This window comes from Dendropsophus ebraccatus, chromosome 6 (genome assembly GCF_027789765.1).
Source record: "Dendropsophus ebraccatus isolate aDenEbr1 chromosome 6, aDenEbr1.pat, whole genome shotgun sequence".
Lineage (NCBI taxonomy): Eukaryota > Metazoa > Chordata > Amphibia > Anura > Hylidae > Dendropsophus > Dendropsophus ebraccatus.
Genome location: NC_091459.1, coordinates 37342237 through 37486415, shown reverse-complemented (window position 1 = coordinate 37486415; position 144179 = coordinate 37342237). Strand labels below are relative to the sequence as shown.

Below are 144179 nucleotides of genomic sequence, written 5' to 3'. Positions count from 1 at the left end.
ACTGTTCAGAGCAGAGGGTTTTTTTATTTTAGTAGAGGGATTTGCTACTGCTCTGGACAGTTCCTGACACAGACAGAGGTGGCAGCAGAGAGCACTGTTGTCAGACTGGAAATAAACCACTTCCTGCAGGGCATACAGCAGCTGATAGGTACTGAAAGATGAGATTTTTTTTAAATAGAAATAAATTAGAACTCATGACTTTTTGACACCAGCTGTTTTTTTAAGAAAAAAAATCATTGGAGTTCACCTTTAATAAAGGGATTTTTTTTGTACATGTGAGCACAGTGCATTTGAGTACATATTGAAATGTTCATGCAATTTAACCCCTTCAGGACCAGACCATAAAGTGTCTTAAAAACCAGAGCCCATTTTTTTAAATTTAATCTTAGTCTCTTTTTATGTGGTTATAGCTCCATGATGCTATAACTTATCCATGCGAATCTTTTACTTTATTTTACTGTTTCACCATGGGGACTTCACAACGTGATGACAGGCACATTCCATTGTAGTGCTGATCTGCAATGTAGTTTGCCTGTAATAATAGACTTAGGTCTGAGCCTGATCAGCCACCGTATCTATGACACTGGAGGCCTCAGGGAGCCTTGATGATGAACAGAGGAAGAATTTTCTCTCTGTTCTGACTTAAAAATGCTGTGATTGCACTGATCGCAGCATCAATAGGGTTAACTGCCGCAATCCGAGCTCGGTTCAGGTTCCGTCAGCTGCTGTGCCAGGACCTGGCACGGATGAAGTGTAGTGTAACTGCAGGTTCCTGAGTGGGAACACACCGCAAAAATAGACGCACAGTTACATCCTTGGCCCTGAACGGGTTAACCCGTAAATCAATGTATGCCTGATGCTGCAGTGATGTTAATTTACGCTGCAGTATGACACAGGCGTAGAGGCTGCACCTGTGTCATCCGTGGTGGGTCCTGGCTATCAGTTATAGCCGGGGACCCGCCGGAACTCAGCACCGGAGCTGCGCTCCGGTGCTAAGAGTTAACCCTTTAAATACTGCGGTCAGCACAACCGCAGCATATATAGGGCTCCTGACAGAGAATTCTCCCTCTACAGAGGGAGAATTCTCTGTCCGGTGTCCATCGGTTCTCTGCAAAGGCTTTGGTTTCCTGGCTACGGAGGTCGGCAGAGGGAGGGAAGGCAGGGCGTGCGCCAGGGGGAGGAAGGGAAGGCAGAGCGCGCTGCTGTGCGCTCTGCCCCCTCCCCTCTCTCCCCTGCCACTGTCACAAGATTGTGACAGTGTCAGGGGATAGAGGAGAGGGGGCAGACATAGGCACTTTAGTTTATGGGATCATTATGATTCCATAAGCTGATGTCCAAAAACGACTTGGGCATTGAGGAATCAATGACCCATGGTCGTGTTAATTCCTGTTGTATTTAGGTGTAATATAGTATCACAAGCTTTCAGTCATGTACAGTATATAATTTTAAGACATTCACGGCAAACAGACAAATATTCAATTACCTTTATGTGAGTATATTGGGAGAGAACAGGCTTTGAATACCTTGACTTATTTCGTACAGTTTGTCATAAAGTTACCTAAAGGTGAACATGGCCGTCACCTTTTAAGCACGGTTATTAAGACAACTGCAATTGTCAGGTTGTCTGCTTTCAAGAAATATATTTAGAGTTTAGGTTGCTCTTTTCACAGGGTGTTATCCCTGTAATTTTATAATTTTTACGTTTAAAAAAAAAAAATCCACCTTCAGACCAGAGTTTAGCTCTTTCCAGTTCTGTGAGTTTTATGAAGATTTGCATGTAGACGTGAGCATACGTGGGGGTGTGTAAGCTCCACGCGTGTTGAGCGTTTATTGTTAGGAGGTGTTGTGCATCTTATTTTCTTTAGTCACACATTCGGCTGCAGATATCAACATGTATATCCTTTGAAATGAGAAATGACACTTTAAACCAGTGTTTTTAAAGTACAATATTTGAGGTGTTTATAAGAAAATATATAATGATGTAGATTTTTGTAATTTTGGGATTTAATCTTTATTTGTAAAAAGTGTGAAATTTTATCTTTGCTACTAGAGTGTAACAGATGACGAGTGTTTACCCGATGCGCTACTCAACCGGTTTGGCTTTTGGCCACACCAGGAAGCAGAGTCTGATGGCCGTATTACGTGGGCCGATTATCGTTCGAAAAATTGTTAGATTGTTCGGATTTAAACAATAATCTTTTGCAGGCAACGATTAAACGACCAACCAGAAATCGTTGATCGTTTCATAGAATCTGGACCTATTTTCATCGTGGATCGTATACAAATCATTTGAACATCGTTCTGTGTAATAACGCGTTGTTTGGTCGTTCCTTAGTCTATCAGCCAGGAAAGGAGGAGCGCAAGAACGACAGTAAGTAACGGTAATCATCCTGTATAATAGGATGTACGATTTAAGATCGTTCGTCATAGCGGTTGTTTGTTAATTGCCGGAAAATCATCCAGTTTAATACCACCCCAAGTTCCCTCTAGGTCTTCACCCTCTATCCCGCTCCAGGATGCAGAAGCTAGAGAGCACCAGGTCGCTCCACAAATGCGGTCCCGTCGTGAGCAGCAGCTGGACTTCAAGGACTGGACAGAGTTGATGCTAGGCATTGGGGAACAGGCTGAGTATTTGAGGTCAGCAAGTCAGGTTGTCAGCAGGATAGTCAGCACAGTACCAGGCATGACATGGGTATCATCGTCAAACAGGACGTGGATCAGGGCAGGCGGCTTTAGAGGCAGGTTAGGCAATGCGAGTCGGCAACAGGAGAGGATTACAGTACAGACAGGGGTTAGGCAATAAGCATAATCTTAAGAACAGGCACAGGTCAGAATTTACAGAGAGACAGCAGAATAGCAGAAGTACACCTTTGATTGAAATGCAAGAATCCGTTAACGCTCAGGCAGGGAGGGATAGGTGGAGCAGTTTAAATAAGTGCAGGTGGCTCTGGATTGGCAGATGGCAGTAGCGGGTGGAGACAACTGCCTTTATAAATCCACAGTAGTTGGCTGTCTGCGCACCCTAGTGGCCAGAGGTGTCACTCTAATGTCACTGGAAAAAGACGCCAGAAGAAACAAGCAGCCTCATGAGAAGCATGGAGCACAGAAGAGGAGCAAAAAGGATAGACAGTGAGTCTTGTCTGAGGTAGGAGCATTACACAGAGGTACAAAATGTCCAGAAACCCCTGGCAGTAAAAGGCTTAAAAAGTCTTAAATAACGTCTTTAAAAATAACTTTTGCCATGTCATCAGGCATATGAAAGGTTGTTAATCACAGCAGGTTTCACTGCTGAGACCCACTGCGATCAGGAGATATAGCTGGGGAGAGAGAGCAGCAGCAGCGGGATGCACTCCCCAGCTGCCTTCCGACTATGTAGCCTTGGAATTAGCTGTTAACGAGATATGGCTGCTGCTGCTGCTGCACTCTCTCCCGGAACATATCTTCTGATCATAGTGGGTCTTCGCTGCGATCAATGACTTTTGACATGCCTGATGACATAGCAAAAGTTATTTTTAGTGATAGATACTGAAAAATACCAAAAGAAAAAAGGCTTATTTACCACATGGCATTTCATTTTAGCTCTGAGTCAGAGGAAATATTAAACACCATACCCACATGGCAGTTTTGTTTTTGGTGTTTTTGTAACTAGCAGTGTTTTTTTCCTAAATGTCAGGAGATGGCATTTTCTTTAATGTTAATGTTATAATAATGTTATTTTTACTCATGTGGTGTTCTATGTAGAAAAAAAAATGGCATGTGTGAATGCATGTTGGCAATTTTTTTCACCAATTCTCCATGTTTTTTTCTCACATGATGAAAAAAATCACATGACTTGTAATGTAAAAAAAATGCAGGGGGTAAAATACTAAAAAAAAGTCAGGAAAAGAGCCAAAACACAGTAAAAACTGTTGATAGTTTTTTTATTGTTATTTTTTAACTCAAAAAATACCAAACATAATCTGTGCCTTAAGAAAGTCCAGTATGGTAAGATCCACAGCCAAAATCCACAGCACTAAAGACCAAATGGCCTTGGTGTTGGTGCTTTGACTTCAGATTTCCAGTAAAAGAGACACCTAGTAACAGGATATATGTATAACTGTATTTCCTACAGAAAACAGGCCAAAAATCTATCAATAATGCAAAATCAGCAGTGGAGGTTATATACAACAGCTTTGCAATTTACTTAATTTATTTTTTGGCATGTTTTCTGTATGTAATACAATGACAAACAGATATATATATCCAGCCACTAGGTGTCTCACTTACTGGAAATCCACAGTCAAAGCACCAACACTATGACCATTTGGTCTTAAGTAACAGCAAAAAAGAGACCAAATGCAGGAAGTGGTGTCAGTTGGCGCAGTGAAGATGAATACTGATTGGCCAGCAGCTCTACATTGCAGCAGATCAGTAAACAAACTGAAAAAATATGCTCTGCCCACCGATTCAGAGTGAAATGCAGACCTATGCAGCTGATAGCTGCATCTAAACTGCTATTTATGCCTCATCCCTGGTTTCTAGTGGGCAGATCACCCCTCTGCGATGCGATCGCGGAGGGGCAATCCGTTTAACTTACCCGGCTGGGCATCAGTGTCGGAATGACGCAGATCCCGTCTCTGTATTCTGTTGGTCTGGTCTGCAGCAGACCACAGCAACAGAGCACTGATCTAATGGATCGGTGCTCTGTAATATACGCAGCATTGATCTCAATGGGAGATCAATGCTGTGTATATAGAAGTCCCCCAGGGGAAAAATAATAAAGTTTTTTCATTAATAAAAAAACCCTCCCCTAATAAAAATTTAAATCACCCCCCTTTTCCCATTTTATAAATAAAAATAAATAAAAATTGCACATTTTTTGTTGCATCAAATCCAGAAAAATTGTAATAAGCAATAAAAAGTCGCATATATGCAATCAAGTTACCGATAGAAAGTACAGTTTATGGCGCAAAAAATGCCACCTCAACCAACCCCATAGACCAAAGGATAAAAGCGTTATAAGAATGATCCTAGAGCAATTTTAAGGAGCATTTAGATTCTTAAAAAGGTCTGAAATTTTTAAAAGCCATCAAATAAAATAAAAGTTATACAAGTTACATATAGTTGTAATCGTACTGACTTAAGGAACATAGATAACATGTCAGTTTTACCATGGGACAAACTGTGTAAACACAACCCCCCCCCCCCCCCCAATAAAAAAAATTGTGTTTTATATTCAATTTTACTGCGCAATTTTTTTTTTTCAGGTTTCACAGCATATTTTATGGAAAAATTGAGTCTGTCATTGCAAAGTACAATTAGTAGTGTAAAATATAAGGGTTCGTGTGGGCCTGTAGGTGAAAAAAAGGAAGCGCTACAGACTTTTAACCTTCCTCTAGTGTTCGCTTTCTGTTACTCTTTCTTTATGTTAACGGGTCGGTTTTGACCCGTGTCTTAAATCACCCACAGGATACCTAAAAACATTTATTTTTGATCCATTTTGTTTCTTACCTCTTAGTTACCTTGTTAGGGTTTCTCATCCATGGAAGGGTTGATTTTAATATTTTTGTTGTGGCCCCCTGGGCCTTTCATTTGAGAGCATACCCTTCATTTTCAATATAAAAATATTGTCAAATGAACCTAAAGAGAATAATATAAACTTTAAAAAGTTTGTTATATTACCTGACTATTACTGAAGGGTTTTAGAACACATTTCTTAAATGTAAAAAATATATACATATGTATATTTTATATTATTAACTCTAGTAACAACTATGGTGTTACGGGTCAATTTTGACCCATATCTAATTACTTTATGAAAAGGGCAATAAACAGATTATTTTTTTATAGAACTTTAATACAAATAAGAGATGAAAATTATATTAACATTAATAATAATAATAATAATAATAATAATAATAATAATAATAATTAATATGTAGCTTTTCTAGGTCAAACAAACAACAATCAATCAATCAAATCAACAGAAATCAAGTACTAGTTTTTAGATGTGTAGCACAGTGACCCTTTTTGTGTGTTCTTTGCAGAGGTATTTGCAGGTGAAGCAGGATGTGTTTGTCTTTCTCTCCTTATTGCTAGGGCAGACCTGACACCTCTTTCTTTTAGAATGAGGTGGTGTCACTGGGGTTGTGGCTTTTGTGGTTGATGTTGAGGTAGGGTGAGGAGGATGCTGGTGATGATGCTCTTTGTGTTACTGTGGGTGTGGACGAAGCACTTGTTGAGCTCTGGAGTTGTCGGACCAAGGCTGCAGCGGCTGGGTCTCGGGGCACTCGTTCCCTTTGGTCAATGTGCGCCTTGACAAGGGCTCTTCCTATTTTCTCAAGAAACATCCTCCGCTTGTGTTTTTTTCTTTGAATTCCATCCTTGGAGAATGTGGGTCCACAACACAAATGCATTGTATGCTGACACATCAAGGATGTTGTAAAATACAACCATTGGCCAACTCCTAGTCATTCGCTGGCAAGTGTAGGTGGAAGTCAGCTTGTCCAGGTTGTCCACTCCTCCTTTGTTTTTGTTACAGTCCAGGATGATTCTGGGCTTTTCGTCACTTCCTGATGACACAGCTGCATCTTTGTGAAGGTCATTCCACATGTTGCCATAGACTTTTTTTCTTTTAAGGTTTGTGATAGCAATAAAGACTTTTTTTTTTTATTGACAATGGCATTAGGGATGGTCCGAACCGAGTTCGGTTCGGATTCGTACAAATCCGAACTCTTGGTAATGATTCCCGCTGTCTGCCTGCTCCGTGCAGCGGGCGGATCCAGCGGGAGGACCACCTGGAAAACTGGGATACAGCCATAGCCATAGGCTGTATCCCAGTTTTCCAGGCGGTCCTCCCGCTGTATCCACCCGCTCCACGGAGCGGGCAGACAGCGGGAATCTGATGCCCAGTGTTCAGGTTCATACGAACCCGAACCTCGGAGGATTCGGACCATCCCTAAATGGCATAGACAGATCAAAACATGTCTTGATGTCACTTACTCTTGTCACAGCAAACCTTGTGATCCTAGGGGTCATTTTTATGACATTTGCAGCATCTGCCCTGCCATGTACAGTACCAACTCTAATGCCCCTATTCCACAGGTCGTTTAGAGGAGCAAACGAGCGCTCTCAGCGCTCGTTTGCTCCTCATTCCCCGCTCGCTGCCGCCGCTATTCAATGCGGCTGCAGCGGGTGGGGGCGGGGGGGGGGGCTGCCTGGGGGATCGCTGATCGTCCGGGCAGCCCATAGGATACAGCAGCGTCTGCTGCCGATGCTCCTATTCAACGGAGCGACGGCAGCAGATCGCTGCTATATCAGTCGCTTGTTTTTCAACATGTTGAAAAACAAGCGACTGCAACGATCAGCCGACATGAACGATGTCGGCTGATCATTGCACTCTATTCCACCGGACGATTATCGTCCGTAGCGGCCGATATCGGCCGAATACGAACGATAATCGTTCCGTAGAATAGGGCCTTAAGCTGATTTGGCCATACATGCGTGGACATGTCCCTAACTCAAGTTGTTGGAGATAGAGCTGGCTGTGGGCTGTTGGTTTATTTTGTGTTTATGAGTTCAGTTTTGGGACTTATTATTGTTTTTATAATCTTATATTACGCCTGGGTCGAAATTGACCCCAACAACACCAATGTTATATTTTTAATAAGAGCATTTTACAATTTAGTAAAATAGATTTATTTTATTGTATTTTGTTTAAAAATAAGTTTCTGACAAAGTCAAAAAGTCTTGATACAATAAACAAATGTATGTAGAATTTGTATGCATTTAAAACCTAAAACGGGTCGGTCACGACCCTAACACTAGAGAAAGGTTAAATGTGAAGAGGAAAAAACGAAAGCGCAGAACGAAAATTTGCACCGTCCTGAAGGGGTTAAACAAGTGCCACAAGGGCCCTGCTTACAAGAATCTACAATATACAGAGGAAATAGAGTTAAGCCAAAAGGGAGAAAATATGTTATTTCTAAAATATATTGTACAGTATGTAAGTTGCAAATTTATGTTTCTAAATAATGGAAATAAATGTTATAATGTAAATGCAAAAAGCCAAACAAAACGAAGAAGCTGTAACTATGCTTAAACGTAATATGATAAGCAGACTCATTTGCATGAACTGGTTTTTCTGCAGGTGTCAATTGAGACTTTCTCGCTTGCTGATCCTGTCCGTGCAGTTGGGAAACCTAGATAACAATAGGCATGTTATAAATTTTTTATTTATTTTTATATCATTAAGGTCACTGGGTGATCGATTGGGAAATAGATACAAAAATAAAATGACTATGTCGTCAGTTTTGATTCCATGTAAACTTTGCTTGATTGCTAGTTTAGCCCCTAGCCGCACCGAGACGTTACTATACGTCTCGGTGCGGCATTACTGGTATAACAGGAGATCAGGAGCCAACTTCCCGTCATACCAAGCTGCATATACCAATCGCCAATCGGCACGAGTTAACCCCATAGATCCTGTCACCTGGTGGCATCCCGTGTCCGTGCCCCACCAGTGCCCAATCTTGCCTGGATCCTTAGGTCACAAGTTTAGCATGTCTGTGTGTGGCCTTTGTGGTGCGAATGACTGATAGAGGTTTCTCCTGCAGGTATTATCACAGATAATACTGATCTTTCCTATAACACTGATATATAACGCTGAGAAAAATATACAACTACATACGCAGAATAGAGGTTGTAGATTTCATTCCTCCCATTATGTTCCATCTATCACTTTGGATTAAAGGGGTTATCCAGCGAAAATCTTTTTCTTTCAAATCAACTGATGTTAGAAAGTTATATAGATTTGTAATTTACTTCTATTAAAAAATGTCAAATCTTTCCATACTTATTAGCTGCTGTATGTCCTGCAGGAAGTGTTGTTTTCTTTTCATTCTGACACAGTGCTCTCTGCTGACATCTCTGGCCGAGACAGTAACTGTCCAGAGCAGGAGAGGTTTTCTATGGGGATTCATAGAAAACCGAGACAGAATTCCTGTCTCCGCCAGAGATGTCAGCAGAGAGCAGTGTCAGACTGAAAATAAAACATTTCCTGCATGACATACAGCATCTGATAAGTATAGGAAGGCTTAAGATTTTTCAGTAGAAGTAAATTACAAATCTATATAACTTTCTGATACCAGTTGACTTGAAAGAAAAAGCTTTTTGCTGGACAACCCCTTTAAATACTAAGATTTCCCATTGAATGTGGAGTACCAGAACCTGCATGTAACACTGGCCTATTTAATATCAATGCATCAAGGTAAGTATGAGTGGGGAGGGGGATCTAAGTTTGAATATTGAAAATTATGGGCAGAACTAGGGTAGTAGCATTTGAATATGTATAGTACTTGAGAATCTGCTAAACTACTGACAGCCTAACATCAGGAAAGCTCCATAGAAGACAATCTGCATTTTAGGGTACAGTCACAGCAGAGTAAATGCTAATAGACATTAGTTGTGTTGAGTGAACTTGTCAAATGTTTGGATTCAGCTGAACCCGAACTCTGTGCATTTGACTCCCGGTGGCTGGAGAAGATGGATGCAGTCCTAGGGCTGACAGGAAAACATTGATACAGCTTATGGCTATATCCATGTTGGGCTACATTCAACTTCTCCAGCCATCAGTAGTCAAATGCAAAATGTTCAGGTTTAGCCCAACCCGTACTTTTGGCAAGTTTTAACCAGTTGTAACCTTTTTTAGTGTTGTGCAAACCTGCCAAATTGTTCGGATTCAGCAATGCTATCCGAACCAGAACCCAAGCTTATGGCTGTATGTATATTTCCCAGGACTCTCTAGAGCGGCACCCAACTTCTTCAGATACCTGGAGCCACATGCTGTGTGTCCACTCAACACTAAGGTGGAGATTTATCAAACCGGTGTAAAGTAGAACTGGCTCAGTTGCCCCTAGCAACCAATCAGATTCCACTTTTCACTCCCCACAGATTCTTTGAAAAATGAAAGGTGGAATCTGATTGGTTGCTAGGGGCAACTGAGCCAGTTCTACTTTACACCATGTTTGATAAATCTCCCCCTAAATCTTTTGATTATAACTGAACTGATGATAAACTGCCACTTTATTAGCGATTCTCCTCCTAGGACTCTGTCTGTTTTAGTTTTCACATTTTGTATTTTCTTTTTTGCCTTCTAGGAGCTATTGGTTATTTTTCCATTAAGAGAGAGGTATAAAGGTTCATATTTATTAGTTTTATCTTTCATTTTATCATAATATGTAATGCAAAACCAAACAATTTTTTTGTAGGATAAAAGAAACAAACAAACTGCAATCTGCCACTTTTCGGTGTCTTGTTTTTATGCTCTCCCTGGCATGTTCATTTTATTCTGCAGATCAGTATACAGTAGTTACAGGGATACCATTTACTACTTAAAACAAATTAAATGCCTTTGTATTGCCATGTTCTGACCCCTATAACGGTTTATTTTTTGATCTATGGAAAAATGTGAAGGCTTGTTGTTGTTTTTTTTTTTTTTTTTTTTTTTTTAAGTTTTGTGGGCTAGATAGTACTTTCTATTCCATGTTTCCATTTGTTGGGATATGAGAGAAAGAAGCAATTCTGGCATTGGGTAGGTTTTTCATTTAAAAAAAATTGAAAAGGGGATATTTTCTATTTTTAAAAGCTCTAGGGAACTTCACCATGCTTTCACCTGGTCTCCTCTGAAAGTGAGACAGAAACAAAAGGACAGCGCTCCATGGCGAGGATCAGTGTGTACTGGGTGAGAGAAAAACAAGTGCAGGTTACTCTCACCTGTGCGAGCTGTGCATACAACAGAGGCACAACTCTCGTGTAGGCAGTAACAGACCGCAGCCACTCCATAGGGGATAGAAACAATAGAAAAAAACACTCCCGACATCTCCAAATGGGTATAACCGGGTGCAGGTCCAAGGAAGGAAATAGATGATGAGATAAGAATGTGTTTATTGGAACCAAACGCGTTTCCAAATCGTATTGGTTTCTTTTTTCAAGAGTCATGAAAACTCTTGAAAAAACAGTACGGTTTGGATTCATTCAATCATCCTGGCCGTTAAAAAATAGTTGTTTTTTTTTCCCTTGGGCTGTGTTATGGATTGAACTTGTATAAAGTAAGGTTACCATGATAGTGATCGACTAAACCGGCTAGAGAAAGAGAAAGGCTAGGTCTAAAGATGAGCCCAGCTTGAGCACGCTTGAGTTCGTCCTAACCTGGAAGTCTTGACATTTGAATACCGGTGGCTGAAGAAGTTGGATGCAGCACTAGGGAGTCCTGGAAAACATGGATACAACTTATGGCCTATGGCTGCATCCATGTTTTCCAGGCATCCATAGGGCTGCATCCAACTTCTTCAGCCACCGGTATTCAAATGCTGAGACTTCCGGGTTAGGTCGGACTCAAGCTGCCCTCATCTCTAACTAGGACATACATTTATAGGATCCCAAGGGCAGACGTAATAAATGCACACATCTTTCTGTGAAACCGTGAAATAATTTTTAAGATATACTGGGTAGACTTTGTAGGACAGGGTCATGTGATTGTTCTGATTGTATTCTTCTAAGGTTGCTAAATTGATCCCCTTTTCATTTTACCAGAATCTAGCAGAGGTGTAATACCACACACAACCTAAAGACAAGAGTGGAGCTGTTTTTGGAACAAAGCAGCAGTTTTTCCAATCCTGGATAACCCATTTATGACTTGCTTTAGAGACTATGGGGGACATTTATTAAGTCCGGCGTTTTTTACGCCGGACTTATAAATGTCCCTGCATCTCCGGCGCTACAGGGATTTATGTAGAGGCGGACTGCCTCTACATAAATCCTGTGCGCTCTGGTGCGCACCGCCGAAAACCTACGCCAGCTGAGGACTGGAGTAGGTTTTCGGCGTATATTTTGGCGGAACGGATGGTAAATCGCGCGGACTCTGAGTCTGCGCCCTCCGTTCCGCCCCCTTCACACCCCCTCCCCACCCCCCGGCGTACTCGGCGGAAAGTGCCAATTTGCGAATATTTTATTCGCAAATCGGCCATTTGCGAATAAAATAATGCGTAAGTCGGCACTTTCCGCCGAAAATCATCCGTACGCCGGATGATACATGTCCCCCTACATGTCTGTTTAGATAAATACACCACCTCCATATTGCAACAAGCAGAAGAAATTGTTATAGTTTCCCATCCTCAGTAATATCACTGTGATGTGCTTATTTATCTAATTATAGGGTGTGAAACATTCTCGCACTGGAATGCTGGTACAACGGCATTCTTATCAAATAAACTTCCTAACTCAAAGACTCACTCCATGGGTATAAGATGTGCCCAACTAAGTGTACATTACTCATCTAAGGCACGTGTAAATCATAGGCTCAGATCTTACATGGTGCACTTAAAGGGGTTGGCCACTGTATAGTAAAATTGTTCGGTGCACAGTAAATGCCTTTATTTGGGACGCGAATAGTGTCAAGGAGGTGGGGTCTATCATTCCCTGGGCCCGAACACTGCTATGCCTCACCGTGCTGTCACTTTGTATAATCAGTGACATGCACTGTACATACAGCACAGTGAGGTGTAGTAGTGCAAGGACCCTGTGAATGATAGCCTCTGCCTCCTTGACACTATTCACCCCCCGAAATTAGAAAAATAAAAACACAGGTACAGGCAACAAAGTTATGACCTTCATGCTTATTTGACATCTTTAAAGCAGTGCTAGGAGGAAGTTGTGTAGCTATCATAGAAGCATGGTAGGCAGTTGTTATGGGGCCCGTGCAGAAGGGGGGCCCTGGGGAGAAGCTTAAGAGCATGTGTCCTTCTGCTTCACTCCTTATGTACTGCAGTGTGTAAGTGACCCAACGTTTACTTACATTCTGCAACACAAAAAAGGGTTAACAAGCAGAAGACAGAGATCTCTGCGTTACTGCTCTGATAACCTCCGACCTCTGTTCTCCAGCTGGCAATCAAGTAGGAAAGAAGAATGTGCAGAGCTCCATGCAGAGGTCAGGGATTATCAGTGCACGAGCAGTAAAGTGTGTGTATATATATGCTATATTTGCTATGGGGCCCCGTGAATCCCTGCTAGGAGGTGATAGATTGGCTTTAACCAACATCTAATCAATAATATGTATACAAAATAATAGCTTTATTGGACTTACACAGAACAAACAGGACCCCATAATCCCACCAGTAAGCAATAACATGGAGACAAGAGTTTAATCAGTTGACAACACAGCATGAGCATGCTTGTCGCGGAGAGATGATACGTTGTCAGTGCAGACCTGTGGGCTCTCCAGAATCCTTGAATTTTGAAAGTCCAGAGAGACCTTTAACCTTTTAACTACACAACATGATCCCTCTCTATACCAGATGGCCCCTGCCTAATATTTATTTCTGGAGGCTGCCGCTAAAAGCTGCATGGAGCGATCCATGTGGCTATTTAACTATTTAGAGGCTGCTGTCAAAACTGACAGTGGCATTTTAATGGCTTATACAAGCCTCCATTGGTGGTCCAGTGGGGGGGATCAGCTTCTCTTGATGCGATCAGGGCAAAACAATCCATCATTATTTCAGCCCAGTTCCTCTAGCGGCTCTTGGTGCTGTTCTAGGCTTGGTAATTCCTTCAGGCTGTCTGCAGCCAAGAAATCGAGCCCAGATAACATTGATCAATGCAATACATAGGTATTGCATTGATACCTATGAGCAATCACGTTATTATTCATATTCAGGGCTGCTGTCAGCACCCAGCTCTTTTGGGCAAATACTGTGGTCCACATTGTCTCCTCCTGGAACTCACTCACCATTTACAGCCAATGGTAGCACCTGGCAAAGCCGAGCACCATTCACAGTCCCCTCGTTCCCCCGCCCCGTAGGACTAGCACAAGCTGCCATTAATGCTTGTCCCTGGATAGCCCCAAATCTCAGTGAGGTGCCATTGCCCCGAAACTGTGCGGCGCTATCCATGTGTCTGTGTGTGCAGTGGGGGTGAGGTGTGGAGCATACTACTGTATGGTGGGAGGATCCTGGCAGTGCCCTGCTCTTCTCTGACACACCCCAGGACTGACCCTTTCTGCTCTGGGCCAGTGATTATCTGCGCCTTTGTACTTCAACCCTGAACAAAGCTCCATGTGTGACCTATCACCTGTCTCAAGTGGCTCATTGTGTTTTTAGGCTTAGTATTGCTCTCTTCAGTTCTCTTTTGTCTTGTCACCTTCAACTGTTATTGACCAGTCATCAGGGGGAGGGGAAACTGTGTTAAGGGGTATATACAGTCTGTCTATCTTATTATCTCTGTGGGTAGGGTGGTGTCTGTACCAAGGGGTATATACAGTGTGTGGTGTATGCAGGTGTTTATTAGAGATGAGCGAACCGGTTCGGCCTGTATGGGATCCGGTTCGGATTTTCCCCAAAATTTTCCCATGATGCCCGGAACACTTCCAATCAGCAGGGATCTTGTACTAGCCCACCCCCTGTGTGACGTCGGTATTGCTTTAAAAGGAGCAGTCACATGACCACACCACGCAGTGTGTAGAGAGAGACAGAGAGAGGAAGCAAGCTGCTGTTGTGTACTACAGACTACTGAGAAGATATTGTGGGAAAGGAAAGATTAGGAAAGCGGAGAGGAGAAACATCTAGTGATTGAGAGAGAAATATAGAGAGGGCGAAAGATAGATAGATTAGGCATAGGACAGCAAAGGGTGCACAGAACCAAAACGTGCAGTAGATATACAAGTCCTATACTTCTGATAGTGTGTACCTGGTGCAGGTGTAAGCATTATATCTTAAAAAAAGTGCTATATACAAAATTTTCTATACTTGGACCCTTCTGATTGAAAGTGTGTATATCACATCCGTCTATACTGACTACTGCTGGGACTTAACTGGCATCCATGTTGACTACTGCTGCTCCTGCCTGGCCTCCATGTTGGCTACTGCTGCTCCTGCCTGGCCTCCATGTTGGCTACTGTTGCTCCTGCCTGTCCTCCATGATGGCTACTGCTGCTCCTGCCTGGCCTCCATGTTGGCTACTGCTGCTCCTGCTTGGCCTCCATGATGGCTACTGCTGCTCCTGCCTGGCCTCCATGTTGGCTACTGTTGCTCCTGCCTGTCCTCCATCATGGCTCCTGCTGCTCCTGCCTGTCCTCCATGTTGGCTACTGTTGCTCCTGCCTGTTCTCCATGTTTGCTACTGCTGCTCCTGCCTGGCCTCCATGTTGGCTACTGTTGCTCCTGCCTGTCCTCCATGATGGCTACTGCTGCTCCTGCCTGTCCTCCATGATGGCTACTGCTGCTCCTGCCTGGCCTCCATGTTGGCTACTGTTGCTCCTGCCTGTTCTCCTTGTTGGCTACTGTTGTTCCTGCTTGGCCTCCATGTTGGCTACTGCTGCTCCTGCCTGGCCTCCATGTTGGCTACTGTTGCTCCTGCCTGTTCTCCATGTTGGCTACTGCTGCTCCTGCCTGTCCTCCATGTTGACTACTGCTGCTCCTGTACTGGCCTCAAATGACTATTGCTGGACCTCCACTGGCCTCCAATGACTACTGCTGCTCCTTCACTGCATTTGTGACCTTTTTCCTGCATAGACCCTGTAATGGTGAATTTCCTGCATAGACCCTGTGATGGTGAATTTCCTGCAGAGACCCTGTGATGGTGAATTTCCTGCAGAGACCCTGTAATGGTGAATATTGAAGTCTAAAAAAAAATTGACTTTGAGATATCGAAAAGATAACGATGTTACTGACATGTAGAGCCCTAAATTCAACCAAATACACTACCCCCGTATTATATAGATGCTTTAAACTATGAAATCTCTAGTGTTTATGTGTGTCCACAGCACTAGGCTGGCCACAGTGGTGCCATGTTCTTGTCCTGCCTCCTGCAGCTAGCACAGACTGAAGACCCAGAAATGTGATGAGTATTCTTGGGGGAAGTGGGGTGCGCTATGCGATTGGTTTGTGTGTGTGTGTGGCGGGGGGGGGGGGGTTCTGGCATTTAGTCTACTGTATTGCTGATTTTTTTGTCACCTCACATCCCATAGGTAACATGTCCACTTTACCACAGGGTGAACGATGTAAAGACAAAACCCACTGAAATTCAGATAATTGCTTTTTCTCAATTTTATGGTGTAAATTTTTTTTTTTGCTTTGTAATATATTTTATGGAAAAGTGAAGTCTTTCATTGCAAAGTACAATGTCAAAAAAGGTGCAGCGTCACCAAAAATAAGGGCTCGTATGGGTCTGTAGGTGAAAAAATAAAATCGCTATGGCCTTTTAATTAGGATGAGAAAAAAAATAAGTGCGAAAATAAAAAATTGCTGCCAGAACTAGGTAGAGCAGGACTCACTGAACCATCAGGAGAGGCTAAGCTATGAGTGAGGACATTGGGCCAATCTGTCGCTTTATTTAATCTGCCTACATCTCCTAGAGCAGGGGTGAGGAACCTTTTCCATGTCGAGGGCCAGTCGGGCATTAATAAAATCATTCGAGGGCCGCATACTGTGCGTGGCAGTTAGTAGCGTGGGTTTGCAGCACCTGAGGTAAGGCAAAGTATTGTTCCCCTAGTGCCCCTGCTATTGTAGTTAACCCTCTTTGATGCCCCTTGTACCTGATGTGAATCCTTAGTGATGCCCAGTAGCCAGAGTTAACCTCCAGTGATGCCCCTGGTAGCTGTAGTTACCCTTTACTGATGTCCCTGGTAGTCTAGTTAACCCCCAGTGATGTCCCTTGTAGTCTAGTTAACCCCCAAGTCATGCCCCTTGTAGTCTAGTTAACCCCCAGTGATGCCTCTGGTAGGCCTAGTTAACTCCCCCAGTCATGTCCCTGGTAGCCTAGTTAACCCCAGTTCCTGTCCCTGGTAGCCAAGTTAACCCCAGTCTCAGGGTATGTTCACACTATGGAATACACTCAAAAATTTCAAGTTTAGGCCGCGTGGCGGACTCTGCTTGAAGTTCCATCTGTCCCATTGACTTAATGATATTCTCAAGCTCAATCCGCCGTCCGCCCAAAGAATTGAGCTTGAGAATATCATTGAGTCAATGGGACCAGTTGAAACTAAGTGTAGTCTGCCACACTGTCTCCGCTTAAAATTTCCGAACGTATTCCATGGTGTGAACATACACTCATAGTTAAATATATCCTTGTTTACATTTTTTTATTTGAAAAATAGAGAAAAGTAGTGATTTTCATTTTTTATACAGTGGATTCCTTTATTTTTTTACATCTTTTTACAGTACACTGCACTAATAATGTAAGTAGTGTATACTAATTCTTACGGTATGTATTGCAGTGTGCAGCTATAACTATGGAATCTAGGAATTTTCTATTGCTTTCCCAGCAAGGTGAATGTGTGTACAGGCTGTGGGGGAGATAATAACACAACAGAATGCCAATCACTGGTGACAGATAGCAGCTGGCAACCCTGGGTATAGACTGGGCTCAGCTACTGAGATCACTCCATACTAATACAGGGCACATGTGCTGTACATACAGGGCAGATTAGATACACACACACATACACACACCTGTCCCCCCCCCCCCTTCCTCTCTACTCAGCCAGCAGCTAGGAGACAGCCGCCCCCAGTGACAAGGCTGTCGGTCATGGAGCTATGGAGAGGGGGCCTGAGGAGGAGGCAGAGGGGCCTGAGGAGGCAGGGGTGCCTGGTGATGTGCCTGCAGTAAAAGTGAAAGTGAAAGTAACTGATGTGCCGCCCCCTAGTGCAACAAAGAATCTGCCGTCTGAGGCAGAAAGCTCACTCTGCCTCATGGCAAAAACGGCCCTGGGGAAGGGGACGGCACGCACAGCATCCCCCTGTGTCTGGCAGCTGTCACAGACACAGGAAGATGCTGTGAATCCCGGCTCCTGCCCCACCAGAGCGCCGAACGTCACAGGGGTTTCCCGGAAGTTTCCCACCCCTGTCCTAGAGGGTGCCGGTGATTTCTTACCTCTTTTCTGCCTTCTAATTTGGACCTGGTTTGACCCTTGTTTGTATTGACTACTCTGTTGAATTCTGATTTTGTGCTGCACTGCTATCTTTGACCTTTGGTTTTTCTGGGTACACTCTTTTCTGTACTGTCTATTCTTTCCTGACCTGTGACCAGTTTTTCTTTCTTTTTCTTTTCTACTTCTTCTACTTTTCTACTTCTTCTTTTCTCTTTTGTACTTAGTTGAGTGTAGGGAACGTTGCCTAGTTGTCAATGGTTAGGGTGGATTGTCCAAGTAGGCAGGGGCTGAGGCTGAGGGTGAGAGCAGGGCGGCACTATCCCTACATAACAGTGGCAACAAGGGACAGATAACACCACTATGCTATTAATATATATATATATATATATATATATATATATATATATATATATAGTGACTGAATAATACCACAAACCAGTATTCCCCTCAAATAGGGGTAGGTACATCTATAGACAGGTTCTGCAGAGGATATAAGTGATTACAGTGCAATTACTTTCAGTGACTCACAGGTAACATCTAGTTTTTCTGATTTCTCCCATACACAACATGTCTATGCAGAATCTGTTGGAAAAATATCTTAAGCTCCTCCCCTTTTCAACACCATTGTCACATTTTCCCAATTTAGCGTGTCTAATGGTAAAAAAAACCCTCCTAATAGGATGGTTCCCACCAGTAGGTAGCTAGTTGCCCCTGAGGGTACATAGTTGACCCAGTATAGATAATTGCCCTTTGAGGGTAGATAGTTGCCCCCAGTGAAGTCATGTCCCCTCCCCAAATATAAATAATACATACCACCTATCTGGTCTCACGACCATAGGAACCTTTTTTTGCATGCTGAGTGATGTTATTGTGCCTGCACCTATTGTCCTATTGTGCCAGGAGCAGGGAACAAAAATCCTGCATTGCTCACGGCCTCTTGCACACCACAGGCTTAAGGCAGGGTTGAGCAGTGTGTAGATTGGGGTAAAGGCACAACCGAGTAGTTTGCATAAAAATCTGCACTGTTACCCTGATATACCAGCGCCCCTTTGATAAATTCCTTCCATAAAGTAAAAATTTGGACTTAGAGGGTGATTTAAAATACAGCAAAGGGCTATGTTCCCACAGCGGGTTTTTTTTTTGTCCGTTAATAATTTTTTTAAATGATGTCCGTCATTTTGAGTCCAAAATAACGTTAGTTTTTTGTGGTTCGGCCGCCCGTCAGTGCAGTAACGGATGTTGGTAGATTATTCTAACTCAGGTGGACTGATTGCCCTTTCGGTGTGTGTTTAATAAAAAAAAGTCCTTAGAAATTTAATAGTAAAGACGAAAGAACAGTGAAAAAAGAACTGTGTGTTAACAACTAAAAAATAATGTCTGTTGTTTGGAAAAAACATTAGAAAATAATTTACATGATCATTATTTTGATGTGTGCGCAGACAACGTCCGTTATTTAATACACTGTGTGCATTGGACGGCCGTCATTCCAGTGACTTCAATGACTAAAATGTGTCAATAATGCTTTTTCTCTCTTTTTTTACGTAGTGTGAACATAACCTAGTGGTGCTTATTGTTGTACATAACCTAGTGGTGCTTATTGTTGTACACTGGTTCTATTTTCTCACCTAAAATGTTCCTTTAGTTTAAAAATGGCTTTGTATTAAACTTTTCTATATATTATATTAAGTAAAAAGATTTGCCTTGTATCTTTATGTTCATTTGCAACCAATCTCACAATGTAGATAAAACCGGATATGCTAAATGATTGCAGCACCAGTGAAGGTATGTAAAACTGGTGCTATGGGGTCATCTAGTGGTCACTTTGAGAGGTACACTTTTTGTATACTTTGAAATGTTACAGGAAAGATTTTCTTTTTGATGTGTTAGCTAGTTAGAGAGTCTTTAATAGTGGATATATTTTATAGGCTAACTGAAAAGATGATACAGAACACAGGATTTGAGCAGAAGTGTAGCTAGGTTTTCCTGCACCTGGGTAAAAGATTCAGATTAACTCCCCCTCCCACTCTTCTAAAGCTAAAAGGGGTATACCTTAAAGAGAAGAGTTTTTTTTTATTTCATATCAGGAAGTGGTGTATTCTTTCTAGTCTGACACAATGCTCTCTGCTCCCTGATAGGAACTGTCCAGAGCAGAATTTGTTGCTGATCTGGACAGTTCCTGACATAGACACAGGTGGCAGCAGAGAGCACTTTGTCAAAGTGGAAAGAATACACCACTTCCTGCAAGACATACAGCAGCTGATAAGTACTGAAAGACTAAAAAGGCACCCCTACTGGCACCCACACCTATCTTCAGATTGATTGCTAGCAATTGGCAATCACTATCAACTGGAATCCGGGGAACCTCTCCTGGAGCTGAGGTTCCAAAGGGGCAACTGGGGGCAAATACCTACTGGGGGGGGGGGAAGCTACTTACTGGGGAGGAAACCTGGCTACCTAGAGGGGAGGATGTTATCTACAGGAGGTCCCATACTTACTAGGGGTAGTAGTTACCTATAAGGGGCACTTCACTACTTACAAGGGGTATGTACCTACTAGAAGTACCAGCTGCATAGCTATAGGGGGCACCTGGTTACCTACTGATCAGCAGCTGCCTACTATGGAGCAAATACCTACTGGAGGAAGCAACTGCATACTGGTGGAGACACTAACTACATACTATGGGCACATATCTACCTACTCAGGTGCAAACACTTTCTGAGGGAGACACCTATTTACTTACTGGGTGCATACATGTAATGGAGGTCCATTACAACAGATTTTGTGAATATGAACAATGGATGGGAGAAATTCTGGGAAGGTTTCACTTGACAGATAAACCTTCCCAGAACACCACCAGTTGAGCCTTGACATGAGTGCAGAACCTCATATATATATATGAGATGGTTGATATCTAGTGTGACGTAGCATTTGCTAAATTGGAAGATGTAAGTGGTATGTAGCCTTTAGCTGTCACATGAGCAACTGTACATTTCCCTCCTTTCTGGCCTATGCATAGCCTGTCTATATATATTTTGTGTGACAGGCAACCACCCTTGGCCTTACACTATGCCACTGTGCCCAGGGCAGTTTAAAACTTTATTTTTAATGCAATTCTAAAATATCACAACTTATACCAGATAACTGTGCACCTACACCAACCAACAAACAAAATTATAACACTAAAATCTGGTCTTACAAGTAGACGGATATGCCAGCGCAGACTGGTCTTAATGAGTACCAATATTGTTGACAAACAATAGCCTGAGAGACGGTAATAGTTGGAAGTCCCTAGGCCTAAGACATGGGAGTAGGGTATGTGAGGGTAGGTATAGGCAGGGGCGTGATGGATATCTAGATTGGCGGTGCCTGGATGCCCCTATCACTGGGTGCCTATGATAACCTGCCCTAGGCGGGGTGATTGTCCTAAAAAGGCCGACCCCGCTCCTGGATCCTAACCCTTACTCTCCTGAGATAACCCTTAGATAATGACGACTATCTGTCTGACTAAAAAGGGGAGTCCTATACTTGCTTAGATGCTAGTGACCCTCCGGTACAGTGTACACCCTCAGGTACAGTGTACGCCCTTAGATATAATGTACCCCCTAAATCAATGTAGACACTGGATGTCCTGTCTCCTGGAAGTCCTGTGTATCCTAGGCCATCTGAGCGCTCACAGAGAGAAGGCAGTCATGTGATTGATGGACACATTGAGCCGTGACTCTCTGTACTGGCCGGAATTCCTGTGTTTAGTCTGTTTTTTTCAATCAGCACCAGTCTGAAAATCTGTCTTCAGAAAACTGGACCTGGATTTCTGGTAAGTACAGCTTTGTTTTACAGCTTTAGGCTATGTTCACACTACGTATATTTCAGTCAGTATTGTGGTCCTCATATTGCAACCAAAACCAGGAGTGGATTGAATACACAGAAAGGATCTGTTCACACAATGTTGAAATTGAGTGGATGGCCGTCATTTATTGGCAAATATTTGCTGTTATTTTAAAACAATGGCCGTTATTTACTGTTATATGGCGGCCATCCACTCAATTTTAACATTGTGTGGACAGAGCCTTTCTGTGTTTTTAATCCACTCCTGGTTTTGGTTGCAATACTGACTGAAATATACGTAGTGTGAACGCAGCCTAAGAACAAAAAATCAAGGAATGTATATTGCAAACTTGGTTTATATCACATATACTGTTGATTTAGATTTTGAAAGTTATAACGTCAGTGACACTTTAACCAATCTAAGCCTGGTTCTTGGCCAGTGCACAGGGAGAGAACAGTAAATAGGGATATATTCTAAGATAAGTTCCAGCTCCTAAAGTTGCCTCTGAGCTTAACCTGATTGTCTGCAAAAGTCATGCCACAGGAGGTTTTCCCTCAGGGCAAAGAGACGTCTTTCCTCATCAAGGCCTCGAACCTACAACAACACAGCCATTACTCAAGTCCACAATGCGGAGAAAAGTTCAACATTCTCATAGTTGCCAACATTTGAAACTTTTTCCAGGGACAATTTAGCATTGACAAGGGGTGTGGCTTATTGTGGGTGTGGTCTGTGCAGGGTGTGGCTTACAGTGGGTGTGGTTTGCGGCGTGTGGCTTGCCACCTGTAGTGTATTATGATGTTCTACAGCGGCTGTGCTATATATACTGGAATTTGTAATTACAGTTAAAAAATAATGTCTGGTTCTTTATAAAGTAAGAGGATTTACGTATAAAGGTGAATGGTGCTACACCAATATCGTAATTCACATGGAACCTCATAATACACACCTCAGCTGCTGCAGCACAACAACATAATACACACTACAGCTGCTGCAGCACAACATAATACACACCTCAGCTGCTGCAGAACCTCATAATACACCCAGCTGCTGCCAACCTTATACACTCTAGCTGCTGCAGAACCTCATAATACACCCCAGCTGCTGCAAAACCTCGTACACGCCAGCTGCTGCAGAACCTCATAACACACCCCAGCCGCTGCAAAACCTCGTACACGCTAGCTGCTGCAGAACCTCATAACACACCCCAGCCGCTGCAGAACCTCATAACACACCCCAGCCGCTGCGGAACCTCATACACTTTAGCTGCTGCAGAACCTCATACACCTCAGCTGTTGCAGAACCTTATGACACACCCCAGCTGCTGCAGAACCTCATAAGACACCCCAGCTGCTGCAGAACCTAGCATAGAGGGGCTGAGAGCTGGATCCATAGAAGCAGGAACAATAGCTGTGGGCTGCAAAACTACAACTCTCAGCATGCCCAGACAGACTCTGGCCATCAGGACAGGGTAGGAGTTGTAGTTCTGCAGCAGAGGGGGGGGGGGGTCTTCCCGGGACATAGCCAGGACATAATTTTGCCAGGATTGTCTCTTCAAAACCAGAACAGTTCGGGCAAAATCAGGACTGTTGGCAACTATGCATTCTGCAATCTTCTTCTTCTAGTCCAGGGTTGAATGATTTGCTCAAAGGTCCCCTGGCATGTATTGTTCTCTTCGTAGACCTCTGGTTGGAGACAGTGCTGATTGGCTTCCATGTCAGTGATTGTCTGACCATCGAGGTATTGTGTCACAGATCTGGAGAGTTGTAGTGTGAGTATGAATGCTTATTCTTAACCACATGTTGGAAATACAGGCTTATAGCAAATTGTACCCAAATCTGCAATAAATAGTAAGTACAGTTGACACCAGTGTGTACTTTATACCATTTGATAATTCTGCCAACCTTTGCTTTTGTACTTGTGTCTTTTTCTCATGTTTAAACGGCCATACTGCTTTCAATTTTTCACCTATACCCATATGAGGTCTAATTTCACACTAAATATTTCCATAAGATATACCCTCAATAAATGCTTTGTGCAGTGAAATTAAAAAAACAAAGCTATTTTTTTAAAATTTTAGGGTTGGGGGGTGTCTTGTCTTTATGCCATTCGCTATTTGGTAAAATTGACATGTTATCTATGTTCCTTCCTCAAAGATTACGATAGGCAAATTGTTAACTTTTTTTTTACTACTTTATTTACTTTTACTACTAAATTGCTCTATTCTGATCCTTAAAAAATTCTTATTTTTTGGTCTATGGGGCTGTGTGAAGGGTAATTTTTGCACCATAAGGGCTAGTTCACACAGAACAAATGTGGTGGAATTTTACCTGTCTCAATCTCCCACAGTCTGTCTATGAGAGGGCTCGCACGCCTCCGCTTCCAGCGCTTTTGCTCAATGTGAACTGGCCCTAATCTCCTCTCTTGCCCCCTCCTGCCTCCCCCGGCTCCTGCTCCTGCGACGTCACAACCCAGGCTCAGGAATGCCCCACTCAGCCAGTCAGTAACTGAGGTGGGACACAGTGACAGGTACTTTCCTGTAGGTCATGACGTTCCAGGAAGCAAAGAGAAAATGAAGTCCGGCGGCTGTAAGAGAGCTAGTGAAGTGGCACTCTGGGGGCACGAGGACAGGTAAGTATATATTCATTATTATGTTCCCTCGCCCCCTGCCTGCAGTGGATTTTTAGTTGTGGCTAGATTTCTCCTTTGATCTGCACCTAAATACACTGCAGAGAATCTGCGACAAATCTACTCCAGAATCTGCAGGATTTGGTATGGATGCTCTTTTTTGATTTTCGAGTGGAAATTCTGCAGATCTTCCATATTGTTTACGCTACATGTGACCTTACCCTAACCGTCTCACTCACTAGCTACAAAGGCTTTGAGGAAACAAGGATTCTTCATAAAAAAGAATAAAAGTACAGGCTGCTCACTCTTTATTATTTAGCACAGCTGTAACATTCGCGCTGTGTCATTTTCTATTTTTAACACTTGGTGGCGCTACATGATTTCTTGTGGGAGGATGTGCATTAAAAACATGTAAAACCACTCTTTTGGAATATTATTAAAAATGAAGGCAACACTTAGTGAGTTAGAAGCGTAACTAAAGTCCTATGGGCACATTTTGGAACCATCTTTAATTATATATGTTTTGACAACCCCCCCCCCCCCCCAAAAAAAAACAAAAAAACAAAAAAAAAACATGTATACTTATATTTTACATACCACCATGCAAGGGACTCTATTGCTGAATAAAATAAAAAAAACAGACCAGGGCCGGATTAAAGGGAGGGCACAAGGGGCATGTGCCAAGGGGCCTCCACCACTAGGGGGCCTCCACCAGCCCCAACCCGGAAGTGGTGTCTGGGAGCCAGTCCCACGCGCAAAAAACATGTGGAAACCCTACCTGGACACAGCACTGGCCACACTGCATGCTGTCCAGGGAGGGAGGGAGGGAGGTGTAGGGTTAATCCTGTGTAAGCATCTCTGTCCTGGCAGGCTCAGACTGGGTCTTTGAATGGATTCTTCCTGTCAAGCTTTCGGGTGCCTGTCTCCTACCGAGGTCCTCACTCCCCCTTGCCCCTCCCCCTCACTGAGGAGAGGACTGCGTGGGACCTTAACAAGGAAACCTGATCTCTCCAGCAAAGATGTGACATCATGGAGCATGCTGGAGCATCTGTCACAGTGGCTGACAGGCTGAATGAACAGAGAAGAGACAGAAGAGAGAAGACCTGTCATCTGCCCAGATCAGGTGAGTATGAGGTTTTGTTTTGTATTGGCACATCAGAGCAGGGGTATATACTATATAAAGGCATATATCAGAGCAGGGATATATACTATAGGGGCATATATCAGAGCAGGGGTATATACTATTGTAGCATATATCAGAGCAGGGGGCATATACCAGAGCCAAGGGCATATACTATGGGGGCATATATCAGAGCAGGGGTATATACTATAGGGGCATATATCAGAGCAGAGGTATACATAGCCTTTGTGCAGCATATGACATGTAGCCTGTGTGTGCAGTGTATGATATATAGCCTGTGTGCAGCCTAGGATATATTGCCTGTGTGCAGTGTATGGTATATAGCCTGTGTGCAGTGTATGATATATAGCCTGTGTGCAGTATATGACATGTAATCTGTGTGCAGTGTATGATATATAGCCTGTGTGCAGTGTATGATATATACAGCCAGTGTGCAGCATATGGTGTATATATAGCCTGTGTGCAGTATAAGGTATATATAGCATGTGTGCAGCATATGAGATGTAGCCTGTGTGCAGCTATATATGCCATGATCCTTAGGGTATATTCACATGTACCATATCCCCTATAGATTATACACAGCCTTTAAGTATTTTTTGCTCTTTACTGCTTCAGGTAGTTGGGAACTGAAGATGGGACTTATGGTGCATTTACACAGACAGATTTATATGACAGATTTTTTAAGCCAAAGCCAGGAATGGATTAGAAAAGAAGAGAAATCTCAGTGTTTCCTTTATGACCTGTTCCCTGTTTATAGTCTGTTCCTGGTTTTGGCTTCAAAAATCTGTCAGATAAATCTGTCTGTGTAAACGCACCATTAGACTTGCAAGTCCAGGTTCCTTCAGCGATTCACAACTCCATATGCTAGCTGTGGTGGCTAGAGGGCAAGAGAGCACAGAAAGTACTAAAGTGCTGTGTTCTCGCATTGAATTAAGTGGGAACACACCGCGATGCTCACCCCTCCCCCATCCTGTCTCTAGGTCCTGGCATCCTCCTCTGGACTGCAGCCTTTAGTGACCATCATCTGCAGAACAGAGGAGGATGCTGAGCCATACAGCCAGGAGTGAGGAGGGGAAGTTACTAAGTCCCCTACAGTAATCAGCCACCTGTATAGATTGCTGTATGGTTTATTTGTGGGGGAAGAAAATGGGGGGGCCCCCAACAAAATTGTTGCCCAGGGCCTCCACCAACCTTAATCCGGCCCTGACTAAGACCACCATTACCCCCTAGCAGTGAGCATGCAGTGGTGGATACCAGCTTCTCACAGGCACTCTGCATATCCTATATGATTGTATCCAGTGATTCATAGGTGACACCTTCTCTGATTGAAAAAAGTCACTCTCGTCTTCATCTGACCCAGACCACCATGAAGACTTATTCCTGCAGAAATTTCTGCACAATCTTCTTAGGCTCCTCATTTTTCCAGAACCCCCTCTATCTTTTTCTAGTTTATGATATATACTATATCCCTAAGAGCCCAAAGAGCCCTAAGGCATTCTTTTTGCCTTACATACAATTAGTGCCATATACAGTAATAGTGCCCCTTTTAGGCCTCCACACTCACATCATGTCTCTTAGTGCCTCTAATGCTTCACACAGTACGTATCACCTTATATCCCCACACAGGTTTTTTTCACAATTGAAAAAAAATGTTTCTGGGCATGCTCTGTGACCTTTGCAAAAGTCGTTCAACAGGAAGTGGGAGTCTGTGCTGTGAACAACAGCTATTGTCTTATTCAGGGCCGGATTAAAGGGAGGGCACCCGAGTTCCGGGCTCAGCTTGGGGAACTCTATTCCGCGGGCCGCATCAGGCCCCTGATGTCATTTCATTGCGCGCCGCCTGCCAGAGAAGACCTGGCCAGCCCAGCTCTGGAGCGAGGAAAGGTGAGTGGGGAAGGGGGGGGGCTACCAGGACATCAGGGGGGAGAACTACAGCTACCAGGACATCAGGGGAGAAAACTACAGCTACCAGGACACCAGGGGGAGAACTACAGCTACCAGGACACCAGGGGAGAGAACTACAGCTACCAGGACACCAGGGGGGGGGAGCTACAGCTAGAACCAGGACACCAGGGGGGGAGAAATACAGCTACCAGGAAAACAGGGGGGGGACTACAGCTACCAGGACACCAGGGGGGAGAACTACAGCTACCAGGACACCAGGGGGGAGAACTACAGCTACCAGGACACCAGGGGGAGAACTATATCTACCGGGACACCGGGGGGGAGACTACAGCTACCACCAGGACACCAGGGGGGGAAAACTACAGCTACCGGAACAACAGGGGGGGGAGGACAACAGCTACCACCAGGACAACAGGGGGGGGAGAACTACAGCTACCAGGACAACAGGGGGGATAACTACAACTACCAGGACACCAGAGGGAAGAACTACAGCTACCAGGACACCAGGGGGGGGGAGAACTACAGCTACCAGGACACCAGGGGGAAGAACTACAGATACCAGGACATAACTGGGGGGGAAGCTACAGCTACCAGGGCACCACTGGGGGGGGGGGGGAGGGGAGAACTACAGCTACCACCAGGACACCAGGGGGGAGAACTACAGGTACCAGGACACCAGGGGGGGATAACTACAACTACCAGGACACCAGAGGGAAGAACTGCAGCTACCAGGACATCAGTGGGGAGAACTACAGCTACCACCAGGGCACCAGGGGGGAAAACTACAGCTACCAGGACACCAGGGGGGGGGGAGAACTACAGATACCAGGACAGCACTGGGGGGGGGGGAGGCTACAGCTACCAGGACACCACTGGGGGGGGGGAAACTACAGCTACCAGGACATCAGGGGGGGAAACTACAGCTACCAGGACACCAGGGGGGGGAGAACTACAAATACCAGGACAGCACTGGGGGGGGGAGGCTACAGCTACCAGGACACCACTGGGGGGGGGGAACTACAGCTACCAGGACATCAGGGGGGGAAACTACAGCTACCAGGACACTGGGGGGTTGACTACAATGCTAGGGGCATTGGGGGGTACAGTACTTTTCCTTGCCTCAGGTGCTGCTAACCCATACACAGCACTTCTGCGCACAGTATAACATTTAGTGTGGGCACAGCAGAAGACATTATTAGTATGTGGAGGGCACAGCAGGGGGCAGTATTACTATATGGAGGGCACAGCAGCAGGGGACATTATTACTATTTGGGCACAGCAGGGGGCAGTATTACTATATGGAGGGCACAGCAGCAGGGGACATTATTACTATTTGGGCACAGCAGGGGGCAGTATTACTATATGGAGGCACAGCAGGGGATCCTAGATACAGGGGGCAACCCACATACCTTCTCACTTTACTGGAAATCACACCAAAAAGTGGCATTACTACTGTTTGGGACCTTATGGGTTGGGATAAGAGAAGGAAGTTGAAGGAAAAGTGCGGAGTCTAAGATGTTTGTCTCGCAGGTTCAGAAGAGATGAATTGTAGCTGAAAGAAATCATCATGATGGTCCGGGCCGGATTGAGAGGAAAAGGAAAAGTGACGCCTCAGATCAAAGAAGACATCACCTGTGAGTCACTAAATGATGTTTCTTTTGTATTTTTAGAACATTATTCAGTAGTGGTGCCCTGGGGTAAAATAATAGGTTAGCCATAATACTCACACTGCTTCTCCCTAGCAAAATCCCCCCCATTAACTGATCGATGTCTTTCTACATATTCAAAAATCATTGGCCACCGGCCGTGCATCTCTGCGTTTAATAGTGATGTGCGACCGATGGCTGATCGAGCCTTATAATAGGCTCTGTAAGCGAGCGCCTATCTAGCAGAACGGCGCTACTTACCCAGGATATCAGACTATGTAATATGGCCCTAACACAGTAGGTAAGAACGATGAGGAAGTGCTAGGTTCTTATTAACACAAATACAAAGTGAGAACACTGAGCCCTCCCCTCTCCTGTCTCTAGGGCCTGGCATCTTCCTCTGCACTGCAGCCTCTTGTGACCATCATGTGCACAACAGAGGAGGATGCTGAGCCACACAGCCAGGAGTGAGGAGGGGTCTGTGCTAAGTCGCCTACTCGCCTACAGTATGCGGGCATCTGTATAGATTACGGTATTTTTTTATATAGTATTTTTTTTGGGGGGGGGGGGTTGGGGGATTGTCGTCCGGGGCCTCCACCAACATTAATCCGCCCTGGTCTTCTTCTTCTTCTTCTTCTTCTTCTTCTTATTATTATTATTATTATTATTATTATTAATAATGAAGACAAAACAGGAAGAAGTTGGATGCAAGGAAGTACTGGAAAACATGGATATGGCTGTATCCATACTTTCCAGGCAGCCTTAGGGCTGCATCCAACTTCTTCAGCCACAGGTAATCAAATGCTGCACACTTGGGCAATGTTAACGGTTATAAAGGACTCTACGTTCTTGGTATAAGTTTGCATATTGGCAGAATGTTATGCAGACATATACCATGGTCATTTGCTTAAAATTTGCAGATCGCTTCGTGTACACAGTCTTTCACAGATTCACCCTATGGGTGAGATGGGCTTAAACCGCCCTGTGTCATTTGCGGTCAGTATTACAGAAATCCTGAGAACATTAAAACCAGAGGCTGCAGGTGACAGCTTGGTGGCAGCAGAAGCTTACATTGTGTAAAAGTGCCCGAGGAAATTTCAGAGCTATATACTGAAACACCTATAGAGGGCGGGCTGGACTGTATACACTAGTGAAATACTACTTGGGTATAGAATTTGTAGTTATACTGCTATCTATGCTCTACAGCCAGCAGTACCCCAAAGAGCAAGCTGTGAAAGTAACTTCCGTATACACAAATATCAGTAACATCTTGCAGATATTACTTAAAGGGGTACTTTTTTTTTTTTTTTTTTTTAAATCAACTGGTACCAGAAAGTTATATAGATTTATAAATTTCTTCTTTTTAAAAGTCTCAAGTCTTTCAGTACTTATCAGCTGCTGTGTGTCCTGCAGTGGTGTTTTCTTTCCAGTCTGACAGCGTGCTCTCTACTGTCCAAATCAGTAGGAAATCCACATAGAAATCCCCTCAAAGAGGACTGGAAAGAATACACCACTTCCTGCAGGACGTACAGCAGTTGATACTGGAAGGTTTGACATTTTTTAATAGAAGTAATTTACAAATCTTTATAACTTTCTGGTACCAGTTGATCTAACTGGTTTTCCGGCTTGAGTACTCCTTTACTACTCGTCTTTGCTAACAGTTTATGGAATCAGTAAAGAAAAATGTAAGGAAATGGTCAGCTTAAAATGAGGTTCTTTGCTACTGACTACCATAATCCTGCTTACTGTCAAAGTCTTGACCCAGAGAAAAATCCTCTCGTCTTCCAATCCTGTAAAGAACTGGTGTTATTTTTTTTACAGAAGTTGCATATAATATTCAGGAACATTCAAAATAAAAATAACTGGGGCTTCCATAACTATTCATCACTTATCCATACAATAGTATCTAGTTTATAGAAGATCCAGCAGCACTGCTAAAAATACTTGGTGGATGGGAACACAGTTCCAATGGGATGACCACTTACCTTTAAGACCAATCCAGTAGAAGCAATGGATCAGTTCTCCAGTTTTTTTAGTGTGCTTAATAAAGATGAGCGAACCCAAGTGTGTAGCATTATTTTTTTATTGTGTTTAGCTGACTTTTTTATTCTTTATTTCTCTTTCTTTCAAGCATACAAAATTTTATACAAATTATCCAATTACATAACAATTCCATATATCATACAATTTTACTAGAGATAAGCGAACCTCAAGCATGCTCGAGTCGATCCGAACCCGAACGATCGGCATTTGATTAGCGGTGGCTGCTGAACTTGGATAAAGCCCTAAGGCTATGTGGAAGACATGGATATAGTCATTGGCTGTATCCATGTTTTCCAGACAACCTAAAGGTGCGTTTACACGAAACGATAATTGGCCCGATCGTACGATTAACGATGTCAAAGTAACGATTTTTTTTCCATAAAGATCAGCATTTAGACAGTACGATATATCGCACGGAAAATTCGCTTTGCGATCGCTTAAGCCTATCTCACACATTGGTTAAATTGGCGAACGACTGTTTACACGGAACGGTCTGCGAATTTTTTGTGAACGACAAACGACGATTTGAGAACATGTTGATAGATCAAAATGAACGATTTCTCGTTCGTCATTTGATCGTTCGCTGCGTTTACACATACGATTATCGTTCGAATTCGGTCGTTATCGCGCAAATTCGCACGATAATTGTTACGTGTAAACGCACCTTTAGAGCTGTATCTAAGTTCAGCAGCCCCAGCTAATCAAATGCCGAACTATCATGGTTCGGATGGACTTGAACCCGAACCCAGATCGCTCATCTCTAGATTTAACATGTTTCTCCTTAGATTCCTGCCATTTCCTACCCCTCACCCCCAGCCAGGGTAGAAAAAGAAATTGTCTATTGTCCGCAACAACAGACAATTTTATGAACCATTCAAGTGAACACACCCATTCACACGATCCGTGCCGCGACCCCCAGGGCGATCTGCACCACAAAAAAATAGGACATGTCCTAGTGTGGATCGTGGATCCCCCTCAACACCCCACACCTCTCAGCAGCAGAGATCACAGAGAGAACAGGAGCTTACTCCTACTGTGCTGGTGAACATGTGAGTTGTCCGGGACGGGGGTAGTAGGCAGGTAGTTGTCTTCTGCGCTTCTGTTCTCTCTGCTGCCGGGCGGCAGAAGGGCTGCATTTCTATTAGGGGATTCGTGCCGCTATCCTTCTCTGGTCATCATGGCGCAGATCGCAGCATGGATCATGTGAATGAGGCCTAACTTTGTGGTGCCCATCTATTTCTTAAGAATCGTAAATCTTAACAACATAGCATCTTTATCACTACCCCATATGTTCTATCACCTTCTATTCCCTCTCCCAGAATAACCTCCCCAAAAGTTAGCTCTTCCTTTTTTCCCCTTAATATATGGGCCACCTCCTCCCAGAACATTCTTGCCCTGGGTCATTCCCAAAGTAGATGACATAAATCTGCTCCTTGACTTCCACATTTAGTACAATTTGAACTATTCCTTAAACCAAATTTATTTAACAACTTCGGTGAATAATAAAAACTATGCATAAATTGTGTAAATGTGGTATTTGTGGTATCAGCTCAGCCAGAGATGTTGTGATGCCAGTGCTTGTCCAGCACACAAGTGTGATGTTGGTACCTGCATGTTTTGTGTGGCTGGCTGTATTCCCCAATGGTAACCTGCCGGGTTGTTGCGTGTCCCTTGGGCTCTTGTCACGGTAGTCCTGAGTGGCGACTGACCCACCAAGACTATTGGTACTGCCACCCACAGTCCAGGGAAAAAAATAACCCAAGGTGTACGGTTGGTGTGTATGGGTGCAGGTGCGTACAGAATATGACAGAGTCCCAGTGATGTAAAAATAGAAAAGCTTTACTGTCGAGTTCTTCAGTATAAGAATATACTTTCACAGAATAGATAAATCTTTGACACAGACTTTAGCGCTTAAACTTGTTGTGCTTAAGGAGGAGCTTGAGTAGTAGAATAGAAGAGAGGTAGTTGTAGCAGGGCTTGGAGAGGAGTTTGTCAGAGAGCCCCAACCCAATGTAGCTGTGTACTCTGCCAGAACTTGAAGAGATATACTTTATAGGGATTTTACTTGTAGTCGTGTTTAGACTGTGTATGACCCACTTGTGCTCTACAGTGTTGAGTTACCAGTCCTGTGAGGGTACTACAAGCCCCAGCCGTGGTGATCTGGGCATAACTAAATTTCGAGGGGTATCCCAGTTACCTGCACTGTGAGATAGGATACAAAGACCTTCTTTACGGTAGCTTTGTTCTATCCAGGCCCTGCACTTTGTAGACATGTTCTCAGAAAGGGTTAGGGTTAGAGATAAGCGAACCGGGTTCCGGTTCGAGTCGATCCGAACCCGAACAATCGGCATTTGATTAGCTGGGGCTGCTGAACTTGGATAAAGCTTTAGGGTTGTCTGGAAAACATGGATACAGCCAATGAATATATCCATGTTTTCCACATAGCCTTAGGGCTTTATCCAACTTCAGCAGCCACCGCTAATCAAATGCCGATCATTAGGGTTCGGATCGACTCGAACCCAGTTCGCTCATCTCTAGTTAGGGTGTTCCTGTATTCCTCTCCCTTTATAGTGCTTAGCACTGCATACTGAACTTAGCGGTAGTAGAGGAAGAACTGGTTGTCTCTAGCTGCATCTATACATTTGGGGTATCTAGACTAGACTGCACCGGTTGTCCCTGTCAGGAGTCCTGAGAATCAGCAAGGCCCAGGCTTAACTACAGCAGGAACAGTAGGTAGTTGGGTCTTCCCTCTCTGAGAACCGACTGTGTGGGTAAGAACTGACTGTGCACTTCCTCTTCCAGTGTCTCCTCCTACAGGGGCCTAAAGTGAGTTGTGGGGATGAGTGTGTGCATAAGAAAGGAGAAAAGAGATTGGTTAGAAGTAGAGAGCACCTCCTACTGGTCAAGAATAACACATGGTACACATAAAACCTTAACCCAATACTAACTTCAGCTGTACAATACGTAGAAATACAAAATACTGGCATCTAGTGGCGAAACTGCAAAGTACCTCATCACCACTTTTAAACCTGAAAGAGGAATCTTTTTAAGAGGTGCAAAGTAGAGATAAAAACACCCGTGGTGGGACACATGGACACATAGTATAATCCAGATTTCGGGAAGCTAACTCTACATTTGTCACCATATTCCCCCAGCTTATATCTGGGATTTCCTCTTCCGATTGTCTCTGATATCCAACCAAAACTGTGTAGTACTTTTGTTCTTCTAGTATTTTATCCTGAAAATTAATCCCCACACCCCCTTGAAGTGACATAATTTTCTGAATACCTTAATTCCCCGAGATCTCCAATCGTGCCTTATCACGTATTTTCTCATAAGCTTTTTTCAAATAAAATATTAATCCCTTAGCGTCCCATGACGTATCTGATACGTGATGGTGACGCAGGAGGAGTTCAGAGAGGGGTCCCGTCGGGACCCCGCTCTGAACGGCGCCGCTCCTGGCTGTTATGTACAGCTGGGCAGTGCCTCTATTAGCCGGCACGGGTCCCGTTGCCGTGCCGGCTAATTAAGCGTCTAAATGCAGCTGTCAAACCTGACAGCTGCATTTAGATGCTTTGCTCCTCACTTCACTGGTGTCTGGTGTGACGGATCTCCCTCCCGCGGGGGAGATCCATTCTTCTGGCCGGGCAGGGACTCAGCGTCGCAATGACACTGATCCCGGCTTGGCAATGCATTGCACTGGCCTGCAGCAGGCCAGAGCAATGTATCACCGATCTCACTGATCATTGCTGTGTATGTACACAGCATTGATCTCTATGAGAGATCAGTGCTGTGTATATACAAGTCCCCCAGGGGGACTTCCAGTTACAGTAAAAAAATAAAAAAAAAGTAAAAATGTTTTTTTATTTAATTAATAAAAAATTCCCTCCCCTATTAAAAGTCCAAATCACCCCCCTTTTCCCATTATACAAATAAAGAAACATGTTTGGTATCGACACGCGCGTAATCGCCCGAACTATTAAATTATCACATTCCTGATCTCGCACGGTAAACGGCGTCAGCGCCCAAAAAATTCCAAAGTGCAAAATTGCGCATTTTTGGTCGCATCAAATCCAGAAAAAATGTAATAAAAGGCGATCAAAAAGTCACAAATGCGCAATCAAGGTACCGATAGAAAGAACACATCATGGTGAAAAAAATGCATACACAGCCCCATAGACCAAAGGATAAAAGCACTATAAGGCTGGGTTCACACTATGTATATTTGAGGCTGTATTTGTGAGGCTGTATAGCAACCAAAACCAGGAGTGGATTGAAAACACAGAAAGGCTATGTTCACATAATGTTGTAATTGAGTGGATGGCCGTCATTTAATGGCAAATTTTTGCTGTTACTTTAAAACAACGGCTGTTATATTGAAATAATGGCAGTTATTTACCGTTATATGACGGCCATCCACTCAATTTCAACATTGTGTGAACAGATCTTTTCTGTGTTTTCAATCCACTCCTGGTTTTGGTTGCTATGAGGACCTGACTTGAGGACCAAATACTGCCTGAAATATACAGTGTGTGAACCCAGCCTTATAAGCCTGGAAATAGAGCGATTTTAAGGAGCATATATATGTTAACAATGGTTTGAATTTTTTAAAAGCCATCAAATAAAATAAAAGTTATACATGTTACATATCATTGTAATCGTAACGACTTGAGGAACATTTATAACAAGACAGTTTTATCCCAGGGTGAACAGCGTAAACACAAAACTCCCTGAAATGAAAACAAATTCCTTTTTTTTCAATTTGACATGGCAAATGATTTTTTTCCAGTTTCGCAGCATATTTTATGGGAAAATAATGCATGTCATTACAAAGTACAATTGGTGTCGCAAAAAATAAGGGCTCATATGGGTCTCTAGGTGAAAAAATGCAAGTGCTATGGCCTTTTAAACAAAGTGGAAAAAGCAAAAGTGCAAAAACGAATATTGTCTTTGACCTTAAGGGGTTAAAATCGCTTACTCCCCCCCCCCATTAACTCTTCAATTAATTTAAATTTACCTTCTGTGAACATATCTATAATTTAGTGAGAACCCAATTCCTTCCAAAATCTCCCATTTGTTCTCTTAAGAAACTCTGGAAGGTTATAATTACCTCAACGATCAGTAAACACAAAACTTCCTTAAAGCGACTCTGTACCCACAATCTGACCCCCCCCCCCCCCAAACCGCTTGTACCTTCAGATAGCTTCTTTTAATCAAAGATCTGTCCTGGGGTCCGTTCGTCAGGTGATGCAGTTATTGTCCTAAAAAACAACTTTTAAACTTGCAGCCCCGTGCCCAACAGCCGGGGCTTAGAGTATCTGTGCCCTAACTTTGCACCACCCCTCCGTCCCTCCTCCCCACCCTGTTCATCATTAGGAATGCCACTGGAACATTTTCTCCTGTCTGAACATTGCACAGGTGCCTTAATTCAGTATTCACACAGCTGATGAATAGAAGACAATCTGCCTGGAGCATTCCTAATGATGAGGAGGGCAGTGAGGAGGGACAGAGAGATTGCGTATGCATTAGGCTGGCACAACCTAAGCCCCGGCCGTTGGGCACGGAGCTGCCAGTTTAAAAGTTGTTTTTTTAGGACAATAACTGCATCACCTGCCAAAACGGACTCCAGGACAGGTCTTGGATTAAAAGCAGCTATCCGAAGGCGCAAGCGGTTTGGGGGGGTCAGATTGTAGGTACAGAGTCGCTTTAAGCTGCTTGGAAAACGGGAATGTTTTTCAGGACTCCCTAGGGCTGCATACAACTTTTTCAGCAACCTTTTATCAAATGCTGCACGCTTGGGACAGCATTTGACGGCTTGGGTTTGGATGGACTTGAGTATGCTTGCGATTCGCTCATCTCTAGTGATTAACAGACTCCATATGGTTGGTTTAACATTTCTGGTTATTAAAAAGTAATCCGACTGTTGCTGTAATACAACAGCACAGTTAACGGTAGCAGATAAATATTTGGTCACTGGGAGCCCCATCCATAGGTTGGATCCATGTTTTTCCATCCATGTTTAGTTATGAAATAACGGTCGTTATTTGCCATTAAAAGATGGCTGGCGGCACTTTAACGTGTGCTGCTCACACTGAAGCGACGCCACACACATTAAAACCTCTCCAAGCCAGGAGCATATATATATACAATTCTACTGCAGGGAGCATTGGCAGTTAGAATGTATATCGACATACTGCTGACATGCAGGGGTTAAACATTCAGTTTGTCAAAGAGAAATGTAAAGCAAACTACCACTAGCCTATTCTAGATCAGGGGTAGGGAACCTCGGCTCTCCAGCTAATGCAAAACTACTGCTTCCATCTTGCATGGACAGCCAAAGCTAAAACGTATGTTTGCAACAGCTGGAGTTCCAAGGTTTCCTAACCCTGGTGTAGACTAATACAATAGGTAGAAGTTTTCACACCTTTATTCAAGCTTGCACTTTCTCCATTATGTCAGTTTCAGTTGTGAAAAAAGTATTAAATTGTTGCACAATGTCTTAATTATTTGTACGTTCTGAATGCCTTTTAAGTTGTGTGATTTGTGCATCACGTATTGCGTAAAGTTGAGCAAACATTTTTCGACTTCCATACAATAAATGTGTCTAATAAGTCACTACATTATCCCAGTCCCTTTGTTGGACGAATCGTACAAGTGTCTAAGACACAGAAAAGTCACAAATGTGGGTTGTGCAAAATCGTGTGACTTTTGCCAGAAAACAGGCATGCAGGTCTGGATAAATTCCCTGTATGTATTGTGTTGTCTGGCAGTCTGATGCATAAAGGGTTTTGAACCAATTTTCTATCATAAGAGCTTAGGGTACTATTACATGGAACGAGAATCGGCCGAATCAGGATGCCGATTATCGCTCTGTGTAATAAAAACAACGATCAGCCAATGACGACGATCATCGGCCGATCGTTGATATAGGTTTGAACCTATAATTGTCGGGCGTCGCATTGCTACGTGTAATAGTGGTGCGCAGCCGGCGGCTGACAATTTACATTACCTATCCGGGCTGCAGGGCTCCTCTTGCAGTCTTCTCCTCCCCAGGTCCCGCTCCATCTTAAGAGCGGCCTGTCTCAGCTGACAGGCTGCTCAGCCAATCACTGGTCGGGACTGGCGCAGCCAGTGATTGGCTGAGCGGCCTGTCAGCTGAGACAAGCCGCTCTGAAGCTGGAGCGCCCGGGGAGAAGAAGACTGCAAGAGGAGCCCTGCAGCCTGGACAGGTAATGTATAAAGTAAGGTGACGTCATGTCTCTGTGAGTAACTAAAGACCAGAAGCAGACAGAAAGCTTGTGACACTGCATTGCAAGGGCACGGTATAGGGCAAGTATAGCGCCATTATTATGTTCACCCCCACCCGCCAGGGATTTTTTGATTTGAAGTTGTAAAATATAGCTTTGGTGTGTATGTACATATACATATATTTTCTTTGTATATATATATATACACACACAAACATATATACACACACACTGTGAGTGCGGTATTCTGTAGTTTATCACTACTGACCAACAACAATTTTGAAACAGAAATAATCAGTGTAAAAAAAAAATCTTTTTTTATTGGAACCATTTTTTTTTTATTTTTGCTTCAATATATTATCATTAACAATCTGAAAATCAGTCAGATCATGTTGCCTCTCCTGACCTCCCTGTTTAAGTAACTATATGCATTTCCATAAAATATTCTATTGAGCTGGATCCAGTAAAATAAGGAGGATGGGGGAGGGAAAACATGGAGACTGTGGAGGAGGATGAGGAAAACAAGGAGCCTGTGCTGGAGTGCGAGAGAGAAGTAAAATGTGGGTTGTTGTGGGTAATGGAGAGGAGGTCATGGAGGCAGAAAAGAAGTATGGAGGAGGTATGGAGGCTAAGGAGGATAATGGAAGAGGGAACAGAGGCTGAAGAGGTGGACCTAGGAGGCAATAGAAGCTAAAAAGAACAATGGCATGTAGGCTGAGAAACGATTTAAGAAGACATTGGGGTTGAGAAAAAGGATGAATGAGGGAGTTGAGAAGAAGAAAGGCATGGAGGCTGAGGAAGAGGATAAAGGAATGCACAGAGACTGAGAAAAGAGGATGGAGGAGGGCACAGGGGGGAGCAGGATGGAGGAAAGCATTGAGGCTAAGAAGGATAGAGGAGGGCACAGTGGCTGAGAAGGAGGACTAAGGAGGATACAGAGGTTGAGAAGGAGAATAGAGGAGGACACAGAAGCTGAGGAGGATGGAGGAAGGCACAAAGGCAGCATAGAGGCTGACGAGGATGGAACAGAGACTGAGAAAGAGGACACTAAGGCGGAGGACTGGCATTCAAGATGGCATGGAGGCTAAGGAGGTGGATGTAGGGGGCACAGGCTGTGGATGGAGGGGGAGGATTTAGGGAGGCATGGAGGCTGCTGACGAGAATGGAGAGCGGCATGGAGTCCTGCTGGTAGCAAAAGAAAAGCTTGAAGCAAAACAGGGTAGTTGGGGCAGCAGAGCTGGTGCAGGTTTATATATATAAAAAAAGATATTTGTAATGTAAACTTGTTCAGTAGCTGTGCCCCCACTCACTACTCTCCTTGTTGGTGCCCCACCGCTCTCAGTCCTTCTCCAGGCAGGAAGCTGCCTGTGGCTTACCAGTCTGGCATTTAAAGGTAGGTGTTTATGGCTGCGCTTACATTCATAAGCCATTTATCTGATCGTTGTGCAACCAAACCCATTGACACTGAGCTATAAAAGAGTTATCTAGTGTTAGACCAAACTAGCTGCCCAACCCCCTGCACTAGACACACATAGAGTCCATTTTGAGTAGTTCTTTGATTAAAGAAAATAACCTATTGTTTTTAACAATTTTGGTGGGTTTTTTTTTCTTTTCATATTTCTGTCTATATTCTAAAAATATCCTAAAATCTTGCACTTCTTGTTTTCTTACCACTGGGTCGAAAACTAAGATGAGACTTCCTGTTCTGTCTGTGGTGATAAGAGGAGGCTGCTGGAAAGGGATCTGTACAGAACTACAGTGACACCAGTAGGAGGATAGCACCAGTTTAAGACAATAGCAGCTCCCTGTCCTCTCCCTGACCTGTCTATTGTTGTCTATGTCCATGAGCCTTGCTGTAAAGCATGTCACTAAATGCTTTTAAAAACAGACAAAATGGCAGGCCACATAGCAAAGTCTAAAAAATAAATAAATAAAAATTAGTCAGAAAATAGAAACAGATTAGAAAAAAAGAATGTTTTAGTTTCTTGAGCTAATCAGTAGAAGAAATAAGGCGATATATTCACTTTAACTGCCCTATTACACAGGCGAAATTTTGGCAAGTCAGGCAGAATCGGGCAGATATCTCACCGTGTAATAAAGACAACAATCAGCTAAGGAGCCAATATTTGGCTCATTGCTGTGTTTCAGCAACTTAAGCATAGAACTGACCAATTAAAAAAAAAGCTCTGCAATACTCTATGGCTTCTTTAATGGAGATTATTTAAAGTTGCTTAACTTTGTGTTTAGGGAGAAAATGAACAATAAAATAAAATCTATGCAAAGGTGTCCATAGCCTTGAGGTCATGTACAGTGGGGAAAAAAGTATTTAGTCAGTCACCAATAGTGCAAGTTCTCCCACTTAAAAATATGAGAGGCGTCTGTAATTTACATCATAGGTAGACCTCAACTATGAGAGACAAAATGAGAAAACAAATCCCGAAAATCACATTGTCTGATTTTGTAAGAATTTATTTGCAAATTATGGTGGAAAATAAGTATTTGGTCACCTATAAATAATCAAGATTTCTGGCTCTCACAGACCTGTAAGTTCTTCTTTAAGAGTCTCCTCTTTCCTCCACTCATTACCTGTAGTAATGGCACCTGTTTAAACTTGTTATCAGTATAAAAAGACACCTGTGCACACCCTCAAATAGTCAGACTCCAAACTCCACTATGGTGAAGACCAAAGAGCTGTCAAAGGACACCAGAAACAAAATTTAGCCCTGCACCAGGCTGGGAAGACTGAATCTGCAATAGGCAACCAGATTGGAGTGAAGAAATCAACTGTGGGAGCAATAATTAGAAAATGGAAGACATGTGGGGTCAAAATGATCACAAGGACGGTGAGCAAAAATCCCAGAACCACGCGGGGGACCTAGTGAATGAACTGCAGAGAGCTGGGACCAATGTAACAAAGCCTACCATCAGTAACACACTATGCCGCCAGGGACTCAGATCCTGCAGTGCCAGACGTGTCCCACTGCTTAAGCCAGTACATGTCCGGGTCTGAAGTTTGCTAGAGAGCATTTGGATGATCCAGAAGAGTATTGGGAGAATGTCCTATTGTCTGATGAAACCAAAGTGGAACTGTTTGGTAGAAACAGAGGAAAAAGAATACTGAGTTGCATCCATCAAACATCATACCTACTGTAAAGCATGGGGGTGGAAACATCATGCTTTGGGGCTGTTTCTCTGCAAAGGGGCCAGGACGACTGATCGGGGTACATGAAAGAATGAATGGGGCCATGTATCGTGAGATTTTGAGTGCAAACCTCCTTCCATCAGCAAGGGCATTGAAGATGAAACATGGCTGGGTCTTTCAACATGACAATGATCCAAAGCACACCGCCAGGGCAACGAAGGAGTGACTTCGTAAGAAGCATTTCAAGGTCCTGGAGTGGCCTAGCCAGTCTCCAAATCTCAACCCTGTAGAAAACCTTTGGAGGGAGTTGAAAGTCCGTGTTGCCAAGCGACAGCCCCAAAACATCACTGCTCTAGAGGAGATCTGCATGGAGGAATGGCCCAACATACCAACAACAGTGTGTGCCAACCTTGTGAAAACTTACAGAAAACGTTTGACCTCTGTTATTGCCAACAAAGGATATATAACAAAGTATTGAGATGAAAGTTTGTTACTTATTACTTAAATACTTATTTTCCACCATAATTTGCAAATAAATTCTTACAAAATCAGACAATGTGATTTTCTGGATTTGTTTTCTCATTTTGTCTCCCATAGCTGAGGTCTACATATTGTGTCAATTACAGGCCTCTCTAATCTTTTTAAGTGGTGGAACTTGCACTATTGGTGACTGACTAAATACTTTTTTTCCCCACTGTATGTTCCAAATCAATGTATATACTGTTCAATAAATACAGGTAAAAATTCATTTTAGTTTGTAAAAATCAGTAATTTTGAAAGAAAAGCTCATTTTATATAACAGCATAGTTTAATATATGCGGTTATTTTTCTGTGATTGTTACAGTCAGGTAGGAGATAGACATCACTTTGACTACTTTTATCTTAAATTATCTTGTATCCACTTAAAATTTTAAATTACTAAACAAAAGGAAAGAAAATTAAGGCATAAATAGGAAATAAGTAAAGATAATTTACATTATAGCTATGTATAGCAGCCCATAGTAATAGAATGCTCCACTTAGCGTGGCTTACACAGAGGCAGTACAACTGTAACTTACAGTACTTCAAAAAGTAATTAGAATTAGAGTTCATTAGGTTCACACTGAGTTTTTGCAGTCTATTTTATAGGGTTGACCATGTTTTTGTGTACGCTACAAAAATGAAAAAAAAAAAAGATCTGTTTTTTTTTTTTTATAATGGAAGTCGATGGAAAAATGGATCCATACGAAGACACACAATTGCATTTGTTTTCTTCCTATTAAACAGATATGTTAAAAGGACTGCAAAAAAACTGTGTGGCCCTACCCTTACAAAGGTCAGTTATAATACTATTAACATGTACAGGGGAGCAGAAATAAAAACAGGAATCTTCACTACCAATGTTCATCTTGTGTTTGCATAAGAAGACATTTTGCACCATGCAGTGCTGTTTGGTTGTAGTAATACATTGTTAAAAATATAATAATAAACTACTGACCTACAATAACAAATTCAGCACACAGGGCGATTATTGTCCAGAAGTGTTGCGGCCAATAATCAGCCAGTGTAAATGTGACATCAATCAGCCAAGGAGCGGGCAAACCCCACTGATGGTATCTTTTGAGCCTGCTTTAAAATGTATCATCATCAGCCACACATCTTCCAATGTAAAGAGGGTTATGAGTGGCCAATAACTATAAAAGGAAACAAACAGCAAACATATGTATATATCCGTGCTGTCAGTTTCCAGATTACAAGCAGTGTATACTTACCATTTGCGCTGCTTGTGCTCCGGCTCAACAGTCCTTTGGCTGTATCTTCAGGCCCTACCTCCTTCAAAATGATTGATAGCTGGAGGAGGCAGGGCCTGAAGTTACAGCCAGAGGACTGGAGAGCCAGGTGCAGGTTCACAAGAAGCGCAGATGGTAAGTATAGACTGCTTGTGATCTGGAAACTGACAGCACAGATATACACATATCTGTGTAGTCAGTTTCCAGGGCCGCACAAAGGATAAAAGGATCGTTTGTGCAGCCCAGCCGCTCAATTTGTCCTGCTGTGTAAAGGCGCTGCAAACCAGTGCCGATCTCACTGACCAGCGCTTGTCTAAAAAGACCTTTACTTTGTCTCCAGTAAGTATATTTTTTATGTTACCAGTACTCACTTGACAGTCAACCCTTTCCTGGCTTCAATGGTCTGAGCGACTGGATTGTTCACACATAATATATTCATAGGTATATTCCTACATACTTACGTTCACTTAATGCAGCATTCGTTCATGTTAGAGACAATTGCACTAAACGGAGCACATTTCCATACTTCATACAGCTTATTTCTGTATTCTTATTATCTGTATTCAGATATTTGTAAGGGAAGGTACATGTGGTATCTTCTGCTTTAGTTCTATAACACTGACCATCTTGGCACCCTGAATGCATAAATATAACTATCTATGGCTAGTAGAAGTGGGCTTATATGGGAATAAAAAAACAACAGTGTTATATGTCCTTCTGTAAGAAAATAAAGTAGAGTCATGTACATAATGGTCCTGAGAACGATATGCAGTCCTATAAAGTGATGGAGTGTGCTTTATTCCCATGATTTGGCACTAATTCGAACTTCTGTCTCCTTCTCTCCAGTACTGGTCCGTCTGCATTTCCGTAAGCCGGGATAAGGTGCGCTGAAAAGCAAAAACTTCTTCTTCACCTGTAAACATGGACAATCCTCCAGATGAATCCTGCACAAATAATAAAGACAAAATGCAAATATTAATTTCAATACTGATCACTGGGACAGGTGGTATTAGATAAGTAGCACTTCTGGAGATTGAACACGATAGGGTACGCTTACATCACCCGATCTTTGGCCGCAAATGCATGATCAGTACTCACTTGCAATATCTTTACACGGCACAACAAATTGAGCGGCTGGGCCTTGTATCGTTCGTGTGGCCATTTAAATACATCGCTATTGGCGACACATCTGATCGCTGGCCCTTTTACATGGGCTGATTATCGGCCAAGTGAGCGTTTCTAGCAACACTTAACGATGATCGGCCTGTGTAAAAGGGCCCTAAAAATAATAAAAAAAATAATAATTTATAAAAGTAAATGATGAACCACAGTATCACAGTACAAAGATCACAATGTACTTCATGTATTATATAATATACTTAGTATCCATATACCTGAGTAATTTCGAGATCATCAAGGAGTATCCTAGACTCTACATCCACAGCATCTTGCAGCTTTTGCATGAATAAGCTTTGCAACGGTGTTTCCGCCGAGCAAACAACACGTACCTTAAAAAATAAATTCCTCCATTAGTCATTGATAATTCTTTTTTACAAATTGTACGGAGTGGATTACAGCTTTACCAGACCACAAATACACCCAAGATATTTATAGAAGAATGCAGAGGACTGCAATGTGTTCTAAAGGCAGAGAAAAAAAATTATAATACATACATGTAAGAATACTGACATGGACAGCAAAAAAAAGTGGGTTAAGGGTCCATGGGTGCCCGATTCTTGGGCGCCCATGGCCTCAAATAAAAGCTGATCAGCGAGATCTGCGCTTGTTTGCAGCAACTTTACATGAGAGGTTGGGCTGCACAAACAATTACTGTATCATTCATGCGGCTATTTAATAAAGGGAAACTGACAGCACAAATATGTATACATCTGTGCTGCCAGTTTTCAGATGGAGAGAAAAAGAGAGAGTCTAGGAAAAAGAGAGAGTTGGATAGCTGAGGGAAAAGGGCTTATCCACATGGGTGTACGAGAATCATTACTTCAAGGGATATTAAAAGCCTAACAAAATGTTGTTCAGGGAAGAAAAAGAGCGCTGCACCTCACACCTATGGCTGATACTAGTACCTCACGGCTGCATGTACCTCGTGCAGGTATCTGATACACATGGGTCCCTACACTAAGTCCACACTGTGCCGGTCAGTGACCACCACCCCCGCAGGCGTGCACAGTCAGGGAAGGGAGGCCATGCCCTGCAATCCCCATGCCACAGGACCAGACCCAAAAATGCCACACCAGGCTTGATCAATTCACATACAAAATTCTGATGTTTTTTATGCAGCCATTGGTGTGAGGTGCAGCGCTCTTTTTCTTCCCTGAACCATAACAAAATGTTGCCCTTTTAGCACATGTTGGGTGGTATGTGTTGGCACAGTTTTTTTTTTTGTATTGTACTGAACAGCCAACTATGAATATGGTTGAAAATTCATCCATTCAGAAGGATGTTGTTAGTTCACACCACATTTCCCTTTGTGGGCAACATATATCTGCAACCTACTGTATGTTTCATATTAACTAACTATAAACTCTGTGATGTGGTCCACCTATAAACAGCAATATGAGGTACAAAAAAAGTATAAACTACGAAGAATGGAAGCAGAGTAAAATCATTACCAAGCCTCATACTGTACTACAAATGACATTTTTTCCATGGTACAGGCACTTGGTTATGTAAGCATATCCAATCACTATGGCAATTATCAATGTATGTATTATTCAGTGTTTTATAAATAGATGCTGCTTTAAAATTCCATTTTGTTATGTTTTGTTTGTCAGGCACAAGGTTAAATGACATTTCAACATCCGTACTATTTCAGGAAAAACAAGATCACACATGCATCAGTGTGCAATTACGATAGTGGAAAGTGGAAGGATATGAAGCCTTGTGCGTAAAGTTTTCAACTTCTACGATTACAGCTCCACACAGCAGCGGCCATGTGTAATTGTGCAATATAGGGGACATTCTTTCAGAAATACCAAGGCAGCTCGCAATGACTGCTGAGCAATAATAATGTATACATATGGATGCACAATCAAGGGGAAATAAAAGTACACCCTCTTCAATGGATGGATGTATCAGGGCATTAAAAAAAATATATGGTCCTTAGAAAGTCCTAAAAATGAGTAAATACAACCCACAACAGATTCTACTACACCCTTATGAAGCCAAAATTAAAAAGCCATGTGTAAAAATTAAGTACACCCCATAGAAGATTGTTGGCATAAAAAGACCACTGGGTCCATTTAGTCTGCCATTTAGTATTTCCATTCTTATTATCTTAGGATTGATATATGTTTATCCCAGGCAGGTTTACATTCAGTTATTGTAGATTTACCACATTTGCTGGAAGTTTGTTATAATCTACTACTCTTTCAGTAAAGTAATATTTCCTCATGTTGCTTCTGATCTTTCCCCCAACTAACACCCCATGAATTAATACCTTGCAAAAGCACCTTTGGCAGAAATAAAGCAAAGCAATCATTTTCTATATGACTTTAGAAACATAGAAGATGGTCGGCAGCAAAAGACCACTGGGTCCATCTAGTCTGCCCCTTTTAGTATTTCCCTTCTTATTACTTAATGCATCTCTCACATCACTCTGGAGGGGTCGTCCAGGCAAAACAGGCCTGGGGGATGTATAAAAATAGTAAACATGCTATAAACATGCTATACTGACCCCCTCTGGCCCCCTGCAGCTGATACCCCTTTCCTTTTCTTCCAAGTTCTGTGTTGTCCTGATCCTATATGTCTTGCCCACTCATGGAGTAGAATGTTTTTCAATTTATACAACACCCAACCGAGAAGAAAATTTTTTGCTGTGTTCATAAAACCTTGTAACATTTCAGTTGGTTTGGGGTCTGGACTTTGAATTGGTTATCGCAACACCTTGATTCTTTTCTTTTTCAGTCATTTGGTTGTAGATTTGCCAATGTACTTAGGATAATTGTTCTGTTGCTCGACCCTGTTTTGACCCAGCTTAAAGGCAGTGTATCAGCTAGATTTTATTTGACTGATTACAGCCAGATATTGGAATATGTTAGTTTTTTGTAATGTTTCTAGTTTTTTACTTTAATTTTCTTTATACATTGTTATTGAGGCTGCCATCTTGTCTGAACTATTAACCGTATACAGTGACAAGCCTCACAGCAAGCATCATGGACATAGACACGACCCACGGCTCTATTAATTTCTATGGAGTTTGGCTGTTTCTGTCGTTCCACAGGAATAAATAGAGCAGCGGGTCATGTGTCGACCTGGGGATCTATTCATAACAGAGCCGGTGGGGTCTGATACAGAGATCGCCAGGGGTTCAGAGGTTGGACCCCCCCGCGATCTCCTACTAAAAGTTCATTTTTCTTGGAATACCCCTTTAAAATAAAACTTGATTGATTCATTCATTAATCACATTTGACCCTAGAACACTTTGGTATACAGAGGTTGATGATTGGAGATACTCATGTTTTGTGATTGCAAAATAATCCTAAATCCCCACCACCACCACGCTTGATAATTGTTAGGAGGTTTTTGTGCTGATTTGGGCACTGTGCATTATGGCCAAAGGACATTGTCCCAAAAGTATTGTAGTTTGTTCAGGTGCAACTTTGCAAAGTTCATCCGTGTTACAGTATTCTTTCACCTGCCATTCCTTCCAAACAAGTAATGTTTTTTCAGTTTTTATTATTGTACAGTCCTGAACATATAGCATACTGGGTCCTGTAGTGTCTGAAATGTAGCTCTTGGTTTTTTTGCAACTTCTCTAGACATTGTAGGGTCTGACCTTAGGATGAATTTGCTGGGATTAAGTATTTATATGTGGTTATACTTACCCACTCCCCAGCAATACGCCACAAGCATCCTTGACAAAAGGGTTCCACAGCATCTGTTTCAAGACACCAACACTATGTGCTACACGTGCAAGTGCTATACTATATGCTGAAGTAGACAAGGGTGTGCACACACTTCCATCAGTGGCTACAAGTGTGAACATAGGCTAAGACTGCAAATAATATAGTGTTATACTACAGCATTTTATTCCATATTACTTTCTAAAAACTTGAATTGTCTATCCATACCCATATGGAAAAATAAAGGCTAAATGGTGGGGATAGAATTATTAGAAATATTACTATGTTCCCAATGCCTACACTTTATATGAAGTGGGAAGCATAATGTGACTATTAGACATTGCTTAAGGTAAAAAAAAAAAGATATATATGCATGAATGAAAGCTATTACATGTCACCAGATCATTCCTTCAATAACAGGATATATGAGATACATGGACTTTACCTTATAATCATAGAAGGCATCTATAAGAGTAATGAATCTGCGAGCCTGAGAGCGCTTCGTCATATTTAACTGTGGGATTTGTCGAATGAAAACTGTGTCAAATTTCTTGCAAATCTCCAGATAATCACTGGCACCCAGAGGCTACAATATAAGGAAAATAAGTCACCAATAGTATGTAAAGAGGACACCTGTCCAGTGCAGATAGGTCATCAATTAGCCACACTGTACATTGTACTGGTACTGAAGATTACATACACCACAAAATAAATCTATCAGACTGACAGCATGCAGAGGAATTGTGCACACTAGGTAAAAGAGTGGATAGAAGAGACCTTGGGAGGACAGCTGACGCAAACTGGAGAAGGAGAGGAGAGCAGATACAAGGCAGTCTGAAGGGGACAAATAGGCACTTTTACTGCATATTAAGATGCTTTAAAACAAGACCAGGGTTGTGGCTCTAACTGCAACCCTGCCTGTAGTAACAGAGTCTGGAATTGAGAACTGCCAAGTATTTGTAGTTGTCACTTCAAACTGTTCTACTTTAGGGTGGAGGCCTTAGAGGTCATGTACACTTCCTAATGCATGGGACAATTCTATCTGTAACTCTGGAGCAGTAGCAGTGGTGAAGCAGAAGCATCAAGAGTGCTAAGTATACAAAGTGTTTTTCTTTAATTTCCTCTCCACATCCTTGTCTATTTCATCATTGAAACGGGAAAACTCCTTTAACCCTGGAAAAATACAACAAAAACAGATGAAAAACGGATGCATTTGATCCGATTTTTCCATTGACTTCCATTATAAAATAAAAAAAACAAATCAAAACGGATCCGTTTTTTTTTGACGGACACAAAAGTAGTATTGACACTACTTTTGTGTCCGTAAAAAAAAACGGATCCGCAAAAACGCAGTGTGAACCTAGCCTAAGTGTTATACCTCTTTTATTTTCCCATTTACGATGCCATATAAGGCCTTGTTTTGTGCAGAACCAATTTTGTAACAACATCCTACTTTTACCATAAAGTAGACTGTGAAAGAGAAAAAAAACTGTCTGTAAGGTGAAATTTTAAAAAAGAGGGGGGGGGGGGGCATTTTTAGGTTGGTATGATTACAGTGTTAGGCTATGTTCACACTACGTATGAGTCCGGCCGTAGTTCGTACGCGGCCGGACATGTGCGGCTGAAACTACGGCCGTGTGAAAAATAGACATGCGGGCGCATTGCGAACATACGGGCGAACCGCGAACATACGCCCGTAGTATAGTTATGCTTCCTAGCTTGTTTCGAAGCGGTCTGAAGCAGGTCATTTACTTGGAAATCTTCGCCCAGCCCAATAAACCACACAGAACCTTTTAATATAAAAATCAAGTTCGATTTGGCTGAAAAAAGTACTCCGTACGGGACCGCATTGAAATCCACAGCCGTGAGTTGGAACAGTTCCGGCCACAAACAATGGTCGTGTTAATTTTTTACAGCGCCGTATACGATCCGGCCGTAAGCTCACACGTAGTGTGCATTGTGCCGCCGTATATCGTATACTTTCAAGCGTACGCATCAACCTCAAAACTACGGGCGTATATTCACGGTTCTCACTATGACCGGAAATATACGTAGTGTGAACGCAGCCTTATTCTGTTTATGGAGCTGGTCGGGGGCTAATTTAGTCACACAGCAAACAGCAATTCTGGCATTTTATATAAATCTTAAGTTTACTCCATTCACTGTGTGGTTTTGATAACATATTTTAACATATAATCATTAATAAAGTCTATGCTTCCAAAAATTAGATTCATCACAAAAGCCCAAGATGGAGTAATAAATACTACTTGGGATTTATTTGGTGATGATGCCATAGTTTTTCCTCTATTTGATCTAAAAAAAAAAATATGCAGTTAAAGATTTTTTCCTTCCTTATGGATAGTTTATGACCCCATTTGTACCTATAGGATTATTTTTGGGGTTTTTTTTGCTATGAAGTAAGGAAGTTGAGTGATCCTTCTCTAATTGTGATGATTACATGTTTTTTTCCAGAGTTTCACTGTTTCTTAACCAACACCTCTGCTGCTGATGTACTCAGCAGCTGGCGGTCATAGCTGGAATATATATATATCTTTGCGTACTTTGATGCCTTTATTTCATATTACGGCAATTATCACACTCCATGTTCTCCATGTAAGCAATTAAAAAGAAATCACTTATACTTAATGCATCTGCTTACATTAATTATGTCCCAATACATAAACAATGAAGACTTTCTATATTCTATTATACTGCAACACACTTTAACCATCTGAATCTTCTAGGGTGGAAAAAAACCACAGGAAATACCGATGATCACAAATAAGGATTGGAGTATTAGGCGCCTGCACACATTTATGAATAGGGTTATGTAATAATGAAGTCTTCACATAAGCAATGTTCATTTATCAACTATACCTATTACTATGTACTGCTTATATCACAACTTTTACTAATAAAGACCATATAGTCAAGCATATGTAAGAAGATCAGGTTAAATGGATTTCCTACTTTCAAATATGGAACCCCACCTCAAATTATTCATCAGTATATCATCTCCAGTTTGTTTTCAGATTATTCTGTACAGAGTTGGTTATTACATTATAAGATTGGAAAATTTGGATTTCGTAGTAGTATATAAATTAATAGTTAACACTGTGTTTAAGACCTCCATACACTTTATACCAATGTTGGCTGAATCGGCTGCGGGTGTGTTTGAGGGCTTCCCGAGTCTCCAATGACAGATGGTGTAGGTGGAGACAGTGGTTGGGCATGTTGGGTATTGGCTGCCTGACTCCTTTGTTCTGAGAGATCAGATTAAACTATAGCAAACACAGATAATCTGTTGGAGTTTGCCTGTCAGAACACTGTGTAGGATGGCGAAAGCACCACTGCGATTCAAGTAATTTTAAAGATTTATTTCTGCATACAATGTCTCAGCTATGCAATATGGCCTTTGGTAAAGGCTGTATGAAAATGCTGCATGTGAAAATAATTCTCTAAAGAACAAATCCTAGTGGCGTTTTTTGTCATCCTGCACTTTGTACTTCTGTGAGTGGAGTTTCCCTTTAAGGAATAAACATCTGTAGAGTTTTACATAGCGATTGTACTGCAGTATCAGCTGGGATGATCTTTGACACCGGCCATTCCATGACCTGGCCGGTCACGGAACGGCCGGTGTCTTATGCCATGTAAACATGGCGTAAGGCTGTATCCTTGTTTTCCAGGACTTCCTAAGGCTGCATCCAATGTCAGTAAGCTAGCCAGACCTTCTATGGGGAAGTAACAACCACGCCAAAGGTGGTCTCTAGTCAAGGAAACCACCTTCCAACAAGCTACGGTCAAAAATGACCGGACTTGGGAAATACCCAAGCAAGGTATCCATCTACAGACAGCTGTTTCTGGGTATTTGTGCCTCATCAGTGTGGAATAGGATGCAAGTGCATTCAAGAGAATGATGGTTGACCTCAGGGAGATCAACCAAAACACTGCAAAGACACCATCACACTTTTCTCCAGATCAGTGAATCTAGAAACATTTACCACTGGGAATACTAGATTGAGAAACACATGATGGTGTCTCTGTGGTGTTTTGGTTGATCTCCATGAGGTCAACCATCATTCTCTTGAATGCAATTAGGCATTGCTTCCACTAGTCAGAATCCTACTCCACACTGATGAGGGGCAAATACCCAGAAACAGCTGTCTGTGGATGGATACCTTGCTTGGGTATCTCCCACATCCTGTCATTTTGACTGTGGCTTCTTTGAACATGGTTTCCTTGATTGGAGACCCCCCTTGGCTTGGTTGTTCCTTCCCGGTAGAAGGTCCGGCTAGCTCACTGATGTTGAGAAACATGTGATGGGGTTTCCAAAGTATCTTTGCATATTTGATTTCCAGGGGACAATGTTCCTAGATTCACTGACGTTGAGAAACATGTGATGGTGTCTTTGGGGTGTTTTGGTTGATCTCCCTGAGGTCAACCATCATTCTTTTAGCACTGCATCCAACTTCTGGTAATCCAGGTTTGGGTTCGGACGAACTCTAGCGCACTCAAGGTTCGCTCAATCTTTAGCGGCCACCATGAGTATCGTAACAGGTGTGCATTGGCCAGATAGTGGAGTTATTAAATAACTTCAACAAAATAAATAAGTTAATTATACCGATGACCGAATATTCAGGGTGTTATTCCCTGAAAACATGTTTTCTTCAATGTTTATGAGAAACATAAATTGGTGTCCACAAAAACAAACAAAAAAAAACAACAAAAAAGCACCAGAGGTGTATTAACTTGTTTAGTTGCCGGGGCACTCACACGGTCACAGAGTTCCTCAAATGTGCAGTCAGCAATGGATCCACAGGCTTTGCACAGCTTCAGCTCTCTGCCCTGCACTTTCAGAATCCTTGGTCTTGTTACTATGGAAACGGGAACAAAAGCTCAGTCTTGTCTGGATAATTACCCTAAAATTCATCCCTTACAGCTAGGAAATGCATAGCTTGATGAATAATAGCACATGATTCAACACATAAATTAGACAAAATGCTGATACAATGACTGCCACTTGAGTGTGGCGTCAACCCATAGACAGCAATGGAACTTATTAATTGGTCAGTAGAGATTGGCCATTGTGTTTTAAATGTCTTCTCTTTCAACAGAAATTAACTTACGTACCATCATTTTGTTTCTGAGCCAGCTCATCAAACAACTTATCCATGACAGCCTCCACATCAGCTTCACTTGTGCTAGAGAGAAAAGAAGAATAGCATGTGAGATTAATAACACTCAAAGGCAGCGTCTAACAGCTGCCTGCGACCGCTTAGCTTCTTGCCCATACACCTATATATCTGGATTCGGGAGGAGGAAAAGGATGTTGTCCTCTAAACACAAACATTACTTTTGCAATACAATTCAAGATTGGGAATAATAACTTGCATAGAGATGATTTGGCCTTATTTGCATACATTGAAAGACTCATGTGATTCCCCAAACGTCTAGTAATGAGGCCAGGCAGGCACAACAAAGCTGATAATGGTATGTGTACACATAGAGACAGGAGACTTCTAGCTGGCTCTTGCATGCAAAGCAAAGGCAAACACTAAAGGATCGGCAAATGTCTTAGGTCCGTTACTTTTGTGGCTGCTGGCTCCATGGCTGTGTACATATTGCAGCTATGGGAATCTCCGCTATTCTATGAACAGCCGTACAGTCAAACGGGGGAGTTTTCTAAGACAGCTAAAGACAATGGTGCTTGGTGCTAATTCAGGTCATCCCAGGACAAGACTGAAGACACTTATCCCATAAGCAGTGACAGGGAATCTTTGGTCCACCAGCCTTTGGCTGTCCAGGCATGATGGGGATTGTAGTTTTGCAACAGCTGTAGGACCAAAGGTTCCCCATCCCTGCCCTAAAGCACAGAAGACATTGAGGATGATGTCTTCTATGTTTGTTAACACTGTGGTGCATAGGTTTCACATAATCATTGGGAAAATTTATCCAATTGAAGCAGCACACATTAGTCTTTCCACTTAATAATCCATATCAATGTATAATAGAATATCTCTGAAGTGAATATGCAAATTAATATGTGGCACTTTTGTCAATGGGTTTTCTATAGCATTGCAGTAAGGCATCCAAGACCCCCACTGATCCTGAGAATAGAGGGGCTGCAGTGCTCATTTAGCTCTGCGTGGGGAGAGAGTCAAAAGCTTTAATGAGATGGGGAACCCTTTTAATATGAGAATAACTATATATATATATATATATATATATATATATATATATATATATATATCAAAAACTATAGCTTTAGAATGTTAGAACGTAAGACAAATTAACATGAACAGACACATTAACTATCCAAGCAGCCAGATCTAATGCCCTGCAACTTTCTTATGTGGAACACACTGTATCTACTTTAATGCATTACTGAAACAGTGGAGTCCATATCCGAGGATGCGCTGGCATGCATCTGGGCACACCTACGCTACTGCCTAGATATCTTCCATGTCACCATGGACTCTATTATAAACCTATGTGGGTATGGATAAAATGACAGATAGTGACCCTGATTTACTTTTGCCAATTCCACTGTAAACTATCGGGAATTACAGCTAAAGAAAACTCATTTTACAGACTCAATTTACCAACTGTCCAACATATGTATCTATTTTTTTCACTATGACTAGAAAAAGATGGTGGAAATATTCAAATTTATATAATTTTATGAGTTATGGGAATGGCAATGTGTAAAAAGTGTCATTCTTATCATTTTTATTTTTTTCTTTGATCTGATGGAAATGACCTGCTGTTATGTTCCTATTGTGCCTGAGGTGCTGAGGATGAAGGTAAGTTTCCTACCTTCATCCTTGGTGCCATTTCCGTGCAGTTAGTGGTTAAATCCCTAGGCTAATAAGACAGTTTGGTGCACTGAAGGCGGGGCTACAGTGAGACTACAGCGCAATACTACACCTGGCCATCTATGCTGTCCAATATTCATGTTGCAGCTCCATTTATACATACTGTATTGTTTTATATTTAATGTAAATTTGCACAATAAAATCAATTAAAAAGTAAAACTAAACTTTTATTGCATCATCATATTGTGAAAGCCATTGTGTTTTTCATTTTTGTCCAATAGAGTTGTGTAAGGGCTTATTTTTTGCAGGACAAGCTGTGGTACTATTTGCCCTTCTGTCCTGTAGTATAGTATAACTTTCACTATTAGGCTATGTTCACACAACATCAAAAAAAGTGAAAATGCGGCCACCTTTTCTATTTAAGAGACGTCCATTATTGGCATGATTTAATTAAGTTCAATGCAAGGCAGACAAACAGTTAAATGACGGACATCATTTTAAACTTAAAATGATGGATGTAATTTTTTCTTTAAAAAAAAACTAAGAGGAAAATATGTTGTTTGAACATTACCTTACAATGACAGCTATAGCCTGTTAGACTGGCTGGGCCTCATGGGTATCCATGCATGGCAGACCCGGGGGGTTATCATCAACCCTGTAAGTGCCATGGTTGCGACAGACCACAACACCTACAGGGTTAAACAGCAGAGATCGTTACCAGTCGGCCACAGTCAGGAAAAAAGTGTGGGGAAAAAAACAGACCAAATCCAAAACAGACCAAAACAAATCCGGGCCAGTGTGTCTTTTCATTTAAATATATTTTTATGTTCTCTCGGTTATGAACACCAAGGCGATATTTTTTGCACCATCCTTTTTCTATCAATCTGTATATTTATTTCTATATTTCTTTATTTTATCTATAGACATGTCAAAACTTGTTATTACAGGAGTTGGGCTACACAGGCTTACAGTATTCTGCAATGGAACTGATTGAGCAACAGGCAGTGAGCTGCTGTGCCCTTCTCTTGGCTGCAGCTAGAGATTGGTAGGGGTCTTAGCACAAGGTGATCAAAATTCTCGACATGTTTAGGCTATGTTCCCACTACGGGAACGTGTTGTCCTATATCAGGGAAAGGAGACCATCCATTGATAATGACGGCTGCTAATATCGATCCCAAACTGAAAGTTTTATTCTTAAATGAAAGTAATGCTTTAAAGGGCATCATCAAAGATTTGTTATACTGTATTTCTATGACATCTTAAAGGAAACCAATCAGCCCAATTGGGCTGATATGGTTCCCTGAACCGCTGCATACAGCTTCTGAGCGGCCCGCGGCACATACCGGCCTCGGCTGCAGCAGGAGCTGTATACCCGAGAAAAAGCAGTTTAATGACCCGGGCACGTGGCAGGCAGAGGCGGGGAGGTAGTCATCTGGGCAGTTTCCTGCCCGTGTCAGTCACCGCTCTCTGACTGGCAGAGAGGTCCGTTACTTGCCTTTCCGCCTGTCAATCATCCTGCGGAGCGCGCTAACAGGCAGAGATTGGTGACTAGATACAGGCAGGGAGCCGCCCTGATGACTACGTCCCCGCCTCTGCCTGTCAAGCACCCGGGTCATTAAACTGCTTTTTCTCGGGTATACAGCTTCTGCTGCTCAGAAGCTGTATACAGCGGTTCAGGGAACCATATCAGCCCAATTGGGCTGACTGGTTTCCTTTAAAGAGGTTCTATACTTTTTGACGTAAACAATGATCATCATATCACAGCACATGTAGACATGTAATATGCTCACTGACATTGAAGTTTGAAAGCAGGCTGATGTTTTATAGTGTATAAGCTAAAGCATCAATAATAGAGTACTAGCATGATGAATGAAGCAAAGAAAATAAAGAGAAGAACTTACAGAAAATATATTTTACCAGCCGCAGAGAGAACACGTTTCCTGTAGTCTATGCCAGAATCCAGTTGAACTGTGTTGCAGTACTCCTTAAAGAAGATATAAATAAAAATAAGTAAATCTGTCAGGTTAGTCCTGTATGCAAGTCTACATGTCCATATATAATTTCGGGCACACAGCAACACACTATAGTTAAAAAATAATAATAATAGACAAATCAATGTACCTCAACCTATTCTCCTTTACTACTCATCTACAGTAGCCAAGCCAACCATCACAACATCATGCAGACGAGGGTTTCATAACCACACTGCTATTACAGTAAAGAAACCTGTCTCAGATGCACTTAAGAAACTATATCAAAATCAGCTCTAACATTTCTAGTGTATGATACGGAACTTTAAAGCTATGTTCACACACTGTCTATAAGACATCTGTTTTTATTGGACGGACGTCGCTTACTGGTAAAAACGGCTGCTTTTATATGAAAAACAGCAGTTGTTTTAAAATTACATTATTTGTTGTTAAATGATGGCCATCCACAAAAAATGAACTCCTTGACGGTGTGTGAACACAGCCTTAATATGAAAACCATAACCATATGGATTTCGCTGTCTAGTTGTGCAATATTCGTTTTATGGTAGGTGGGGAGATGAAAGTTTAAATGACCGTAGTGAACTACCAAATCTGTTGCGTTCTGTTATCACTTTCGATTAAATAAACACATATTGATAACCAAAAAACTGTACACATTGGGGAGATTTATCAAACATGGGGTAAAGTGAAACTGGCTCAGTTGCCCCTAGCAACCAATCAGATTCCACCTTTCACTCCTCACAGACTCTATAGAAAATGAAAGGTGGAATCTGATTGGTTGCTAGGGGCAACTGAGCCAGTTTCACTTTACACCATGTTTGATAATTTTCCCCCATTGTTTAAAAGACAAGTTGTAATCTTATTTTATTAAAGACCAAGCTTTCAAGTGGCCCATGCAGTCAACCCCCTCAATGAAGTCCATATGCCCTTCCAGGGCATTTGGACAGGTTGTCCTCATGGGCTAACACAAAACCTTCTACAATGATTTATATCATAATATTCCATTGCTGTGTGGCCATTAACATTCATTGTCATCGGTTGCACATCTCCTGTTTATACAGAGAGATGTGCAGCAGATAATGATACTAATGATTTTATCGTTGCAAATGATGCGATCAGCTGCCGAAGGGCATTTTTCCGCTCATTGCTGACACTTTTACACAGCCCAGTTATCATCCAAATGAGCGTTTCTAGGAACACTTGTTGTTGATAATCGACCTGTGTAAAAAGGTCATAACATGGATATCATATTTAGTGTGCGGGCACGTTAAATATGAGGATCCTGTTCTGCACTTAACTTTTGGATATATGGTTCAAGCTATATCATTTATACAGCGGAACTATGTCAAGACAGCTATGAGGAGAGTGCCACCTAAATATGATACATAATCAATTAAAATAATCTATATTTAAATAATATTAACAATCCTGTACAATCCCCCCGAAATAAATTCTTCTACCAAGCAACATTGGCTTAAGTCAACCAAACCTGGTATAAGAGGAATAATACGGAAAGTGTATTCTAAAAGTTAACTGCTCATGGATGGCTAACGAAATCTGCGGCTGAGAAATCTGTTGGCGCTACACAAATAAATAATATTATTATTATTATTAATAACAAAGGTAAGGCTGATTTAAAGGGAACCTGTCACCAAGACAATGCTATCTAATCTATCACCATGGTAGTATAGAGCAGGAAGAACTGAGCAGATTGATATATATCTTTGTGGGAAAGGATTCAGTATAACTTGTAACATGTTGATTAAAATCTCTGCTCATTCGTGATAAGGAGTCCAGTGGGCGGTGTGGCTCAATGGACTGGACTCCTTAGCATGGAAACATCAGAGATTTTAATCAATAAATTAAACTTAATATGGAATCTTTTCCCATAAAGGTTTATATCAATCCACTCGGCTCCTTCTTCTCTATAACATGATACTGATAGCGTTGATAGCATTTTCAAGGTGAAAGGTTCCCTTTAAGAGGCTTGATTTTATTTAAAATAAGCACATAATTCATATAATTTTCCTAACATATAGGTTTTACCCCCAAGTCTGGATTGATGAGTAGGATGTAAGAGATGGGTCTTAGTGGAATATAGAAATCCATGTAAATTAGTTTACATCATTATTTAATAAAATGATAAAGAAAAGGATTAGACAAGTTGCAGTAGTAGCTGGCTAATGTAATGCCCTTGTAGTACAAAACCACCTGGAGTCCTCTCCTTAAAATCAGTTTAGATGCTGACATACACAATAGAAAACATAATAAAAATGCAACAAATCTCAAGGTTGTCCAAAGGCAGCATAATGTTAGACTATCATGCTACCCGCCAGTTTAAACTCCATTTTCAAGAACTAATGTCAATGAATCAATGCAAGAATTGCTCATGACCTCGAGGGTAATTATTAATCATTTGAAAGCAACAAGACTTGCTATGCTATGTTCTTTATTTGTCAGCTCTTGTCTTAGCGGCAGATTAATACACCGCAGCTCTTTTCCCAGACAGTTTTATGAATCAATGGTAATTACATTCTGACATGAAGAGAATAGGAAAGCACAACTTGGTATCACTTCATCAACCTTTCTAACCTTCATGCAAGTATTAGCTGTAAATAGCTTTCAAAGAATTCCCAATCGAAACGCAAACGTTTTCTTAGGCTGCAACTAGGCTGTACTACAGGGGAGTCTGTATGTGACCCATATCTGAAGCACAATCATCATAATTATCCCATTTGCTATAATGTTCTAACTCTGTCAAACATTTCTCTAATGCCGAATTGGCGAACAAACGTTGCTTAATTTCAACAGAAATATAGCAACAGAAGGGTCAGCCAGTAATAGAAGTTCTTTCCCTTATTCTGTTCATTAATATCTCTGGTTCAGAAAATACAAGAATGCATACGCTTAGCGATATGTCCTAATGCAATCACCAAGAGGTTATAAAGTATGACATTCTTCTCCGTGTCATCTGTCAGGTACGTCAGGTAATTCTGCTGTAAGTAGCGAGGGCAATTCAGGGACTAAGTGATGTGGCAATCAGAGTTGAGCAAACTTTGAGCTGGCTCGGCCATAGGCTGTATCCATGTATCTATAGGACTACATTCAAATTCAGCAGCCGCCAGTAATCAAATGCAGCACACTCGGGTTTGGACAAACCCGAACGTGGTTCAAGTTTGCTCAACTCTAGTAACAATCAATTTATATTCTATTATGAATAAATTAAATAGTTGGCACTACATAATTTTGGTGGATCGTGTCAATTCATAGTGTAAAGGCCCTATTCCACTAAGCGACTATCTGTCAATAATCAGTTAATTTAATAGAAGAAAGGGGGAGGTGGTGCAGCTCACAGGTCTAAGTGCAAATGACTGAGCTTAAAATATGGTCTGCCCCTACCAATAGTGGCATAAAGTACCAAGAAATGTAAACAAAAATTATATATATATATATATATATATATATATATATATAATTATAAATATAATTGATATCTAATTTTTGTTTACATTTAATAGAAGACAATGATCAGCTAATATTCACGATGATGGTTGATCGTTGTCTTTCAACAGGCTGAAACACAAACGATCAGCCTAGCAACGATCTAGCAGACCACCTCTATCTGCTAATGGGCTGCCCAGATGATCTAATGATCGCCCAGGAACATACCCCCGCGGCCGCCCTTACTCTGACCCGCTCGCTGTTGGCATGTGTAATAGCGCCGGCAGAGGAAGGAAGAGCAAGCTAGCGCTTGCTTGCTCTCCACATCACCTTCAGTAATAGAGGCTTAAGGAATATTTCTATGACCAGAAGTAGGCTCCTGCGTACAAATTGTTAAAATCACAGCTGGTACTCCAAACTGGGGAACAGCAGTGGCAAGATCCTATACCTTGTGGGTGGCCACCACTTTTTCTCTGTCCAATGTCTCTACTGCTTTGCCACTTGGTCATAATAACATCACTATGCCATCTCCTCATGGTTCCTCCTGGTCACTGTCAAAAGGTAGGGGGAACTTGTTCTTACGAAGCTGAAAGTCACCCTCGCCTGTGGCCCTGTTTGGTTCTCCTCGGATTCAGCTTCTCAGCTACTAATTGTATTAAGATGGAATATGCTAAAGTTGATTCAAAAGTGGCAACCAATAAGCTCACACTTCATGCTGTTGTCATTCTTCTGTGACTCCTCCTTTTTGAAAGTGTGCGAAGTGGTGGTCAAGAGAACCCAATTCTCCTCTGTGGACAACTTTTTGATTTCTAAATGCAAATCTGAGTCAAAAGTCACTTAATTATGATTTATGTATTAATGTGTATAAATCAGTGTATGAATACATTTCTACATCGGTGTTTTAGTGTCTCATTAGTTCCACAAATCGTTTTAGCTAGACATCGCAGGACAAAGGTAGTTACGTTTAAATAACACAAAAACAAGTAGAAGTAGAGGGAAGAAATCACATTTGAGTTTACATTCATTCCCTCATTACCTAAAAAAAAAAAAAAAATTCTTCCACTTCTTTCAAGAATACCCAGAGGTCCTTGCTATTGAGCAGATTTGGGGGTTGCAATGCCCATTCACTCTTTATGTACTGCAGCCATTATGTAAAAAGAATAAAACACTGCCTTTATACTGCCAAGCCACAATGACTCTTCATACATCAAAGCATTTACACCATGAGCAGTTTTTACTCCCAAAATTATTCAAGCTGAGGGCAAAGAGACAACAATTCATACACCCTAATTACATCTAATTATCTGTTCCCTTGTAAGAGCAGCTTTGGACAAAGCTATTAGCTATGTGAATTTCTCACAGCCTCGGCATGCCCTGTCCATTCCGCTTGACACTGGATTAATTCAATAGCAGTGGCTTCTTGTCTATGGCCAATATGAAGTTTGTCCAGGTAAACTAATTATGCTCCCATAAACATTGCTAGAAATGAATAGGAGTTTCTTGGTACATTTGTCAAATCCCAGGAAGTTCCACCTGGTTAAAATGACCCTCAACGCACTCTTGTTGTAGCTTCTTCCTTGGCTTTCTATTCATGAGCTCAATGAAACGCTTATTGGATTAAAGACTCTCTCTTCAGACCTCCATGATGGCTTGTGATAAAGAACTTAAAAGTCCTTTTACTGGGTTACAGTTCGCCCTGCGATGTCATTAACAATGAAGAGAAGGCCGTGAAGAAAAACTGTTTCACGTTACATCGGTACTGTTTTTTTTTTTAAACTAAATATAATTTACTGTACATTACTAATGGGGGCAAATTCATCAAAAAATAAATACAAATCGATCTGTGATGTTTTATATTACAATAAATTTATCTATTCTCATCATATTTGATGCTTTTCATCCAAGCATTCATTTACAAAAGCCGATTATCAGCAGTTAGGAACACTCATTGTCAACAATCAGCCCTCGTTATAGGGCCAGCGATCGCCCGATAAACAACTGATCAAATTTTTTGTGCAGCCATTTAAATCACCAGTTAAGTGCACATCATCTGGTGTAAACAGCAATGATCAGGCGACTATGATGAAGTGGATAGGCCATTCGATTGATAGAGCTTCGCGAAGGCTCTGTATAAGAGGGTCATTCTTGCTGATCAAGCGCAAGTGCTGAAGCTTCGGCCCAAGTCAAAGGGCTCTCTTTCAGAGTGATTCAAAAAGGATGAAGCAAAACAATTACACAACAATGAACCGTGATTTCTATATCTGTCGATATGTTAACTAGAGATGAGCGAACCTGCCGAGGTTCGGGTTCGTATGAACCTGAACTCTTGGCGTCTGATTCCCGCTGTCTGCCTGCTCCGTGGAGCGGGTGGATACAGCGGGAGGACCGCCTGGAAAACTGGGATAAAGCCTATGCTTTTGGCTGTATCCTAGTTTTCCAGGCGGTCCTCCTGCTGTATCCACCCTCTTCACGGAGGCTGCAGACAGCGGGAATCAGACGCCAAGAGTTCAGGTTCATACGAACCCGAACCTCGGCAGGTTCGTTCATCTCTAATGTTAACATATATCAGAACAGAACTGGACAACCTAGAATATCATGTCACTGTCAAGAACCCATTTGTAGTGTATACATAAAACTAGGATAGTTGTTTTTTACGTTCACTGTTCACTCAATATAAATGCAGAGACTATAATTTTGACCCATCATTTTCGAAACATCCTATATTTCAGCCATTAAATGATAAATGGCACCAAAAATATTAGAAAAATTTCATGGAGGGCAAGTATTACAATATTTTAGTTACAGGCAGCTATTAAAGTGTACCGGTCGTTAGAACTTTTAAAATCTAAAACAACAGTAGATGTGATATAAAGCAAGTTTGCAATTTACATTCATTTTTTTTAAGTTATCATGGAAAACACAGCACTTCCTGTATTAAGACTTTTTTTTTTCAAAGAGTCTAAATGCAGGAAGTCCCATGTTTCTCAGGTCATCTGGCTCACAGAGAAGGCACTCATGTGATTCATGGACACATTGAGCCGTGACACTCTGTATTAGCCCAAACTTTCTGTGTTAAGACTCTTTTTTTTCAACCAGCACAAGACTAAAAAGCTGCCTTCAGGAGTCTGAACCTGGACACAAGTAAGTATAGCTGTGTTTGAAAGCATGAAAACTAAAATAAATGCAAATTGCAAACATGCTTTATATCACAGCCCCTGTTGATTTAGATTTAGAAAATTCTAACAGTGTAACTTTAGGCCAAAAAAATGAAAAATTGATATTAGATTGCACAATTTATTCTTCTACAAAATGCTGTGGAACCTTTTAAATATTTGTAGGTCTTGTGACCACAAGACATTTTCACACAGATTTTAAATAATGAATTTAGAAATTTGCTTAATAAGATGCTAGATAATATAAATCAGAGGGTAATGAAGTCAACAGTTTTTTTTTTTAATTCATTCATTTAGGACTGGGACAATTTTGTAAATCTGACAAATCTAGTTTATGTGGTCATAACTTTGGAATACTTTTGGTTATCCAAGTGATCCTGAGATCGTTTTTTTTTTGTGACAAACGCTAAAAGTTTGTGAAAACTTTAAATTTATTTTTAAAATTATCTAAATTATCCAACTTTTTGATCACTTTTTATGTAATTTTTAGGGAGGAGAGTTCAAAAGAAAGGTAATTAATTTTACAGTGTTCATGGTGCAGATTTTTTAATATGATTTTACTGCTTGAGTTGTTATGTTATACCAAATATGTGTACTTTAATGCAGTGTAAGTCCTTATTCACATGTCCCGTAATCTACGGATCCATATTTCCGTATTTAAATTAGTGCACATTGTTGTCTATTGGGCTATTCACACCATCAGTAGATTACAAAGACGCAAACCAATGCTGAAAAAAAGGACATGTCCTTGTGTGGACCTAGATTTTTTCTGGATGCTCTCAAAGAAATCAATGGGATCCCCTATTTTTTACGGATTGTAAGCTGTTTGGCATCTGTACTGTCGTAAAAAAAATACAGATGAGTTATAATTGACATGTTGAAAATTTTTTTTTTTTTTACAGAAATACAGATGCACTATATATGCCCAATCCGTAATTTATACGATTGTAAAGGTGGATAGTGGGAGGAATCTACGGACTTGAAAAAATACTGAACGTGTGCATAAGGCCTAACGTTACACTGGCAGGTATAGCAGATCAGACTCCACAATCAATTTGTGGGACACCAATGGAAAACAGAAAGATACCTCCCTCTGTTACCCTGCTGGGTGCTGCGGGCGCACTGACAATGCAAATTATAAAGCTCAGGTGCTGACAGTTGCGGCAGAAGCTCAGCAAAATGTCACAGCCAGCTCCCACTGCCTCTGAAACAGCTACAGATAAGGGACCCCTAAAATGGACTTATATTTATGTCTATTTGTGGGAAAAGGGTAATAATATCTTTGGAAAGGATAAGCCCTGTAAGGGTTATAGTTTATAGAAAATCCAAACACTTGTACCTATCTCTAATTAACAATGTCTGCTCCGCAACAGGAGTCCACTTAGCTCTCATTCCGCAGCATATGCAAATCCACTACAGGCGACTAACATGTAACCGTGCTGTTCCCAATCATATAATGTACTCACTGCACTTCTTATTCCACCTTGGTTTCTTTTTAATAAACTATTTTGCTGTACAGCATAACAATATCAGACAAGGCTGAGATGCATCAGACACTCCAGAGAACGGGGTTATACCTCGCAATGTTTCATTGCATATTTTCATAATACATATAGTTAAACATATTTCTGACCGTATTAATGCATACAATCTATATCATAAAAATGAAAGTCTGTCTGTCTGTCCTTCTGTCTGTCTGTCTGTCTGTCTGTCTGTCCTCTATAGACTTCCAAACGCCTGAACCGTTTGACCCCAAATTTGGCACACAGATACATTGGGTGCCCGGGAAGGTTATTGCGAAAGTCCTGTCCCCGCCAGATGTACAGGAGAGGAGGGGGAGGGGGAAGAGCGCCCCATAAAGATAAATGGGAAAATCTCCTCACTGCACACACAGGTGATATAATTAGCTGCAGCAGACACGGCAGTTGGGAGCCTTAGCAACCAATAGGATTACTGCTTTCATTTTCACAGGGAGCAATGGTTGCTAGGGAAGCTGCCTCACAACATCCACAGTAATAACTGGTAGACCCCCTACTCCATCTATACAGTACATGTATACAGGACCTCCTACTCCAACTATACAGTACATGTATATACAGGACCCCCTACTCCATCTATACAGTACATGTATATACAGGGCCCCCTACTCCATCCATACAGTACATGTATATACAGGACCCCCTACTCCATCTATACAGTACATGTATATACAGGACCCCCTACTCCATCTATACAGTACATGTATACAGGACCCCCTACTCCATCTATACAGTACATGTATATACAGGACCCCTTACTCCATCTATACAGTACATGTATATACAGGACCCCCTACTCCATCTATACAGTACATGTATACAGGACCCCCTACTCCATCTATACAGTACATGTATATACAGGGCCCCCTACTCCATCTATACAGTACATGTATATACAGGACCCCCTACTCCATCTATACAGTACATGTATATACAGGAGCCCCTACTCTATCTATACAGTACATGTATATACAAGACCCCCTACTCCATCTATACAGTACATGTATATACAGGACCCCCTACTCCATCTATACAGTACATGTATATACAGGACCCCCTACTCCATCTATACAGTACATGTATATACAGGGCCCCCTACTCCATCTATACAGTACATGTATATACAGGGCCCCCTACTCCATCTATACAGTACATGTATATACAGGGCCCCCTACTCCATCTATACAGTACATGTATATACAGGACCCCCTACTCCATCTATACAGTACATGTATATACAGGACCCCCTACTCCATCTATACAGTACATGTATATACAGGGCCCCCTACTCCATCTATACAGTACATGTATATACAAGACCCCCTACTCCATCTATACAGTACATGTATATACAGGACCCCCTACTCCATCTATACAGTACATGTATATACAGGACCCCCTACTCCATCTATACAGTACATGTATATACAGGACCCCCTACTCCATCTATACAGTACATGTATATACAGGACCCCCTACTCCATCTATACAGTACATGTATATACAGGGCACTACAGGTATACCAAAATGTGACTGGTCAACACTGCCACACCAGACCTGACCAATACCGCCAAACTGTGACTGGATAACACCATCATATCAGACCTGACCAATACCGCCATACTGTGACTGGATAACACTGCTATACCAGACCTGACCAATACCGCCATACTGTGACTGGATAACACTGCCATACCAGACCTGACCAATACCGCCATATTGTGACTGGGTAACACCGCCACACCAGACCTGACCAATACCGCCAAACTGTGACTGGATAACACTGCCATACCAGACCTGACCAATACCGCCAAACTGTGACTTGATAACACCATCATATCAGACCTGACCAATATCGCCATACTGTGACTGGATAACACCGCTATACCAGACCTGACCAATACTACCATACTGTGACTGGGTAACACTGTCATAACACACCTGACCAATACCATCATACTATGACTGGAAAAAACTGCTATACCAGATCTGACCAATACCACCATACTGTAACTGGATAACACTGTCATACCACACCTGACCAATACCGCCATACTGTGACTGGATAACACTGCCATACCAGACCTGACCAATACCGCTATACTGTGACTGGATAACACTGCCATACCAGACCTGACCAATACTGCCATACTGTGACTGTATAACACTGCCATACCACACCTGACCAATACCGCCATACTGTGACTGGATAACACCACTTTACCAGACCTGACCAATACCGCAACACTGTGACTGGAGAACACCGCCACACCAGACCTGACCAATACCGCCATACTGTGACTGGATAACACCGCCATACCAGACATGACCAATACCGACACACTGTGACTGAATAACACTGCCATACCAGACCTGACCAATACCGCCATACTGTGACTGGATAACACCGCCATACCAGACATGACCAATACCGACACACTGTGACTGAATAACACTGCCATACCAGACCTGACCAATAACGCCATACTGTGACTAGATAACACCGCTATACCAGACCTGACCAATACCGCCATACCCCCCTCGAAAAGACACCAGATTTTCTGGCAAGTCTGAACGGGAGGGTACTGCCCCTCTGCAAGGTGCTACCCTACGCATCAGACCATGGGTGCCTAATGGTTAATACGACCCTGCAGGTATACAGGACACTACAGGTATACAGGACCCCAAAACTATACACTACAGGTGCACGGGACCTCCACCAACTATATACTACAGGTATACAGGACCCCAAACTTTACACTACGGGTATACAGGACCCCAAAACTATACACTACAGGTATACAGGACCTCCACCAACTATATACTACAGGTATACAGGACCCCAAAACTATACACTACAGGTATACAGCAACTCCACCAACTATATACTACAGGTATATAGGACTCCAAACTATACACTACAGGTATACAGGACCTCAAAACTATACACTACAGGTATACAGGACCTACACCAACTCTATACTACAGGTATACAGGACCCCAAAGCATTATACTACAGGTATACAGGAACTCCACCAACTATATACTACAGGTATATAGGACCCCAAACTATACACTACAGGTATACAGGACCTCCACCAACTCTATACTACAGTTATACAGGACCCTCAAACTATGCACTACAGGTATACAGGACCCCCGAACTATATACTACAGGTATACAAGACCTCCACCAATTATACACTACAGGTATCCAGGACCCTCAAACTATAAACTACAGGTATACAAGACCTCCACCAACTATACATTACAGGTATACAGCACCAACTATATACTACAGGTATACAGGACCCCCGAACTATACAGTACAGGTATACAGGACCTTCATCAACTATACACTGCAGGTATACAGGACCTCCCTCAACTATACACTACAGGTATACAGCCCCCCCAACTACACACTACAGGTATACAGCCCCCCCCAACTATACACTAGAGATATGTGAGACCCGTAAAAACTATACATTGTGGGTATACAGAACCCCTCCAACTATGCACTACAGGTATACACTAATTCCACTGATTAACTCAGATGAAACAATACCTTTAGCTTGGCCTCCTGGGCACCTTAGAACAAATCTAATTAACACACTGACACTTTATACCCGGCCGCGCCAGGTACATTTTCTAGCAAGCAAAAGTGTTGGACATGCACAACCCAGTGTAAATGATGGGTGCTAAATGGTAAGCATATAAACCAATATAACTATATCAAAGAAACAGCTATGCCAAATACAAAAACCATAGCACACCAAAAAATATAATAAATAAGAGTACTTTATTATGACAGGTACAATATTATATATTAATGATCCCACAAACTAAAAACAATTAAAATATCAATCCCACAGGGAGGTACCCGGTATAGTACCACCCACAATGACACCCCAGTTTAAGTATATCACACACCCTGTATGGATAAAGTGCACGTGCAATACGTTGGTGTTCTATAACATGGTGTCAATAATCCACAATAACAATATATAAATACACTAGAAAAAGGTGTAACCAAATAAATAAGAGAGGCCAAGAGCAATATCACCTAATGTATAAGAAGTCATGTGCCAAGACAGTGAAATCAAAATCAGACCAAAATAATAGGATACCACCATAAGTAACAAACAACAGGGTGGTGATGGGGTGTCAACAAAGAGAGCCCCACGCGTTCCGTCCGCCCAAACCGGACTTCCTCAGGGGTACATTTTCTAGTACATCATAAAAATGATACGACACATGAAGGAAAAGCATGCATGAATCACAGAAAGGCTTTAAAACTGCATATTTTGTTTAACCCTTTCGGGACTGTAGTTTCTAAGATCTTAATCCAAAAGGTCTTATGCTGAAGCAAACAATTCCACCTTTAATTCACAAGCATGTGTCCTCCCTATGATTAAAATTTAGAAAGGTGTAAAACCTAACAAAGTATATCTTTCCGGCACACCATCAAAACAATGTACATGAGAGATTTAATGGGTAAATACACACATTCACAGAAATCTTTACTTACCTTTAAAACTGCAATAAACGGCACGAAGTTCACTCTCTGAAGTCCATTCTTATAAAGGTCTGGAAAAGACAAATGTTAACATTTCTATTTAACTCTATTAATAATACTAGTTAATCTATACCAATGCAATTGTTTTTGAAAAAAAAAAACACGTGAGTAGCCAGATATCCCTCCAGGGAAGAACCTAGCAAAGGGGTGGCTCCAGTAAGGAAACCACCAAAACCACCATATTAAGTGGCCCCTTCATGAAAATCCTATTCATGGCTCAGAGTACATAACACAGCTCTTACATAACATCATGAAAATTCTATGTTTGACATTTGAAGTCCAATCGTTTGGCATTTGAATACTGGTGGCTGAAGAAGGTGGGCGTAGCCCTAGGGAGTCTGGGAAAACATGGATAGAGCCTTTGGCCTATGGCTGTATCCATATTTTCCAAGCAGCCTCGGGGCTGCATCCAACTTCTTCAGCCACTGGTATTCAAATGCCAAATGATCGGATTTGAGCATGCTTGAGTTGCGCTCATCTCTAGTGTTGAGCTAATTTCAGAAAAGTGTCCAGGTTCGGCTAAGTGGTAGAACCTGAACACTTGGCATTCAACTACCGGCATCCAATTTCTCCAGACACTTTTCTGAAGTTCAACATTACTTATCTCTAATAGGTACAGAAGGAAGTTGAAGGAAAGAAAGAACCAACATATGCAGGTTAGGCTTTGTTCATACTTGTTTTCTTCGTAATGGGATGCATCAAGCATACCATATACTATATAACAGCTGACTAAGGGTCTGTTACTAAGTGGTACTTTTATTAAACTTGCAGGTTAATAGTTGCAGTGCAATGTAGACTCCCCCCCCCCAAAGAAACTAGTATCCATCTCACCAATTCCCTGCTGCCATTCTGCCTGGATACCAGCTGCTCAACACTTCCTGGTTCCCAACTCAACACATGGAAATGGCCACTTAGCCATTCACTAGCTGGGTAGGTCACTGATGCGCCCAGTAATTGGCTAGGTAGACATTGCCTGGATGTTAAGATAGGAGCCAGTAACTGGAGATCAGCGGCAACCCAGGGACCACTGGTACACAGCAGAGGATCAGTTCTGTTTTGTTGTTGGGAATCTGTCACTAGGTTTATGCTGCCTTAAATGAGGGCAGTATAAACAGGTGGCAGAATTGCTGAACAGATCGGCAAATTACTTACATCATTTTGTTCAACCGTTCTCCTAATATGCAGAAGAATAGGATTCTTGCCACACACCTTCCCCCACTGCTGATTGACAGTTGACTGCCTATAGACAGCATGGATAGATAACTGCCAATCGGCAGCTGGTGGACGGAGTTTTCTGCTTCTCATGAATATCCAGGACTACTGGGCTCATGCACATAAAGGAGAGGACTTCTTATTGTCCATGTTATTTAGGACGATATCTCTGAATCAGCTGCACAGAATCATTTAAGTGATACATCATTCTGTTCCATTTTCTCTGGTTTATGCTACCCTGAGATAAGACCGGCTAAACCTGCTGACAAAGTCTCTTTAACAAAAAGCACCCCTGTACCTCTGCACTTCCCACTACTATTGTATTAAGTCTCTACTCTTTAAAAGCAGTGAATGGCACAAATACTATTGGTTCATGGAAATTACATGTGACGTGTCAGGCCCGCTATGGCCACTGACTGGCTGAGCGGACCTGACACGTCATGACCCAGGTCCCCGCTCAGACCAGGAACTGGCCGGGGGATCGGGGACCAGAGGACAGCAAACCCCAGAACTGGAGCCAGGGAGGTAGGTGCAACTTGTTATGTTCAACCACCTACTCCCGGACTTCTCCTTTAAATTTGTCATTACCTGCTAATGCCATTATATTAAATAGGAATTGAAAGTAACTTTTTTATCTATTAAAAGGAATAACTACCCACATAATTTATTCAGAATATCAGTATGAGAGACCACAGTTACTCTATGACACTTAAGTAAGAAGACTGTATTGATTAATGTTAAGAGGAGATTTTTTTTTTTTTTTTTACTATCATTTAAATATGATGCTAATTAGAAAGGTAATGAAGTACACTATTCTCCTCCAATCTCCAACTATTAAGGATATCTTATCTACAAGGTTTTCAAAGCTTTTCTTAAAAAAAGGGGAAATAACTTAAAATTGGCGGTGTTTTCATACAGCACCTATGCAAATGCTATTGTTTAATGAACACTATGAAAGATCAGGGTTCACCACATGGTAACTCTCTTTTAAGTATGTTTTCTAAACGATGGTAGCCCAATACTGTCACCGGAGACAGAGTGTTTATATCTTCCAGCATTAGTATCATTACTAAGGGACTGAGAACTTTAAAACTCTGCGCTAGAGAAGAGAATCTTAACCCCTTAATGACACAGCTATTATGGGCATGAAGGACACGTTTTCACTAGCAGAAATGTTCCACCTGGATGTTCCGCCTGGAGGGATTTACACCATGAGAGGACCGGGGCATAATATTCTTACATCTGCTGAAAGACGTTAATGGGTTTAAGACTTTCCAGACTCTTCAAGTTGCCCCATTTGGTTCTTTTACCAGTACTATGCCGGGATTACCAATCGCAAGTAAAGCGGACACCTGTTGCCATCCAGTCTCACTTGGTATTGGATTATACAACACATATCTCAGCTTTATTTGCAATTTCTTAGCCAGCACTTAAAGGTGAAGTGCAGCGGAAGAGAGGGGAAATTGATTACAAGTAAGAACTTGCCTCTCCCTGTACCTGCAATGAGCAGCCACAGGACTCCAGCCAGGCTCCGGGATCTAGCACTGCACACGCCACGACCTGACTGATGGACTGGCCACTCAGCCAGTCAGTGACTGGGGTGCGACGCTGACTGATGGACGTCACAGGCTGATGGACGTCACAACTCGGGGAAAAATTACTTCCGGCAGGGGTCCCGTGGCCACTCCAGCCGCTCACCCTGGGCTCGGGGAGAGGTAAGTTTCTACTTGTAATCAATTTTACCCCTCCCCCTGCAGGCTGACGGCCTTTTGAAATCACCAGACTTCTCCTTTACCACGTTTTTCATCTCATGCATTTCAGAAATGAGAAAGGGATTTGCCTGGTATCACAGAAAATGAGTGGCGTGAGGTACTTGCATTGGCCCCGAACGTGTCCCTGTGTGAGGCAAAATGTTTATCCCAATTGTACCTTATACATACGTTGTATAAAACTCCATTGTTTTCACATAGGATATGGGGCACTGGCTGGGGCTGGAGCACTGGAGGCAGGCCGGTCCACCCCCCATGAGAGGAAACCCCCTCCCCTTTGTGAAGCGGCTCCATTGATTCTAAGAAGCTGCGTCACAGAGGGGCGGGGGTTTCCTTCCACTGGGGGCAGGCCAGCGTGCCCCAGTGCTTCAGTCCCAGCCAGTGCCGGGTAATAGACCGGCGCCGTGCGCGGGAACCAGGCCATGGTTCAAAAAAAGCACCAAGTCACCTGCTTCCCGGTGCCGGCCTATTGATATGCTACACTTAAAGCGAATATACCTGATGGTACATTTGCTTTAAACTGCTTCAAAAAAGATGCCCAACCCCTAAAAGGGTCACATGATTGCTTTTAGCCGGTAACATTTCTTGGGGGACCTGTATTTTTCCATAGCACCGTAAAAATCTGGGATCTTACTAAGACAAGTCTTTTTTTTGCGGATCAGATTGTGTACTCGTAAACTACTAATTGTGTAAATAGCCCAACAGAAATCAATGGGCACTGGTTCAAAAACGTAATTGTGAATCTGTAGTTACGGAATTAATTACGGAAGCTGTAAATTAGGCCTACTGGGCACATTGCAGCAAGTCCAGAGATTTCTGGTTAACATAACAAGAAAGTCCTGTACATACTTAAACGCAATAAACTAAAAACATACTGAAAAGAATGTCACAAGACCAAACCCCAAGGGCCGCCCCACACCCCGCAGGCGCAGGTGGCAGAAAAGGTGGCCGCCAAGCAACACAAGTGTGAACAAGGTGTTACTACTCACTAATGCACGAGCAGGTAGAATGGGAGAAAGAGGAGGTACTTACCATATGTACAAACGTGCTTCCTGCCAAATGGAGTCACATGGATCTTACACTTGTGTTGCTTGGCGGGCATCTGCGGGGTGTGTGGGGGGCCCTTGGGGTTTGGTCCTGTGACAGTGGGGTTGCAGGGCCACTCTATGGCCCCCCTACCCTGCTCGCGTTTGCTTTTTGGGGTTGGCGTTCACTGACTGTCACAGTGTTGTTTAGTGTAGGGAAGACCTGCATGCGATAAATGAGGCAATATGGTTTGATCAGATTATATACCAACTTCTGATGTTGGTTTTTAATGTAGCCGAACAAGATTTAGTGTCAACCATGGGTGCGATGTGCAGCCATTTCTGTTCTCCAGGCTTGTGCATTATATTCTAGGGTAACCAGACAGATAGTTTTACACATTCCTGACTGATAAAAATTTGCTGTGTTTTCTATAAAACAAATTCATTTAACTGTCCCCTCTGATATGTCATATCTATCAGTATTGGTATGGATTTGATGATGCAGGTTTTATGCTGTGTAAATCAATACAAGTAAATAATTAAACACTACATCAAACTTGTAGCAGATACGCCAACTATAAATTAAATAAATAAATCAAAGTTAAAAATGAACTACATAAATTTACCCTCTGGTGGTCTGTTTGATGTCGCTACAACGACAACTCCATTTTGAAAGAGATTTTCAAATAGTTGCTTTAGGATCATGGCATCAGCAATATCTGTCACCTGCAGAAACAGAACATAATTCATACAGTAAAATGTGCCTAACAGGTCTACAGTTTTAGCATGCATGTTACATATCATGACAGCAGACCCAAAATGTAAATCAACAGTAGATGTGAAATGAATCAAGTTTGCATTATATATTCATTATTTTGTTTTTAGTTATAATGCTGTAAAAAAAAAAGCTATACTTACTTGTATTCAGGCCCAGTCTCCTGAAGCTTTTTAGACTAGAGACTAAACACATGAAGTCCCGGCCAGTACAGAGTGTACATCAGTCACATGGCTGCCTACCCTGTGAACACACAGATGACCTGGCAAACACTGGACTTCCTGTGTTTAGACTCTAAAAAAAACAAACAAAAAAAGTCAGAATAAAGGAACTGCCGTGTTTTTTATGTTAACTAAAAAAATGAATGTAAATTGAAAACTTGCTTTATTTCACATTTACTGTTCATTTGGGATTTAAAAGTTATAACAACAGTGACACTTTAAAGAGGCGGGGGGGGGGGCGGAGTTACAAACCTTCTACAAAGGAACAGTGCAGGGACCATTGCTTATGGTTAGGGTGAATAGGCTTTACAGCAGCCATAGGCACCACTGGAACCTGGAGTGTGGAGACATTTCTATGGGAGAGTGTTCTAGGAATGCTCTGTGACCTGTGCAGAGGTTGGTGGGCAGCAAGGGGAAGGTTGTAAAGTACTCATCTGTCCGCAATCCAGCGATAAGCCGGTTCCAGCGCTCATGTGCCATCTGGCATCCCCTCTAGCCTAGGTTACTAGCCGTGTCATCATTGCGGCTGAGTAAACTATTAGGTGACCGGCACTGCTGTGTTATTTCATTGCATTACTGCATCATTTCATTAAAGTAATTAATGATTTAAAGGGAGCCAATGACGCTAAAAACCCTGCTACAACTCTAAATATGTCCCTATAAGCCCCCAAGAACTATTCCTAGACATATAAGTAAAGACTGCCAACATATATCCTGAAAAACAAGTTTGTAAAACTCACCCATCCAGCCAAGTGGGCGTTGTAGAGCTTCTAAGTAATCAAGGCTGGTGGGAAACTTTGTCAGCAATCACGCCTCCCTGGCAGTGTCGCTGTATAGGAGCCAGCAGCGTCACACAGGGGCCGCCTCTCAGCGCAGATGCTGCCAGGGAGGAGTGACTTCTGGCAAGATTTCCCACCAGCCATGACTACTTAGGAGTTCCGGAACACCCACATGGCTAGATGGGTAAGTTTTACAAACCTTTTTTTTTCCGGACATATAAGTAATTTTTACAGTGTTTACTTATATGTCCGGGAACAGTGCTGGGGGGTATATAGGGGCATATATACAGCATTTTTAGCATTATTGTTTCCCTTTAATTGCCATCCAGCCACCCTTCATTGCGTTAAAGCTATGAAACTCCAACCTATGTGAACATAATCTAATTTTTATACTTCATTCATAAATATCTAGCTTTATACAATTATTTAAAAGGTAATGTGTCACTAAGAATTTTTTCTTACACTGATCAGAGCCAGATAAAGAATTTTTTTTTAATGTTTCAATTTCCTGATTGTAATTTTTGTACTTTCAGTCCTACTTGGACAGTCATAAATTGTGATCCTGTGAGTGATGATAATGAAGAGACTGCTGAAAGGTTTTCTCTGCAGAAGAGGAAAAAATTGCAAGATTTCAAAGAAAAATAACACCAAAAATTCTTTAAAAATATGTTTAACATGAAAAAACCTTGTCGTTTTCTGACGATACGTTCTCTTTAAGTCAGCATTTGTGCTGAAACCGTTAAATCACGCGATTTTTAAACTGGCTAGTGGTTAATATTATAAAATCTGAGATCCACTTATACCACCATATCAAAAACATGGCTAAAACCAATGCCTTTCATTCAAAGAATACAAGTGCTTACTTCACAAAGTCGGGATAAACATTAGGGTGATCCATTTAATTAGAGCCAATATAATGAACGCCACAAAACATGAATGTTATTTTACATTCCCATTATTTTCGAGCTACAAATGGTGAAAGATGAGAAGATACTAGGTTACAGCACTTTAGTAAGCTACTTGTCCTCTGTAGTTGAGTGGAATCAAATGATACAGATACTATTATAGGATAACTGAACAATACAATTCAGCAGATGGCCTATCTGAAATCCATGTACCTTCATGGTGAGCCAGGGCTTTATTAATATTGTCTGAAACAATTGTTCATAGTCACTTCCTTAATAGACCTTAACCTGTAACCTCCCAACAGCCCAATGTGCCGCACAAAGGAAGTGCACTTCAAACAGACACCAAGCGCACCAATTTCTTTACTAAATGAAGACATAGGCATTAGAGCATTTACACTAATTAACTGCATCAATGCCTCTGTGATATCCAGCATACAGACGAGTGTACCGCTATTATGTGCGTACATCTGGTAACACTGGTTTTCTTCTTCTTAATGTTTGTATACTCATTATTCACATATTGTGAGTGATCAGATGAGGGTGGGAGGGCTATAGACAAGTATTTAGAGGGTAAATTGGCTGAAACACTCCCTCTCGTTCTGAACCACTAGAATATCTGCCCATCTTATTTTTTGCGTATGCTTATGGATTTACTCTTAAAGTGCAAATAAACATACATAGTAACATAGTTAATAAGGTTGAAAGAATACAAGAGTCCATCAGGTTCAACCTAGGAAAACATTTTTTTTTTTTTTACAAAGAATAAATTCTATTTTTACAGGGAGAGTTAAAAATCACTTCAATTGACACCAGGAAGTTGATGGTACAGCTTTAAAGTAAACATTAAGGCTGGGTTCACACTACATATATTTCAGTCAGTATTGTGGTCCTCATATTGCAACCAAAACCAGGAGTGGATTAAAAACACAGAAAGGATCTGTTCACACAATGATGAAATTGAGTGGATGGCCGCCATTTAATGGCAAATATTTGCTGGTATTTTAAAACAACGGCTGTTATATTGAAATAATGGCAGTTATTTACAGTTATATGGCGGCCATCCACTCAATTTCAACATTGTGTGAACAGATCCTTTCTGTGTTTTTAATCCACTCCTGGTTTTGGTTGCAATATGAGGACCACAATACTGACTGAAATATACGTAGTGTGAACCCAGCCTAAAGGAGTATTGCCCTCAGGTAAAATACATAATGAATCATCCCCCTCCTGGAGATTAACAATTCGTTCCATACTTGCCATTATCTTTTCAGTCTCGTTCCCCCAGTTCTGAGCCTGCTGCATTTTGCTGAAAAGACTGGGGGAAGGAGACTGAAAATATAGTAAAGTATGGAATAAATTGTTAGTATCCAGGAGAGGGGATGATTAAACATGTATTTTACCCAAGTGGAATGCCTCTTTAATTTACTCTTTTAGGGTACCTTCACGCGTACCGTATCGCTGCGCATTTATCGCTGCAAGTTTCTCACACATAAATCTGCAGCGATACTGATTGCTATCAAGTCAATGTATGTGTATTCTTGCTGCGTGTTTGGTGCAATTTTTACATGCGAGTACTTTGATTTTCACATGCGAGTTCAACACCACAACAAACGCAGCTACTTTCATGCGAGTTCGGTGTGATAAATACGCAGCGATACAGTACGTGTGAAGGCACCCTTAGATTACAAACATCATTTTTCAACTTAAAGTGAATGTGTTACCTAGATTTGATTTTAATTCCAGAATTTTTTATATATTTTTTTACAATTCTATTTCTATTTTCTTCATTTTATCTTTAGTACATTATTATGGAGGCAGCCATAATGTCTGAGCTGTTTTTAACAGCATCTTTAGATGCTATTATTTTATAGGACAGGTCTGTTAGCATGCTTTGTGACCCGGTCAAAGGTCATTCTACAGGGGAGGGGAGGTTGAACTGCGTTTGTCTTATCTAAACTACTTGCACAGCTCCACCCGGTTCTGGCGATCAGCGCTGGTTTCTTCATGTGCATCGGCCCACCTGAGAAGGTGGACCTGGTTCCCCAAGTTTAATATTATAACATCCCCTCAGTGGCACGCCTTCATTAACATCAAGTCAGGCTGCGTCACGGGTCCGCCTCCAGTGCATAAAACTTTTTTTGAGAGGTGAAATTGAAAGAATGTTCCTCAAGTCAGTAAGATTTATATAGCTTTTATTTCATTTCACTACTTTAAATTTTGTTTGTTTGTTTTTTTATTGATAAACGTGTTTTAAATTGCTCTTTTGGTCTATGAGAGCTAATTTAGGTGTCATTTTTTGTGCCATGATCTGTACTTTTTATTGGTACCTCTCTTGCATATATACAACTTTTTGATATCTCTGTATTCAAATTTTTGCGGACGTGAGGTGACCAAAAATCTGCAATTCTGTGCTGTCAGGTTTTTTGCGCTTAAACCTATTACTGTTAGAGATCAGCAATGTAATAGTTTATTCTGCACACATCACTATTAGGGTGCCTTCACACCTACCGGATCCACAGCGGATCTCACTTCTGAGGATTCGAATCGAGAACCGCTGCAGATCCGGTACCATTCACCCCTATGATAGCACATATTCGCAGCGGGATTAACATCCCGCTGTGAATATGTGCTTTAACCCCTCGCTGTCCGCAGCACCGCCGCCACATTAGCCCATCCTCGGCCGCATCCCCCATCTCCGGTCGCATCCCCCCATCCCCCGCCGCATCCAGCAGCCCGCATCCCCTATCCCCAGCCGCATCCTGCAGCCCGCCACCGAGAGCATAAAGTACCTGCTCGGCGGCGCGGCTGCAGTGAGGCTTCCGGCTCCGATCCCGCTCATTAGCGGGTACGGAGCCGGGAGCCTCACTGGAGCCGGGAGCCTCACTGCAGCCGCACCGCCGAGCAGGTACTTTATGCTCTCGGCGGCAGGCTGCAGGATGCGGCCGGAGATGCGGGCTGCTGGATGCGGTGGGGGATGGGGGAATGCGGTCTGCTGGATGCGGCGGGGGATGGGGGGATGCGGCCGAGGATGGGCTAATGCGGCGGCGGGGCTGCGGATAGCGAAGGGTTAAAGCACATATTCATAGCGGGATGTTAATCCCGCTGCGAATATGTGCTATCATATGGTACCGAATCCGCAGCGGTTCTCGCTTCGAATCTGCAGAAGTGAGATCCGCTGTGGATCTGGTAGGTGTGAAGGCACCCTTAAACATATTTACTACGGGAAATGATTTTTATTTATAAATTTTTTTTTTTACTCTTATTTGTAGTGCCCATATGGGATATCTATGAGCAATACCATGATTGCTTATAGAGATCAATGTTATCTTGACTCGATTGCTACAGGCTGCTGGAGGCAGTCTACAGCAATCACAGAACTAGAACATAACAGCATCAAGACTCAGAAAAGCCTTTGCGCTATGAGTATGACGGACAAGCTTCCCGCATTCACATTGTAGATAGCTAATTCCCCCCACTGGACAATGAAGGTTTTTAAAAGCCATTTAAATGCCACTGTCAGTTTTGACAGCAGCATCTAAATGGTTAATTAGCTGTCAAGGGTGATCGGGCTGTGACAGCTAAGAGCCGTGCTTCTAAGCTGCTGAGAGCAGCCGGTGGGCAACATGTATAGATTGGGCTCATGTCCTGAGCTCGCTTTAAACATAGTTGAAGGCACCAGGATGAGCATACTAGTCCTGGGTCATCAATTGGTTAAAAAGTTGAACAGCAACTTGCAAAGGCATAATATAGATAATTAGAAACTATTTGATCAAACAGTATGTACCATCTCACAGTGCATACCTGCACAGTGTGAATAATGGTATTGGTTGTGTTGGCTATACTTTTGTTTTTCTGTACATATGGGGGCACCTCCATTTGGGTGTGCACTCCACCCATCTCTGGTGGGTGTTTTAAGCTAGACTAGATGGATTCTGCATACCCATAGTGTAGGTTTAGTATTAGCCCAAGTGAGGCCAGTGTCTGTGTAGGACTATCTCTCTTCACAATTACCAATACCACAATAGTGGTATTGGTTGTGCAGGTCATTTGCAGGTCATTTTCTTCTTTATTTTTCTATGCCATCAGGCATGTCAAAAGTTATCCATTTCTGCTGTGATCAGAAGTGGCTGTGGTCTCCCTTCGGCTATATCTCCTGATCAGAATAGGTCTCAGCAGTGAGACCCACTGTGATCAATAACTTTTGACACACCCGATGACCTGCCAAAAGTAATTTTTAATGACAGTGACTCTTTAACAAAAATTCAAATGTTAGAACGTGTAAATAAATATTCATGGCCGTCTTCCAATTTTAAACAATTGGACGAGAAATAATTGTAAACTTTACGAGACAGCCAGAACATTTCATGTAGCCCCAGCAGGTAGACAATTTATAGTTGCATCAGTTACCTGGCTCCTGTGAACAGTAACATATAGCGGGCTGATAAACAAGTACACTGGTGTCATTATAAAATGCTGTACCAGATGAGACGCTTGACTCCAGTGACGAAACTCATGTTTGTAGAGACGAGAATTGTGGAGCGGCTTCAGATAATTGGCGTGCAATTGACGTGCATTTAACTTTTTCTCTTTATGTCTTATTACAGTTGTAACGATTTCCCTTTCACGGAGGCAAACATTACTTCTGAACCAGTGTTTGGAAAGCTCTGTAATAACATTTGGATTATATGACCGATAGAAATATACCAAACTGTCTGATAGATGAAGAAAAAAAAAAGCACTGAATAGATGTGCCTGGGGCTATAATGTAGTGTTTTGATGCTGCACGATTCCAATGCCTTTTGCCTTAGGAGAATAAATTGATTTGTAAAAGCTATCTAATTAATAAAGCAAGAGTCACTTGATGTGCTTGCTTGCCAATTTATTCTCTTTTGATCTTGTCCCCTTACTTATACTGTAAAATTACAGCTCTGTTTCAGAGACGGAGAAGTAAGCAGAAAACAATGGGCAACGTATTCTTGTAATAGTTTTCCCTTTTTTCCCCCCCCCCCAGTATCTCGCATTCATTATACTGTAGAACAAAAGACAAGGCTACAAATTACCACTAATGGCAGTCTACTAATGAAGAGAATGGAGAAGTTTCATTAGCATTTAAGAGAAAAGATTTATTATGACCTAGAGTTGCTTTCTATTATGACTCACTTAACTAAAAAAAAAAGGGAAAAGAAAAATCTAATAGTTAATTTACATGTGTAAGTGCCTGGGACTCTGTCATCGGCTGATTGGTACAGAGCCACATAATGAATAGCAAATATAAGCATATATAACCAGTAATTAGTGTTGGCGCAAAGCATGTGTATCCTGTTAGAAATTTAAATCTTTATTCTGTTTTTTGGGGGGATTTTTTATTTTGAAGGTATATTTCATATACATGAACTTAATGTCAGTTTGAGCAATTCATATCAGACTGGCATATGTGTAGAGATGAGCGAACCTCGACCACGATTGGATTCATCCGAAGCCAAGTGTGCAGCATTTGATTACCAGTGGCTGGAGAGGTTAGATGCAGCCCTAGGGAGTCCTGGGAAACATGGATACAGCCTATGGCCTATGTCATACAATTTCTTCAGCCACCAGTAATCAAATGCTGCATTCTCAGGTTCAAACGTTGCCTTTACGTCTTTTACCCTGTAGTAAAACTGACATGTTATCTATGTTCCTCAAGTCAGTACAATGACAATGATAGGCATTGTATGTAAATTTTATCTTATTTTACTTCTTTTAAAAAACTAAAACATTTCAAAAATTTATAAATGTGCTTAAAATTGCTGTATTCTGATCCCTATAACATTCTTACTTATTGGTTTTTGGGGCTTTTTGAGGGCTAATTTTTTGCACCATAATCTGTAGTTTTTATCTGTACCTGACTTATTATAATAATAGTTATTTGTATAGCGCCAACAGACTCTGCAGCATATATGTGACTTTTGGATCAGTTTTTATTACATTTTTTATGGTTGCTGACCCAGATGTCAGGCAACCCAGGAGGCCTCACAGAGGCCTTGGACTGCTCTGACATCGGGTTGCCTGCACAAGATCTTGCAGCGGAGAGCCAATCCCGCCACCGCACCAACAATGAAGGTTAGTGAACACCACCTAAATGGCGCTGTCAGTTTTGACTGTGACATCTAAATGGTTAATGAGCCGACACAGCCGATTGGATCAAGGCAGCTAAGAGCCATCCTGCCCGGCTGCTGATCACGTCATGAGCCCTCTCTGTACTCTCTTACCGACAGCATGACGAGAATACCCCTCATTGATCGCTAAGAGGTTAAGCACATAATATAAATATGTATACATAAAAGAAAGTCCTTCTGTCAACTGCTTACCTGAAACTCATCAAAGCACAGAAGACATGCTTCTTCACTTATTTCTTCAGCTATGGGGGCGATGGGGTCGTATGTTTTAGCCATGAATCCCACCTTTCTTTTAGGTAAGGTTTTTTTAAGTCTATGTATTCCTAAACATAAACAAGCATTATTATTATTATTATTATTATTATTATTATTATAATTAATACATACTACATACATTTCTGTGAAACACTGATCTCAACACAAAAAACTCAAGTTCAAAACTGCTGACACTGTTAGATAGATCTTAAGGCTAGGGGACACATGGTACCTTTCATATTTCTGTTTGTGCATAATGTAGAAAAATGCTAGAAAGAAAGACACATTCCCAAGCTCCTTAAAGAAGTCCGGCGAAAATTTTTATTAAAGTACCGTATATCCCCCCCCCAAAAGTTATACAAATCACCAATATACACTTATTACGGGAAATGCTTATAAAGTGCTTTTTTCCCTGCACTTACTACTGCATCAAGGCTTCACTTCCTGGATAAAATGGTGATGTCACTTCCTGGATAAAATGGTGATGTCGCGACCCGACTCCCAGAGCTGTGCGGGCTGTGGCTGCTGGAGAGGATGATGGCAGGGGGACACTGAGGGACACAGGGCACTGAAGGGATACTGAGCATCTTTCTGCCATCATCCTCTCCAGCAGCCACAGCCCGCACAGCTCTGGGAGTCGAGTCGTGACATCACCATTTTATCCAGGAAGTGAAGCCTTGATGCAGTAGTAAGTGCAGGGAAAAAAGCCTTTTATATGCATTTTCAGTAATAAGTGTATATTGGTGATTTGCATAACTTTTAGGGGCAATACAATACTTAAATAAATATTTTTGCTGGACTTCTCCTTTAACTGCTGAGAGCTGTAAGGACTTTTAACTCCCCCTCCCATACCTGTTCTTTCTTGTGACCTACCTTTCAGCTTATAGGCATAAGAATGGAAGCAAGGGGGCACACCAGTTTGCTGCACTTTAGAAGCACAGAAAGGTATATGAGAGGTACTGTGTCTCCTTGAACATCTATGTAAAAGTGTCAGGAATGTGGAATGTAAATTGCAGCTGACAGATACATTTTGATAATAAGGAATTGCAACAAAAGCAAGTGTTAAACTGAATTTTTTTCACCTACTGTATATATGGCCCTATTGTATGGGCCATCTGCATGAACAACCTAATCATATACCTCCACAGGATTAACCCAAACAAATACAAAACTAAATATGCAAAAATATATCCTTTTATTGAAATACATCAAACAAATACAAGAAATTAACCATGAATAATTAAACAGTCACATGTATAGGAGCTGAACCAATGTCCAGATCCCGTAGAAGTAAATTAAAGCTGAAGACTAGATGGATATAATAAAAACCATTTACAAACAATAGTACTGGCCACTGGCCATATTACACATACACACATATAATCATGCTATGAAAGCTAATAATTTACAATGAGACCAGAACATAAAATAAAAAAACAATAGGCTTATGTAGTAAAAGTCAAGTTGGGAAGACTTACTTTCATGTACATCAAGCATAAATCCATGAAAGTGCACTCTTATTTTCTTCTCAACTTCAACATGTGCAAAAAACATGTCCATTACCATCGTCTTGCCAGTGCCTTAAATGAAAAGAAACAAGAATACATTGCATTTTTATTAAATAAGTGTAATGTTAGTTTTTCTGCCGACAAACACATTGATGCACTGATGGGTTTTTTCAGATTTTTAAATCAGATTTTTTTTTTAATTGAAAAATTTCCAAGGTAAAAACATACAAAAATAAAAAGGTGCCCCAATGGGAGCACCAGTTATAATTTAGTTTTTAGCGATAAAAACACCCACAATTTATGTATTAACAAAAGGGAAGGGCAGTCTAATCCCACAGTTGTAAATGTGTGGGCTCCTAGAGCCTTATATAAGTATGGAAATGGTATTGGAGAAAGTGGGCTGAGGGGTCCATGCTGTCACTATCTCACTTATTAATATGTTGTAACTGAGAGGATATATAGTACACCAAGGCGTTAGGGACTGAAAAACCACCATCCTCCTTTCTTCTCTGTAGCGTTTCTAATCATTTATGGGCATGTTTGACTGTTGCTCTTATAAAAGTATCACAATGAAAGAAGGTAAAGTAGAAATGGCATCCAGATCATATTAACCCCTTAACAACCTATGACATGCATTTTTGACATAGGGCTGTTAAAGGTGAATGGAGCTTGCTTGAAACACAGCAGGTCACAGTTGCAACTCCTGTCATGGCTATTTCACCTTTTAGATGCAGCTGTCACATAAGTCATTGGTGGTTTAGTGATCCGGATTGACTCCCCACAATAAGATCATGGGAAGCCGGTTTGTTGTCAATACAGTATGAGGCCTCCTGCATCCAGCAGGCTCAAGCAATAAAACACAGAGAGTACAGATGTACTGCATTTATGTCTATGAGCAATCAAGGTATTGCTTATATAAGTTCCCTAGGGTGACTACAAACGTGTATTAAAAAAATGTTTATCATAAGTTTAAATTACCCTTCTATTACAAAGTACATTTGGCCCCACAAAAACAAACTGCAACCCTTCCATTTCCCCTAATAGTGCACACGTGTACTTATTTACCATTTATCCATGATGGCAAAAATCCTAATCCAAAACTCCTGAAGTTCCTTACAGTCCCACAATAATGCTTCAAATCTGCTCCTTGTGCTAAACACCTACCACATTTCCCTTTCTCTTTATTGCCCCATTTCAAAAAGTCTTTTGGACAATAATATAACCTGTGAAATATAAAAAACACTGTACCATTTTATGCTTTTTATCTGTGAGACACTCATTACTAAATTTGTATAACTGCGTGATCCAACAAGAATTTTCAACCACCAATCTCTCCTTATTTTCAATCCCCTGTATGGCCATTTTGATCTGTTGGTATCTCAGTCGACAAATGTCACTATCTACTAACTCCTTTATTTCTCCATACTCTTTTATTCTACCTTCCCTACAAAATTGGGACACTTTCATCAACCGCCTTGAAGTCCAGGAAGTCATCTCAGGAAGGGTCAGTATATCCAACTTTAACCTTACTCTTTTCCGATTCCAGATAAGCTCGTTTAATACTCTTTCCATTTTTTTTAAATATGTTTTTGTTAATCCAAACTGGAGAATTGGAGAGGACATACAACAATTGGGGAAGCCAAATCATTTTGACTAACCCTATTTTATCTGACCTAGATAGCGGCATCCTATTCCATACCCGCATGCGGGTATTGACAGGCACTCTTTAACGGGTTACACAGATTTACTTTACCAAGCACAGATAGGGAGAGCTTACATCAGGCTACCAAATAAAGGGGCAGTGTCACAAAGCAAAAAAGGTAAAATCAGATGTGCAACACATATATGTGTGTGTGTATGCATGAAGGAGTACAAATGTGCTGTTTTTAGTAAACGCTGTACCATTTTTCTTCTATATATATCCGATTTCCTCTATGAACTGTGACCCAGCTGTTGCCATGTAACAGTGCAGACACTTCCCAATGCATATCAATGCAGCCAAGGATTCAATTGCCAGCACAAACAATAGTGGGGAGCATGTACAGTCCTATCCCAGAATGACAACCCTTTTAACTTACAGTTTGTCTGTCAGACTGTGGTAGAGAAATTTTATCCGTGAAAAAAAACGTAACATCTCCTGAACCACAGGTCCAAAAATGGCCACAGATAATTCCACTCAACGCTATCAAAGGCCTTAGGGGCATCAAGGGAACAGACTACATGGTTGGTCGGTTATCTAAAGGAAGCTGAAGACTGAGATATAGTCTATGAATATTAAAGGAGAAGTATGGCGAAAATTTTTATTTGAGTATTGTATTGCCCCTCCAAAAGTTATACAAATCCCCAATATACACTTATTACGGGAAATGCTTATAAAGTGCTTTTTACCCTGCACTTACTACTGCATCAAGGCTTCACTTCCTGGAAAAAATGGTGATGTCACGACCCGACTCCCAGAGCTGTGCGGGCTGTGGCTGCTGGAGAGGATGCTGGCAGGGGGACTGAGGGACACAGGGCACTGGAGGGACAATGAGCATCCCTCTGCCATCATCCTCTCCAGCAGCCACAGCCCGCACAGTTCTAGGAGTCGGGTCGTGACATCATCATTTTGTCCAGGAAGTGAAGCATTGATGCAGTAGTACATGTAGGGAAAAAAAGCACTTTATAAGCATTTCCCGTAATAAGTGTATATTTGTGATTTGTATAACTTTTGGAGGGCAATACAACTCTTTAATAACAATTTTCGCTGGACTTCTCCTTTAAAGCGATACTGTATGTAGCTAAACAACTGCAGGTGCTGTTGCTCTCCTGAGCAGAAGTCCTTCCTGGTCTTTTCCAATTTGCGTCCAGTGGCTTGGTTTTGCTAAAAAAACGTCTTTTATTCAGCGGCAGCTGAGTCAATGAGACGTAGCCTAGGACGTCCATATCTTAGGCCTGTTATACCTCTCCTTCTTACTTCTCCCCCCTCCTCCGCTCAGTCATGCCCCAAGCAAATAGTTTGCATCATCATACTATGTGTTACCTTCAGCTCACGCATGTGCCTTAGTTTCCGGATGACGCGTACTTTGATGATGGGAACTTATTGCCGGGGACTATCTAAGGGACCAGGCAGGCTCTATCATCTGCAGAGTGTCTAGGGAGCTCAATTTCAGCTAGATAGGCCTGAAGTTGTTACTGTGTACAAACTAAAAGAAGGGAATAAAACTGACCATAAAAGTTTTAAAAAACTGATAGCATGTCACTCATAGCATGAATTATATTGCCAATGCACTGTAGTGCAGGAAGAGTAGAGAAGTCGATGCAGCTGTTTTAACTTGAGTGTACTCTAAGCCCCAATCTTGCACTTGGCTTTAAGTGAGCTGTTATACAGTCATTACACTCTATTTACAGTACAGCCAGACCTATCTTAATCGTGGTAGGTAATCTCTTCACTAGTAATACATCACTAAATTGGCAATCCAAGGCGCTGTACCTAGTCCCATTTATTTGTAAAAAGCAAATGTGTTACATGGAAAATTTCATTTGACTGCTTGGCTGGACCATCAAATGGCCCGATCAACATTTGGCATACTAAGCATATTTAGCCCCTTTTAAAAGATCAGGCTGATAAAACAATGGGACTTCTTACCCTGAATTCGAAGCTATAACTCTTACTTTTTTCCAGTGCCAAGGAATAAGCTTTAGGCTGCATTCAAACGTCCTGTAAAGGTCCATACCCACAGACAATTTTGGGAACCATTCAAGTGTATGCAGCCATTCACACAATCCGTCCCGCGACCCCCCCCCACGATCCTCCCCGTGAAAAAAATAGCACATGTCCTAGTGCGGATCGCAGTATAGATTCCCCCGCCGCCAGCAGCAGAGATGACAAGCTACTCACCTAGTCCCCTGTGCCAGCCGGCTACATGTTCACCAGAAGTGGAAGGAAGGGGGTATGTGAGTTGTCAGATATGGTGACCGGAGCGCACATTATGCACTCTGGTCATCTCTGCTGCCGGGGGGCGGAGGTGCTGCACTGCTAAGGGATCGTGTGAATGAGGCCTTATAAGATTTAAGAATATTAAAGATATAAAGCCAAACCGGGGTTTACTTTGGGCTACAAAAGCCCAGCAACATAAGGCCTGTGAATCTAAACAAAGTGCGCATTTATTTGAGGACATAGGGGGGTTAGGGGCTGAATATTGACAAGCTTTTGCAAAGAGAGGACCCACCTAGGATGGTTAAAAGATTCTTTTAGTTGATTATTTACAGGGCTGACATGTTACCCCAGGTTCCAGCTTCTTGTGAAATGACATTTGCACAGGTTACATAGGTTACAGAGCATGGTTAAAAATGTTTCACATACAAGGAATAGGGTCTGGAGATATTCATAGTGTCTAGGGGGCTTGCCATGAAGCATGTCACTAAATGCCATTAAAATATAGCTCAGGCAAGATGGCTGCTTCATCATAATGTTGTGGAGCGAATAAAAGGACAAGTTAGGAGCAGAGATGTGAAAAGTGCTCATTTTCTCACTCCCTTTTCTGACCTGTAAAAACCTGTATGTCACAATCAAAAGGCAAGTATGATGGATGGGGGAAGGTAGGCTAGCTAACATGAGCAAAGGCCCTTGTCTCCCCATGGGGTAGGCTACAATTATAGAGACTAAGAGTGGGTTCACACTAAGGAATTCTCGCGGACAATGTCTGTGGAATTCCGTCAGCTGTCCGCCCGCACGGGCACGCGCTTTTCCGCCTGCTCCATAGACAGCATTCTATGGGCCGGCGTATTCCGCGATCCACTGAAAGAAGTGACATGACACTTCTTTCAGAGTATGGCGGAATACGCCGGCCCATAGAATGGTGTCTATGGGGCCGGCGGAAAGGCACCCAGATGTGCGGGTGGACAGCTAAGGGAATTCCGTGGACATTGTCCGCGAGAATTCCGTAGTGTGAACCCACCCTAAAGTAGTAAATAACACTACCTACTGTCTCAGCCTGTTAGTAGGTTTCCCTGTTGTATACTTAATCTGTGACATTTATGTAACATACAATATGACATATTCACCAGCACCATTTTATTTTATTTTTTAAAGTATTAAAATCACTTACCAACATCTCCAAAGACATACAACCCTTTCTGAGGTTTCCGTCTAGTGAATAACTAAAATGATAAAAATAAAGAGGAAATGTAAAACCTAAATTAGTTATGCATATATTGATTGTGTTTTCTAAACTTTTATGACTTTTTCCAACTACTTTTCTCAACACAGTTGAGACACTAATAGAAACCTAATGGCACATAAGATGTTTCTGTCGGTAAATGTTCCCATAATATACAAAGACCATGAGCCCTCATTTACTAAGATTGTCAGGTTTTCAAGTCCTACACATCAGGGTTTTAGTTTTACAAACAGCTAGATTTTTTTAAGGTGTGTGACTGCCCATACCGCCACTGCTAGAGGAAGACTGAACCACGGGACCATTGTAGGAAATGAGGTATGTAATGGGGATTTAAATGCAGCTGTTGGTTTTGACAGCTGAATGTAAATGGTTAAAGAAGGTTTATGGTGTCCTATCTCAGGGTAGCATAAACTAGTGACAGAGGTGACAGAGAGGCTGAACAGAATGGTGTATCACTTACATTCTTCTGTGCAGCTGATCCAGAGATATCCTCCTGAATAACATGGACAATATGCTGTGTATAGGCAGTCAACTGTCAATCAGCAGTTGGAAGGCAGGGGGAGGAGTGTGGTAAGAATCCTATTCTCCTGCATATTAGGAGAACGGATGAACAAAATGATGTAAGTAATACACCAATCTGTTCAGCATTTCTGTCACTAGCTTATGCTGCTCTCATTTAAGGCAGAATAAACCTAGCGACAGATTCCCTTTAAACAGCCGGCGACGGCAATCACTCCATGATGGCTATGAGGGGCAGCCCCCAGCTGCTTATAGCAGCCAGGAGGTTCCATGTATATAGTGAGCCTGCTACATACACCCTTAATTGGATGATCACATACGGTTACGTGATTATGTGTTAAAGGATGTGGACACTTTTACAGAGACTATAGCAATAATTCCAATACCCAATGAGAATGGAATTAACAGCAATGTTTCTATCTTTGCAGATGACACCAAGCTTTGTAGTACAGTACAGTCTATGGAGGATGTGCAGATATTACAGGATGACTTAGACACACTGAGTGTTTGGGCGTCCACTTGGCAAATGAGGTTCAATGTGGATAAATGTAAAGTTATGCACCTGGGTACTAATAACCCACATGCATCATATGTCCTGGGGGGAGTTACTCTGGGAGAGTCACTGATGGAGAAGGATCTGGGTGTACTTGTAGATAATAGACTACAGAACAGTACACAATGTCAGTCAGCTGCTTCTAAGGCCAGCAGGATATTGTCATGCATTAAAACAGGCATGGACTCACGGGACAGGGATATAATATTACCGCTCTATAAAGCCTTGGTGCGGCCTCATCTGGAGTATGCTGTCCAGTTTTGGAACCCGATTCATATAAAGGATGTTCTAGAGCTGGAGAGGGTACAAAGACGGGCAACTAAACTAATAAGGGGAATGGAACATCTTAGTTATGAGGAGAGATTAAAAGAATTACATTTGTTTAGTCTGGAGAAGAGACGTTTAAGGGGAGATATGATTAATTTATTTAAATATATAAATGGCCCCTACAAGAAATATGGGGAAAAGATGTTCCAGGTAAAACCCCCTCAAAGGACAAGAGGGCACTGCCTCCGCCTGGAGAAAAAAAGGTTCAATCTCCGGAGGCGACAAGCCTTCTTTACCATGAGAACTGTGAATCTGTGGAACAGTCTACCACAGGATCTGGTCACAGCAAAAACAGTAGAGGGCTTCAAAACTGGCCTAGACAAGTTCTTAGACCAAAATAATATAAATGCATATGTATAGAACCTATCACCCCTCCCCCTTCCCTGTATCCATCCCCTCCTTGGTTGAACTTGATGGACATGTGTCTTTTTTCAACCGTATTAACTATGTAACTATGTAAGGCAAAGGAATAAGGAATTTATGTAAATACTTGGGTTAGGTGAAAGAGGTTAGGTTATATTGGATAAGAAATTTCTATCCAAGTGGAGTTTAGCATTGTAGCTCAATCCCATTAAAACCTATGGAAAAAAACTAAACACAAGTAAACTAGACACAATGTGGTGGTGATTCTGGAAAAAGCACAACAATGTTTTTAAGCCTAGACAACCTCATTACCCAGACTGTTATATAAGAGGGGCAATAAAGTTAAAACACAGATCATCTACTACTCCCTATACTTTGAATCACCAATTGACTGTCAAGTTACATTCGTAATTGATACAGTCCAAAGGCAATTCTTTCTTTAAGTGGTTTCCTCTCCTCGTATTGAGTCACTTCTGTTTGCCATAGCATAGAGAAATCATATCTGAATGATAATAACTGAAAAACAAAAGGCTGATCAGGATGTAAGACAACAGAATGACGACCCTTGCAATACTCTAGAAGGGTCCTTGCTTGGATATTAATAAATCCTTCAAACTTACAGCTTTATAGAGTATGTGCTACAACATAAGATGATTCAAATTAAAAAGATTCCTCAGTGGGAGCAGTACAATTGCCAAGTAAGATCACTCTGGTTTAGATGCACGAGGCACAATGCGCAGATCAGATCTTAATTAATCGGCACATATTCAGATAATAAACTCATAAACTGGCTCAGAACATACACATCTGAGATCCCTAAGTGGTCATTACAATTTTAAAGGTATATAAAAAAGATTGAAAGGTTTGTTTGTTTTTTTGTAACATAAACATATGCCTAGGATTTAACCCCTTCATAGAGTCTGGGCTTAAGTCAGTTTTTTTTTTTTTCATTTTTTAATGATCGCCTCCCAAGCGGTGTAACCTTTGTATTTTCTATCCACACTATCCATTTTCTATCACTGTCCGATTGGGACCCTCGCAGTGTAATGCGGGGGTTCTGATTGTTTTTACTCACTGCCAGTGGTCTCTTACCGTCCTCCCAGCAGTCAGTTGGGCGATCATTGCATAGAGTCTGCCACAGGTAGGCTCTATGCAATGATCACTCATAACACTGATCAATGCTATGCTATGGCATAGCAATGATCAGTGTTAGTAAATGTAATGCATGCATGTAATAGACCCCTTGGGGGATTTAAAAAGTGTAAAAAATATAAAAATATTAAAGTTTTACAAAATATGCCAAAGCCCCTCCCCCAATAAAAGTTGAAACCTCCCTTTACCATTTTATAAATAAAACACATAAAAATAGTAAAATAAACAAACATATTATATACCTTAGCGTGCGTAACTGTCCGATCTAATAAAATTAAAAATAATGTTGTTCCTCCACGATGAATGGTGTGAACAAAGTGGTAAAAAAGCCAGGATTGCTAATTTTGTATATATATATATATATATATATATATATATATAGTGATTAATACATTCGATCTACACAAATATGGTACTAATAAAAATCATGGCGCAAAAAATGATGCTCCATACAGCTCCGTAAAAAAAAAAAATATAAAAGTGCTGTGAAGAGTCATAATAGGGCTATTTTAATCATACCTATTTGCAAAAAAATATCACTGTTAATAAATATACTAAAACATTATAAAAGCTATATAAACTGCAGGTCACTGTATTTAGACTGACCTATAGAATAAATATATCATGTCAGTTTTACTTTAAAGTGCATTACGTAAAACTGTGTGTGAGCTTTTCTCTCTGTCTCCTTCTCCTCTCCCCTCCCTTCAGAGATGGCTGATGTAAACAAATCCCTATCTGCAACTTTGTAATGCCAGGAGGATTAATCACAGTAAGTTCATCAGCAACTTGACCTAAGATTACAAAGAAGCTACAAAGTTACAGATAAAGCCAGTCAGGGATGTGTTTGCATCAGCCGTCTCAGAAGGGAGGGGGGAGGAGGGGAGACAGAGAAAAAAGCTTACACACATATTTTTTGTGTCTTCACCAGAAAGCAGCAGCTAAGAACTGGGCGAAGGCGATTGAATAGATAACAACTAGTATGGAATGAAAAGTTAGTCTCATGAGCAGGAACATATGAAAAGTTATGTTTGAGTGGCATACCCCTGTAAGCACCACTTTCCATTACACTCCTGCATAAAGTCTAGCATCAATCTTTTTCCAATATACTGTATATGAAAACGATTTACAAAACAGCGAATCAATATCGTGACCATTTAGTTCTTAAAGGAGATTGTACAAAAATGCACATAACAAATTACAACAATAGGGTCAAGTGCTAGTTAGGCAATACGTAGCTATTTGGGAATGGCTTAGGTCATTAAACATCATCAGTCACTACAAAGGACAATATAATATGGTAATGAACCGCAATAGAATATTGGGGTGGGCGTTAACTTGTCCTAGCTTGACCAGAAATAAAGCTATACCAAAGCAAAAGTATGCCTGAGCATATACAAGGTTAGCCATACAATAAGTGGGAAGATCAAGGTACGTTAAGTTAGTGTCCTATTACACGGGCCATCAATACTGTAAATGAGCACTGATCTGCTAGATCTGTGCTCGTTTACTGGGCCTATTATACGGCCCAATAATTGTTTAGCAAGGGCTGCATGGACATCGTTAGCAATATTCGTGCAGCCTTTGTCTAAACAGTTTTTATATTACCTATCCATGTTCCTTTTTATATTCCTGTGCTCTGCATGCTTCCTCCCCGATACCGCGCACTGCAGCTTCAATGCGGCCTGTCTCAGCTGACAGCCCACTCAGCCAATCACTGGCCACGGTGGTCCCGGCCAGTGATTGGCTGAGCGGCCTGTCAGCTCTGATGGGGCGCTCTGAAGCTGCAGTAGGCAGGACCAGGGAGGAAGCATACAGAGTGCAGGAGGAGACCAGGAAAGTGGATAGGTAATGTAAAAACTGTTTGACTTACCCCCGCCCGTCGGTACATGTGATCAGGTCCCGATCACTCAGTAACAGATGCTTGTTCTGTCACCGAGTACCTTAAATGCCGCGATTGCTATAGATCGCTGCGCTTAAGGGGTTAATGAGACACAGCTGCTGTGAATTTGTTTCATATCTGCTAACGTGAACCAGCATCTATCATCTCAGCCTCAGTGCCATATCAGTAACTAAGTTAATGTAGGGCTGAACAGCTTTTTGAATGACAGGCGTCTCATTTTACATAACTTTATTTTAACCACGTAAAATAGAAAATAACAGTTTGTAACATTCAAAAAGGTGGACAAAATATATATATATAGATGCTCTATCTACTTAAAAAAAAAAAAAGCTCTCACTACAATATGCCAGATGTGAAATTATAAGTATTTAGCAGACATCATTTGGTTTAAATGTGCAACATCTGCTTTGCGCCGCAGCTGTAGACATTGTGTTGCTAATTCGGTGCCTTTTTTTAGGTGTTAGTTCCAAAAAACGCTATGATTTTCCAACTATTCTTGTTTCTGTGATTATAAGATATATTACGTTGGGTTACAATTTTCTCCTGGACACTTTTTAAGATCATCTAAAGAGTGAAACATATTTGAGCTGAGATGGATATTTCTTTATAACCCTCAGAAACACAAAATTACAAGTTTAAAAAAAATAACCGAAAAGTACACATAAAAAACTAGTACTAAAACTATGGAAAAACCTAAGCAGGCTAAAGGAGAATACACAACCTTTTCTACTCACATGGTGGCTATAGTGTACAACGTCCAAGGCCCACAATAGGGTTCACACACAGTAAAAATAAAAGCTAAATACAGCCAGAATTTTAAGTGAAAATAAAAAATCTCTGTGCAGATTAAGGCCATGTTCACACAACGTAAGTTTCCTATTAATCACGGGCGTTGTTGCTGATTTGCAACAACGGCAGTAATTAATAGGAAATTTACGTTGTACTACAGTCTATGGGATCCCAGCCTTATAACGTTTTTATTTTCTGGTCTATTTAAGGTATCATTATCTGTGCCAAGATCTGTACCTTGCTTCTTCAATGGCTCTAAAGTGCTTAAGGGTGCCTTCACATGTAAAGTATTGCAGCTGATTTTACACTGCGAGTTCCACAGTGAAAACTGCTGTGATACTCTGTAGTGTCATTCCCTTTGGCTCTAAATTTTCATTCCGCTGCGAGATTGTAGCCCCTGTGCACTGATTGACTGCCTAAACACAGCATGGATAGATAACCGCCAATCAGCAGCTGGTGGGCAGAGTTTTCTGTTTCTCATGAATATCCAGAACTACTGGGCTCATGCACATAATGGAGAGAACTACTTATTGTCCATGTTATTCAGGAGGATCTCTTCAAGTCAGCTGCACAGAACAATATAAGTGATACATCAGTCTGTTCAGCTTCTCTATCACTAGTTTATGCTACCCTTAGATAGGACAACATAAACCTGCTAACGGAGTCTCTTTAACCCCTTCCCGTCAGTAACATGTAAATATATGTTCCTACTACACATACCCCGTGCAGCAGGAATGTACAGGGGCTATGTGAGGGGCTTAGGGTGTGTGCGGGGCCGGAGGTAATGAGAGGCAGCTGTGTCTCATTAACCCTTTAAACGCCATGATCTATAGCGATCGTGGCATTTAAGCTACTCAGTGACAGAACAAGCATCTGTCACTGAGTGAGCCTCTTATCTACATCTCGTCGGTTCGGCGGTCTGTGTATAGAGTCTTCTCTCAGGCAGGCTCTATGCACAGATTGCCGATAACATTGATCTATGCTATGCTATGGCATAGCATAGATCAGTACATGCAATCTAATGATTGCATGTTTTACAGTGAAAAAGAGTGTAAGTGTAATAAAAAAAGTATTAAAAAAAAAAACCTTATACACACCCAATAAAATTTTAAAATACCCCTTGCCCATTATAAAAATAATAATATTAAAAATTAATAAGTAAACATATTACATATCGGAGCATGCGGAATTGAATTATCTGATCTATTATTTTAAAAAAACACATCAGGATTGCTGATTTTATTAAATTATATATGAGAATTTTTTTTAAAAAAAAAACTATCAAAAATTTTCTGTTACACCAATATAATATTAATAAAAACTAGAGATCATGGCGTAAAAAAATGACACCCCAACCAGCCCTGTAGGTGGAAAAGTAAAAGCGCTATGGCTCTTAGAAGGCGGGGAGGAATATTGCATTAATATGATCAGGACATCCGGGCATCAAAGGGTTCTGTCTTGAAGGGGTTAAAGAGGACTACTAGGTAGAAAGGTCGAGAAAATTTTTGCATGTTAAAACCAAAGAGATAATACATCTCCTAGCATACAATATATGCATTTGATCGTTCCATTTGTCTTTGTTCAAGAACAGAAGCCACACACCGTTATAAAGTGTTATTTTACTTATTCCCAGAAGATTGGCAGGATTTATAGCAACGCATCATGCAAATATCCAGTCATGATCAGAATCACAGGAAGAAAAATGCATGTGCATAATTTTTCTTAATCAAGAGAGAAAAAAAAAGGCTGAGGTCACTATTTAAAAATATTCCAATAGTGTTATTTGCAAGGTAATCAGTCAGAGAGGAAAGTACACACTGCGGAAAGATAAGAAAACTTTTCACATAAATGACTGCAAGCTGATATGTCCACTGCTGTATACCTATGGAGAGGTAATGTCAGTGCTTAAAGGATCACCGTGCATCGAAAAAAATACAGAAACAAGCATTAAAAATTCCATTAATTCTATGCACTATACATTGATGGCCTATCCTCAGAATAAGCTATCAAAATGCTGACACACTGCGCCCCCCGCCAATCTACTGTTCAGGCGAGCCACAGCTCCAGAACGTACACAATGAATTATACAGCTTATTGTGTAGTGGTGACTGCAGCTCAGCTCCTACTGAAGTGAAAGGGAGCTGAGCTGCAGTAAACCCGTACCACCAATACACTGGTCGACACCAGTAGCAAATCCCCATAGAAACCCTGTCCTGCTCTGGACAGTTCCTGTTACGGACAGAGGTGGCAGCAGAGAGTACTGTTTCAGACTGAAAAGAATACACAACTTCCTGCAGGACGTACACCAAGTGGCACTGGGGCGGGGCATGGTCACATGCTTCTCCATGTCGGCCATCTTATGGACAGACTCACCACAGAGCAGGACAACACAGCCTGGAGGAGGGGAGTCTGATTTTAACTCTATGAGGTATACAGGGAGCTGCTGTCAGTATATACAGTGAGGACACTTACTAATACTGTACACTAAACAATTTTACTATAAAGTGACCGCCTCTTTAAATTATGATTAGACAAGATCATGGAGCTGCAACTATTTCTATTCATACATGTACAAGAAACCTGCAAGTTTAACTTTTTTCTTTAGCACCCCAGTAGAGTTTTTTTTTATGTAAGATTTCCTTTTCTTGGATCCATCATTATCTCCTTAAAGAATCAGGAACAAATGATTCCAGCCAGAATTTGCTGTATAATTATTTCCTGAAAAAGCCCTAGCATTATATCACTTTCCACAAGGAACACTTCTCTGTTAAAGTAGGCCACTTCATCTGAGAACATTTTCTTAAGAATTAAGAATTGAACTGCCCAAGCAATGTAAATTGCACTGATTCTATCAAACTTCATGGAACGTAACTTTTTTCCCCCCAGAGTGAATACTAAATAAGAATATTCACTTACAACTCTCACAAAGGGTTAGGAAATAAAGTCGGAGCACTGTAGCCCTATAAAAAAATCTTATTTTACAGATATATTTTTAAAGACTTGGTAACCTATTTCCGGGGCTGTTTATAGCAAGAGTCAAGTAGCACGACAAAGCAAACCAGAAACAACGTTGCCAACCATCCAGCATAAACCGCAGCTGATTTTTAAACAACGTAGAAAAAATGTATTTAACCCCTTAAGGACAGAGCCTGAAATGGCCTTAATGACAGAGACAAATTTTATGAATATGACCTGTGTCACTTTATTCATTAATAACTTCGGGATGCTTTTACCTATCCGGCTGATTCTGAGATTGTTTTCTCGTGACATATTGTACTTTACATTTCTGGAAAATTGGAGTCGATACTCATAACGAATCTTTATGAAAAAAAACCAAATAACGTGAAAAAATGTGAAAAAAAGCATTTTTCCAACTTTGAAACTTTTTTGCTTATACAGAAAGTGGTTATACCACATAAATTATATATTAAATAGCATTAGCAACATGTCTACTTTATGTTGGCGGCATTTATTAAACTATCTTTCATTTTTTGTAGACAATAGAAAGCTTAAAACATTAGCAGCAAATTTCCAAATTTTCAGTAAAGATTAAAATTAGATATTTTTAGGGACCTGTTCAGGTTGAGGCTGGGTTTACACTACGTATATTTCAGTCAGTATTGTGGTCCTCATATTGCAACCAAAACCAGGAGTGGATTAAAAACACAGAAAGGCTCTGTTCACACAATGTTGAAATTGAGGGGATGGCCGCCATATAACAGTAAATAACGGCCATTATTTCAATATAACAGCCGTTGTTTTAAAATAACAGCAACTATTTGCCATTAAATGGCGGCCATCCACTCAATTTCAACATTGTGTGAACAGATCCTTTCTGTGTTTTTAATCCACTCCTGGTTTTGGTTGCAATATGAGGACCACAATACTGACTGAAATATACATAGTGTGAACCCAGCCTTAAAGGGGTATTTGAGGGGCCTGTATGTTAGAAAGCCCCACAAAGCACCCCATTTCAGAAACTGCACCCCCCACACTCTGCAATAGCATATCCGGAAAGTTTTTTAACCCTGTAGGGGAGTCACAGAAATAAAAGCTAAGTGTGTAATAAATTTGAAAATTTTAATTTTCTGTGCAGAGATTTTATTATAATCCAATATTTTTCATAATTATAAACCTATTACCAGAGAAATGCACCCCAATATTGATTGCTCCGTTTCTGCAGTTTATAGAAATACCCCATATGTGGCCCTATTGCACTATTTGACGCAACCACAAGCCTCAGATATAAAGGAGTGCCTAGTGAATTTCAACGCCTCCGTTATATTTCGTTTTTGACTGTACCACTTCAGGTTGGCAGAGGCTCTGGAGTGCCAAAACCTAAAAAACACCCCTAAAGGGACACCATTTAGAAAACTACACCCCTCAAGGAATGTAACAAGGGGTGCGGTGAGAATCTGGACCCCACAGGTGCTTCACAGATTTTCCAAACAATATGGCGTGAAAAAAGAAAAATTTATTTTTTACACTAAAACATTCTAGCCTTCAATTTTTCATTTTCTTAAATGGATAAGAGGAAAAAAAAGACACAAAATGTGTAGCGCAGTTTCTCCCGAGTACGGAAATACCACACACGTGGCGATAAAGCACCAAGGGGGCGCAGGACGAGCCTCCAAAGGGAAGAAGCGCCAATTGGCTTTTGGAAGCTGGATTTCACTGGAAAGGATTTCAAGGGCCATGTCGCATTTACAGAGCCCTCGTGCTGCCAAGACACTGGAAACCCCCCACAAGTGACCCCATTCTGGAAACTACACCCCTCAAGGAATCTAACAAGGGGTTCAGTGAGCATATGCACCCCACTGGTGACGGGCACAAATGTGGAACAATGTGACGTGAAAGGGAATATTTTCATTTTTTCACTTTCATGGCACAAATGTGCCCGTCATCAAGGGGTCAATATCCTCACTGCACCCCTTGTTAGATTCCTTGAGGGGTGTAGTTTCCAGAATGGGGTCACTTGTGGGGGGTTTCCAGTGTTTTGGCTGCACGAGGGCTCTGTAAATGCGACATGGCGTTCATCATCTATTCTAGCCAAATCCAACCTCCAAAATCCAAATGGCGCTCCTTCCCTTCGGAGGCTTGCCCTGCGCCCACATGGCGCTTTATGTCCACATGTGGGGTATTTACGGACTCAGGGGAAATTACTCTACACATTTTTTATTTTTTTTTCCTCTTTTAACCCCTTGTGAAAATGATAAATTCAAGGCAAAACCAACATTATAGTGTAAAAAATTTAATATTTCATTTTCACGCCACATTGTTCCACATTTGTGCCCGTCACCAGTGGGGTCCATATGCTCACTACACCCCTTGTTACATTCCTTGAGGGGTGTAGTTTCCATAATGGGGTCACTTGTGGGGGGTTTCAACTGTCTTGGCAACACAGGGGCCTTTTGAATGCAACATGGCCCCTCGAAATCCATTCCATCCAAATCCAGCCTTCAAAAACCAAATGGCGCTCCTTCCCTTCGGAGGCTTACCCTGCACCTGCATGGCGCTTTATGTCCACATGTGGGGTATTTCCGTACTCAGGGGAAATTGCGCTACACATTTAGTGCTTTTTTTAAATCTTTTAGCCCCTTGTGAAAATGAAAAAATCATGACAAGATTAATGATTTAGAGTAAAAATTTTACAAAAATTACACTAAATGTTGGTCTAGCCTTGATTTTTTTCCATTTCCATAAGGGGTTAAAAAAGAAAATGAACACAAAACGTGTAGGGTAATTTCCCCTGAGTACGAAAATACTCCACATGTGGGCATAATGTGCCATATGGGCACAGGGCAAGCCACCAAAGGGACAGAGCGCCATTTAAAAGGCTGGAATGGAGGATGGAGGCCATGTCGCAATTACAAAGCTCCTGTGCTGCCAGGACAGTAGAAACCCCCGACAAGTGACCCCATTCTGGAAACTACACCCCATAAGGAATCTAACAAGGGGTGCAGTGAGCATATGGATCCCACTGGTGATGGGCACTTACGTAGAACATGTGCCGAGAAAATAAAAAATACCATTTTTTTCATTTTCACGTCCCAAATGTGGCCGTCACCAGTGGGCCATATCCCCGCTGCCCCCCTTGATAGATTCCTTATGGGGTGTAGTTTCCAGAATGGGGTCACTTGTGGGGGGTTTCTACTGTCCTGGCCACACAGAGGCTTTGTAATTGCATCATGGCATTCTCTAATGGGATTGGCGGCCATACCTATTTAGCTGGGAAAAAAGGGACAATTCTAATTTATTTGGGGGTATTAGGCCAATTATTAGTTTATAAGGTTGAAAATGACAGGTGTCCATCAAATTCAACCTGTGTTGATCCAGAGGAAGGCAAAAAACCCTCGTAAGGCAGACGACAGTGGCTTTATCACAGGGGAAAAATTCCTTCCTGACTCCATAATGGCGATCAGAATAATCCCCGGATCAACGTGACCCCTGAAATAGGAATAAGGGACAGAATTTAGATAATGTAGAACCCCAATGACATGTGGTACGCCTTGAAGCGATCCAGTATGCAGAGGAAGGGGTGATCAGGACAGGCGTCACACTGGAAAATGGTGTCCTTCCTGATCCCCCTGTTACCCCACACTCTGCACTTCTTCTGGGGTCTCCCGTTCTCCAGTGTGGGGGACGTCACCTGGAGAATGTTGTCCTGGTGCGATACGGGGTCCTTCATATCCAGAAGCGCTGGGTCCGCTCCATGGCTGCTAAATATAAGGGCGCTATTACTGCTTCTGATATTTTCGGATCGTGCCGCAAGCTACAATAGCTCGGGCAGCGAGGGACCGGAAGAGGGGGTGCTGGTATAAAAGTTATCCCTGTACAGGTGGTAACCTTTACCCAGCAGTGGGAAGATCAGGTCCCAAACTATGTCCCCACTAACTCGGAGGATGGGGGGAGGGGGCATCTGGGGGCTGGATTCGGGTGTCCCTTCCTTCATACACTCTAAGGGTATCGCGACAGATAACCCTTCGTGCATTCCACAGCTGGCACTCACCGGCGGAGTGATGCAGGCGCACGTCTCCATCCGTGTCATAGACTCCATTCTATGCACGGGCGGATTCCGCTCTCCGTCCAACGTGTTCATTCTTTGGATGGACGGTGGAATCCGCCCCTGCATAGATTGGAGTCTATGACACAAGTGGAGACACGCGCCCGCATTAGTCCGCCGGCGGGTGCCAGCTGTGGAATGCACGAAGGGTTATCCTTCACCATTCCGCAGTGTGCACGTACCCTAAATCTGTAAGTGTACCCTGAGGTTCTCTCACAGAGTTTGGAGAATTTCATACCGTCATCTCTTATTGGGACGGTACTGGCGGAAAAGACGTGTCTGGGGGGCAGCGTACGCTACACTACCCCCAGACACGTCACTGGATGATGAGGATGATGAGGATGAATGGAGGAAAGAAGGATCCCCCCCATTCATCCTCACTGGCTGTTTCGGTGTCGGAGGCAATAATAGCGTATGCATCCGACGCCGAAAACACCCTGGGGGCCATCTTTATACGGGGACTAGTATATGGGGTATGTAGTGGTGTAGTGTCAAACTTTATTCAATGTAGTGTGGTGTAATGTAGTGTTTTTTACGTGTTTTTTTACAGTAAGTATAAAAAAAAAACTACGCCAACAAAGGAGTTGCTGATAAATGCTGCACTTATGTGCGGCACTTATCAGCAGACCGTGGCAGTAGAATATAGAAAAAAAACACCCTACGCCAAAAAGGAGGAGTTGCTGATTAGCAGCGCACTTTCGTGCGATGCTGATCAACACTCAGCGGCGATAGGGTGCGGAAAATAGAAAAAAAAAAATTTGAAAATAAACTTTTTCTACATTCTGAACATCCCTGTAGCTGCTGATAAGTGTATTACACATATCAGCCGCTAGAGAGCAGCAGAGCGGTACTGGCTGGCCGTTCATGGCGATCGGGCCGGTGGCACCGTGACCACCATTACTTTTTACAGTAATGGCGGTCGGTGCCGTCCTCGGACAGCACCGACCGACATTTTTTCCAGGTCATCGGGTCACCGATGACCCGGAAAGGTTCCGATCGCCGCTATTGGCTGATCTGAATTGATCAGCCAATAGCGGCGATCGTAAGCACGGGGGTTGTTAACCACCCCCCGTGCCGAGAAGCTAAGATGGCCTGCTATGATTTATAGCAGGCCATCTTCCCCGATCGCTGTGTGCGCACACACAGCGATCGGGGAAACATTGGGCGTAAATTTACGCCCTGATACGTTAAGTACCAGGGCGCGAGGGCGTAAATTTACACCCAATGTCGTTAAGGGGTTAAGGAAAAGAACGGCACCCGTTATTGGCTGCAATATTTGGATAAATGACTGACATCAGTTTGTTGATGTCAGTCTTTAGCAGCGGGTGTCTGCTGCACATAGCAGCACACACCCCTGTGTATGGTGCACGCTCTGCGCCTAAAGATACTCTGTCAGCAGGTTTATGCTGTCCTATCTCAGCCGAACAGAATAATGTATCACTTACATTGTTTTTGTGCTGTTAATTCAGAGATATCCTCCTATGTGCATGAGCCCAGTTGTCCTGGATATTCATGATATGCAGAAAACTCCGCCCACCAGCTGGCAGTTATCCATGCTGTGTATAGGCTGTCAACTGTCAACTGAGGGAAGGGGGAGGGGTGCAGCACAAAGTCTATTCTTCTGCATATCAGGAGAACTGCTGAACAGAATGATGTAAGCAATACAGCGACCCGTTCAGCTTTTCTTTCATTAGTTTATGCTGCCCTCATTTAAGGCAGCATAAACCTAGTGACAGATTCCATTGAAGCCCACTCCATACACTTTCCCACGACATATACTGTGGGCAGTTGTGAAGAGGTTAAAGAGCAAGTCCAACAAAATGTAAAAATCATTTGAAGGCAAGAATTAAGAACATATGCTTACCCTTTCCTGTGCCTCCATAGCGCCCATCTCCAATCTCTCCAGCAGCTGCCTAATGCTATTTTCAGCTGGCACCCCGGTATGTCACATACCTGGCTCCAGCTGCTGAAACGTCCAGGCTCCGCTGATGGATTGTCCGTTCAGCTACTCAGTGACTGCAGCAGTGTCCCGCCCCAGTCACTGATTGGCTGAGTGGGCAATCGATCAACACCATGTGACGTTGCAGCAGCATTAGCTGCTGAACTCCAACAGCAGGGAGATATTGGTAAGTCAGTGCTAGGGGGTACAGGAACGGGTAAGTATACTGTCTTTATTATGTACCCGCACCCCCTGCCTTCTAATGATTTTTATATTTCATGGGACTTCTTTAATGTTTTTTATGTGCAGGTTGATATAATAAAGATATGAAATGGTTAATTGGGATATAGTTTTGCAGATAAACATTTTGTAGGTGTAGATTTTATTTATTCAGTATTTTTTTCAGCTTTCTATTGGTATATTTCTGGAACATTCTCTGTGTACTTTCCTGTAGGGACAAGCACAATGATTTCAACTATATCACTTTTTTGTGTCAGCAGTTTTTAGCTACCAAAACTGCTGACAGCCACCTGAAGATGTTGGGGAGAGGATTGGAATCATAGCTTAGCTTGCATGTGCGACATAAACAGTGTTCTGTTACCTGACTACTGCTGCCGCAAGTGTCAGAGAGGCGGGCTTTTATTCTGTGCACAAAGCTCCTTGTATTAACAGATTCCTAGCCCCACCCCTTAGCTATACAGCACTAAAAGCCTTCTGATTGGATATTAGAATTATCAATCACATATGAGAGGCAGGGCCAGCTGCTCCGAACCGATTAAAGGAGACCTGTCACTCCCAACACCACCACCACCCACCCTCCGTGCCAGGGTGAAGGTCGCCCGACCCCCCCACTAGAGATCCCTAGACTTACCCCTTCTCTCCGAGTCCCGTGCCTGGAGCCGGTCCTGGAACAGAGATATCCCCGTCGGAAGCCGTGCGGACGCGCTCCTGAGATGAGTCCAACGCCGATAGAGAATGATGGCTCCATTTATTCTCTATGGGCATCGGACTAATCTCAGGAGCGCGCAAGCACAGCTTCCGACGGGGATATCTCCGTCCCGGGACAGGCTCCAGGCACGGCACTTGGAGAGAAGGGGTAAGTCTAGGGAATTGTTCTGCCATGCTAAATGCATTTGGGCATGCAAAATATCAAGATCCACTTCTGGCAGCTCCATTTGCAATTGGAGACCAATGACATCTCAGATGTGTGCAATGAGAGACAAGGGTGGAGAAGCTGGATGCCATTATTGTACGAGAAACATGTTGTGCTTCTGGGACACTCTGGATATCACTTGTTCCACAACCAAAACAATATAATGCCAAGCTGTTATTGTACATGGCATGGATACTACACCACACCATAATACCGGGAGTACATTATGCAAGCCCATACATTTTTGGTGCAACAATTTAACATTTTAAAGAGATCACCCTATGCAATAGTGCCACGGCTGATCTCTAACTTTTGACATAGTACAAAATAAGCTGCTGTTGGTGGCACAACTGGATAATGCTAAGGCTGCACAAACAATTTGGCAATTGTTTGTGCAGCTCTGGCTGCATGATTATCAAGCTTTGCCAGGCTATGTTCACATATACTGTTTAATTAACCTTAATTAGCGCTATTTTGCAGTGAATTGTGCTATTTTTGCCACGATTCTGTTCAAATTTGTACTAATTAAAAAGCTATGTGGGAACACAGCCTAATGGGCTCTGCAAATGAGTGCTGATCTAGTAAATCATCGCTCCTTTACAGCACGGCTCGGGCCTTCTAATACAAACTTATGGCATCAGGGATTACATAGGACGAGGTGAAAAAAAATCTGTGTATCTACTGGTTGATTATCTAGATTGTCCATCATTCTCTTGATATAGTTACATACAGTTCTCCCTACACTGTAGTTTAGCTTGTCATAATTTTACTTAGTCCCATAGAGACCACAGAGACAAAATTGTATTCATATACTTGCTTTTACTTCGTATTTGTTTTCACATAATAGAATCATCGTCTTCTTGGGTAGAAAGCAATTGCTTGCCAGTACACACACAAGTCCAGGCCGGACACCAGGGAGCGGAATGGCTACATAAGGGTGTCAGCGCAGGAGCCACGGAGGTAAGAAGATGTTGTTTTTTTTAACCACCCCCTCACCGGGCATTTTGAAAAAATTGGCCCTGGACAGAGTTCTCTATTAAGAGCAAGTACAGGCACATGATCAATGGGCACAGGAGCAAAAAGGGAGGATATGGTAAGCCTCTACATCAATAAAATAAAAAAGTCACAAATACAAAAGTGATAAGCTTCTGGTTTGTGCTAAAATGTGGCCATGCCACGTCCAAGAAAGTGGGTAACACAAACAGCACAATCAACCTCAGCGCAGGGTCAACCAGTAACGCTCCAGAACTCTCAAAGCGTATAAGCAACCAAGCTTCTTTATGGCAACGGGCACAGGACAACGCGTTTCGGCGATGCTCTATCACCTTCTTCAGGTCACATGGTGACTGCTTGTGATCTACAAACTGACAGCACATATATATACATATCCGTGCTGTCAGTTTCCCTTCATCTCTCTCAGCAGCACAAACCCTGTTAACAGAAGAGGATGTGTGGCCAATAAAGATACATTTTAAAGCAGGTTGCAAACAGACGATCAGCAGATAATCAGGCTTCTGCCTGGTCTTCGGCTGATCGCTCTCACTTTTACACAGGCCGATTATAGCCTGCAGGAGCATTTCTAGTGACACTCCTGGTCGATAATCGGCCCGCGTAAGAGGCACTTTCCCCTAAAATGTATTTCCTCAAATGGAAAGTTTCCAGGCATCCCCTTTAAATTAAATGCTGATAACACGTTCCCATAAGGCTAAGATTAGGGCGTTTTCTTTGAGGTTTTGTTGTATGTTTGTAAGCAGTAATGAACACAGCAATGAACGGCAGAGAGGGCTGTTTTACACAGTTTAGGTAACTTTTGGAGATGAGCAAGATGGAGTCCGACAGGCATTTGAATACCGGTGGCTAAAGAAGTTGGATGCAGCCCTAGTGAGTTATACATCCAAAGGCTTTCCCGGACTTCCTGGGGCTGTATCCAACTTCTTCAGCCCCCGGTATTCAAGTGCCATACGATCGGACACAAGCATGCCTGAGTTGCACTCATCACTAGCAACTTTCATAGAGTTCTATAAATAATGTAGCGCCAAAAGCTATGCTATTTTTGTAACTTGGGAGTTACGGAAACAGCATGGTCTATTGCATAACATGGCCAGCTCAGTTCCTTTCAGCTTCCCGAACCACTAGGGCCACCAGAGGTAGGCCGAAAGAGGTTAGGTAGCCCCGTAGGACCCGTATTTATGGCATATCCCGATAATATCCTGATGTCCAGATAAGAATACCTCTTTAATAATGAAAATATACAAGATGTAAACATCTGTGTAAATGACAAATAGGTTAATGCACTAAATCACTCCAACCTTCAGCCATGTTTCTAAACTAATAAAGCTAGTGTGAATAAAGAGTAGGTAAAAAAGCATGCAGAAATGTAGGTTTGTATGTCTGACCTTTGATAATACTCCTTTGGAATCCTTCCTGTACCCACGGAGGGCCTCATGGAGACCCTGCAAGTCCTGCATGACCCTTCGTTGGTGCTCGTCTTTCCTTAGCACACCGTCCTTCACGAGAAGGTCATAATGTTGAAGAGGCCCGCTGCATTCTTTGAACACTTTAGAATTTGTGTTTATTTCACTGCTGGAAACAGAAGATTCTGCTAACTGGCTAATAGGAGCTGAAAGAAATAATGAAAGAGTATTAACAAATATTTTAACTAGGGATGGTCCAAACCCGCCGAGGTTCGGGTTCGGCTGAACCCGAACTCTCAGCATCAGATTCCCGCTGTCTGCCCGCTCCGTGCAGCGGGCGGATACAGCGGGAGGACCGCCTGGAAAACTGGGATACAGCCTATGGCTATGGCTGTATCCCAGTTTTCCAGGCGTTCCTCCCGCTGGATCCGCCCGCTGCACGGAGCGGGCAGACAGCGGGAATTATTGCGGAGGGTTCGGGTTCGTACGAACCCCGTCTGAACCAGGTTCGGACCATCCCTAAATTTAACCAAATCAAGTCTATAGTGGTTGAAGGTCCATAAGGACATTCTGCCCCTATATGCCCTATTAAAGGGGCACTCTGGCGGAAAAAAAATCTTTTAAATTAACTGGTGTCAAAAAGTTATACAGAATTGTAATTTACTTATATTTAAAAATCTAGTAATTTTCCATAGGAAAATGGAAAATTAGAAGAAAAATCACCATAACCACTGCAGGGGGTGATTGCATCCCTGTTCTCAGAATAAGTGAGGGTCCAAACGATTGAACATCGATCATCTTGTTATCCCCAATCCTATGCATGGGATGAGAATACCCCTTTTAACAAAAGTTAATTTTCTGCTAACACAATCCATTTGGTGTATCCATCTTTGTGCTGCTGTTTTGTGAGATCTTAAAGGCAACTCTGGCAATTTTTTTTCTTTTTTTTTCTTTCAAATCAACAAAACAGAACGTTATATAGATTTGTAATTTACCTCTATTTATGTCCTGCAGGAAATGGTGCATTCTTCCAGTCTGCTCTCTGCTGCCACTGTCCAATGTCAGGAACTGTCCAGAGCAGTTGATTCCTATAGAAAACCTTTCCTGCTCTGGACAGTTACTGTTATGGACAGCGACGGCAGCAGAGAGCACTTGTGTCAGACTGGAAAGAATGCACCACTTTCTGTAGGGCATACAGCAGCTGATAAGTACTGGAAGACTTGAGATTTCTAAATAGAGGAAATTACAAATCTATATAACGTTGTTGTGTTGATTTGAAAGAAAAAAAATTGCCAGAGTTCCCCTTTAGGATCTCACAAACAAATGACACAAAACAGCAGCACAAAGATGGAAACCCCAAATGGATTGTGTTATCAGAGAATTACCTTTTGTTAAAAGAGGTATTCTCATCTCATGCATAGGATGAGGGATAACAAGATGATCAATGTTCGATCGTTTGGACCCTCACTAATTCTGAGAACAGGGATGCAATTACCCCCCACAGTGGGATCCCGCTTCTGCCACTGACTGGCTGAGCGGACTTGAAACGTCACGTCTCAAGCCCCTGCAGAGGCCAGGAAGCGTCCGGGCAGCTCGGAACAGCGCGGAGCCCGAAAAATCCCCCCAGCCCGGAGTGCCCCTTTAATACTCCTGTGGCTTTCCTGCTGGTTTCTGGCACATATAGATACAACTGTGCACTCTCTAGAACTCTCTGTAAACCTCGTCCTTTATTTCCAAAATTTACATACACATGATGTGACAGCAAGGGAAAGAAACTTTCCGGCCTAGGCCAGGAGCGTTCCTACTCTCACTGCCTGATCTTATATTTATAATTTTGAAATTAAAGCCTGAATTTTAACAGCGAGTATCACTTAGGGTTTCTTCAGTATGTAAATAGGAAAAGGGAGGGCCCTGCTCCCAAGAGCTTACAATCTATAGGGAAAGGGTTTGAGACAAAAGCCAGATGGGCTAATGGTCTTAATTTCTACAACAGTCCAGACATGTTTTATAATAAGCACAGTAAGATAGAGCAAGCGAAGGTGGGTGAACCAGTTACCATCCATGTCTATAGGTGCAGCTCTACAGGCTGTATTACACAGCCTGATATTCAATCTAAGCGAGCACCAATCTGCTAGATGTCCGTGCAGCCCTTGCTGTATATATATATATATATATATATATATATAGTTAGTGATGTCCGTGCAGCCCTTGCTGTATATATATTGTCAGTGACGTCCGTGCAGCTCTTGCTGTATATATATTGTTAGTGATGTCCGTGCATCCCTTGCTGTATATATATTGTTAGTGATGTCCGTGCAGCCCTTGCTGTATATATATTGTTAGTGATGTCCGTGCAGCCCTTGCTGTATATATATTGTTAGTGATGTCCGTGCAGCCCTTGCTGTATACATATTGTTAGTGATGTCCGTGCAGCCCTTGCTGTATATATAGAAAACAATAAAGTAATACATTACCTCTCTACACTCCCTGGCCTCCTGCCATCCTTCAGGCTTCTCCCTGCAGTCGCCATTGGCACTTCTAAGATGTCTCCGAAGAGACAAGCTACTCAGCCGGTCACATGCCGAAACAGGACAGAGCGGTGAGCCTGGGGAAGCCGGAAGGACACAGGGAATGTGGAGAGGTAACGTATAGCTGTATTATTTTCTCTGAACTTTCATCAGCCGACAACCACACACCTCCTATTACAGGAAGCAATGCATGGAAGCAGATGATGATTTTTAAACCTGCTAAAAGACAATGATTAGCCAATATTTGGGTCCTCAACTGATCATTGTCTTCATTACACTAGGCCATGTAGGGGAATAGGAAGCCTGAGTAGCCTGCACTGTGGGGCAGAGCCGCTGCCAGGGCTCGGCTGAGTGGGGCAGAGCCGCTGCCAGGGCTCGGCTGAGTGGGGCAGAGTCGCTGCCAGGGCTCGGCTGAGTGGGGCAGAGCCGCTGCCAGGGCTCGGCTGAGTGGGGCAGAGCCGCTGCCAGGGGTCGGCTGAGTGGAGCAGGGCCGCTGCCAGGGGTCGGCTGAGCGGGGCAGGGTCGCTGCCAGGGGTCGGCTGAGCGGGGCAGGGTCGCTGCCAGGGGTCGGCTGAGTGGGGCAGGGCCGCTGCCAGGGGTCGGCTGAGTGGGGCAGGGCCGCTGCCAGGGGTCGGCTGAGTGGGGCAGGGCCGCTGCCAGGGGTCGGCTGAGTGGGGCAGGGTCGCTGCCAGGGGTCGGCTGAGCGGGGCAGGGTCGCTGCCAAGGGTCGGCTGAGCGGGGCAGGGTCGCTGCCAGGGGTCGGATGAGCGGGGCAGGGTCGCTGCCAGGGGTCGGCTGAGCGGGGCAGGGCCGCTGCCAGGGGTCGGCTGAGTGGGGCAGGGCCGCTGCCAGGGGTCGGCTGAGCGGGGCAGGGCCGCTGCCAGGGGTCGGCTGAGCGGGGCAGGGCCGCTGCCAGGGGTCGGCTGAGTGGGGCAGGGCCGCTGCCAGGGGTCGGCTGAGTGGGGCAGGGTCGCTGCCAGGGCTCGGCTGAGTGGGGCAGAGCGGCTGCCAGGGCTCGGCTGAGTGGGGCAGGGTCGCTGCCAGGGCTCGGCTGAGTGGGGCAGAGCGGCTGCCAGGGCTCGGCTGAGTGGGGCAGAGCGGCTGCCAGGGCTCGGCTGAGTGGGGCAGAGCGGCTGCCAGGGGTCGGCTGAGTGGGACAGATCCTATAAGGTTGCTGAAGAGGGATTAGGAGCTGTGTGAGTATCTTTTATTGCTATATATACCTAGACATCCACTTCATATACATTGGCCCAGAAAAATTACTTGTGTCTAATAACAACCAATCACAGCTCATGTAGAGAAACACACGCTGAGCTCTGATTGGATGGGATCTGATTTTTGTCTCACTTTGGCCAGTCTTTTTACTTCTACTTTACATAATAAACACCACGTGATTTTCAGTAACCAATCAGATCTCTGCTCTCATTTCCTCATCTTTCTCGGAAGGTTGTATGATCTGAGGCAACACTAACAATCTCGGGGTGTACACGGTCATGTAGATCACGTGCTCGATTCAACAAGCTTTATTTCCATCGAGCACAAAGCACACACAGCTCGTGCTCTCAGCCCCCTTCAGGCTGCCGATCCCACCGCCTCACACCAGCTGTATAATCCCGGAGCCACTCACCCGCCGCAGTACTCCATAGACAGGGCACCGGACGACGTGTCAGCTGAGCGCACTGGGCATTATACTTCAGCCCTCGGTAACTTCGGCATACTGTCAATAGACAGCGTAAAGAAACCAAGGGCGCAATGGGGGCCGCCATGTTGGATGAGGCAGGTTGAAATAACTTTATTCAGAAGCCGCAGGGAGGGAGGGAACCAAATGTTCAGACAGGAGCGTGGAATGGGGCGGGGCTAATAACTAGGCAACCAGCGAGTCACGTGCTCTAGAGCCTCATTGACTCCCGGCCTCTTCTGCCCCTCATGTCACAGCTCTGTTTAGGGCTAGCAGAGTGTAGTCACGTGACTGATGGTGAGTGCCCACCACCCTGACCCGGGAGTCTCCTCATTCCCTCTGTGTGGTGAGGAGATTAGTAGTGCTGCTCTGTCTCCTAGTAATAAAAGTGCTGCAAGATGTGAATATACCTGAAGGCTGTGTCCCTCCTCATAGACAGCCCCTATAGGAGGCAGCTGGTGGCTTCTTGTTTCTTCTTCATCAGTTCCTTGCTGCAAATACTTGGTAATTTATAATATACTGCAGATTAAGGCTATGTTCCCACTACTAAGGGTCCCATTACACGGGCGATGGGGGCCCGATCAGAAATGCAAAAGAGCGCCCATCTGCTAGATCGGCGCTCGATTACTGGGCCTATTGCATGGCCCGATAATCGTTTAGTGAGGGCTGCAGGGACATCGTTACTGATGTCCTTGCAGCCCTTGCTAAACTGGCCTATATTACCTATCCCGGGTCCAGGGCTCCTCTTGTACGCTTCTCCCCCTGTCTTGCGCGCTGCAGCTTCAAAGCGGCCTGTCTTAACTGACAGGCCGCTCAGCCAATCACTGGGGAGAAGCACAGTGCAGGAGGAGCCCTGGACCATGGATAGGTAATGTATTTACTTTTCAAATCGTTAGCCGCCGGCCACGCACCGCTATTACACGTAGCGGTGCGCTGTCGGTGGCCAATAATTATAGGTCCAAGCCTATATCAACGATCAGCTGATGACAACGATCATCGGCTAATTGTTGTGTTTATTACACGGAACGATAATCGGCCGGATAGGGCCGATTCGGCCAATTATTGTTCAGTGTAATAGTACCCTTACTCATAAGCACAAACATATCAGTACATAGTGGGAACATAGCCTTAGGCCAGGGATGGGGAACCTTAGGCTCTCCAGCTGTTGCAGCCTTTGGCATGATGGGAATTGTAGTTTTGCTACAGCTGGAGAGCCTAAGGTTCCCCATCCCTGGCCTAAGGGCCCTTTTACACAGAAAGATTATCTGACAGATTATCTGCCAAAGATTTGAAGCCAAAGCCAGGACTGGATTTGACAAAAGGAGAAATCTCAGGCTTTCCTGTATGACCTGATCTCTGTTTATAGTCTGTTCCTGGTTTTGGCTTCAAATCTTTGGCAGATAATCTTTCTGTGTAAAAGGGCCCTAAGGCTACGGTCACACACCATCAAAATGATGGCGGCCAATAAAACTGGTGTGTGCTCATAGCCTAAAGGGAAACATAGTAGACTAGGAGCAACTAACCTGCTGTGCTATGCTCCCAGGGGGGGGGGTTGTGCTACCAAAATTAAAAAGGAACCATACTTAAAGAGGAACTACCAACAGGTCAGACAAATCTAACCACCTGATAGCTCCTTACTGTGCACCGGGTGCTAAGGGTTGAAGGTATGTCTCTTACCTTTATCCTCTGTGCCTCTGTTTGTGTGCAGTTCTTTATTTAACCACTTAACGACATGGACAAGTGTAAGTGACAGGAGCACCTCCAGGTCCCGATCGCATGGCCTGACTGCTGGAGGTCTCTTACCTTTGTCTGTGCAGTCATGTCTTAATCTCCTGATAGTCTGCCACAGGCAGGCTCTACCAGAAGATCACGAATAACATGGCACAGCAGTGATCAGTGTTACTGATCTAATGTATTAGTGTAAAAGTCTCCTAAGGGGACTATAAAAGTGTAAAAAAAATAAAAAAATAGAAGTTTTAAAAAATGTCCCGAAGCCCCTGCCTTAATAAAATAGAAAATCACCCCCCCCTTCCCATTTTATACATTAAAAAACACATAAAAAATAATAAAGTTAATTAACACATAACATACCATAGCGTGCGTAATCATCTGATTTATTAAAATTAAACAATATTATTCCCGCATGGTGAACGGTGTGAACAAAAAGCGGTAAAAAACCCCCCAGCAGAAATAGCTTTTTTAAATTACAGGGTATATTCACACGAACTGGCTCGCAGCGAGATTCTCGCTGCGAGCCCGGCAGGTCCTGGCAGTTCCCATACACTACATACTTGCTGCGGTCTAAACGACCGCAGCGAGTATGTAATTCTGCCGCCCTTAACCCCTTCTGCTCCCGGCCGGCTCCCCCGCTGTAAGCATACTTTACCTGTCCTTGCTGCACGGGTCCGGCGTCCTGCTCTCCCGTCCGGCCAATCAGTGGCTGCGGCTGGGCAACACACTAATTGGCCGGACGGGAGAGCAGGACGCCGGGACCCCGTGCAGCAAGGACAGGTAAAGTATGCTTACAGCGGGGGAGCCGGCCGGGAGCAGAAGGGGTTAAGGGCGGCAGAATTACATACTCGCTGCGGTCGTTTAGACCGCAGCAAGTATGTAGTGTATGGGAACTGCCAGGACCTGCCGGGCTCGCAGCGAGAATCTCGCTGCGAGCCCGTTCGTGTGAATATACCCTAAAAGTGATCAATATGTCTGATCTTAAAAATTTTTTTAAATATACCTATTTGCAAAAAAAAAAGTTTTACTGCTAATTAAAATAGTAAAACAATAGAAAACCTGTCAGTTTTACCGTAAAGTGCATTACGTAAACAAATACCCCCAAAATTTGCGGAATCGCATTTTTTTACCTAAATTCACCCCATAAATGATATTTTGGGGTTCCGTCATTCATTTTCTGGCAGATTGAAAGATGCCATTACAAAGTACACCTGCTCCTAAAAAAACAAGGCCTCACATGGCCCTGTAGGTGAAAAAATAAAAGTGTTATGGGTCTTAGAAGGCGAGGAAAAAAACCCCGAAAACTTTAGTGTGACAACTGGCACGGTCCTTAAGGGGTTAATCACGTCTCCAGTAAGGCCGTAGCCCCACTCCTAGTGTGCCTATCATCCTAGAGCACCAGTTCGACCCGCTTCGCCCCTGGCCTGTGAGCTGGGGGGCAGGGTAGTGCTCCTAATAGCCTTACCAGAGACACAGAGGTTTGAGAAGCACTGTCTTACAGTGATAATTCATGCTGCCCGGCCAATCTTGCCGATCAGTGTTTGCTTGTGTACCGCCCACAATAAACAAAGCACAGGAACAAATAGGGGGCCATTGTCTACCACTGCTGTCCTCTGCCATGATCAGCCTATGTAAGACTGGCCAGCGTACGCTGAGGCTGAAAGGGGTTGGAAAACACTGACCTACATGAACAATAATTCCAAATAAAAAAATGTATTATTAAATTATCATTTATGTGAGGAGGCCACCCCTTAAGTATCTGCCTTAGGGTGGCTTCACAAGAAATCCGCTGCGGTTCCCTTGTCAGTTATTTTGAATGAGAAGACATACTTGCAGCAGGATTGACATTCCACTCAGGGCCGCTTTAACCAGAGGGCACATGGTGCACGTGCACCGGGCCCACTGGTTAAAGGGGCCTCCCCGAGCAGGCCGGTTGTTGCTATGTGTGACCAGTGCGGTCGCACAGGGCTCCGGCCACCAGCCTGTCAGGGGGAGCGCCATGGATGGGTAATCTACTTACCCCTCCATGGCACCCCCTGCAGGGCCCCCCCGTTTTTTTTTTGTTTGTTTTTTTCAATGTTATATCGGAGGGGGAGCGCATATACTATTGGGGCGCACAGGGGGCTATATACTACTGGGGAGCACAGGGGGCTATATACTATGGGAGAGCACAGGGGAGCGCATATACTATTGGGGAGCACAGGGGGCTATATACTATGGGGGAACACAGGGGGCTATATACTATGGGGGAGCACAGGGGGGCTATATACTACTGGGGAGCACAGGGGGCTATATACTATGGGGGAGCACAGGGGGCTATATACTATGGGGGAGCACAGGGGGCTATATACTATGGGGGAGCACAGGGGAGCTATATACTATGGGGGAGCACAGGGGCTATATACTATGGGGGAGCACAGGGGGATAGATACTATGGGGTAGCACAGGGGGCTATATACTATGGGGGAGCACAGGGGAGCTATATACTATGGGGGAGCACAGGGGGCTATATACTATGGGGTAGCACAGGGGGCTATATACTATGGGGGAGCACAGGGGGCTAAATACTATGGGGGAGCACAGGGGAGCTATATACTATGGGGGAGCACAGGGGAGCTATATACTATGGGGGAGCACAGGGGAGCTATATACTATGGGGGAGCACAGGGGAGCTATATACTATGGGGAGCACAGGGGAGCTATATACTATGGGGGAGCATAGGGGAGCTATATACTATTGTGGGAGAGCACAGGGGGGCTATATATTGTGGGAGAGCACAGGGGGGCTATATACTATTGTGGGAGAGCACAGGGAGGCTATATACTATTGTGGGAGAGCACAGGGGGGCTATATACTACTGGGGAAAGTGCACAGGGGGGCTATATACTAATGGGGGAGCGCACAGGAGGGCTGTATATAACTGAAGGAGCACATGAGGGTCTATATACTACAGGGACACCTTAAAACTATGGAGGCACAGAGGGGTGTAACTATGTAGGGGTACAGAGGGGTGTAACTACTGTATAGGGGTACAAGGGACCTAACTACTGTGTTGGAGCCTAAAATATTTGTCTGGCAGATTCTGGAGAGAAGATTCACAGCCAGGAGAAGACTTCAAGGTGGCCCAGGCTGGATGGAGAGAAAAAGAAAAGGTGACAGACTCTGATCGGAGAAGACGCCCCCGGTGAGTCACTGGATGTAACTGCACTCTGTTATAGGGTTGTAGTGTTAGGGGTCATGATGTGGCGGTATTATGTAATGGTATCATTGGTGATATCTTTCTGTTTTGTCTAGTGCAGTTTTTATGTAATATGTAATCACTGTATGGTGGAAATAGTGTTATAAGGTAACTACTGTATGTATTGGGGCTCTTGATACAGCGTGGGGGCAAATTCAGTACATTATACAATGTGCCGAAAGGGAAGGGGGGGGGGCACTCTTGAGGGCTGTGCACTGGGCCCACCAATGTATTAAAACGGCCCTGATCCCACTGAGAGTATGTAAGTTAAAGGGAACCTGTCACCCCCCGTGCCGGGGTGACAGGCTCCCGACCCCACGCTACTGCCCCCTATATTCACCTGATCCTGCTTCTGGATCCGGTCGGGTCACGGAAATCTCAGCCGCTGCAGCCCGGCTGATATCTCTGTGACCCGACCGGATCCAGAAGCGGGACCCGGCGGGATCAGGTGAGTATAGGGGGCTGTAGCGGGGGGTCGGGAGCCTGTCACCCCGGCACGGGGGGTGACAGGTTCCCTTTAACCCCAGCCGGCCGCAGCATACTGTACCTGCTCTGCGCTCCGGCTTGCTTTGGGGGTTCCTGACTGGACGTCCCGCTCAGTCAATCATTGCCCCGCTGCAGCCACTGATTGGCTGACCAGGATGTCCAGATGCCAGGAGCCCCCGAAGCCTGGAGCACGTACAGTATGCTCTGGCAGGCGGAGATTTAACTTACATACTCACATCTGTATGTGTGATCCGTGCCACAAAAAAAAGGACAGATCCTAGTGCGGACCCGCATTTGCTGTCTTCTATGTAGTGGTTTGTGAATTGCACATTGCATTTGCAGTGCTGTCCCCAATTATGGGGGGACGTGTGAATAAGGCCTTACTGAGTTACACATCACTCCAACATCTCCACTCTGTTGTCTCTTGCCAGAAGTGCTGTGAGGAGGTCACATACAGATGTTACCACAGCCACCTATATCGTTGACATGCTAGGGTGCCAAGGAAACTACATACTGAGAGGCAGAGAGCTGGGCCCTGTGAATGTTATGGTATGTGCATACTACGGAACCCGGGAGGATCACCTGCTGCGGATTCTGCAGCTCGCGACTGCGCGCATCTCCGCCTGTGCCATAGACTCCATTCTATGGTCAGGCAGATTCTGCCGTCCACCCAAACAATGAGGGTGTGCATAGAATGGAGTCTATAGCACAGGCGGAGATGCACACGGCTGAGGGCAAGGTGCAGAATCCGAAGCAGGTGAACCGCCTGGTTCCGTAGTATGCACATACCCTAAGACTATGCACAGCATTGCTGTTAACTCTTATTTTACTGTGCCATACTGTGCCAGGCACAATGCACCCAGGCCAGTAAGTATATACTCATTACTTACTCTCCTTTGGGCTGTATGGTACAGTAAACCATAATCCCTGCTTTTCTACATCTGCCCCTTCTACGTACAGAAACCTATGTTATTGGCGATAGTTGCTCACTCACATGTCTATGCAAACTGTGTAGATTGCACCTGACAGGCACTAGGGCTGCAGTCCTGTAATGGGGTATGTTCACACTGAGCAAAACAGGCGGAAATTCTGAGCCGTAGACTTCCGTCTGCTTCAATGTGATGTCTTACATGCCTCCGCTCAAAGAATTGACATGTCAATTCTTTGAGCGGAGAGCAGCGGCGCGCAAGACATAACATTGAGACTGTGGGGCAGGCAGGATCCCGATTGGAGTCCGTGAATACAATGTACATAACTTCTCCTCAGCACTTCCAGCAGGGGAACTTAGTGTGGCTGTGATTCTTTTATTTATTATATATTTTTTTTTTATCCTGGTCCCAGCCTGAATAAAAAAATTTCAGACTAATGGTAAACTTTTTAACCCTTTCATGACACAGCCCAAAATGGCCTGAATGACCAGGCAATTAGCATTTTTTATTTTTCCTGCTCCCCTTCTAAGAGCTATAGTGCTTTTATTTCTACATCTACAGACCCATGTGAGGGCTTGTATTTTTCGGGTGTACTTTGCAATGGCGCCTTTCAATCCATCATAAAATGTATGATGGATCCCTGAAGTTATTATTTATGGGGTGAAATTAAGGAAAAATTACATTTTGTAACTTGGAGGGTTCCCATGTCTACAAAATGCACTTTATGGTAAAACTGACATGATGAGGGAGATTTATCAAACTGGTGTAAAGTAGAATTGGCTCAGTTGCCCCTAGCAACCAATCAGATTCCACCTTTCATTTTCCAAAGAGACTGTGAGGAATGAAAGGTGGAATCTGATTGGTTGCTAGGGGCAACTGAGCCAGTGTCACTTTACACCAGTTTGATAAATCTCCCCCGATATTTTTATTCTATGTGTCAGGCCAAACACAAAGATATGCATATTTTCATAGCTTTTCTAATGTTTTACTTTTTTATTGCAAATAATAATTTGCGACTCTTAACGGTTTCATAACGGTTTTATTTTTTCACCTACAGGGCTGTATGGGGTGTCATTTTTTGTGTCATGACGACTGCTGCCTGTCATTAACAGTCAGGGCCCAGCTGCTATTAGCAGCCAGTCCTCACCCGCTATGAAGCGAGCTCAGCTCCTCAGCTCATGTTATAGCATCGTAGCATGGCGTACTGTATGAATGACCATGTGACCCATCCCGTACCTATACGGGATTGGTCATCTAGGAGTTAAAATGTCACTGTCGGTATAACTTCGTGGTCACAATTCAAATCAACAGAGGATGTGAAATAATGTTTGCAATTTAAATTAATTTTATTTTGTTTAGTTTTTTCTGTACCAATTGTCTGCTGTACAATCCTGGTGATCCTAGATAGCACAAGCGCAGTGACATGGGTGGCATCTTGGATGGCTACGGGGCATGTACAAGTAACCAGCATTGTACAGCAGAGATTTGTGCTGAGTGCGGTAGTAGAACCCAGGGGGTAGAGAAGAAGATTTCTGAGAGAACAAAGCACTTTGCTTCGCTATTACTGCAACACTCATCTCTACCAGGAAGTCCGGGTCATCTGTGCACAGAGAAGGCAGTCATGTAATTGATAGACACATTGAGCCGTGACATTCTGTACTGGCCAGGACTTCCTGCATTTAGTCTCTCTTTTTTTTTTTTTTTTTGACCAGCACAAGGCTAAAAAGCTGCATTCAGGAGACTAGACCTGGATACAAGTAAGTATAGCTTTATTTCACAGCATGATAACTAAAAAAAAAATATGAATGTAAACTACAAACTTGCTTTGTATCACATCCCATGCTAATTTAGATTTTGGAAGTTATAATGACAGTGACACTTTAAATTCCTGCTTACATTTCTTTCTTTCTTTTTTCCCCCCGTACCAGTTATTATTATATTTTGCACTATGACCGTCTAATTGTAAAAATCAATAAGAAGTTAGGGAATGGTTGTGCGTGGACTGTCAAGCTGGGTGAAGCCCGCTATTAGGACTTATAGCAACACCTGGGTCTATTTAGCAATGAATTTTAATACAGATTGCTGTGATTTGAAAGAAGGAAAAAAAAAAAAAACTTCTCTTAAACGCCTTACAATTGTGGGAGTATTTTTAGAACACACAAATAGGGAAATAAACAACTTCAGTAAAATGATTTAAATAACAAATAACTTTTCTCTATAAAGAGCTTGTCTCCTTGAGAACAATGAGCGAGCAAGGAGACAGTTTATTCCTACTTCTACTATTAAAGCAGTTTACAATATGGAAGGGTGAGATGTCATGAATAATTAAAGCAAATCACAGAGTAATCTTCCATGGAAACATCTGATTTCTGAAACCGTCTTGGTTTCCTTCTGTCTAACAATGCAAACTATGATGTGACATTCAAGATTGTAGCCAAATATGTGCACTCTCTCTTCCTACTCAGTCTCTATATAAATAATTTTGAACATGTATATTATCAAATGGTTATTCATGATATCACTGTGAAAAGGAGAGACAATGACACAGTCTCCCTCATTCATCAGTATTTTATGATGATGTTGTCAGTGAAATGTACAATAGCTTAGAGACGGCTCCAAAAATATGCAAGAAAATATTTATGACAGCAACGTCCAAGCCTATTCCTTCGGCGATCATAACAAGAATATCTATATGGTAGTTTATTCAAATTATACTGAATTTTATGCTATATCTTTCTTAAAGGGCTTGTCCAGGTTTAGAAAAATATGGACGCTTTCTTCTAGAAACAGCATCTCTCCTGACCTCCGTTTGGGTGTGGATTTTGCAGCCCAGTTCCATTGAAGTGAATGGGGCTGAACTATAATACTACACACAACCTGAGGACATGGGTTCTGCGGTTTTTGCAAGAAGATAGATGTGTTTTTTTTCTAATCCTGGATAACCCTTTTATACTGCAAGAATTTCTACTTCATCAGCTGACCACAGGTCCTCACAGATGTCTCAGATGCTAGCCTGCAGAATTACATGTTGACCCTTAGGCATTTACACGTTCCATGGTTGCACTGAAGATTAGAGATGATCGAACAGGACTGAGGTTCAGGTTCGTACGAACCCGAACCATCGACATTTGACTCCCGCTGCCTTCCCGTTCCGTGGGGAAGGTGGAGACAGCTCAAGTACTGCCTGGAAAACAGCCCGGGGTGTCTACCTTCCCCACGGAACAGGAAGGAAGCGGGAGTCTAATGCCGATGGTTCTAATTCGTACAAACCTGAACCTCGGCCCTGTTCGATCATCTTTACTGAAGATGTGCTACGGACAGGAGTGAAGGAATCAGTTTAAATCTTTGCATTGCAGTACTGACACAGCCACGAGTCTTTGTCGGTACAGTAACGTGAAGATTTAAATGGATTCAGAGCTATCGGCATCATAATGAATCATGATTACAGGAGCTCAGCATTCTGTTTCACAGAACATCATCCATATATACGGACTGTGCACGGAACGTATGAATGCCCCCTAAGAGTCCTTTTACACGGCCCAATATAGTGACATGCAAGGACGCAAACTGATCGTTTGCAGCACCTTTATACAGGACAATTAATAGAACAGCTGGGTTGCACTAACGATCCTTGTATCGTTTGTACGCCCATAGAAACTAACAGCACAGATATGCAAATATATGTGTTGTCAGCCTCCAGATCACACAGCAGTGCATACTTACCTAGTGCGTTGCTGTGTGATTCCGCTCTCCCATCCAGCCGCTGTGTTTTCAGTCCCCTGCCTCTGGCAGTCAATCACACTGCTGTGTGATCTGGAAACTGACAGCACAGATATGCATATTTGTTTTGTCAGTTTCCTCTATCGTTATCAGATGCACATCTCCTGTTTACACAGGAGCAGCTGATAATGATACATTTTGAAGCCCCCTCTAAAGACATATTCAGCCGAGGATCAGTCCTCAGCTGATCCGTCACTTTAAAACGTGCAGTTTATTGGCCAAAGGAGCGTTTCTAGCAACACTACTGGCTGATAATTGGCCTGTGTAAAAGGTTCTTCATAGGGCCCTATTACATGGGACAGTTAAAACTTTTGTGTGTTGTTGATCGCAATTTTTTAAGCTGGCCATAAAATCATTGTTAATCATTTGCTAATTGTTCAATTATTATTTGCCAAATATTCGCTAATATACACATCGTTTGTTCTTTTGCTGGCATCAGACGGAGTAAATGATCATAGTAACGATTGTACCTAACGACCATCGTTCTGTGTGTTATGGTGAACAATTTCAGGTCGTTCCTAAAAGCTCTCATTTGTGATAGTTGATCAGTAATCATTAAAAATCGCTTCATCTAATAGTTCTCATACTTGCCTTTTTGCACCTTCTGTTATTATTGTTCTCAAAGTAGTTAAGATGCACATGATTGTATGTCTTTGTTTCACCTTGTGATCTCATGTTGCTATTCTCTGTCATACTGATTAGATCTAATGCCGGTACAGTTTAGCATTGTCTTTTCTGCAGCTTGATGAACATTGCTTTTGAACAAAACAAGCAGAGAATTTCTATCACAAACCAGAAAATAACTACGGACACCTTTGTAAACTGATTGGAGTGCCTTCTTATTTTTCTCCTTGACCCAGTAGAGAGGTGTTGCTAGCCTTAAACGTCCGTGGTCCAAGCCCCGAAGGAATTGAGGCTGGCCCCAAATGTTTTTGTCCCCCGCAATGCTACTGGGCCTGGCAGCTCTGTCTGGTAATGGACTGGGACCCCTGAGCCAGCATCACTGGCTGACCGGGCCTCCCAGGTGCTGCAAATGACCCGTTAACTGCAGGTTTTCGTGATTAGCGTTTGCAGTTAAATGTTGAACTGTGATTGCAGAGCGGGAAGCCACCCTGCCAACCACTCGTGTGGCTGCAAGCAGCATTCTGCCTCTGACCCAAGAGGCTGCTACCTCCCTCATTGATCCAGCACACGTGTGACGTGACGTTTCTGTGCCAGAGCACTGAGGGATAGAAGGAGAAACTCTGCAGAGCACGAGCCAGAAGACTTCAGAGCACAGGTGAGTATGTTGTGTGTGATGTTATGAAGAGGCTAGGAGGGGGACTACCTACCGGGGGTGCCTACTATATGGGGATACTACCTGATGGGGAGATACTAACTACAGGGAGATGTCTACTATATCTATATATATATATATATATATATATATATATATATATATATATATATGAAATAACATACATTTGTGTGCATCTGATCTGTTTTTTCATTGACTTCTATTATGTAAAAACATGGATAAAAAAATAGATCAAAACTCTTCCCTTTTTTTGGGCGTACACAAAAATGTGGTCGACCACATCTATCTGCAGCCAGGGACCGTGGCTATTAGCGGATGCGGTCTGATTGCCGCGCCTGCTAATAAGCCATTTCAATGCAGCTGTAAAAACTGACAGCTGCATTTTAATGGCTCTAAAAGCCATCCCTGGCCAGGCCTCAGCATGGCACTGATGTAAACCATAGATCTGGTCTGCAGTAGCCCAATGATCTAAGGGATCAGTGCTGTATAATGTATACTACACTGATCTTTATAAAGGGTACAGTGTAGTTGTATTAGAAGTCCCCCAGGGACTCCCCTAATAAAAGTTTGAATTACCCCCTTTCCCCATTTCATAAATAAAAAAAAAACATTTGACATTGCCGCCTGCGCAATTCCCTGAACTATTAAACTATCTCATTCCTGATCTCACACAGTAAGTAAGTGCAAAAACCCACCAAAGTGCAAAATTGCTAATTTTTTGTCACATCAAATCCGGTACAAATCATGGTGCAAAAAATGACACCTCAGCCCTAAGATAGTAATAAAGCAATTTTAAACAATTTAGTTTTCTTAGTCAGGTAAAAAAAAGTTTTACTATAGGACGAACAGCGTAAACACGAAACCCCCCCAAAATAAAAACAAATAGCTTTTTTCTTTTTCAATTTCACTGCGCAAATAATTTTTTTCTCTGTTCCACAGCATACTGTATGGAAAAATTAAGTCTGCTATTGCAAAGTACAATTGGTGTGGCAAAAAATAAGGGCTCGTGTGGGTCTGTAGGTGAAAAAATGCAAGTGCTATGGCCTTTTAAACACAAAGGGGAATAAATTAAAGCACAAAAAATAAAATTAGCCCGTTCCTGAAGGGGTTAAGTATTTATTGAGCATTAGGTATGTTGGTAAACTGTTTTGTTATTTTTAAACCTTTCAGACTTCTAATACAGTGGTGCCTTGGATTACAAGCATAATTCTTTCCGACACTGTGCTTGTAATCCAAATCCCTCTTCAACCAAAGCAAATTTTCCCATAAGACATCATTGAAAATTGGTTCCACACCCCACAAATATATATATATATTTTTATTCTGAATAACAGGTAAAACAAATGAAACAAACATTTAGAAACCTGGATATGTCATATTATACGTTACTATAGAGTATTACCAATCAGCATGTGGAGTATAATGTCAGGGCTCCAGACTAAAAAATTTACCTGGGAGCCATTGGCTCCTAACCTGAAAAATTTAGGCGCCAAATAGAATATTTGGTCGCCAACATTTTAAAACATGTAAAATTAATGTTATGTTAAATGGGACTTACTGTGTGCAGAGGCCACGGCAGCCTCCTCCTCCTTTAGATTCTTTCTTTTCTTAGTTTGAAAACGTTCAACATGGTAACTTGTAACTTGACAACCATATACAGTCTGACTCAGTACTTCAGCCTCACTTGGCTAGCCTTTTAATGAGGCTTACTCTTCTGAACTTGAACTTAAAAGCTTGCAACTTGACAACAATATACAGTCCACTAGAATGTGTGAGGTGGTCTACAAGTCAGGTTCTGAGTCAGTGTATATACATACAGACACTGGGGGAAGTGGTACTGTGCAGTCTATATATACAGACACTGAGGGAAGTGGTACTGTGCAGTGTATACATACAGACACTGAGGGAAGTGGTACTGTGCAGTGTATACATACAGACACTGAGGGAAGTGGTACTGTGCAGTGTATACATACAGACACTGAGAGAAGTGGTACTGTGCAGTCTATACATACTGACACTGAGGGAAGTGGTACTGTGCAGTGTATATACACACACACACACTGAGGGAAGTGGTACTGTGCAGTCTATACATACTGACACTGAGGGAAGTGGTACTGTGCAGTGTATATACAGACACTGAGGGAAGTGGTACTGTGCAGTGTATATACATACAGACACTGAGGGAAGTGGTACTGTGCAGTGTATATACACACACACACTGAGGGAAGTGTTACTGTGCAGTGTATATACACACACACACTGAGGGAAGTGTTACTGTGCAGTGTATACATACAGACACTGAGGGAAGTGGTACTGTGCAGTCTATACATACTGACACTGAGGAAAGTGGTACTGTGCAGTGTATATACACACACACACACTGAGGGAAGTGGTACTGTGCAGTCTATACATACTGACACTGAGGGAAGTGGTACTGTGCAGTGTATATACAGACACTGAGGGAAGTGGTACTGTGCAGTGTATATACACACACACACAGGGAAGTGGTACTGTGCAGTGTATACATACAGACACTGAGGGAAGTGGTACTGTGCAGTCTATACATACAGACACTGAGGGAAGTGGTACTGTGCAGTCTATACATACTGACACTGAGGGAAGTGGTACTGTGCAGTCTATACATACACCCCCCACACACACGCACCCCACACGCACTGACTACCGCACCTGGCCGCCATCACAACAGACACTACCAATCAGCCGCCCAGGCCGCGGTCCCCCCACACAGATTAGTGGCCGGCTGCCGTCCCTCCGGTTGTACTCACACACACTATCCACAATCTTGGTGCCGCTGGGGTGCACTTGAAGAACCGCCGGGTGAGGAGAGGCGGGAGAGAGGCGCTGGAGGAGTGTGGCGCCTCTGCGGCCGTCCGTCCAATGAATGAAGGACGTGCGGGATGACGTCACTGGAGAAGCGTGTCCCCGCACACGTCATCCAGCACGTCCGTCATTCATTGGACGGACGGCCGCAGAGGCGCCACGTGCTTCGGTGCAGCGTGCGGAAGTCCTTAAAGAGACAGCCGCCGCCGGGGCCAGTCGCAAATGGCGCCCAGATTAATCTGGGCGCCATTTGCAAGATATCAGTCGCATTGGCGACCATTTTGGTCGCCATCTGGAGCCCTGAATGTATAGTAAAAGCATAAGAATGAAAAAACAGCAACAGTTTGTAGATACAGGATGGAAGTGAGGATCTCCATAATGCAGTAGCATAGTACAACAGGCTAGAATAGAGAAGCAGGGCTGCTGTCAGAGGTCTGTGTGGTCACATGACAGCAATAGGGAAGAGGTGTGTGTTCAGCATGGACCAATCAGGAAGTGAGAATCACAGATCTGTGCAGGAGGACAGAGACAGAAACTTTATATACAGCAGTGTGAATGGCTGAGTGTAAGTGCAGGCAGATTATAGCAGCAGTGTGTATAGCTGAGTGTAAGTGCAGGCACATTATAGCAGGAATGGAGAGGATGGGAAACACAAGAGCTGACAGAGACTCCAGGGAGTATGAAGCAATGAGCAGGGTAGATGTGGGCACATACATGCAGCGCTCTCTGTCCGGGGAGAGAAGGGTTACATCTATGAAGAGATTACCTCCACAGTCCTGTCCCCTGCTGTAAGCCCTAGCCTAAAGTGGATCTGCCACGATTTGTAAGGTGAGGGAGACTTCCTGGGTCAGAGTACAGGGCTGTAGACCCCGCTATGCAGACCATGCCCCTCCTCCACTTCCGCTTCCACCCAGTACAGAAAACTCTTAAACAAAAGCAATGCTCTTAAACCAAGTTACAATTTTGAAAATCTGTAAGCTCTTCCTGCAAAACACTCCTAAATTAAGCTACTCTTAAACCAAGGTACCACTGTATATTGTTTGTGGCAATAACATGTTATTTAAAGTGTAAATACCATTTTTAAAAACGTCTGACATGTCATAGCGACATGTCAGAAGTTTGTATTGGTCAGGGTCCAGCTGCTGAGACCCCCACCGATAGCTAGAATGAAGGGACAGGCAGGCGCAGGAGCGTGCGCTGTGCCCCTTCATCTCCGCTACAGGGAAATGAATTCTGTAGATTGCTAATGAGACAGAGGAGAGGGGGCAGAGATAGCGACATCAGCTTATGGGATCATTATGATTCCATAAACTGAAGTTAAAAAACACCCTGGGTATTGATGAATCAATGACCCATGGTCGTGAAAGGGTTAAGGACCCTCGCAACGACTCTGCCAAGTGTCAAGGTTTCTCAGATGCTTATGCTTGCCCTTTTTTTCTGACTACAACAAATCAACTATACAATTGCTTCAAACCTGCTGCCTAATACAGCCCATCCCTTGAAAGATGCCAATGTTATAAGATAGGGATGGTCCGAAACTGCCGAGGTTCAGGTTCGTATGAACCCGAACGCTCGGCGTCAGATTCCCGCTGTCTGCCCGCGGAAGGACCGCCTGGAAAACTGGGATACAGCCTATGGTTATGCAGGTTTTCCAGGCGGTCCTCCCGCTGTATCCACCCTCTCCACGGAGCGGGCAGACAGCGGGAATCATTACCGAGAGTTCGGGTTCGTACAAAACCGAACTCGGTTCGGACCACCCTATTATAAGATAATCAATGTGATTATGTGATTCATTAGTGATGCACACAGTACTGTATACATAGTAAAATCTAGTTACAGCAATACACGCTGTACAGTGTACTGTCTGCATCCTCTGGCAAATGTGGGTAAAGAAGAAGTGTGGAGAAAATAAAAATCAGGGGCATAGGGGCCCATAATAAAGTAAGTATACTTACCCATCCCTGTGCTCCCGCTGTGCCATATTACCGCTCCCAAATCCACTGCCGGAACTCATTCCACCCCGGGGCTTCCTGGTACTTCACAACTTGCTGAGCAGGTAATCCATCAGCCAGGTTGAAGGAACCTGACCGTGAGATCTTGGATGTGGAAGTTTTGTGAGTGGTGAGTAGAGATAAGCGAACCTGGAGCATGCTCAAGTCCATCCGAACCCGAACTTTCGGCATTTGATTAGCGGTGGCTGCTGAAGTTGGACAAAGCCCTAAGACTATGTGGAAATCATGGATATAGTCATTGGCTGTATCCATGTTTTCCAGACAACCTTAGAGCTTTATCCAAGTTCAGCAGCCCCGGCTAATCAAATGCCGAACGTTCGGGTTCGGATGGACTCGAACCTGAACCCGGTTCGCTCATCTCTAGTGGTGAGGCTTTGTAAGTGCATACATTCCTCAGCGTATATTCACACAGAATTATACTGCTCCCAAAGCCCGTTTTTTGTGAATCTTTTTACATTGCTAATACCTAATCAGATCGGTCCTCTCCCACTCTCGGTGCAGTCAGAGGGTAAATAAAGGCAGCTGCAGAACTAACCAATTGCATCCCACAATCGCGGATGTCAGTCATTAGCAGCGGGTTTCTGCTGTGCACATTGGACAGACCCTCTGCAATCTCTTAGTTACATCCTGTCCTGGAGCATAACTACTCCAGATAGGAGCCGTACTTTACATTGTGAGAACAGGCTGTTCTGTACAGCTGCTGTTCACTGAATAGCGGACGCACAAAATAGACCTTATTTTTTTTTGCGGCTGCATAAAACAACGGCCGTAGTGTGCACAGTGTGTATACACTACGGCCGTAGTTCTATAGAATCTAATGTAAAGCCGCACTATCAATAAACAGCGCCTGTTGCTTATTATTAATATACATAGTGTGAAAATGGCCACAGGCTGCATTCACTCATTCCGTGTTCTGTCCCCGAAACACGGACGACATGGACGGTGAATGCGTGTCCACGCTCTGTCATTATAGTGCCATGTAGTTTCAAATTGTTTCCCGTGCCGTGTGTGGGTAAACAGTCCAGTGTCATCTGTGTTTCACAGACAGAACATGGAATGTGTTAATACAACGTGCTCAACGGCCAGTAACAGGCCTCTCTTTCTCTGTCTATCTTCCCCTTCTTGCGTGCTGACAGGCAGAGAGCGGTGACTACACACAGGCAGGAAGCCACCCAGATGACTACCTCCCCGCCTCTGCCTGACGAGCACCTCAGTAATAAAACCTCTCTTTCTCTGGTATACAGCTTCTGCAGCAGCCGTGGCCGGTACGCGCAGCGGGCTGCTCAGGAGCTTTATATAGTGCTCTAGGGAACCATATCAGCCCAATTGGGCTGATTGATTCCCTTAAAACAGATTTTTACATGAAAAGGCTATGTTCACACAACGTCAAAAATGGAGAAAAGGTGTCCAATTTTGATATTTAAAAAAAATGTCAGTTTTTGCCGCGATTTAACTGTCTGCAATGGCAATGCATTGAAGTCAATGGGAAGACAGACGTCCAATGCACAAAATGTATTGAATAACGGACGTTTTTACCGCAGACATCAAAATAATGAACATGACAATTATTTTCAGACGTCTTTTCCAAAACAACGGATGTTTTTTATTAGTTGTTCACACACACTTTTTCTTTTGTCACTGTTCTTTCTCCGTTTAAATTCAATGGACTTGTCAATTAAGCCGCACCCAAAGTCCAGTTAGTAACCCCAAACTAGAATAATGTACAAACACCAGTCATTGCACTAAGGGGAGGCCAGGCTGCTAAATAACGTCCGTTATTTTAGGCTCACGGAGATGGCTAACACAGTTCTCATTGTGTTAAAGTGTTACAGACTAAACTGCCAGAGTGTCAGGTCCTTTACTGGGATTAGAGATTAAGGTACAGAGTACACGTCTCTAACACACGGGCATTTTTTTTAAATTCTTTTACTTTATCATATACAGTATTTTTCTGGTGCAAGAAAATATCATCATGTTACGATCCTAGACAGAAATCCCTTATGGTGTAAGTAAATGTATGACATTCTTACCAACTGCGATATTTGTGAAGGTCTGTGACACATTAACACAAACCACACTTGTCACACTTCTTAGGCTAGGTTCACACCAGTGTTTTACCCTCCGCCACAATGCTGTTAATTCCATTTTGATAACAGACAAACAGAACCTAGCCGGTCCATCAAACTACCAGTTCATTTCCATGGGTGTTTATTGAGATTCTTTGCATCAAATGTGTCATTGTTCAGTTTTTTTGGATGGACATGGGCTTGGCTCACACCTGCGTTTGTCGCTTTCATGAACGGATGCGTCCATATTAACCCCTTAACAACACAGGGGGTAAATGTATGCCCTGGCGTCGTTAAGGGTATTTAGAGCGTGGCCACGTGGCGACCCCGCTCTGAACCACCGCAATCCCGGGTGCTACCTGCAGCCTGGGTCTGTGGCTATTAGCCACGGCCATGCCCACAAATTAGCATTTTGTCAAAGTTGACAGCTGCATTTAAAAAGCTTTTTTTCGGGCCCCGGTGGTCTAGTGGGGAGGGGGGGCGTGATCGCGGAGGAGCGATCCCCATATCTGGGGCCCCCTTCCCCGTGTTCCCCCCCCCCCCCCCCCGGCGTGATCGCGGAGGAGCGATCCCCATATCTGGTCCTGTCCGGGGTCTGCACCGTAATGACGCTGATCCCAGCTCAGCATTCCATTGCTCTCGGCTGATCTATGCAGTATAACTATACTGCATAGATCTCAATAAGAGATCAGTGTAGTGATACTAGAAGTCCCATTATACTCACCGCATTACTTTCTACCTCGGACGCTATCTTGGGACAATGACGTAATCTTTGGCCGGCATGAGGGACGGCTGGAGCGGTTTGGCCGACCTCTTGAAGATTACATCATTGTCCCAAGATGGCGGCCGGGGACAGTAATTCGGTGAGTATAATGCACCACACTTCCGGGGGGGGGGGGGGGGGGGGGGGGGGGAACACGGGGAAGGGGGCCATTCACTTAAATAACACACATTACTGTGTGTTGTTTAGTGAATAAATGTCGAGCACCGCACTACCCCTTTAAGTTTTTTATATGAATATACTGGTGCGGGGTGCTGGTGGTCCTGTGCACAGTGCCGGTCTATTTCTATTCGTTTAGAATGCTGCATACTTCGTTAGTTTCGTATTTTTTTTTTTAGAAAACTGCTACTCAATGTTTTTCAGCCAAAGTCAGAAGTGGATCCAGAAGAAAGGTACCCATCGACTTCAATGGATTGCATTATTATATTGAAAATACAGCTGTATTTAAACCTCAACATTACACGGCCTGATGAATCAGCTAGATCGGCGCTCGTCTACTGAACTTATTACACGTCTCATTAGCGATGTCCGTGCAGCCCTTGCTTAGTGTAAAATAATAAAGTTCATACATACCTGACCACGCTCCCTGGTATCTTCATGGTTTCTGCCTGGTCCCGCAGCTGCTGCGAGTACTGCAGGGCTGACAGAGCTTCAAATCAACTGCGGTCAGAAAGCTATATACTAAAAAGCATGAAGAAAAAGAGTGAACATTATTTCCAATGGAGAAACATCTAAAATATGGTTTTATTTGGTTTAATTAGGTAAATAGACCTGGAATGAACGGCATTTTTCTGTAGTGCTCGGTGGTCCGAGCGTATGTACCATAAATACCGATGGGTTATACCTTACCTGTGCAAGGTACACCTGGAATAACACATTGGTATTTATGGTATATACGCTCGGACCACCGAGCACTACAGAAAAATGCCGTTCATTCTGGGTCTTTCTACCTAATTAAACCAATTAAAACCATATTTTAGATGTTTCCCCATTGGAAATAATGTTCATTCTTTTTCTTCATGCTTTTTAGTATGTCCCGACCATTTATGTCCATTTAAAAATGTGAAATCTTACAGTAATTTTCAGCTGCTGTATGCCCTGCAGGAAGTGGTGTTCCTGTAACAGACAGAGGTGGCACTGTGTCAGCCTGGAAGGAAAACACCACTTCCTGCAGGGCATACAGTAGCTGATAAGTACTGGAAGACTTGAGATTTCGCACCCCTGTATTGCCCTCCCTTAGCATTAGATGTAGCCCTGTATGGGTGATAATCACCAGGTACAGACTTTTTTTCCCCAAAACTTCTTCCGGAGACTCCTAAAATAATAAGCAAAACCAATAGGATGCACTCCTGTCTGTTGATATAAAGGGGAAACCCGCGGCTGAGTGTGCACTTGTCTCTATCTAGACGCCCTCTTTATAAGTCACACGGGAGACCCTCAGCACTCGCACGTTAGTCACGTGACTTGGCGCGCGGCTCCCTCCGAGGTCACGTGGCGCAGGGGGCTGTTAGCTGTCTCGTGCGCGCCGCCGCGCCTGTCACCTGATCGATCACGGCCGCCACTTCCGGCAGCTAACTGCACCGCACCAAATTCGTTCCGCTCAGGACACCGGTCATTTTTGCTGTCAGCCGTGACCCATGGCAGAAACCGTGGCCGATACCCGCCGCCTGAACAGCAAACCGCAGAATCTGAACGACGCCTACGGGCCGCCAAGCAATTTCCTGGAGATAGATGTGAGCAACCCCCAGACTATCGGGGTGGGCCGGACCCGCTACACTACCTACGAGGTCCGGCTGAAGGTGAGCGCCCTGGCTGTCAGTGTGTGTATGGTCATGTGACTGCGCGGGGCTCTGTCCGGTGACTCATGTCCAGCCCGAGCCCCGGGAGCTGTATAAGACATAACACAGGGTCAGTTCCGTGCCTGCCCTCTATCCTCTCTATTCATAGGGATTCTGCTCCTGTCTATGTCTTCCCATAGATGTGTGTAAGGGCTTGTTCACACTGCAGACATCCCAGCAGTGACTTACACATCAGAGTCTTTCTGCATAGGAATCTGTGCGCCATTGACCTGTCACTTACCAGGAAACTTGTCAGAAAGTTCTGATTGGTTGTAGTTTATTAGAGAGAAGAGTGTGGCTGAGCGCTTCTCTCCCCAGTGACGCACCTTTCTATGTACCCAGGTCACTCAAAAACCGCAACGAAAACCAAATATCCGCACGTTTTTTTGCAGCAAATCCCTCCAGATTTCTCCCATTGTAAATAATTCTGCTTGTAAATTGGCATGAAAATCTGTTTTAGTTTCAGACATGAGTTCTGCTTAGACTTTGTATACCCCCCCTCCCCTGCAGGAAGGCCCCCTATACTGTGTACATCCCTCCCCCCCCCCCTGCAGGAAGGCCCCCCATACTGTATACATCCCCCCCCCCTGCAGGAAGGCCCCCTATACTGTATACCTCCCTCCCCCCTCTGCAGGAAGGCCCCCCCATACTGTATACATCCCTCCCCTCTCTGCAGGAAGGCCCCCTATACTGTATACATCCCTCCCCCCCCTGCAGGAAGGCCCCCTATACTGTATACATCCCTCCCCCCCCTGCAGGAAGGCCCCCTATACTGTATACATCCCTCCCCCCCCTGCAGGAAGGCCCCCTATACTGTATACATCCCTCCCCTCTCTGCAGGAAGGCCCCCCCCCATACTGTATACATCCCCCCCCCCTGCAGGAAGGCCCCCTATACTGTACACCTCCCTCCCCTCTCTGCAGGAAGGCCCCCCCATACTGTATACATCCCTCCCCTCTCTGCAGGAAGGCCCCCTATACTGTATACATCCCTCCCCCCCCTGCAGGAAGGCCCCCTATACTGTATACATCCCTCCCCTCTCTGCAGGAAGGCCCCCCCCTATACTGTATACATCCCTCCCCTCTCTGCAGGAAGGCCCCCCCCCCATACTGTATACATCCCTCCCCTCTCTGCAGGAAGGCCCCCCCCTATACTGTACACCTCCCTCCCCCCCCTGCAGGAAGGCCCCCTATACTGTATACATCCCTCCCCTCTCTGCAGGAAGGCCCCCTATACTGTATACATCCCTCCCCTCTCTGCAGGAAGGCCCCATACTGTATACATTCCCTCTCTCTGTAGTAGTTCCCCCATACTGTATACCTCCCTCCCCTTCTGTAGTTGTTCCCCCATACTGTATACATCCCCCCCCTCTGCAGCTAGTCCCCATACAGTAGACCTTCATCCCTCTCTATAGTTGTTCCTCCATGCTTTATACATCTCCCTCTGCATGTAGTCCCTATACTGTATATCTCCCTCCCCCTCTGTAGTTCTTCCCCCATTCTGTATAGATCCTGTATGTTCAGTAAGACCCCCCCCCATACTGTATACGTCCTCTCCAGGTAGTCCCTATAGTCTCTTTAGATTGTGTATTGCAGGACACCTGTTGTCTTTTGTTGGACTATATACATCAGAGATCTTTCCCATTGACTCATATTGTGCAAAAATGCATCACTACTGCACTTCTATATACTGCAAGATTATAGTCCACACCTGTAGACGGAAAGGTCTCAGCACTAGCAGGGAGTGCACACCTGCAAAATCCTGGCACCTGTGGATTGTTCACCACTAGTGGACTGACAACCAGCTAGGTGTTGCTCTACTTCACAGGGAACAGTCCACTCATTATGCGCAATGTAGAAATGAAGTGGCACTCACCATATGCTGATAAAAAATAAGCTTTATTCCATGCGTTTAAAAGTGGAGCATGGACGCTGCCAAGACAAGGTTACAGCCGTTTCGTGCGCATGCCCAACACGCTGCCTCTGGCCAGTCGAACCGCGCTGCACATGCGCATGAAACGGCTGTAGACCTAAGGCCTCATGCACACGGCCATATTGGTTTTGCATCATATGTTGTGTAGGGTGCCCGCAGTCATATACTGCACAATGCAGGAGGCCCAAGAAGTAGATGAGGTGCAGGCTCCGGGAAAATGCAGACATTTCCATTGGTCCATAGAATACACGGAGGTCCTATACACTTCACACTACTAGTAATGATAATTATTATTCCTTTATATTTTACCAACTTAAATTGACCGGTATATTTTTGGATTGTGGGAGGAAACTGGAGTCCCCGGTGGAAACCCACTCAAACATGTGGAATATACATCCTCCTCACAGATGTTATCCTTGGTGGGATGTACACCCAGGACCCCAGTGCTTCTCAGTGAGCCGCCATGCTACAGTGGACTGTGTATTACAAGTACAAGGGAATGTTCAGTGGCTTTGTTTTTCCGCTATGGTTTTGGCTCAGACCAGATGCCCTGTTTTACATGTTGTTCAGGACGTTGTCCTCAAAAATCTAAACATCCCAACTAGAGATTAGCGAACCTGGAGCATGCTCGAGTCCATCCGAACCCGAACTTTCGGCATTTGATTAGCGGTGGCTGCTGAAGTTGGATAAAGTCCTAAGGCTATGTGGAAATCATGGATATAGTCATTGGCTGTATCCATGTTTTCCAGACAACCTTAGAGCTTTATCCAAGTTCAGCAGCCCCAGCTAATCAAATACCGAACGTTCGGGTTCAGATGGACTCGAACCCAAACCCAGTTCGCTCATCTCTAGCCCTAAGCCATCCCGCCATGACAGAATGCAGTGGTAAAGCATATCTGTTGACTATAAAGCTTATCTTCCTTTTGGGGCTCTACCATAAACATCCAAGATTTAGGCCTTGTTTACACATTCAGTCATTTTTCAGGACCGTTTATTATGTCTGGGATTCTCATCTGCAATCCCTATTTTTTTTTTTTTTTTTTTTTTTGTGGATCCGCAGCAAATGGAAAGCTGATCCATCTTTTTACACGTTACAGAGGTAACATTCACAAAACATGCAGATCCCAATGACTTCTATTGGCAAATCCGCTGAGCAGTTACGGTCCGTACTAGGTCCTAATTATGGTCCCAATTTTTGCGGCACAGATTGCAGTTTGTGCAGCTTATGCCAGCATTCTGGTGCATTCTCAATAGTAATTTTGTCCCGTGGGATAATACTTCATCATCGGTGAACAAGTGTGTGCAGCAGCTTGGATGATGTCACATGGTAACAGCTATTGGTTGGGAACACGGCTTTTAGAATAAATAATACATGTGAACAGGTGACAAACTTCTTCATAGTGTTTACAGGAAATTCAGCTGACAGGAGGCTGTGCACTATAGTGACTATAGCTGAGTGTGCTGTTCTGCCTACATATATCACTGTAACCAGGAAGCAGAGGGACTGGGTGTAAGGGAAAACTGCAGTGACAGTAAATCAGTAAGTAGACTGCAGCCCAAGCCAATAATGACAGACGGCCCCTCTGTGCGCTGTCACTAGGGTTGTGTTCTCTGCAGCGCTTGACCAGAGCAGGTGAAACAGGTTCCTGGGCAGGACAAGCCCTGCAGTTCCAAACTCAGACACTGGTGGCAGCAGAGAGCCCCATGTTGGCTGCCTCACAATGTCTAAAAGTATATTATAAAGAAATTGTCCTTTTTTCATTTACTTAAAAAAAAAAAAAAATACACGCTTGCATAACTTTTTTGAAGCAATGGTTTAAGAAGCCCACTTTAAGACGTGCAGTTGCAGATTTAGTGTAAAAATGCTGCAGAGTGGACTCCTGATGAAGTCACCATCCAGTCCTTATTCAGGGAAGAGGGAAGTTTGTTAAAAAATAAAACAAATGCACATACTCACCTGGCTCTAGTACAGCTTTTCTGCTTCCTGTTATCCTCCAAGTCCTGTGAGTGCAGCCTCAGAATGGAGGTCATAGGTTATCAGTGCAGGAGCCGATAGGGTTAAAGACCTGAACTCAAGACATTTGTGCCTTATTGTCCCTGCACTGATAACTTGTGACCTTAGTTCTGAGGCTGCCTGCTAGTTGTGGGACAACGGTGTGACTCCAGCAGATATAGGGTTAAAGAGAAACCACAGCCATAGGATGGAGGCTAAGGGGGTCTCCACAAGATGGCGCTGCAACCTGATAAACTGTGTGCCAGACGGGTCATAACATAAATCGGTCACCCGTATGTGGGGGCAGCTGCTGCGTTATCTGTAACACAGGCCGTGTTTCCTTGTGCCTGTGGTGACCTCTGCATGGCCTCTTTGCATCTTCCTTTATCCTCAACATCTCCCAGCAGCTTCCAAGATCCTCTGTGGTCTATGATCGCAAGCAGTTGTGCAATATGCAATAATTTGGCACGTTTTTGATGTTTAAAACAATGTTAAACATATGGCCACCAGGTGTCTCCCTTCATTGTACATCTGTACATGTGCTGCATGTCCACATCCTGGGGGTACTCGCATTGTATGGTCAGCTCTCCTGTCACACCGCACCAAAACCTCTGTAACCACACAGTGATATTATACTGAGTGAATTGTTGCATAACAAAGAGCATTACCTCCTGGTAATCTGCAGAGCTAAAAATATAATTAAAGGGGTAGTGCGGCGGTAAAGAATTATTCACAGACTAACACACATTACAAAGTTATACAACTTTGTAATGTATGTTCAATGTCTGTGAATGCCCCCCTTCCCCGTTTCCCACAATGCGCCGCGATTGGCTGAGCATAACGGCTGAGCACAGTTGTGACGCGGCGGAGGGGGGACGGGCGGCAGCGACTCGTCCGTCCGAAGATGATGTTTGGCACAAGATGGCGGACGGCCCTCGACACGGATCAGGTAATGTATAATGCACCACACTCTCGGGTACACGGGTGGGGGTGGTGGGACACGGGGAACGGGGCGATTCACAGACATAACATACATTACAAAGTTGTATAACTTTGTAATGAGTGTTATTCTGTGAATAATTTCTGAGCGCCGCACTACCCCTTTAACAAAAGTTATGCTACGTTTACAAGAAGCGATAATTTGCACAATTGATCATTTAACGATTTTGAAGCAACAATTTGGTTTTTATAACGATCAGCATTTAGACTAAGTGAAAATTGTTTTAAAAAAAATTGTTATTGCGATTGTTTTAAGATTGCTTAAGCCTATCTCGCACAGAGTGAATCTGTAAAAGACCCACTATAGATGTTAGACTTACTGGCCTATAGTTTCCAGGATCACTCTTTGACCCCTTCTTGAATATTGGTACCACATTAGCTATGCGCCAGTCCTGTGGAACAATCCCTGTCATTATAGATTCTTTAAAGGGGTTACAATTAAGTACTGTGTTAGACAGACCCTTATTCCTAATATTTAAAGAAGTTATCCAGCGCTACAAAAACATGGCCACTTCCCCCTACTGTTGTCTCCAGTTCCATTGAAGTAAATGGAGCTTAATTGCAAACCACACCTGAACTGGAGACAGCAGTAGGGGGAAAAGTGGCCATGTTTTTGTAGTGCTGGACAACCCCTTTAAATATTAGGAATAAGGGTCTGTCTAACACAGTATTTAATTCTTGCAAAACTCTAGGATGGATACCTTCTAGGCCCGGTGACTTATGGATTCTAATGTTTTTAAGGCATCGCCCCACTTTTTGTTGTGTTAGGCAGGTGAGATTTATGAGAGGATTTACATGACCCCTAGTCATGTTGTCTGTTATGGGATTCTCCTCTGTGAATACAGTAGAGAAGAATGTATTTAGTAGATTGGCCTTTTCCTCTTCCCCCTCCACCATTACACCCAGATTATTTTTGAGGGCACCAACATTTTCAGTTTAAGTCTTTTGTTATTTATATAGGTGAAGAACATTTTGGGATTCGTTTTACTTTCTGTGGCAATCCTTCTTTCTGTTGAAATTTTTGCCTTTTTTATTTTTATTTTTTTACACATTCTATTCTTCTGTGCATAGTTGCTCAATGCTTCCCCACTACCTTTTAGTAGTCTGAATGCTTGTTTCTTACCATTTATTGCGCTCTTAACTGCTTTAGTTAAAGGACAACTCCCATGAAAACCTTTTTCCCAGTAATTGAACCACATTACAAAGTTATTTAACTGTGTAATGTGCTTCAATCTTCTATCTGCCTCCATTCCCTGTCTTTTTACCCCTCCACCCCCCACCAGGAAGTGCACTAAACTCACACATACCTAATTACTGTCCTCAACAGTTTCTTCTATCAGCTCCTTCTTGTGACAATGAGTCATCAGCAGGAGGGCTGGGCTAGCTCCTGTTACATCAGCCTCCCCCTCCCCTGCCTTGTCAGGTGACTCTGCTTGGTCAGCTTTCATTGGCTGAGCAACTGCAAGCCATCTGAGTCCATGTCACTTGCTTATCTTCCACTGAGTCCACTCAGCAGCAGGAGAGAGTATGAGGGGAGGGGGGAGCTGCCTATGTGCAGGGAGTCAGTCACGAGGGAAGATGAGCAAGTGACATGACTCAGATGGCTTGCAGTTGCTCAGCCAATGGGAGCTGAGCAAGCTGAGTCACCTGACAAGGCAGGGGAGGGGGAGGCTGTAACAGGAGGTAGCCCAGCCCTCCTGCTGATGGCTCATCGTCACAAGAAGGAGCTGAGAGAAGAAACTGGTGAGAACAGTAATTAGGTATGTATGGGTTTAGTGCACTTCCTGGTGGGGGATGGAGGCGGGAAAAGATAGGGAAGGGGGCAGATAGGTGATTGAAGCATATTACAGAGTTATATAACTTTGTAATGTGCTTCAATTACTGGGAAAAAGTTTTTCATGGGAGTTGTCCTTTAACCACATTGGTTTTCTACTACTTTTATTCCCATCGTGTGTCGTTCACACGATCTACCCAGGTGGCAGCAGAGAGCGCTGTGTCCTGAAAAAATACACCACTTCCTGTAGGGCGTACAGCAGCTGTTAAGTACTGGAAGATATTTTTTAATGGAAGTAAATTACAAATCTCTGGCACCACAGTTTATTTAAAAGTAAGAAAAAAAAAGAATAGCCCCTTTAACTGGGCATGTTACTGAGAAATAATTTTACATTAGCAGGGGAGGTGATATACTACATCTTCACAGTTTACTGAATTTAGTTTTTTTTTTGCATGTGTTGTATTTAAAATACAGTGCTGTACATTTGTCCACTAGGTGACAAGACTCCGTTACTAAGGCCATTTTGTCCTTAGTAACGGCAGAAAGAGACAAAATGCAGGAAGTAATGTCGGTTGTCCCAGTGAAGATGAATGCTGATTGGCCAGCAGCCGTACATTGCTGCAGATGAGTAAACTAAGTGGCCCACTGGCTCATTGAGCAGCACAATGGGGAACTAAATGGACTGTAGTGTGTGTGTATGTATATATATAATTTATATTTATAATTTTTTTTTATTTAATATATATGTAATGTATGTATGTGTATATAATATATATATATATATATATATATATATATATATATATATATATATATATATAATTATTTTTTTTTTTTCTTTTGCCATGTCATGACAGGTCCCTACAAGTCCTGCTTAGATTCCCGTGAATCAGTAGATTCCCAGTTGATGGGGCCTGCGTGGCGCTGTGAATGTATATTAGAATGGGTCGGTCGGGATGTGTGCGCTGGCTGCGTTTGTTGTGCTTGGCCCCGGCCTCCGGGTGCACGGCTCTTTCCATGAATGCTCGTCGGAGGTTGTGCAGCTGTAACACAGTGTGCTTCTTGCTTCACATATTCCACCTCTTTTGTTTGTTTTCCCAAGCTCACTTCTGATGCTCACAGCATTGAGATGCCCTTTTGAAAGTTAATTGGATATTAACATAAGCAATAAACAGTAAGCCAAAGTGAATAGCTTCTTTTTAAACTTTCAAACAACTATTTTAATGGAAATGTAAACCCAGCTGTATCAAGGCTACCTTGGCCTACTTGAAATGGTAGTATAAAAGTGGGCTCCATGGCAACAAGGCAGCTTTATGTTTATGTCTATGACTAGTAAGGCAGGATGAAAGAAGCCCCGCAGCATTATTCATTATGTTCATTGGCTTCTAAAAAGCATCTCGCAACAACATAAAGTGCCACTTGACTCTCTTCAAATTTCCAGTGTCTTTACTCTGTTTTTTCTTCATGTGAAGAGGTTGGGAGTGAAGGATTTTGGGGACGTGCAATTTACGGTGACTTCCTGCAAATTATAAATATCGTTTTTTAAAAGCTACAGTCGGCCATTTATTCCCGTTATATAATCCTTGTGGTTTATCCTTTTACCTGGGACAATTTACCATTAAATCCAAGCAGTAAATGTAATGAGGAGCGGCTTGTGCTCCACAACAAAACAAAGAATGTCCGTAACAAGACTTGGGGTTAAGAGGGCTTCAGAAAAGAGCTCTGATACCAAGTAGCCGTGTAATCCTTGCGGCATTGTTTCTGGCCAGTTTTTTCCCACACAGGATCCTATGCTCCGTATCCAGCATTGGATGGAGTAGGTTGGTGTGTTTCGGTTTCACAGGACAATATATTTATGTCATGTTAGGGTGGTGTAGGATTGGGCAGGATAATGTACAAAATGCATTTTTACACCAGTTTAGGGGTCTGTTCTCAGTATGGAATTAGCATGGGATTTCAAGCAGAGTCCGCACCGTGGATTCCGCTTGAAGTTCCACCTGTCGCATTGATTCAGTTGGATGTCCCGCATTTCTTCAGCCAGATGGTGGGAGTGTCTGTGAGATGTCCTATTGAAACAATGGGACCGGTGGAACTTGGAGGCAGCTTGAAATTCAGCACTAATTCCGTAGTGTGAACGGATCCTAAAGGGGTTATCGCCGATCTACAGAACAAGGGATAGTTAGATGCTTAAAGGGGTTATCCAGTGCTACAAAAACATGGCCACTTTTTTCCAGAGACCGCACGACTCTTCTCCATTCACTTCAATGGAAATGTGTTACAAAACCCCACCCAAACTGGATACAAGAGAGGGGCTGTCTCTGAAAGAAAGTGGCCATTTTTGTGTAGTGCTGGATAACCCATTTAATGACTGTCTGAGCCGCACCAATTAGAAGAACGGGGGTTAGCTGTCCCCAAGTGAATGGAGTGGCAGCATGCATGTTTGGCCGCCACGCCAGTCATTCTCTATTGGGACTTCTTAGCCTAAATTCAACTATGTTCAGAAGTCCCATAGATCCTGTTCTGTTGTGTGCAAGACTGGAGCAGCGAAGGTCCAGAAACATGTAACTGCTTTTAAGAATTTAAAACTTTAAAAATGAACAAAAAAAAAAAACTAAATGTGTTTTAAAATGGCTCTATTATGATCCTTATAACACTTTTATTTTTTTGTCTATTATATTTTGTCTATTTGACATGTAATTTTTTTTTTTTTGCGCCATGATCTGTACTTGCTCGCGTATATGTGACTTTTTGATCACTTTTTATTCTTCTGAACCACTCTGCAAGATAAGGAATGTTATAACTTATGCTACGTTTACACGAAGCGATAATTCGCCCAATCGATCGTTTAACGATTTTAAAGCAACGATTTGTTTTTTATAACGATCAGCGTTTAGACAAATCTTTAGAAAAATTAGTTAGAAAAATCGTTAATGCGATCGTTTTTAAGATCGCGTAAGTCCATCTTTTACATAGGGCGAATCTTTGAAACACTTTACAAGATCAAAATGAACGATTTTTCGCTCATCGCTTGATCGTTTGCTGTGTTTACACGGAGCGAATATCGCTCAAATGTGATCGTTATTGCGAAAATTCGAACGATAATTGTTCTGTGTAAAAGGGGAGTGCTTTAAGCTTTTTTAATGGGATTTTTCTTTTTTTACATTTATTTGTAGTCCCCCTAGGGATGTCTATGAGCAATACACTCATTGCTCATAGAGGACAATGCAGTACACATGTACTGAATTGATCTATGTGGTCTGTGCTTAATTGATGGAGGCTGCTGATAAACTACCCATAGAAACTAATCACAGCTCAGTACTCAGCTATGATAAAATGAACGCTGAGCTGTAATTGGCTGCTGTAAGCAGTTTATTCCAATTTCCGATTTTAGGATGTGTTCACACATAGCGAGTTCGCAGCAGATTTTATGATACGAGTTTCACAGCAAATCCTCTGATACTTGGTCTACGGGTCTATGGGTCTGCCTGTTTGTATATCTATAATACAAATTATCTGCCATATTTTTTTACTATTAACACCATGATCTGAACCTTTCACTGGCCATGGGTGAGGTATATGGCCTAGTAGCATGTAGAGTACCATGCCCATTGAACTGGTTGGAGATGTTTGTATTTTAGTGACTATAACTGGTAGGTGTAATACTGTTCAGGTGATGTGCATGCAGTCCTCATGGTCATTCTTTATCATACTATTTTATTCGTAATGTGACAACTTTTGAGGTAGAAATTGCAAATTTTAGAAGGGTTTGATAGAAAATATAATGTGGCCATATTTTTTTCAAACTCGACATGAATATATGTAATGGTAAGCATGTCAAGAGTTTAGAATAAGGGAAATGCATGGTAAAATGAGATGGATTGGCACTTTTACCTACTTGTATTGTACACGTAAACTTGATCTGTTATTTCAGAGATTAACTTTATAGACTTCCGTACTCAGTGTATGAAAATTCTTCTAAACAGTTTTCACAAGCTTGATCTTTCCAGGGTCACTAGAAGAGAGCAGCTAATCCCCTTTTGTAAAGTAATTCGATAGGAGCAAATTTGAAATGCAAAATATCACCTGCAGAAAGCCCTGAGCTGTAAAGGCTTTCCATCCTTTACACCCTTCCCTAACACTGGATGTATAGAGTTGAAGTCGGGTAAAAAGCCAATAGAGATGTAATAGGAGAGACCCGATACCATTCTTAATACCTGATTTGCTATCCTGCGGTCTGGGTGACCTCTCCTGTGGAGAGAAATATGTTCTGCTGAGCCGCTTATGTCCAGGTTTGACTTCATCGTAATGAGAGGTTTGCTGGGTGTAAGTAATCCGGACTCATGTTTTCACACTAAGTAATCCATAAAGAATGTTTACTTGTAGTTAGGTTTGGGTTATTTCTTAAATCATCCCTGGGATAATATTCCAGGGTTTGTGTACTTTTATTGTACAGATATGTGCTGAGTGAAATCCATGTTAATTGATATTCATGGTTTGGGGCCGAAACAACCAAAAACTTTTTAGCAATGTTGCACAATTTTTATTGGACTTCCCAATTTTTTTTAACCCCTTCCCGTCAGTAACACGTGTGTGTGTATATATACACGTTTCTGCATACCCCGTGCAGTAGGAATGTACATATACATTCCTGACTGAGGGGCTTACTGATGTGTGCGGGATCGCTGCAGTAAGAGCG

At 42.9% G+C, this 144179-nt stretch overlaps 2 protein-coding genes across 3 annotated transcripts in view; one reads left to right on the top strand and one right to left on the bottom strand.

Annotated features, from left to right (window-relative positions):
- Positions 1-43250: 43250 nt before the first annotated feature.
- AFG1L (AFG1 like ATPase) lies at positions 43251-111893 on the bottom strand. Its single transcript, XM_069974805.1, has 13 exons — positions 111735-111893; positions 107562-107785; positions 89336-89387; positions 84216-84317; positions 82675-82805; positions 74271-74370; positions 69591-69649; positions 56821-56903; positions 53235-53305; positions 52878-52978; positions 48550-48690; positions 44637-44750; positions 43251-44186 (listed from the first exon to the last, which is right to left on the bottom strand). The coding sequence occupies exons 1-13, from the start codon at positions 111871-111873 to the stop codon at positions 44058-44060; spliced, it is 1446 nt and encodes a 481-aa protein (XP_069830906.1). The 5' UTR covers positions 111874-111893; the 3' UTR covers positions 43251-44057.
- A 20550-nt stretch (positions 111894-132443) lies between these two features.
- SNX3 (sorting nexin 3) overlaps positions 132444-144179 on the top strand; it is an 18494-nt gene continuing 6758 nt past the window's right edge. The window contains exon 1 of one of the 2 annotated variants that reach the window (XM_069973620.1): positions 132444-132746. In XM_069973620.1, the coding sequence (XP_069829721.1) occupies positions 132585-132746 (162 nt within the window). In that variant the 5' untranslated portion in view covers positions 132444-132584. The remainder of the gene's footprint in view (positions 132747-144179) is intronic. The other variant, XM_069973619.1, reaches the window with a different exon arrangement.

Bases quoted from the DNA above. Each gene is read 5' to 3' on its own strand.
- AFG1L (XM_069974805.1), bottom strand. From the start codon at position 111,873: ATGGCGGCCCCCATTGCGCCCTTGGTTTCTTTACGCTGTCTATTGACA. The intron at 84,318-89,335 runs GTAAGTGATTTT...TTTTCATTTAAG, and splicing joins GTATGTCTTTGGAGATGTTG to GCACTGGCAAGACGATGGTA. The intron at 53,306-56,820 runs GTAAGTTCTTCT...TTTTCTCTCTAG, and splicing joins GCTGGTAAAATATATTTTCT to CACAAGTGAAGCTGATGTGG.